Raw genomic sequence first — 127,823 nt, forward strand, 5'->3', positions numbered from 1 at the left:
CTGAAACTGTCCCAAGATGACTTTCGGTTATAATGGGTGATTCACGCACCCACTGTATGGCGATAAGAATGATCTTATCGCCTTATATTGGGACGCGTGAATTGCAATTTCCATACAAGCTTCTATCGCTGGTAAGCTATATGTAGTCCCATTCAAATTTCAAATTCAAATTCAAATATTTTTATTCAAAATAGGATGTGACATCACTTATTGAAAGTCAAAAACTACCACCTATTCCAAAATGAATGCCTCAGACCTGAGAAGAATGGGCGCAACAAACTCAGCGGGGTTTATTTTTTCATCGAATAAATATGTTTACAAAGTAATATTGTACAATTAAACTTATTATTTAATAGCCTAAGGGCGGTCACTCCATTCCCAATCTGTGGTATCATTAAGAAAGTCATTTATGTTATAGTAACCTTTACCACACAAACGTTTTTTAACAATTCTTTTGAATAACGTTATACTTTTGTTTTGAACATTTTCTGGGATCTTGTTGTAAAAGCATATACATCGCCCCACAAAAGACTTACTAACTCGACTTAGCCGAGTAGTAGGCATCATAAGTTTATGTTTGTTCCTGGTGTTAACATTATGGTTATGACAGTTTCTGGCAAATTCACTTATGTGCCTATCAACATACATTACATTATCAAGAATATATTGAGAAGCAACAGTCAAGATGTTAATTTCTTTAAATTTTGCTCTCAATGATTCTTTAGGACCTAGGTTATAAATAGAGCGAATAGCCCTCTTCTGCAGCACAAATATTGTATTAATATCGGCAGCGTTGCCCCATAGCAATATACCATAGGACATAATACTATGGAAATAACTAAAGTATACTAGTCGCGCCGTATCTATGTCAGTTAATTGTCTAATCTTTTTAACAGCGTATGCTGCAGAACTAAGTCTGTTCGCCAATCCTTCAATATGGGGGCCCCATTGTAATTTGGAATCTAGAGTTATGCCAAGAAATATAGCAGATTCCACCGGTTCTATCACCTCTCCGCTTAACAAAACATTTGCATTTACATTTTTGACATTTGGTACGATAAATTTAATGTATTTAGTTTTCTTGCTATTTAACAATAGGTTATTAGCGCTAAACCAGTACACGATGTCAGATAAAATATCGTTCACTTCGTGATACATAGCTTGGTTTCGTTTCACTTTGACAATCAGTAAAGTGTCGTCCGCAAACAATACTACCTTATGTTTTTTCTCTATAAGATTAGGAAGATCATTTATATAGATAAGGAAGAGGAACGGTCCAAGAATAGATCCTTGTGGTACCCCCATACTGAGAAGAGTCCCAGGAGATCTCTTGCCATTCACGTCGACCCTCTGAATTCTATTGTTTAGATATGAAGTCAGAATATCGAGCGCAGTTCCTTTTATGCCATAGTGGTATAGCTTCCTGACCAGCGTTGAATGCTGAACACAATCAAAAGCCTTAGATAAATCACAGAAGATGCCAAGTGCATTCTGCGATTCCTCCCAGGCATCAAAAATATTCTTGATTAGCTCAACACCTGCATCCGTTGTTGACCGTCCCCTAGTAAAGCCAAATTGTTTCAAATGAAGTAACTTATGCGAGAAAGAATGGTAAATAAGTACACCCATATATCGATCTTCTTTTTATGCCTAGCTTTTTTCAAATGGTTGTTTCAACTGCAGTGTGCATTTTCCACTTCGTTCACTATGTCGTTACTTCTGGTATGCCGATCTGGCTCAACTTATACAAAAGTAGCTTTTATTTTATCCGTAACAGTAACTAAACATACTTATTCCACTGAATTAGGTCCATAAACATCACAATTTAAAAATGTCTCGAATTTACAAATAACTTAATGGTTTCTTTTTTAAATATAAGCTTTTTAATGTCACACAATCCAATCCAGCCTGACACAAATAGAACAGCTAAACAGATTTTATTACAAGCTTGTATATATACTGTGTGCGAAAAGCATTTATTTTATAAATAAAAAAAAATATGTGATAGTTTAAAAATATATTAATTGCTCAGTGGTATGATTGGCCATATATAAGGCGTGTGTACTTTGACAGACATGAGTGATCCTGTCTGATGACGTCAAGAACAGACTCCAACCTCAGATACTGTAGTAATGACATTTTTAACCTGCGAATATATTGCATTTATAAAACGATGACAAATTCTTGTTGTTGTTTGAGAACATTTTCGTTTACGCGCGTTCCACATTAGCTACCAGAACGTCGTGCGCCGTAAAACAAAAGTAGGTTATTCGAATCCCCGTCAAGTTTTGACAGCTCACCACCAGATAGTTTAAACGCTGCAAAGGACACAATATTCAAGTGAATTTTAATAATTGTACTATACAAAATGTAAATTACTACTAAAATAAATAATTATTTCATGAATACTTAGTTTTTTTGTATACTAGCTTACCCGGCAAACGTTGTTTTGCCATATAAATTATTTTTAGAGTTAGACTGTTTCTTTGACATAGCAACATTACTTTATTTATCTAAAATAAAAGAATTTTTCTAAAATAAACGTAGCCTAAGTTACTCCTTATTACATAAGCTACCTTCCAATAAATGTCTCGTCAAAATCGGTCATTTCAGACATTAGACGGAACAAAGAGACACACAGACAGACAGACAAAATTTTTTTTAAATGTTATTTTGGTATATGTACCGTATATATATTCATATACATGTAGTAAAAGACGGTTCTTTCAATATTACAAACAGACATTCTAATTTTATTTATATGTAGAGATAATCAGTAATGGCTGTTTTAATGTTAGCAGTAAACTAACTGTTTCAGAATCTTTTAGAGGATTTATATGCTAGGTGTAGATAAAGTATTGTATGCAACTATTGATAATTAGGTATTAAAACACTCATGTGATACTATTATCACACTCGGCTTCGCCTCGTTTGATAAACCCACATTCCTATTTTAATACCCCTTATTACACAACAGTTGCATAAATAACTATTAATAGAGGATTTAAAGCATAGGTGAAGATAAAATAATTTTAGTAACTGACATTTCGTCCAATATTACTTAAATGAAAAAACTGCATACATTTAAAAATAAAAGAGGCCTTTTTTGAAGTTTTGATAACCTGAGCACGAATAATGTTTCACTATACTTTGAAGTGTGTGTTTGTCCTTAATAGACTATTTATTTTGTGATATGGGTTACATTCCGTTTCAATTTTGAGATAATAAATAGCTTTGACTTTTAATCGGATTCAAATATTGTTTACGGATATAAATATAAGCACAAGCGTTTCTATTTTATTCATATGATAATTAAAACATTTTACATATTCGAATCGAATTGATAACCTCCTCCTTTTTGAAGTCGGTTAAAAACGGATGATAATATAATGTTGTTCTGAATTTCATTACAACATTCGTTTGGATGATGATATTATCTCGTCAATCTTTTGTAGTTTACACACCAACAATTGGAAGTCATAATGAATGAATGAATAATTACTATAAACAAAGCATTACGTTTTGTAAAAATTTAAGCGATACCTAATAATATAAATAAGATTAAAATGTCTTATCAAAAAAAATTATTATTTGTAAAGTGAAATGCCTCACATCTGGGAGTAATTTAATTTGTAACCAAAATCTCATTGGACTCAAACCGCGACAACTAGATGTACCCGATTACAACAACGCGACAACGATTAACGAATCATACGTCACTGGAACGGTTGGCTCAGTTGGAAGATAGCTCGCACGGAACCCGAGAGGTCCCAGTTCGAGGCCCGTATCGTTCATAAATTTTGGTTACAAATTTAATATCTTATCAATTACATATTTCCATAACATTAAGATGTTTTATTTCTTTATTTAAGCCATCCAAACAGATTACAATAATTTCTAACATAAAGTCTTAATTAAATTACATTTAAATATTATTGCAATCCCCTATAGGGTCGCACAGCTTGAATAAGATTTTAAAATTAAACTACAAAATTCCTAATCTACTTAACTTTTTTACTTAGTTTATTACAAAATAACGCCTGGAATCGAAGACATCTATGTCTAATTTGACTATTTCATTATATGAGCGACACATTCTTATGATTGGTAAATTGGGTTATTTTTATAAGATATTATTATTATTGCTGCATTTCTGAAGTTGTATTGCAAAAGATTCAATTGTATTAAAATTTACGCTTGTTTTGTCATTGGAACTCGTCAAGATATACAGTGACAATTCAGAGAGCGGAATCATTTTACAATTACTATCACACCCGGGCATGAGGCCTTGTTATTATTAATACAAAACGTTCTTCATCAGAGTTTTTAAGACTGGCTGAGCACATTATTTTGAAGGTAATGATGAGATTGAGCCGTCACGTCGGCTATGAACAATCAAACCTTCAGGTAAATCCAGTTCGAGCAAAATAAGGGTGACTCGCTCGGTGAGGAATGTTGTATTTCGTATAATATTGACTTTTTAAGCCAAATTAAAATAAATTGCTTAAAGTCCCTATTTTACTGGTAGATAGCTCATATTACAGGATTTCAACTGTAACTTAGGCGTCTTTTAAATTACAAAATAAATGAATTCCCACAACAATGATGCCACGTAGACACATATTTACAGGAGGTCGCGGGGTAATTACAACATTTCAGGAAGTGATACTGACAGAGCTATCAGTGATAAACTCCTCACAGAATGCTGGCTTTCTCATGGAAGATGAGGACAAACAAGCATATATCCGCTGAACATCCCTTATTTGAATTTGACGGTATGTGATCATCACATCTCTCTTGTAACACCAGTAGAATTACAAAAGCGTCACCTACCTTATAATAGCATCGAATAAACCCGCATATGAATGCTAAAACCGAAAACACATTGGTAAGTGGCGGGGGGTATCGAACCAGAGGCTCTGTGAGAGTCATCGGGACGTTTATAAATGAATAGGAACCAAGCACTAATGTGCAAGTACTATTTGTGTTTCGTTTCTCAGCACGGTAGCTTGTGATATTACTGGAAGTTATTATTTTATTTCTATACAGTGTGTTAAAAAAAACTGTCTAATATACGCCATATTGGCATCAAGTAGTGAGAACAAATAATTATTGATTTTTCAGGAAATAAGCACTACACTGTACTACGCATAATTATAAAAGTTTGGACACCTCTGCCTGCAGCCATTTTAATTTTTCCCCGCCCACACACCCATTTCATTCACGTACCCTGCTAAAGGCGTGCGGGTGTCGGGCGGACGGTTGTAAAATCGAAAGTTTTGTATTAATAATAAACTTTGCCCGCCTTATTGGTCTAGTCACCGCACCGCTAAAGCTACGCTAAAGATACGACATTGGATCGAGGCCAGGACGATGACTTTAGTTTACTGATAGAAAAAATAAGTCGGGGGTTCTCAAGATTTTTTAAAACATTTAATATGAAATGTTTTTGTTATTGTAGCATTTTTTTTTGTATCTCCGCATTCAACTTCATATCCGTGTTAATTATTGTACAGGGTTTTTTAACATAGTGTATATGACGAGCGCAGTTGTATATCAAATATCAAAACAATAATAATTACGCAACATGAACTGTTACCTAATACTCGCTGCCAACAACAGACTTCCAAGGATTAAGATTAATTGTCGCTTCAGTCTTCAATCATGTTCTATATCAGTTTACGGATTACTGGTTGTTGTCTCGCTTCATACCTAACTCTCTGCAAACAATTTAACTTCATCGTCAAAAGTTTTAACAGCACATTAAATTAATACAATAGGTTAGTTTCTTTAGCAAAGTCATTTTGATCATTGATTAGCTGTTTTCGTGTGACAATGCACAATTACCACTACTGCTGTAAGTATGTTTTGAGTTTATTTATTAGAAACAAAAGTACATAATATACAGTGAACGCAAATAAAAGATGCGTTCACACGTCATGTACATATATACAAATATTTCCCCTTTATAATATTAGTAAGTATAGAAATATACTTGCATATAAAATTTTAGGAAAAACATTTATAAAATTCCTAATTTTTTATCGTGTTTTTTTTTTATTTATTTATAAGGGTCAAGAAACAGTGATCACCTTAGGTACTTATAATATAGTGTTACCTTACCAGTTTACCAGTACAAGCAAACAGTCGGTATTCGACGCAAATTAGTACTCGGTGCTATATCCAATATATAAATTTTTCTCAAACATGCATGAAAATTTGTCATTATTTTCTAAAAAAAGAACATGCGAAGTATCGCTTTTTCGAACAAAGAAAATCAAATCCATTGCAGGAGCGTTTCTTGGGTTTGCAACATTACGGCGTACTGGGGTTATTAAATACTCTTTGATCGGATCTCGTTTGTCATTCTTGGCATACCATAGTCTCTTTGCGTTTGCCTGTCGGCACAGATGATAGTAAAAAAATTGGCGGCAAAGCTGAAAATTCGTCTTGATTTGTTATTTACATACCTACTTAATAAATATAAATTTAATAATAAATAAAATGAGTTCCAACGGTTCAGAGAGTGAAATGGAGATTGATTGTTCTCCACCAGATTTAAGATCAGAAGCCAAATCGGCAATGAAAATTATAGCCCCAGATCACGGACTTGTAAAAAAAGAAGGACTCCGCGCCGTGATATTAGCAAGTGAAGCATCTTTATACTAGTGTGTGTGCGGTTACGGGGTATACCAGTTACACAATTTTTTCTCCCTTAGATAATCATATATCCACAAATACTTTTATATTATTGTTTTTACACTTTTACACAACGCACAACGGCATTTTTAAAATATTTTATTGCGGCGCAAACTCGTCTGTCACAGACGATGGCAAATCTCATAATGGCGGCCGATCTGCTTGTATTAGTGTAAGTGTATGTGTGGGGCTCTATGTATTTACATGTTTACCGGCTTGTTTTGGTGTCTCACTGTTATGTAAGGTGACACGGAGTCCTTATTTTTTAATCGTCCGTGCCCCAGATACATGTAGCGACAAAAATAAATATAATTTAATGTATTATATAGAAAGTGTGTTTAATATACCTACATTCTTTTGAGAAAAGCACTATATATGCCTCGACGGGAAATGGCAATTGCCAGTCTCGTATTTAGCGAAGTCCTCGCCTCTCATACTCATACTCGACCTGTAAATGCCTATTTCCCGGCCTTTGCAATAATGTACTATTCCTACCTATAAATTTCAGATGTACCGCGCGTTACCGGGGCCCCATCGGTGTGAAAGAGCTCAGTTGCAGATTGAACAAGTGAATAGACGCTGACGCTGAACTTCGATTGTCTCTAATTTAATATTTTTATTGTACACTTTCGCTCCAGTCTTATTATAAGTAACACATATTTAAATATTATTGTAATTAGTTATTTGTGTAATAACTAATAATTTTTAAAAAGACCTTTTATGATCGTCCGAACATAACTCGCGACATGTTCTTTTTAGGTAGAAAAAAACAAATAGTGTAAACCAGATTCCATAATATGAATTAATCCCTACTTTGCGCTATTATATTATACAAGAATTTCAATGAGGAGATCCGTAGGAGAACCAAAGTTACTGACATAGCCCAAATTATTGCAAAACAGAAGTGACTGCCACTTGACAGTTTCATGGCAGGGCACATAGTTCGACGGTCAGATGCCCATTGGAGCAGTAAAGTCCTCAAATGGCGACCACGAACTGGAAGACGCAGTATTGGCCCCCCACAAAATAAGCCGATGATCTGGTCAAGATCGCCACAATACGATGGATGAGGGAAGCGAAGGACCGATCATGGTGGAGATCTTTGTCCAGCAGTGGACGTCCTCCAGCTGATATGAAAATGGAAGCTTTAACAGAAGAGGTTTTATATGCATTCAATTAATTAGAATCAATTGTCTACTTATTAAAAAGTACTGGCACGTTAAATAAAATGTTCCAAATTTGAAATTTTCAAAGTTATTTTAAAATATTCTATTCGATTCGAGCGTTTGTGTTTATAGTCTAAGATCCCACCGTTCGATTCTGCAGAGACGTGTTTTTTTTAATAAAACTTATTTTAAATGATCGTTTAGGAAGAATGAAAAGTATTAGCGATAGATTACCTATAATAAATTTGCCGCAATTACATGCAATAATTAATTTTAGTACCTACTTATAATTAATTTTCTGATGTAAAGTGCAACTATACTGTTCTCTTTTAATTTTAATTTTAAAGGAAATTATGTACAGAATTGAAAAAAATATGGTTTCCAGGTCTCAATCAGCACCAAAATAAGGGTTGCCAGTGTAACCAGGTAAATTTTGTTGATATTTTACAGACGACTGTTTTTTTTTAATTTAAATATACAATTGAAGTTTTATATTTACACTAAACTATTGTTGCCAGTTAAAAAATACCCGTCTATGTTTTTGAATCAATAATACGTAATTTGAAAGAAAATTATGTAAGGAATTGAAAAAAAAAGTGGTTGCCAGCTCTCAGTCAGTCGCAACGTTAGGGTTGCCAGGTGTAAACAAGTATTTTTTTGTTCAGAGTCATCTGTGTTTTTTTTAATATAAACTTCAACTCTGTCATATTTTGGGCTGGCATAGCATCTGAAGATCGGAGTTGGTTTTTTATTGAAAATGGCTCTCTAAATGCCCAACGCTACATCACGAAACTATTCCTCATTCTTCACGTACAACCAGCTTTACAGGAAGCTATTACAGGAAGTGCTGCTGTGTTTATGGACGATGCTGAAGCACAACGAGCGGACTACCTAGCCGCTTACTTAATTGAAGTCGGGATCTGTCGATTAGATTGGCCAACACGAAGTCCTGATCTCAATCGATTTCACAATCTATGTGACTCTCTAAAAAGACTTGTTAGACATGTACTCAAAGCCCCACAGTATCCACATCCGAGAGTTTAAAGTTGCTATAACGGCTGAATGGGTATTCCAAAACAACTCATTAAAACCTCGTCCAGAGCACGAAGAATTGCAGTAAATAGTCCTCTAAAAATCACCTTAAACAAATTCTCACAAAACATTATCTCTCACTGTGCCCATGAAATGAATTTAGTATTAGTTTATTTAATATTTAATTTATAATTTTAACTTTACTATGCCGTGTTAATTTACAAATACGAAATAAGTTTAATGCTGTACATAAGGTTTAGTAGTAGTTTTAGGTTAATATTGTAAATTGAGTATTATTGTAAGTAGTATAGCTAGTATTATATTTATTATTGTTAGTATTATCTTTGAACGAGAGCTGCTGCCGACAAACTACTTACGTAGTTTGGCAGACTGTACTCATGAAATTTGTAAAGGCTACTGCAATAAATGAATTGAAAAAAAAAGAAGTTATTTCAGCTGGTGGAGGTCACATTAATTAATTTTTATTTTATTGTTTGTGTTTTTAGTAAATCAGAGACAATTGTGAAATGATATCTCCACTATTTGGCAAAATGAGTGAACGATATGGGAAAGTTCAATGTTACACAATCACTGGCACTGGTCACTTGTATTTATTCTATTGGAGTTACTAATACTTGAAGTATACAGTATATCAAGGTATAGGATTAATTTGAATACAGACCCATTTTTTTTTTTTTTTGCGCCCAAGCAAGGGAATGGTCTACCCTCCGGGATAACGACGGGAGGGAGGTGGTGAATGCTCATGCATACCAACGCAGCCTAAGTTTGCGTTGGTTATGTGGGACTCACGTGAAACCTAGGTGCCTACCCACTAAACACCAACTGCAGTTGGCCTCTAAGCCTACATCGAAGGCGACCTTCTCATGGGGAGAGAGAGGCGCAAGCGGCACTCCCTATGGAGTTTCCGCTGGGATATACAGACCCATTAAAAATAATCATAGTCGGTAATATTAGATTAACCCTTGATAGCGTGTTTCATTTAATTTACAATAAAATACAGCGCCATCTATGATCACATAGAGTAAATTTAACTAGAGTTGAACAATGAGTTATTTCCTAAAAATCTAAATAAAACAAATTAAGATCAAATTCAAATTCAAAATCACTTTGTTCACGTATGTCACGTAAATGACACTTATGAATGTAAAAAAATAAAAATATTTTTTCTTATTGAATTTACCGCTACTTCGTAAAGGGTTGAGCTAATGAGAAGAAGTATCAAGAAACTCATTGCCACTGTTATAAATCAAGATTTTCATTTTGATTGTTTTACAAATCATTTCAATTGCAATATATGCAAAGTGACGCAACAAAAATACTCAAAAGTTAAAAACTGAAACGCATACACGAGTAAGTCAAAAAAGAAAAAAGTTAATTAATAATTATAAACACAAGAGTTATTAAGTTATAGAAAATGCATCGATCCACACATACCGTAAATAAATAAAGGCATTATGTGAGCATTTCATAAAATATAATATATATTTATAATGTAACTTTAACTTTAAGATAACTAAATAAAAGAAAAAATAATAAAAAAAACACATCCAGCAGACCTCCCGGTAACAAAATCATCCAGCCACCACGAGGAGCGCCCGTTCACGAGCATGACGCATGGACCAGCCATCGCCTCCCTCGACCATATTTTAGGGAAGGGAACGACCCGACCCATGTCGCCGCCACAAGCAGAGGCATTTAAGCGAGCCTGTCCTGAGATAACGATGCCTGTCACGAGAAATCTACCGAATAACAAAACAATGTTCATCTACATATTATGCAATACTTACTAAATGCCTATACTTACAATTTTGTTTCAATTTACATCGACTTATTTACCATAAAAAATGTGTTTTTACATCAGTGTAAATAATATTTATTTTATTTTACTGTATCAAATCCCTTTTAACAACTGTTACTACTAAAAGTACATGAATAAATCAGAAGTGCCCGATTTTGTTTGAAAGGGACTATATTATTATGCTGGTCCCTCAATATCCGGAGCTGTCCAAACGGAAATAGTTGCAAAGAGTAGGGATGGATACTTAATAGTACGTAAATAGGGACGCCCCGTCAGTTCAACCCTTATAACATAATATACATATATAACCTTCTTATTTAGATTGCTATGGATCCAACGTATCATAGATCAGAGAAAGCTGATCTCCTGGGCTCCCTCTTCGCGTCCAACTCGACTCTGGATGACCAAGGTGCACCACCACCGCATATTCCGCAGTGCGAGTCATACATGCCGGAGGTAAAAATCCAGCATGGCGCCGTGCTTAAGGCGCTTCTCACCTTGAACATTCACAAATCGAGCGGGCCCGATGGCATTCCCCCGATAGTGCTGCGGACATGTGCTCCGGAACTGGCACCGGTCCTTACCCGTCTTTTCCGGCTCTCCTACTCATCAGGCGTAGTCCCGAAATTATGGAAGGCAGCTTTAGTGCACCCGATCCCCAAGAAAGGTGTACGCTCAGATCCATCCAACTACCGCCCCATTGCCATTACCTCCATTTTCTCCAAAGTAATGGAGTCGATCATCAACCGCCAACTCTTGGGATAACTATTATTATTATTCAAGATCATCATTAACCAGTGGGAGGCTCCTTTGCATAGGATACCAGCTAGATTATGGGTACCACAACGGCGCCTATTTCTGCCGTGAAACAGTAATGTGAACACATTATTGTGTTTCGGTGTGAAGGGCGTCGTAGCTAGTGAAATTACTCGGCAAATGAGACAACATCTTATGTCTTATGGTGACGAGCGCAATTGTAGCAAGAATTCTGAGCGGCACTGCATTGTAATGGGCAGGGCGTATAAAGCACCATTAGCTGAACGTCCTGCTCGGCTCGTCCCTTAATTTCCTAAAAAAAATTAATAAATATTATTGCCTCCTCGGGCTCTGAATATACTTCAAGTTATTTTGGTATACTACTCTATATAAAAGTATTCTCCCATTCTTAATCAGGGCCTAATTTAGTGTCCTGAGGATGGTAGATGGTTATCTGCGGCTTCTGACTAGACTTTCTAGCTTATTTCAGCCGTGCTCTATCGGGTGGAGATAAAGACTTCTTGAAAGCCAAGCCATCATGCTGATACAAACCTCCTCAATTTACTCTTGCCCGACCTGAGCCGTGTGTCATGAAACAGAATCGATCCATCACGCATATTTGCTAAATACAGACCTGGATACTCATTGAGAATCTCTTGGGCATATCTTTCCCCAGTCGGAGTACCATTTTCTTTGGCTACTAATTCTGCGTGACCTTCTGAAGATATGCCCATACATGCACAATGCCTCCACAGTACAATGTTTCTGAGAAGCAGGACTGAAGATTCGCTCAACAGGTCGCCTTTAGACATTTCGCCTTCCACCAGAAGTGTAAAGTGAGAATCGAGATCTGTGAACAAAATTCTTCAGCATTCTTCTCCATCCGTATTGCAGTCTCACTACTCGATGCTCTCTCTCGATTCGGGACCACTTCTTCTTCAAGTCTTCTCCGAAACTCAAGTCTTACGCAAAACGTATTCAAGGCCACCCAAACGCACTCGCCTGCAATCGAATCGAGTAGAAGTTCTTTCAAGAGACTAAAGAGAAAAGCGCTTGAAGACCTCAATATTGTATAAGATATTCAATGGATTGGTCACTGGACTAAGACCATTCCAAGACTAATTGAACTGTGTAACCTCTAGCTAAATGCGAAGTGATTAGGCAGAGTGCAAGATAGTAAATATTAAAAAAAAAAAGTCTTCTCCGAAAATAAATTAAGAAACACACCGCGTCGTGAAATGAAACGCTTAACGCACATAAAAATTACTCCGTACTCAGTTCAAGTGCCAGTTCTAAATGAACTGCTCTAGTATTCTCAAAGGATGCCTTTCTTTCCGAGCATATCTGTACCTACTTAAGGCATTAGTTCTGAAGCACTTATTGCAGGCTGGAAAGCGTTTTCACCAAATATAACGCCGGGCATGATCCAAAATCTTTGTCGCAATAATGATAAAATAAGGTAACAAATGCATAATTTGCGGTGATAATAATCTATGATCATTACCATACTATTTTTAGGCAACAAAATGGTAAGCATTAGATGATAAGGATGATTTGTTCAATAATTTAAGATGAGATATGTTAACAATTTGTTGTTTTTAAAGTGATAGCCCTCACTTCTACGGCTTCATCATCACTTCTAATTAATACACAAATAAAATTTGAAAAAAAAATCGCATCGTTCATAAAATTTTATTTATGAGATATGTTGAAAATACAATTTAACACAAATTTCAACATTAAGCGTGGAGCGGGGTGCCGTAGTGTTGTTACCTCCTTTGTCCTCGAAAGTGCGCGGTTCTGTGCTCTCAACAGAATACGACGGCTGGCCCGAGCAAGAATACTCGGAGAGGAAGTCCCCGGAAGTTAGATGTCTTTAAGGATCACCGTCATATGGTCCAATCCTTGACACGACTGTGAAACATACCTATGTTTCATATTAGCTAGTGTCATAATGTTACGCACCTGCGTAAGCCGCTATTCCAAGCCGGTTCTGGCGAGTGTGGTAAAGTAATTAAAAATTCTTAAAGGCCGACAACTCTCCTGTGATTCCTCTGGTGTTGCAGGAGAATATGGAGAGCGGTGATCGGTGACCCGTACGCTCGTTTATCCTCCTGTTCCATATAAATAAAATAAAAATTCAAACTGATCGGTGACGGTAGTTATCAATTCGGATCCTATACTAGTTAATACACAACTGAAGCGAGGGCGGGTCTCTGTAAACAATACAAGCGCTGCAGAGGTTCATTTTCATCAATAGTTTTAATTTATTTCAGCGAGAATGAAATGAAAGCTGGGACTTAAGTGTTTGTACGACAGGATTACTTCATACAACGTTTCAGAGCGCAGTATTAATTGTGATTTTATTTAGTTCAGCTTTAACCGACGTACAAAACGGAGGAGTTTCTCAAGTCGACGCGTATATTCTTTTTAAAGAGTAATAAAATTTTGATAATCCTTTTTTTTATTATAAAGGAATATACCGAAGTTGGTGTATAGAGTATTCGCCTTGCCAACCATGGTACTTTTGCTACTACTAGTTACTTTTAGGGTACCCTACCCTAAGGGTAGCAAAACAAGTATCCAAAGACAAGTAAACTTTTATCAAATAGGCTTAAACTAAGCAATTTAGAATCGTCAGTACAAATATTTCTTTTAAATTACTGAATTTACCATATCTTCTTAAAAAGTTGAGCTCGTGAGAAGAACATATAAGAAACTCAACGGCCACTCTTTGCAATCAAATAGAGTATTTTACAATGACTGTTAAATACATAACAAATTAGTTTGTCAGGTGCTTTATCAAAAATATGAGTCGTGTTTAAATAATATAAATTATTTCATAAAATATAGTAAAATATAAACTGTATAAATATAAAATATAAAATACCGTATTCATCACTACCAGTAGGAGGCTCTTTTGCACCGGATGCCGGCTAGATTATGGGTACCACAACGGCGCCTATTTATGCCGTGAAGCAGTAATGTGTAAGCATTACTGTGTTTCAGTCTGAAGGGCGCCGTAGCTAGTGAAATTACTGGGCAAATGAGACTTAACATCTTATGTTTCAAGGTGATGAGCGCAGTTGTAGTGCTGGTCAGAATTTTTGGGATTTCTCAAGAATTTTGCTTTTCAGATTTTTCGGAGGTTACTTTTTTTTATCAAAAAGTATTTTTATAGAAGTATACCTGCAATTTATTAGTAAAACACGGCCTGTGCACATCAAGGTAAACTAAAAATATAATATTATGTTGCGAATATTAAGAAATTGTATTGGCATGTATGAACCTCGTGGTAAATCATTCTTCTTCCGAGCCGTATGGGAGCTCCCATTATCGTGATGTAAGATGATGCGACGTTTCGGGTTATTTTTTTGGAGTTAAGCTATCATTTGTGGCAAAAAAAACCGTGATATACCACTCAGCAGTAACCGTTCTGCGTTTCTGAAAAGGAATTGTAGCAACATGCCCCTTTTTGGAGACAAACGTAGTGACCATTTTCTTTGACACGCTGCGGGAGCGAACCACTTTCGTTGCTTTGACCTCGTCTTCGAAGACCCAAACTGCTGACTGATGTTTTCTTTCGGGTTCGTATGAATAAATCCATGATTCGTCACCTGAGATGATATGATAAACGGCATTTGACTTCCCTCCGTTGAAGCGTTGCAGAGTATTCCGGCACCAATCTACACGAGCCGCCTTTTGCTCTTCGGATAAATTGTGTGGAACCCAGCGGGAAACTAACTTTCTTACACACAGCTCGTTATGTAATATCGACTGAATTGCATTCATTCCGATTCCGATAACAGCCTGAATCTACTCGTATGTCACATGACGGTCATCTAATATGATAGTTCGAACAGCTGCGATGTTTACATGCGTGACCGCTGTTCTTGGTCGACCTGCAGAAGAAAGAGTGCTGAGCGACATACTACCGCGTCGGAACTCGGCATTCCAGCAGTATATAGTCGTTTGACTCGGTGCTTCACCATCATAAATCGAAACAAGTTCACTGAGACATTTATCTTGAGACAAGCCGCGACGAAAATTGTGATAAATTATGGCACGGAAATGTTCACGAGTGAGCTCCATTTCTGCAAAGAGAATTTAAACGGTTTCAGATTCTTAAAAGTTATTGTGTGTATATTCGAAATAGAAGTGGTAGTGGGCAGGGCACATAGCTCGGTGGACAGATGGCCGTTGGGGCAGTAAGGTCCTCGAATGGCGACCATGTACCGTAAGGCGTAGTGTTGGTAGGCCCCCCACAAGATGGACCGACGATCTGATCAAGATCACCGGAGTAGGTTGGATGAGGGCAGCGCAGGACCGCTCGTCGTGGAGATCTTTGGGGGATGCCTTTGTCCAGCAGTGGACGTCTTCCAGCTGAAATGATTATGAAATAAAAATACCATATTATTAAACAATTGCCAATGGCTTACTATTTTAAGACTTTTTTCTCAATAATTCTTAAAAAATATTACTTTTTGAGTTATTAACGAAAACCAAAAACTATCTTGTATTAACAGTTTAGTGTGCAAATATAATCTAGAGATTAAAGTACATAAGCGCACCTCGCTAGACTTTGCACACAGTATGTAAATACAAAATTATAATAGACTCAGGTAATTAAATCGAAGGATCCTTCAGATATTCAAACAATATTTACATATGACTAAAGTAATGTTAGGAGATGTGTTGTACTTTATTAGCATACAAAAAACACTCACACAAAAACAACAATTTACAATATTAATGAAAATCTTAAAATACTAAACTAAATTCCGTAACACTATTATAAAGATTAAAAATAAAGTAATAAAAATAACAGTGTGAGCGTGATTCCCTGCTAAAAGGAGCTGACTCAGTATATTGTTGGTCAGTGCAGAAGACACCAACACAATACTTACTTAATTAATTTGTGAAGGTAGGTATCAAAGGGAATGACTAAATATTATATGTTCTTTTTCGTGTTTCTTAATTTATAGTGTAATAAAATAAATAAATAATTGTAATAATAATAAATATTAAATGATAGTATAATCTGTACGTAACTGTATATAATATAATAAAGGTGACATTAGGTACTTACTATAAAAGGCGGTAAATTATTCCAGCACTTAGTAGCGCTGTAACGAAAACTGCCCCTGAACGCTGTTGAAAGATTACTAGAAGGGCACTACTAATATCTGCGAGGCAGATCTGGTTTAAGTCTATAAAAACAATTGGGTAACACTTGGCTTATATATTTTTCGAAGCGCATGTTTTCGAATTATTAAACCTAAGTTGCGCGCCTCGTGGACCCGCTCAATGTCCGTGTTGTTAAAAGGCATAAAAGGCATTTATTTTCTCAAAATTGATTCCTTTAGAATTCTTTTTGATGTCATTTCTTATACTACTAGATACTACTACCGCTTCGGAAACAAATGGCGCTCTGAGAGAGAAGAAGCGGCGCAAGAAACTCTGCCAGCATTCTTTTTTTTTGCGCTCTTTTCAATAAAAATATATAATATTGTACAGTCATTTCTATCGCTATAAAATAATCACAATCTAGTCCCAGGCTGTCCGATCATTTAGATATTCAGCAGTGGAGTAATAGGATTTACGACAGAGCCATTTTTTTATAAAACATTTAAATTTATTTATAGATAATGCCTGAACAGCGGCTGGGACTTTATTGTAGAAGTGTATACATTTGTTTTTTTTTTGTTGATCGTGACCTTCGGATTATACTGCTCAGTCGTTTTCACAGACACAGGGGTGCCAAGAATTATAAATTTTGTTTTTGAAGGATTAAGAATTAAAGAGTTACGATCTGACCAACTGCAAATTTCATTAAGATCGGAATTTAACAATTTTGTGGCATGTTCAGGGGTTCCTAAAATTGATCCCTGGGGAATTCCTCTGTTGATAGGAGCATAGCCAGATAGTTTGTAACTGCCGGTATCATCTTTGACTGCAACTGTTAGGGTTCTGTTATTTAGATAGCTAGTGAACCATTGTACAGCCTCCGGGCTCAATCCGTAGTACACCAACTTGGAAATTAATAATGAGTTATCAACAGTATCAAATGCCCGGGAATAATCAAGCACTACTAGCATTGTGGCCTTACCTTCCTCCTGAGCATCCAAGATGTTGTCAACTACATCCAGTAAAGCAGTGGTAGTACCTCTTTCTTTCCTGAAACCTGATTGGTGGTCCGGTAATATATTATTCGTTTCCAAAAAACACATTAATTGTTTGTGTACAATTTTTTCAAAAATTTTGGATGCGCAAGGAAGTATGCTAATTGGGCGGAGGTCTGTGTACAGTTCAGGGTTATCTTTTTTAGATAAAGGTCGTACTAGTGCGTGGCGCCAGAGATCAGGAAAGGTGCTAGACTGAAACGAGGTGTTAATAATATGTGTTAATATGGGCAGAGTATGTGACAAGGTAAGGAATAGCATATCAAGAGACACTTCATGCAATCCAACAGCCTGTGATTTTATTTCTTTGATTGCTGTTAAAACCATGTTTTCATCCACGTGTTCAAATTTAAAGACCGCTGTGCCATGACGATGTGACTCAAAATATGTTCGGGTTGCAAGCGTTATTTTGTTAGTACCTGGAATGTTAAGAAAATGGGTATTTATGTCTTCGGGGTTGTTGAGTTGAGAGGGTAAAGTGTCATGTTTAGGTTTTAATCTCACCTGGTCCTTTATATGTTTCCACATTTTCTTAGGTTTGCGTGAATTAGCGATTATGTATGTACTGAAGTACGCTTGTTTTTCTCTTTCTAAAGCTTGTGTTACATATTTTTTTAAATGTTTGTATCTCTCAACATTCACGTCAAGCTTCGATTTTTTTGCTAAGATATGAGCTTCATCGCGACACTTCATAATCATCTCCATATTATAAGTGATCCATGGACATCGGTTATTTTTTATTTTTATGGTTTTTTTAGGTGCATGAAAGTCAAATAATGATCTTATATAAAAGGTCAGTTGAGAGACAATGTCATGTACGTTATTTAAAAGTAATAAATTGGTCCAATGTATGTTGTCTAATGATTTGTTAAATGATTCAATGTCAATATTTCTTAAGGGTCTGTATGTAATACACTTGGGTTGTATTTTATCTCTCCTTATGTTCAGACTACAAGTTAAAAAAGCATGACTACTGAGCGACTCAATATAGTCTATTGTTAAGTTTGTTACAGAAACGTTAGTAGAAATACAATCAATTAGAGTCTCCGACTGAGCAGTCAAATGCGTGGGTTCTGAAACGTGCTGTGACAGGTTGAAAGTATTGAGAAATAATTCAAATTTTCTACAGTTTGGGTGCTTGCGGTCTAGAACATTTATGTTAAAATCTCCTATTAAGATTAGGTAATCTGTCCACATAAATGAGCCTATGGTTTCCGTAAGAGCACTAAAAAATAAATTCGGATCCAACCACGGCGGTCGGTATGCCGTGCCTACAACCACCGTTTTACCTTGCATGATGAGCTTGAGCCACATCTGTTCTACCGTAGACGTAATAGAATGCTGCAAGACCCGCGCTGTTAGCCCTTTCCTAATGTAATATCCAACGCCACCCCCGCGCGAGCGAACACTGCGTGGGCACGGCGTGTGTCTCAGCCTGTAGTCCGCGAGTTCAGGAGCACGAGCGTCCTGCCCCGCCCGCAACCAGGTTCATTAAGAGCCATCAGATCAACGTTGTGGCGCCGCATAGCTCCATAAACTCGTCATGTTTAGTGCCGAGTGAGCCTGGGTTGAGGAATCCAATTTTTAGTTTATTTTTAAGAGGCATAGTTAATATTTAGAAGAATATAATATATAAGTATAACATAATAGTATAATAATAAACATATTAAATAATAATAATTGTAAAAAATGATGCTCATAGTAGTAGTAGATATGCCTTATGAATATATATATGTGTGTGCAGTGATGTATACAGGTACAATAACATACTTTTGTGATTTTACAACATTTATAAGAATAAGTCCTATTGCTACACAGTTCGGTTATGCGTGGTAATAAATAAAAATAAATGTATGGTAAAAAATCGGTATATTTAAGCCGATAGAAAAAACAAATAAAATAAGCAACCAAAAACCAATTAATTACAATTCCAAAACACATTTTGACAAACTTACTATACAACAAATTTGTTTTAAATATATATCTAAACAATAAGGATTTTAAAAACAACTTATGAAGCAGTATATCGCTAAAGTCCAATAATTTAACTAAGCAAAATCCTTTTTTAAGTCTAGTTCCGATCGAATAAGATAAGGTTTTGACGTGCTATCTCGTCTAGCAAAAACTCGTCCACCCTTTGTCCAAACGAAACGCCATTTTTTACTTCGACCTAGTTGCTCACGCGCAAGATTGAATACCTTGCGGTTGTCGCAGGTTCATGTTCATTAATATAAAACCGTCGCGTTTGGCCTGCTATTGCGGTCCCGGACGTGTCAGCACCCCTCCGCACTCTCGCAGCGCGAAGCAGCGTCTCGTATGTGACGGCGAGTGAGGCTGACCACAATCGGACGAGATCGCGCAGTGCCCCCCTCCTCCGCCGGGCGCCGAGGGCCGCGCCGCGCCGCGTTAACAATATCGCAGTCAGATAAAGTTAAGCCAACTTTCTGCGCCAGGGTTATAACAATATGCGTAACATTTTCATTATTACTCTCCGGTATACCTGTTATCTCGATGTCGTTCAATAATTTGTCTTGCTCAGAATCATTTATTTTTTTCTTGAGTTCGTTTATCGTTCTTGTGAGCTCTTCATTCTGTACAATGTATTCTTGCACTCGTAATGCGGGGGAATTCTCCTCTAGTTTAGTAACACGGTCCTCGATACTTTCGAGTTTCGAACAGTCGAGTCATATCGTCTCTGAAACTCGATATTTCGGTACGTAAGAGTCTAATTTCTCGTACTAGCGGGGATGATTCCCGCTGCTCTGTATCCAAGTAGACGTCCGCGTCTTCATCTCGGTCACGGTCAACGTCTACCGGTATACAAGGCTTGGGCTTACACGTCTTGCACATCCACTGCTTATTGGTTTTTGCATCTGGGCTTAATTTATTGCATTGTTTGTGATACGTTACATTACACTTACTACACCTAGCGCCATCTGTGCTGGCGTAGAATTTGCCACACGTGTTGCATTTGTTCGTCATTATGTATATTATATTAGTAACGAATAAGCACTCGATCCAATTTCAAGCAGTTTGCAAAGAATTCAATAGATGGCAGTACGTAGCAAACTTCACTATTATTAATTTATCGAAGTAATAATATTTCGTTTGTATTTTTTAAAGATATTTCAAAATGAATTTGCACAAAATAAAGTTCCCAGGATAAACACTTTAAAATTTTTTAGAAGTTAAATTAATCGAAATTCAACTTTCAAACCTTGAGGGTACTTGACTTTTTGTATCAATCAGCTGATCGACTGCTGGTTTCTTTATTCACTTTATATTTCACAAAAACACAGTATTTTAAAAAGATAACACTTCACGACTTAGATCCGATAACTATTCACAATATTTACAAGTTTTTTTAATGGTTTAGTTGTTTTAAATAATTTTAATATCAAGTTTACTGGGAAGTAAGAACTGTCACTCCAACTGTCACCGTTACTATAATAATAAATCAAATTTCATTGTCAGTCTGAGGTTAGTGATTCGATTCTCGAGTGTATTAGCTGAGGTTAACGTTTCAGAGTCCGATTTGATATCTGCACATAATAAAATCCGAAATGCCATGTCCTGTACTTTAAATATATTTTCATAGAAAAAAACATGTTTTATTTGAGCGGTTTTAAATGACGTTTTTTGGTGATTCCCGTAATATTGTTGTGGATATCACCCCAATCAGTACACAAACAAAAAAGTTAAGTAGAAGTTGTAGAAATAACGCACAATACGCGTAGGCGTGGGCCCCCGCTCGCATTTGGTTTAGCGAAGCCGAAGAGTGTTAAAACTTCAACAATCAATCAAACCTTATGTTTTGAGTATTATCATTTCAACATACTTTTTATATTTAATAGTCGAAGCACTTGTAGTTGTAATCGCGACGCCCGCCATCTTGATGGTAGCTACTGAAAATCAGTGTTGGGTTATACCCAAATAATATGCTGAGTAACAAACCATTTTGGGACAAAACACTGCAAAAGCCACCTTATTATGTTGATCTAGAATAAGTCTTACTTTAGTTTTTTCTTTGGTTCTTGATGTGTATTAGTATTTTAATTAAATTAGTTGATTTTTTTTATAATATTTTGTAAATGTTTACCTATTGAATTGTTGAAGAGCAGTAATTGAAGACTCGAATACTGGGGCCGGACCTCGGTGATGTAGCTGGTAATCTACTTGCATAAACTCTTCTCGCTTATATGATAGATGTTTCGTCAAAGTGCCTCTTGAAATTCTCGACCAAATGCCTCCGCCATATCCAGACTAACTGGCAGGCATTCTCCCTTGCTTTCAATGGCTGCCACCTCTGATCGCCAATCGATCAATCATGGCGAAAGCCTTACTGTCGGTCATTGGTCAACTAGATATGTCAAATATACCAAGAGCTGGCGGTTCATAATGATCTCCATAATTTTCAAGTGCTGGTGACAAAAGTCAAAGTAACGCTGGTACACCCGTGGGAGAAAATTCCATCCAGCCAGCTAGGTCGATTTCCTAACATCTATGGAAGATGGGGCTTGCAGAACAGTTTTCTGTCTGAACTGTACTTCAGGTTGTCGTCAAGAGCCGAGTTTGAGACAAAGATTGTCTAGAAGATCAGCTTTCCTCTTTTTCTTTGTTCACACACAATGAAGAACTGAAGACAGAAGGTCTTTCTTCACTTTCACTCGCCGCGCCACACATTCTCATTCGCTCCAAGCTGTTTTTCTCTGAATTCGTTATATGCGAACCTAGTCTTTGCCTAATGGATCGGCTATCATTTCCTGTAGCGCAGCAGGAAACATGGTTAAACATGATAGTATAAAAAGTGACCTTCTAGAGGATATAACAGTAGATGACAACCATTTTTTGTGGATACAGATACAAAAACTGTCTCTAGAAATAGGCGTTGTATACAAACCAGGACGCACAAATGACAAAAACTTCATTGAGTTGTTTTCGGCACAGGTACAGAAGAGAAAGAGAGCCCTTATTCTTGGAGATTTTAACTATGATCTGCTCAAAACTGATGACAGCACGAATCAATTTAAAAATTTACTGAAGGAAAATGCATTTAACGTTCTGAACAAAATCAGCAAAATCTTTTGCACTAGAGAAACTGGGACATCGAAAGCTATACTGGATCATGTGTGTACCAATATAAAGGATATTAAGTATAATCTAAGCATAATAGAATCTGCGATGTCAGACCATAAGCAGATATACTTAGAAATTCACCAATATCAACCCAAACCCACTGAGAAGACTAAATATACTGCAAGTGACCACAAGAAGCTATATAAAATCATACAGGAAAATAAAAATCTAAATATTGACCATGACTACGCAGTTTTAGAACAGACGTTACTAACCAGCCTTAAGAAATGTCAAGTTACTAAATATAAAATTTTAAATCCTCCCAGGCAAGACTGTATAAACAAAGAAATATTAAACCTGATTAACGAGAGAAATATACTTTGGGTGGACTTTAGAAAGAAACCTAATGATAAAATTATAGAAAAATCGTTTAAAGATCATCGTAATAAAGTAAGTAGAGAAATCAGTCAAGCCAAGAGCTCGTACTACAAGAAACAGTTTATAAACTGCATAAAAAAGCCATCTAAAATGTGGAACCTAATCAACTCTCTCACTCTCTTAATAAATCCAAAGAAAACTCTAAACCACTGAAGCTAGAGACCAAAATTGGAGAAATAGCAAACGAAAAAGATATCTGCGAACATTTTAACATATTCTTCTCTACTATAGGATCTCAATTGGCTAGTTCTGTTCCCACTATCTACCATCAGGCTCAACCTTACGAAGAAACACGTAACCAAGTTAACCCAAAGACCCTACTTCACTTAGAACTAACATCAATTGGTGAAATAAATAAGATAATTGATAAACTAAGCACTAATACTAGCTCTGGACTGGATGGTGTCAGTACGAAATCACTGATTTGTGTTAAAACCCAAATTATAGACGAACTTACACTTTGCATAAACAAATGCCTAAATCAAGGAACTTTTCCAAATAGTTTTAAGGTTGCAAAAGTGACACCAATCTTTAAAAGTGGAAGTAGGCTAAATCCTAACAACTATCGGCCAATTTCTGTGTTATCGGTCATCTCCAAAGTTTTTGAAAAGGTAATTTATAATCGCCTTCAAAATTACCTCGAGTCAATAAACTTCTTTTATGAAAAACAGTACGGGTTAAGACCTAAGTCAAATACATTGTCAGCAACAATCGACCTAGTTACAAACATTAGAATCAATATTGACCAAAAACAAATTGCACTTGGAGTCTTTATAGATCTAAAAAAGGCTTTTGACACTGTCAGCCATGAAAAGCTAATTAATAAATTATATGAAATCGGTGTTGGTGGCAGTGCACTCAACTTAGTAAAGTCATACCTCTCTGATAGGTACCAAGTAGTTAGAATAGGCCAGAATGAAAGCAAACCTCAACCTATTACGTATGGAGTCCCTCAGGGTGACGATAGAGGGTACGATCTCTAACAAGTGCGTTAAATGTCTTCCAACAAATGTAAGATACATAATTTACAATTCTCTAGTCAAACCACATCTAGAGTATCTGGTTGAGATCTGGGGGTCAGCCGCAAAAACAAATTTAAAAACCTTGCAAATAAGGCAAAACAAGCTTTTAAAAACATTATTTGGCTTAGATTTCTCAACGGCGACTGACAAAATATATAAAAATACAAAAATATTAAGCGTAAAACAAATATTTATATTCCAGAATTGACTACTTATAATAAAAATACTTAATAAGGACATACGTACTCAAATATCTTTCACCAAGAAGATACAAATCCAAAAGAGATGGCTAAGGAGTGCTAATAACCTGGTTCTTAGAGCACCAAGAACAAATTATGGTAAAAATAGCTTAATGTATGAAGGTGCTCATCTCTATAATAATATTCCAAATGACATAAAATTTACCGTCAATAATTTGCGTTTCAAAAGGCTATTAAAGTCATATATAACTAAAAATATTTCGGTCATTTAAATTAGATTAAGTAAGTAGATACAAATAAATAACAAGAAAATCACTTATGTAATTCTTAAGTTAAAGGAATTAATTAAGCACAAATTAAAAACATAAAATTAATATTTTTGGGTAAGTACTTTTAATCATTGAAACAGATAATATTATTAATAATTAAAAACATAAAATATCCATAGTAAGTACTTCAATATACTACACAATACTTTTAAAGTTAAAATTTTTCCAAACTTGTCATTGTCTAATGTGAACCCATATTCTTCATAGTTATCTTATTATGTGACGCGCGATCCGGTTCTGTTCGTGCTGCCATATTTCATTTATTGTTCTAGTGGTTTGTGACTAATTGTAATTGTGACTACTCACCGATTCTCATATTATTAGTGTGTTAATATATTTTGTTGTACTATTAGATAGTAGTGAATCTTTCTTTTGTTACTTTTCATACTCGTTTGCTTAGTACGTAAATTACTTACTTTTTACTTTTAATTCTTTTGAGAAATAAAGATTCTTAAACCATAAACCATTAAAATAACTTTATAAAAACTAATATATTAAATAACTAGGTTTTTTATGTCCCTAGAATAACGGGCGTATTATTTTACGTGTAGCAAAAGAATACTTATAGTTAGTGCGATTTCAGTGAATTTATCTGAAAGCTATTATAACAATCTAATTAAAAGGGGTTCAAATTATTTGATTTTTATTTATGTTTTATTTTACACGGACCTTTCTATCCAAATGATTTGAGTTTTCGTTGGTGTATATTTGACATATCTAGTTGTCCAATGACCGACAGAAAGGCTTTCGCCATGATTGATCAATTGGCGATCAGCGGTGGCAGCCATTGAAAGCAAGCCTTCCAAATAGTCTGTATATGGCGAAGGCATTGGGTCGAGAATTTCAAGAGGCACTTTGAAGAAAAATCTATCATAAAGACGAGAAGAGTTTATGGTAATCTACTTGAGATTACCAGCTACATCACCGAGGTCCGGCCCCAGTATTCCAGTCTTCAATTACTGCTCTTCAACAATTCAATAGGTAAACATTTACAAAATATTATAAAAAAATCAAATAATTTAATTAAAAAACTCATACACATCAAGAACCAAAGAAAAAACTAAAGTAAGACTTATTCTAGATCAACATAATAAGGTGGCGTTTGCAGTGTGTTGTCCCAAAATGGTTTGTTACTCAGCATATTATTTGGGTATAACCCAACATTGATTTTCAGTAGCTACCATCAAGATGGCGGCCGTCGCGATTACAACCACAAGTGCTTCGACTATTAAATATAAAAAGTATGTTGAAATGATAATACTCAAAATATAAGGTTTGATTGATTGTTGAAGTTTTAACACTCTTCCGCTTCGCTAAACCACATGCGGGCGGGGCCCACGCCTACGCGTATTGTTCATTATTTCTACAACTTTTACTTAACTTTCTTGTTTGTGTACTGATTGGGGTGATATCCACAACAATATTACGGGAATCACCAAAAAACCTCATTTAAAACCGCACAAATAAAACATGTTTTTTTCTATGAAAATATATTTAAAGTACAGGACATGGCATTTCGGATTTTATTATGTGCAGATATCAAATCGGACTCTGAAACGTTAACCTCAGCTAATACACTCGAGAATCGAATCACTAACCTCAGACTGACAATGAAATTTGATTTGGGTTCACACAATACATCTTCTAACATAACTTTAGTCATATGTAAATATTGTTTGAATATCTGAAGGATCATTCGATTTAATTAACTAAGTCTATTATAATTTTGTATTTACATACTGTGTGCAAAGTCTAGCGAGGTGCGCTTATGTACTTTAATCTCTATATTATATTTGCACACTAAACATTGGTTTTCGTTAATAACTCAAAAAGTAATATTTTTTAAGAATTTTTGAGAAAAAAGTCCTTAAATAGTAAGCCATTTGCAATTGTTTAATAATATGGTATTTTTATTTCATAATCATTTCATCTGGAAGACGTCCACTGCTGGACAAAGGCATCCCCCAAAGATCTCCACGACGAGCGGTCCTGCGCTGCCCTCATCAAACCTACTCCGGTGACCTTGACCAGATCGTCGGTCCATCTTGTCCTACCAACCTACCAACACTACGCCTTCCGGTACGTGGTCGCCATTCGAGGACCTTACTGCCCCAACGGCCATCTGTCCGCCGAGCTATGTGCCCTGCCCACTGCCACTTCTATTTCGAATATACACACAAAAACTTTTAAGAATCTGAAACCGTTTAAATTCTCTTTGCAGAAATGGAGCTCACTCGTGAACATTTCCGTGCCATAATTTATCACAATTTTCGTCGCGGCTTGTCTCAAGATAAATGTCTCAGCGAACTTGTTTCGATTTATGATGGTGAAGCACTGAGTCAAACAACAATATACTGCTTGTATGCCGAGTTCCGACGCGGTAGTATGTCGCTCAGCACTCTTTCTTCTGCAGGTCGACCAAGAACAGCGGTCACGCATGTAAACATAGCTGTTCGAACTATCATATTAGATGACCGTCATGTGACATACGAGTAGATTCAATGCAATTCAGTCGATATTACATAATGAACTTTGTGTAAGAAAGTTAGTTTCCCGCTAGGTTCCACACAATTTGTCCGAAGAGCAAAAGGCGGCTCGTGTAGATTGGTGCCGGAATACTCTGCAACGCTTCAACGGAGGGAAGTCAAATGCCGTTTATCATATCGTCTCAGGTGACGAATCATGGATTTATTCATACGAACCTGAAAGAAAACATCAGTCAGCAGTTTGGATCTTCGAAGACGAGGTCAAAGCAACGAAAGTGGTTCGCTCCCGCAGCGTGTCAAAGAAAATGGTCACTACGTTTGTCTCCAAAAAGGGGCATGTTGCTACAATTCCTTTTCAGGAACGCAGAACGGTTACCGCTGAGTATATCACGGTTCGTTTGGCACAAATGAACTCCGAAAAAATAACCCGAAATGTCGCATCATCTTACATCACGATAATGCGAGCTCCCATACGGCTCGGAAGACAAATGATTTTTTGAAACAGGAAAACGTTGAGCTGATGGGCCATCCTCCGTACAGTCCTGACCTGAGCCAAAAATAAAAGAGAAATAAAAATAAAATAAAATAATTAACACCCATGACATATTGTAATCTATAAACAAACAAATTGGTATTAGAGTGAAAGGCATTATTACCACGAGGTTCAAACATGCAAGTACAATTTCTTAATATTCGCAAAATAATATTATATTTTTAGTTTACCTTGATGTGCAGGCCCTGTTTTATTAAAAAATTGCAGGTATACTTCTATAAAAATACTTTTTGATAAAAAAAATTAACCGCCGAAAAATCTGAAAAGCAAAAAATTTTCTTTTTATTTTTTTATTATTGAACCAACAGCACTATATATACTTAAAATGATTTCCTTTTTGAAAGAGTTTTTACTATGGACGAATATATCTGTTGCTAAGAAATGTTTATTATAGCAACTAAGGGTACGGCAGACCACCGAATGCTGGGCATAAATAGAGTGAGTAATTGGGACATTAAAAAGGGTGACTCTCAATTGCATGATTAAAGATGTAAGTTCGTAATAATAAACCTTTTTTATTTAACCGTATTAACTAAGTTGTTAAACTAATGCAAGCATATCTTATTAATATTGAGTCGCGCCCGCGCCGCATGATGCATTACGTAATTTATTAATTAGATTGTTTGTCGCTGGCTATCAATAAATACTATCAAGACTATCTATCAAGACGAATAAATCATTGTATTTGTGGGATGCGAACCTAGTCTTTGTCTAATGGATCAGCTATCATTCCCTGTTACGCAGCAGGAAACATGGTTAAAATAACTTTATATAAACTAATATATTAAATAACTTTTTTTTTAAGGTTTTTTTTATGTCCCTAGAATAGCGGGCGTATTATTTTACGTGTAGCAAAAGAATACTTATAGTTAGTGCGATTTCAGTGAATTTATCTGAAAGCTATTGTAACAATCTAATTAAAAGGGGTTCAAATTATTTGATTTTTATTTATGTTTTATTTTACACGGACCTTTCTATCCAAATGATTTGAGTTTTCGTTAGTGTTAATACCGCCAATATTTGTCTTTACACGTGTTTCGTCCTCTACACGAGGCATCCTCAGGACGTGTTGACTCGCACTCGCGCGTAACGCCTACTTCAATATTTTTTTACAGCCCTTTCTTTTAGCAAATAGTTGAAAAACAGTTATATTTTAGAATAATAATAATTATAAATCTTTATTTGTTGCAAAAAAAATACAATTTTGCTTAAAATTACCCTCGACCCCCACACTAGGACAACCCGTGACATGGGGGTCAGTCTCTTCCCAGTTGTGCCAAGTAAAATGTCAAATAACAAACATCAACTTATTTTAAGGTCTAACAATGGATGTTATGCAACAAATTATGAACACAATAACTATTTTATATATAATTTAGGGCGTGTGTTGTGTGTTTGTGTATGTGTGTGTGTGTGTGTGTGTGTGTGAGTATGTGTTTAGCTAATAGAATAAACGAGTGATACCAAAACAATTGGGTTTTTTATAGGTATTTATGGTTTTATAATCAACTCTTTATGTTCTTTCTTTCTACAAAACTAGAATAAATACATGATTTCACAGTAAGAATTTGAGATATTCGCGCAGAAAGACACCCACATAATATTATTTAAAAAAAAATGAAATCTACTGGAATGAGGTCGTGTGATTTCAAGGTTGTAATGTATGTTTCAACGGTAAGTCGATCGTAGATGAAAGTCTTATTGTTAAAATAATACACCCTTTTTAGTATAACAATATCTATATTAATTTGGAAATACAGAACTTTATTTTATTTTAATTAACCAAGGAAGCCATTCTAATCGATAGTAATTAATAATACGCCGACAACCGTACATTACGTATATGTATGTGACAAGATAAATGACAGTGACAATGACGCATAAAGCCACAGAATAATAACAGAATTTCTAACACTTATGATGTAGATCAGCGCGAAACTTCAAGCGTTAAGTTGTACAGACGGGTGGACGGAACTATAACAATTTATGTAAAAAATAATGAATAAAAAAAAATATTGACCCAAACTAGACATAGCCAACGATATATTTAATACAATATACTTACTTAAACATATGTATTTCGGCTCTCCCGAGAATATCTTCACTCGGGACGGTGACTTGAACAATAGATTGCCGATGTTCCAATAATGAAAGCTGCGTTCACAATATCACACACTCACATCCAATAGTTTGAACTTGGAATACATTGTGTAGTTGATAGATAACAATATCCTTCAATACTGGGACGATGTGATGATCGAATCCCTAGAAATAATCTCGTTTTATTGCTGTGTCCAAATAACACAATAGAGAGGTATTCAATGCCGATCCCTTATGTACAGAGAATAGAATATGAGTTCATTTACAAAATTCAAGCTTATACTATTGGTCTAATTTGAAGTAAATATAGGATGATATTAAATGAAGTTATAGTATTCTAGCTGACCCAGCAAACGTTGTATTGCCGATATTAAAATCGCGATACAAAAGTAACTGCTGATCGTAGATGGGTGAAAATTTGAAGTTGTATGTATTTTTTAATGCTGACTCATAAGGGGGCGTCGATAAATTACGTGAGATGTTTAAGGGAGGGAGGGGGTCGAGTCAAATCTCATCTAATCTTACGTTGGAGAGAGGGGGGGTCTCGGCAAATATCACGTTATTATTTTCAAATTGAAACAAAATAAAATACTATTAATAATTATAATACTATTTTGATCCATTTAATCATATGGACATGTTGGTTCCAATAGTCTCTCTTGAGACCTTGCATGATTCTCCATGGACTGAATTAGAGTAGATATTATTTTTTTAATCACAGTAGTTACGATTAAAGTATTCTATTGTTAATTTTTTTAACACATAACTCTTAGCAATATTGATTACTAGTGTTAACTAGTCGTAAATAAAAGCACGAAGCAATTTTTTTTTTACAATAACAATCCAACGCGTGTACGTAAGAAACCCACATTTTGAAAAATCACACGTGAGATTGGGGTATGGGGGAGGTGGTTGAATAAAATCTTACGACATCTCACCATACAGAAAATTCAAAAAAACACCTCACGTAATTTATGGACGCCCCCTAATCAAACAAATTTAATAAGAAATGTCAAAAAAATAAAAATTTAAATTCGTGTGGACCACCCTTAACATTTAGGGGGATGAAAAATTGATGTTGTCCGATTCTCAGACCTACCCAATATGCACTCAAAATTTCATGAGAATCGGTTAAGCCGTTTCGGAGGAGTTCAAAGTTTAACGCCATGACACGAGAATTTTATATATTAGATTGTTCAACAAGTGCGACAAGTTGTCGGGTAATCGACAACGTCGCACGAGTTGCACATACTATTTTGTACTAAAAATGCGACGATTAATGTATTATCCCCGACTCCATATTTAAGTTTCTGTAACTTAAATTAATTTTGCTTATTAAATTAAACTGTCAGACGCGTCAACCTGTCAATGTCAATTCAGTTTTGATATTTCGAAATTTGCTTGTGCCAAGTATAATTTGCGTGCGACAATTAAACTTTTCGCACTCAATGCACGCAGGTAATTTTAAAATGGGCAAACGGCACTTTTTCAACCGCAACAGTGAGCACTTGTTTGTGAGTTTGTTTTGGGAGTACAAAACTGTCAATTATAGTATAGGTTTAAGTAAAGATATAATTGAGACTAGCTGTACCCGGTTTTCTTCTCCTGGTACTTATCTTTCGCGGCATATATATATAATATATATGATTTTTTATATAAGAGGGGGCAAACGGGCAAGAGGCTCACGGGATGGGGAGAGGTGAGGCAACCGCCCATAGACATCCGCAACATCAGGGGTAAGAGATGCGTTGCCGGCCTTGATGTTTGTTAATTGGGCATGTTCTAGATTGGATTCGAGAATGACCAGCTTGCGTGAAGCCCCAGCAAATGCCAATGTGTCTTTATAATCTCCAGCTACTCTTCTCTGCATATCACTATAGAAGTTGAAACTTTAATAATGTGCTGCTGCCTATTTGTTATAGCTATAAGCGCTTTCGCATCACTTCAGTTATCCAATTACAATATCTGCATACTTTTTTATGACAGTAAGGGACGAAATGAGCAGGACGTTCAGCTGATGATAATTAATACGCCCTGCCCATTACAATGCAGTGCCACTCAGGAATCTTGAACAACCCAAAAAATCTGAGCGGGTCTGCAATTGCGCTCGTCACCTTGAGACATAAGATGTTAAGTCTCATTTGCCCAGTAATTTTACTAGCTACGGCGACCGAAACATAATAATGCTTACACATTACTGCTTCACGGCAAAAAAAGGCGCTGTTGTGGTATCCATAATCTAGCCGGCATCAAGTGCAAGGAAGCTTCCCACTGGTAATTGCCCTCAGTCGCCTCTTACAACACTCTTGGGCCTGGGACTTCTATGAAATAAACTACATTTGCCGATATTCTGCAGAAATAAATAGTCTCATAATGTTTTTTTTTTGTTTTAATTATAGAAAATATTAGTTTCTGACAGTTTTTACAGGTTTTTTAAAGATAAGCAATAATAATTTTATTTGTTAAGTAAAGCAATAAGGTTGAAAACAAGGTTTCGTCCTGTAACTTTTTATAGGTTATCTATATTTTAATGGCGTCAATTTTCAAATCACCAAAGGTTTCTGTTAACTCTGTTATCCATGACATAGTGTTTACAAAATAATACTTAGGACTCCTCTGCCACTTGTAGTTCTACAATATGGTTTTAAAACAGACAAAGCAACAACTTAATAAGTTTAGCTTGCATAAAGGTCCTACGGGCAACAATAATCTCAATATCTTTAGGGTTCCGTTGTTATTAGAAAACACCCACTTTTGATGAATTCGCGGTTAATCCTCAATTTGATTTAATGCCATAGCCTGGCGGTATTATGTGTGTATGTTGTATATAAGTGATTTTAATTCTGAAACCCAACTTAAGGAGATAGTTAATAGTTATATAATCGGCAAGGAGTGCTTGCCGCTAAATCAAAAGTAATTATGAATATCACTGTATTAATAGCTTATCATAAGATACATAATAGCTTTAAGGGTAAATGTATACACTTTTATAATAAAGTCCCAGCCACTGTTCAGGCATTATCTATAAATAAATTTAAATGTTTTATAAAAAAATGGCTCTGTCGTAAATCCTATTACTCCACTGCTGAATATCTAAATGATCGGACAGCCTGGGACTAGATTGTGATTATTTTATAGCGATAGAAATGACTGTACAATATTGTATATTTTTATTGAAAAGAGCGCAAAAAAAAAGAATGCTGGGAGAGTTTCTTGCGCCGCTTCTTCTCTCTCAGAGCGCCATTTGTTTCCGAAGCGGCAGTATTATCTAGTAGTATAAGAAATGACATCAAAAAAAATTCTAGAGGAATCAATTTTAAGAAAATAAATGCCTTTTTATGCCTTTATTACCAGAAGTTGACTGATTAACCCCACTATATAACCTGTAATGATTTAAAGGAATCTTACTCTAGCAGCATTCAGCTCTAAGAGGTGTTTAATTAACACTTTAAATACCCTAATAGCATTCTTGTTACCTCTTAGAGCTCCAAAGAACTCCTTAAGTATTACAAAGTATTTAACTGACTCTGTTTAAAAACATAAGGTATTAAAAGATAGCTGACTAAAACTTTTACCCCCTTATTGGTATTGGTCCGCTTACTTAAAACAGCCCCTACGGAGTGTTTTTTCTCATTCTGACTTAGGTCAATAGAATAAGACAGAGTGACAATTAGCAATGCTTTAAGTTAGCAGACTATTATGAATAAGGGAGAGTGTTTACTCTTCAAGCATTTGGAATTTTACTGTTCCTTCAGCTGTAAGAGTAACCCTAATAGTGTTACGAGGCATTTAACTAACTCTGTTCAATGGCATCAGGCATACGTAAGAGTTAGAAGTCACCGCACAACTTCTTTTAATGTTTTGTACTACTTGAAGCTATAAAGGTTAATTATATAACCGATTCGACTAACTCCATGTTATCGTCTTAAGTTATAAATTTGGCTTTATTGCTGTTACTCCTCTTGTTACTTTAATAATTTATTGTAACCACCGCAGTAGAGTTTATTGATTTTATCGGACCTCATATATACCATTTATAAAACCGTAACCATTAAAAAAGATTACACTTATCACCAAAATATTTGTTGGGATATTCACTGGTATGTAGCATTGTCAATCGCACAAAATTATTATTACACCGTCCGGACCGCACCGATTACGACACCGGACCAATTAGTGCGAGGCGCCCACCGGACCGTCCTATGATCGGGATGTACCAAATCTGAGCATGTGTTTAGGTTATTAGTAAATTAAAATTCAATAACACTTTATTCATGTGGGTCACGGAAATGACACTTATGAATGTCAAAAAAAAATAAAAATATTGTTTCTTATTGAATTTACCGCTACTTCGTAAAGGGTTGAGCTAAAGAAGTTGCAAGAAGCTCATTGCCACTGTTATAAATCAAGATTTACATTTTAATTGTTTTACAAATTATTTCAATTACAATATATGCAAAGTGACGCAACAACAATACTCAAATGTCAAAAACTGAAAGGCTTATACGAGTAAGTCAAAAAAAGAAAAAAAGTTAATTAATAATTATAAACACAAGAGTTATTGAGTATAGTAGATGCATCAATCTACACATACCGTAAGTAAATAGAGGCATTATGTGAGCATTTCATAAAATAAAATATATAATAACTTTAACTTTAAAGGAAATAATAATAATAAAAAACACACCAAGCAGACCTCCCGGTAACAAGATCATCCAGCCACCACGAGTAGCACCCGTTCACGAGCATGACGCATGGACCAGTAATCGCCTCCCTCGACCATATTTTAGGGAAGGGTACGACCCGCCCCACGTCGCCGCCACAAGCAGAGGCATTTAAGCGAGCATGAAGAGTAGGTTTGAAAGGCCATCTGACTGCAACGTTAATGTACCTACCTGACATTGAAGAAATTATTGAAGAACTCGTCACACCCTTGGTTTAGTTTTAATTTAGTTTCGTACAATTCATTATGTATGTATGGTTTCTGTTTCATAAATTTCTTCAACCTCATTAGTTTTACATCTATAATAATAATATAGCCTTTTATTCAGATCTCTTAGTACAATGAATTTTTAAACTTTTGTAAAGGACTAGCATTAAAATCTTAAACTTAATAGATATGAATAAATTTAAACTAGTATTTTTTGATTGGTTATCTTTCCAAGATCTGTTTGCCAGTCGGCAAAGGCCTCCTTCAACCTTTTCCATTCCTTTCTTTCTTGAGCCACTCTGTTCCATGTGAGTCCTGCCACTTGTCTTAAGTCATCGTCCCACCTTTTATGTGGTCGGCCTCTTTTCCTTTTTCCTTCCCCTGGGTACCACCATGTCACCCTTTTCCTCCATTTGTCGTGTCCTCTTACCAGGTGACCAGCCCATCGCCATTTGAGTCTTTTGATTTTGCTTATTACATCGGTAGTTTTGTTTTGTTTCTAATGACGATTTTTTTACTCTGTCGGACTTTTTAATGTTTAACATACTCCTTTCCATTGCATACTGGCAAGTTGCTAGTTTGTTTGAGGTGACCTGATTTAAGGACCATGACACCCGTACGTAAGTACAGGTAGTATGCAGGTGTTAAAAAGTTTGCTTTTTAGGTTTACTCTTAGACTCCAGTATGTCTTCCAGCCATTTGTAATTCTTCTGTCCACTTCCTTCTGAATAGGATCTTTTTTACTTATGAGTTGCCCTAGATATACGTAATCGTCTGTATAGTTGATTTCAGTGTTTCCTAGATATATAGTATGTTTGTACCCGTTTGTCATCACCCTAGTTTTACATCAAATATATCGCTTCCCCCCACTCTGTTCGGCGTTGATAACCTCCGTTTAAAGAAGAAAAATATTTCTAGAGTAGTAGAAGAAGAAGTAGGAAAATATTTCTAGAAATCTACAAAACTTGTGGACATGTTAAAATGCAGCGACGATCAATTCACTCATGCGAATAACAGATTTGAATGGTCCAATAACTCGCTAGCTTAGTTTGTTGAGTTGAGTATATTTTACGAACGAAATAAACTTTATTTAACAAGGCATCAAATTTTGCATTGAGATTTTATAATTTTTGTGTACGTTGATAACTGAGTACTATTTTTTTGAATAAATGTATTTTATAATACCGAAGAATCCGGATTTCCTGGAACCGGAACCTTTTCCGGAACTCCTAGGTATCAAAAGTACAGAGTCATCTCGGGTTTGTAAGAGATGGCTAATGGGTCTCTGCGCTAATCGGATAAGATCAATACAACATACCCATCAGAAACTGGTACATCATGTGTCATGTACCAGCAATCACCCTCAACCTGAAGCGTTCCCCAAATATGACCTGTTATTGTCATGCAAGGTTCGTAATCTGTACCCACCCCTTGTTATCTATCAGTGAAAGCATCAAGACTATTTTCTGCCATGCTCGATCTTGAGAACAATACCAGGGCACTCAGGTCTGTCAGGCCAACATCTTATGCAGCGTAACCAGCCTTGTCCTGATAAAGAGGTAGATACCGACTAAGGGAAAAAACGTTTTGAACATACCCTGATTACAGAATTGAGCATTATTTTAAATCCCATACCTCGGTGTGTAGCTGCCATTTCTTTATTATACTTACTCAAGATTGTATTTCAATACATTCAACAAGTACATCTTTTCTGCAGCGTTGCATACAAATAGTAGCATCATTTTTAAGCTGGTATCAGTATGGATAACGTCCAAACACTCCAAATTACTTATTGCATAAAATTATATATAACTCGCAGCAGTACATACAACTGGTAAGTAATTACAATCAAAGTGACAAATTTTAAAAAAATAGAGAAATTTGAAAAATTAAAGAAAATATCTTAAGGTTCAATTAATTACTAACGTTAGAGACTTCTTCGGGAAAATATTATATCACTTATACGTGGGTAACACTGAAAATGTTTAGAACTGGCCAGTTAGAAACATTGCAAATGAAAACTTGTTTTGTATTTAAATTTAACCTAATGTAGAATATTGCATTCATTTGTCATTTGTTTTTATGAATTGGCGGTAAATCTAAAACTCTTGTTACAAGTGAAGATGAACCTAACGCGAGAATATTTTCGGCCAATGATTTGTTATGACTTTCGTTGTGGGCTTACTCAACAACAAACCTATGATAGGCTGAGATTAGCATTTCTTAATGAAGCGCCATCTCGTGCCACTATTTACAATTGGTTTAACGAGTTTAAGCGTGGACGTAGCAATCTCAATGATGATCCGCGTGAGGGACGTCCTTTAACAGCGGCTACTAAACATAACATCAGTGCTGTGCGACGCATTATAAAGAACGATAAGAGAATGACCTATCAGCAGATACGGGCAAGCCTAGGCATTGGTATGAGTCAATATTACACGAACATTTAGGCGTCAGGAAGCTTTGTACCAGATGGATTCCCCATACTTTAACCGACGACCAGAAACACCTTCGCATGGACTGGTGTCGCCAAATGTTAGATAAGTTCTACGGCGACACAAATGCTGTATTTGACATCGTCATATGTCATGAAAGCTGGATATATTGCTACGAACTCGAAACTAGAAGACAATCATCTCATTGGGTGTTTCCATTGTCCATTTTGTTAACAGTTTTTGACAGCTCACGCCCATGACGTTTCATATTGTTTAAGTAAAAATTTCATACAAATAATATTGTACTTCATCGACGGGTACAAGTGAGTCAAGCCACCCAGAACCTTAGAGTTCATTTTAAGAAGAAACTTAATGAACATAAAGATAACAATATAACAAGACCATATAGACAAAAAGGTCAGACAGAGGAAGCAATTATATCCACACCCTGGACTTCAAAGAACGAATTTATTAAATAAATAATAAATAAATTCTTTATTTTGCTAGAAAACATGTAACAATGGGTGTAAGTAGTTTTAATGTATCAATGTTATCGGCCATTTCTGGCATGCAAAATTATTATTAACAAAATTCTAGTTATTATTATAATTGATTTACAAACTCTATATTTTAAGCACTTAGGTTAATTTAAATTATAATTATTATTTTAAATGTCATTATTTAAAGACTAGAATTAATATATATTTTAAAGTCAATTTAATTTAACCTAATGTGTCAACAATTCATTTATGGAATAAAAACATTTATCTATAAGCCATGTAAAAAGATCCTTTTTAAATCGTTGGACGGGTAATACGCGTAAGCTTGGAGGGAGTTTATTAAATATTTTTATACACATGACATAGCTACATTTTCCGTAGGATGCATTATGAAATTTGTGTGCAATCACCAGTCTGTCACCGTTTCTTGTATTTCTCGGATAAATATCTCTTGCTTTTGTAAATAAATGGTCATGTTTATATAATTAAACAATATTAATAAATATTAAACAATGAACTCATAAAAAGAACATTATGGACGAATGTCACAATGAACTCATTAAAAGAACACAATAGAGTAATATTAGGTATTGGTATTCAATAACATCCTACACAACGGTAACCCTCTTCCCGCGCTGCAGTACCGCACCACAGTATACAGGATGTCCCAAAGTTATGGGACATAAAGGGAAAGTACCTTAAATATCGAAGATAGGCTATTTTACTGAAAGAAGACTTTATGTTATTTTTAAAAGTTAGTACTTCTGCATTCAAAGATTTTCAAAAAAATACTTGCCTCGTCTGGGATACGAACCGACTTAAATGTAAAAAAAGCACCCCTACTTTTATAATGCCAATCGAAAGAATGGCCAAAAACTAATAACTCTTCTTAAGTAACATAGTATTTTAAAAGAAAGGAACAACGTAAAATGAATGTTTTACTACTTGTATTGGTACGAATGGACCGATTAGATGGCCGGCCAGATCCCCGGACACCATTAGATTTCTTCTTTTGGGGATACGTGAAAGATATACTATACAAAAAACGATACGAGAACTTGGGCGAGTTACAAACAGAATTATGCCATATCATATCAAGTATTCACCATAAAATGATAAGAAAATCAACAGGCAGCGGACTTATTAAAAGATTGGCGATTTCAGTAAAATAGCCTATCTTCGATATTTAAGGTACTTTCCCTTCATTTCCCATAACTTTGGGACAACCTGTATATACAGTAGCATTGGCGAGGAGCATCATTCACATTACCATAGCTTAAGTAATACATTTGTTAAAGTAAGATAAGAATTTTGTAATTATTAAATAGAGTATTTTTTTAAATATCTTAAATGCAGATTTTGACTGGCGCCCAACGTGTGAGACCCAGCAACGTTAAAATTTACCGACATAATAACGCAATTATAAGTTATTCCGTTCGTCATTCAGTAATATAAAACAAAAGTTTTCGAATATACTTCCACCGCCGCGTATTATTAATAATAATTCATATCCACAAATTGTTAAGCCCATGTATCCACAAAATCACAAACATACCTATCCGCCGACACAAAGATCGATATATCAAAGGTTACAAACAATCAGACCAAACTCACAACAATATTATCGACAACAATATCCAAATCCGAATAATGTTTATAGACCACAACATCAATATTTCAAACAAAATCAAAGTCAAAAATCTATTCAAAAATTAGTAAATGAAACAGAGGATGTCTCTATGAGAACAGCCCCTCAATTAAGACCTGGACAGATTAATTTAGGCAGAGGAATGATAGCTAAAGAAGTGTGTCACCATGAGGAGGAAACAGAATTAAACAATGAACAATATTTTCAATACCCACATGAATATAATCAATATTGCGAAGAAAATGAAATTGAAAATGAAACCCAAACAAATTTTGAAGAGCTACCTAAGCAAGAAAAAGGATCATAGAGTTCAATCTTATTAAGTCGTATTTACCTTATTTTGAAACGGAAGGTCCTAAATTAAAAATTCTAATAGGTACGGGAAGCCAAAGGTCATTTATTAGTACAGAAGCCGCTCAATATTTTTCAGAATATTATAAACCTGAAAAATTTACAGTTAGAACGTCACACGGAACAACACACCATGACGGTTTAGTAGAAACCCCATATTGGACAAAATATTTTGGCCCTGGAAATACTCCTATAAAATTTTATATTTACAATTATAGTAACAAATATGACATCTTAATGGGTACCGATATGATTGAACAAATAGAAGCAAAAATTGATTTAAAAGAGCGAAAGTTGCTGTTACCAAATAATGAAATCTTAATATATCACATGGCAGATGAGGACTCTCTTAATATTAAAGATCTTTGTGAAACTTACAGAGACCTTTTCACAGAAGATATTACTAATAGTGCGACTATGTCTATAAAGCATAAAATAAATTTAGTTGACGAAGAACCTATTTACCAAAGACTCTTTAGGTTACCACAAATACAGCAAGAAGAAGTTAATAAACAAATTAATAAATTGTATGTGTTGTTTATTTTAACAATGAATTTTCTATTGTCTAGGTAGCTTTTGCACCACTCAAGCATATTACCGCGTGTACCACTGTCCTCAAGGCAGTGTAGTAATGTGTGATGCTGAAAAGTGTCAAAAGCCCTGCTATAGGCCAGAAATGCGACGTCTTTTTTTGTTTAGCTGTTGGTATATTTTGTCCGCAAATGCACTGAGTAATTGTGTCGTATTTTTTTGCGGTACGAAGCCATATTGGGTGCTGTTTTTAAATGTTTTTTTTTTGAAAAACTGTAGGATTTCGTTACAAATATACTTATCGACTATTTTGTCTACTATTGGAAGTATTGTTATTGGTCTGTAATATTCATAAGACTTTTGACTTCCATTTTTGTAGATAGGTCTTAACTACACCAATCTTTAAGTTACTAGGATATACGCATTCACTTACACTTTTATTTATTAAATTCGCTATAATTTTACTAATTTTTGTACATATTTTTTTAATGTCTATAGCTCTTATACCATCGAGATTTATTAACATTTATGGATTGAATATTTTTTTCTATATCCATACATTTACAGCATTATTGTATGTAGATTCACTAAGTAATGTTTGTGAACATTTTGGTATAACATCTTCAATACTATTTTTAAAGTAATTTGCAAAATTATTGGCTCAGTCAGCGTCATTTATATTTTGATTTCCAAAAGCATTATTTATTACATCATCAAGGGATTTTTTCCTTCTTCCAGTCATTTCATTAAGAATTCCCCATAGCATCCTATGGTCTTTACTATTCAATGCTATTTCTGGTATTTGAAATTTATTTTTGGTTTTTTGTATTAATTTATTAGCTTTATTTCTTTATTTTGTTGTAGTCTTTTTTTAATTATAGGTTGTTACTATCTTTTGTCCATTGATTAAATAATTCATCTCTGTATGAACATTATTATTATTATTCTAGGATTGATCCAGTGGTTTTGACGGCGTATTGAATTATTTCTTAATTTAGTATTTACTGTCGACTTTGTATAAATTTCACTGAATTTTCTTGTTATATTATTATATATATCTGTAGAGGAGTCAGAGTCCATATACAACTTATCCCAGTCAATTTGATTGATGCGTTCATAAATTCTGTTATTATCTAGGCAATTTTTTTTTTTTGGGGCAGCTTGTATACAATCAGGCTCACAAACACACGCGAGAATGACTGCACGGTGATCAGCCAGTGTAGTTAAAATTGCCGATGTAAATAGATCCTGTGTATGTGATTTAGCGTAAATGTGATCGATACAAGATCTTCTTACATGACCGTTTGATATCTCAATTCTAGTGTATTCCTTAATCCCGCATAGAAGCCCTAAGCTATGAAGGCTATTATTGTAATGGTGTTTTGTAGGACTATTCTGTTTTAGATTAATAGTTATGTCGCCAAATAGGTATAAATCATTGATCGTTATCAATGGCTTAAGTGTTTTACAGAGTTCATGAATGAAAAGATGTTTACTTGTGTTGAGTCTACAAACGGCACATTTTTAAAATGGTAACTAGGAATGTTACGGGTGTTCCATTTATGTTTTTTTATTTACATACATGATTATTCCCCCGCCTCTTCGAGATTTGCGTACGGCCGAAAACATCTGAAATCGTGGTATATTAAATAAGCAACTAATATTATCAGATATATTCACCTCCGTCAAAATACACACATAAATACATTCTTTTGAGTTTTTTATACAACATTCCAGACCAGCAAAGTTTTTAATAATTGATCTTATATTAATATGTATACATAATAACATTATTAATGTATGTTAATTGATTTAGAAAAGAAGCTTTTATGTTAAATACGTACAATATATTCACGATGCTTTGGAATATTTTTTGACAATTGATTATAGGTCATTCATATTCCTTATAGTGTAGACCTTTCCATTGTCATCCTACCGAGCTCGTACCACTCCTTTCTCAAATCAGACATATGTAAATTGACGCTCCTTTAATAATTCTTGCTTTGCATGTCAGAATAACTGCCTGTTTAGTTGAGACATGGCCTCTCTTATATAAACCGTACTGTGGTTATTTTTTTGTACTTTGTTAATGTCAGATACGATAATTTTGCTAACTTTTGATGCCACTATCCCTTTTTTCTTTCGTCTCTTCGTCATTTAACTCAACCAATAATTTTGAAGGCAAGTCATTTTAACTTCGGATTCTTTTTGTTAATTATATTCCTTCTATGGGTTGTTTTAATTTGTTAGCAATATTTTTTAGTACGTCATTTGCTTCTTCATTGGTTTGGAGATTTCAATAAATTTGCATAGTTTGTGTTGTTCAAATTCTTCCACACGTTGTTCTAGTGCACCAACGCGTATTTCAAGGTTAGTATTTTTATGAGTGAGTTCTATATTTTTCCTCTCGAGTGTTTTGATAGTGTTTCTGAACATTTCAATGCATTCCGTTACTTCATCAAGCTTAGCGCTTTGGAATTGTAGTGAGTCATTTAGTTCCCTCATTTCTTTCATAATCGCTTTTTCAACTTCTTTAGAGATGTTCGCTCTTAGTTTCTTTGTGTTAATATTTACTTCACCTTCAACATTATCATCACTAGGCTCAATTAGGGACGTTCTTCGCCTTGGTGATTCATTCTGGCACTGCAAGCAGGTCCACTCCAAACGTATCCTTAAGCGCTGCGATTTGTTTATTGCTTAGGGCTGAGCATTTGATGTAGAGGTGAACAGTCCTTTCACATTTACCACATTCAACACCTGGTAGTGTTTTCGTGATCATTTTATTACACATGTCACACTTTTGCACCATTTTTATTGATAGAGTGATTAGAATTTAGAATGGCAAAAGTATACGTGTTGATATAACGACTGTTAGACGAAGAATGAAGGTTTAAAAATTAAGGATTGTTCAAGGTAATAATGAAGTTGTAGCACTAATTGCCTCGTTTGTCTTTTCGGCATTTTCTCGATCAATTTAATCACTCCCAAAAGTTGCACCTAGGAATAAAACTGCTCAACTCGAAGTATAACAAATGCGAGAGAACACTCAGCGAACGTAAATACGTGTGACTACTGACTAGCACGGGCGTTTGTTGCAACAGACTTATGTCAAAATGACGGCCAGACGGACGGTCGATTGATGTTGCCAGTTGACGTTTAGGTGACTCACGATTATATTATTTATTAATTATTTTCATAATAATAAAGATGATAATAAATATTATATTAAATTAAAAAATATAAGTGATATCGATTATTAAATCCTTTAGGACATCATTATAATTTATAACTCGTTAGTCGTCGAGCGACGAGCTGTCAAAAAAACTATTTAATAAAATGGACAAGGTACCTGATTATTTATTTTATATTTCAGAATTCAGATTACTGTACAACCTTTAACTACATGAATCCATTGCAAAGAGTATAATAATATCCATTGTAATCACAACGGTAAGTTGTAATTCTTGAACTGTATTTTTTTCAGTTACAGCATGGTTATTTTGATTTTTTTATATGGACTATAGTACTGATGAATACTTCTATTATAATGCGTTGATTTTTAACTAACCCCTATATTGTTTTATAATAAAAACACATTAAAATATTTATACAAGGATGTATATATAAATTTGATTTGATCAAGTGCAGCCTTTAACATTTTGTTGAATAAGAAATTTCCCGCAATATTTTTAAATATTAAAGCTAAGTCACTTATCTCAACTGTAGTGTAAAGTTTATAATTTGATCCTTTTATTAATAGACTTCTTTATGAAACAGACAGTACATTTAACCTTAATCCATTTGAACCTAAATATTCCATAATAAAATAAAACGGTTAGGATACATTAGTGAAAAATCTTTACAATAATTTAAACCTTAGGGTAAGGAGGACACTCGTTATGCTGGTCTACAGTTATTTGTAATAATGTAGGTTTGTAGAAATTTAGTGACACAGCAGACTATCACCACAATTTTCTTGTCAGAGGTGCCTTACCCCTGATTATTGAGTGAATACAGTATGTGTCTAAAGTATTAACTATTTTATTTTTTCCAGTGTGTCAACCTCTTTGTAGTTAAATAATGAAGTTACGCTGTATCTACAAGCGTTGTACAGCTGTTTTTATTTTTTTTACTTTTCTACTCACTGGGTATTTGTATACATATAAAAACATTGAATTAAATGAGAGCATTGATAAGCAAATTGCTCACTTAAAGTCTAAGGACATTAAATACATTTTACAATGGACATCTAAAATCAAACCACCTTTTTACTTCATGGGTGAAAACAATACTGCATTCACGGAAAACAAATGCAAGTTTACAAATTGTTATGTGACAGATGACCGCAACTATTTCATTGACCAAAGTGACTTTGATGTCATTGCATTTAATGGGAAAGATTTACTTGATATGAGGTCCTCTGAAATGCCTACACAGCGTTCATTTAAACAGAAATATGTATTTGGTGCCATGGAGTCTGCTGATAATTTCCCGTTATGTGATCAATATTTGGATGGATTCTTTAATTGGACATGGACATACAGATTAGATTCAGATATACGTTGGGGTTACATAAATATATTTGATAATAGTAAAACAAAGGTTGGGCCTAGAATTGGTATGAAATGGCCAGCTAAAATGAGGCCAGTCAATAAAAAGCTGAAGAATAAGTTATCAAACAAAACTAAAGCAGTCGCTTGGTTCGTGTCTCATTGTGAAACTAAAAGTAAAAGAGAGACTTTTGCAAACAAATTACAAGAGCAATTACAAAGGTATGGCTTGACAGTTGATATATATGGCTCATGTGGTAAAATGGACTGTCCACGAAGGGATTTTCGTAAATGTTCTAAATTGATAGAAGATCATTATCACTTTTACTTATCGTTTGAGAACTCATTTGCTGAGGATTATGTGACAGAAAAGCTATTAAATGCACTAAACAATTACGCTGTACCAATTGTTTATGGAGGAGCAGACTATTCGAGGTGAGTTATTACAAGAGCTAAAGTTTTTTTTTTAATACTGTTTAAGACCTGAAACAATAATTCCTAAAGTATGAACAATTATCCAATGGTTGGTTCTTTAAATTTGCATTTTGACATAATGTCTGGTGGTGTAATTTAGCTGATGATATCAAGCAGAACAACCAAAGAGCAATTTGTCTTTCCTGTGAAGTGGTCGAATGGCAGGCTCACAGGAATTTCCTTGGATGGCACTGGCAAGTGACCAGAATACACCTTAGTTCCCACGATAAGGTGTGTAAGTCTATCGGGAATTTTGACTTTAATGTGCTAAGCACAGCCTTCAGAGTTTTGTCCATAGATATTACCACATTGACCCAAGCTTGATAGCACTCCTGATTTCAACGAAAGGCCTTTATGCAGTAATGTGGTAAATGTGGCATGATTGAACTCTGCCATTGAAAAATCAATTTGAGTCAAAATTTAATTAACTATTTTGTACTATCATTTCAGATATCTGCCAAACAATAGCTATTTAGATGCCTTGAAACTTGGACCAAACAAACTAGCTATGGAAATAATAAATATAATTCAGAACAAAACTAGATATTATGAATTTTTCCGATGGAGAAGCCATTTTGTGTACAAAAAAGCAGAGAGGCTTGATGTGTGTAATCTGTGTGAGTGGTTAAACAATGGTGACAAAACTAGTGAAGTTACAGTTTGGAGTCATTTTAGAACATGGTGGAATGGAGCAAGGTATAAAGAGAATTGTGCCGGTTTTACTAATTACTGAGTAATTTAATGTTGTCTTTATTTGTTGCTGCAGTGGAGAGGAGTCAAGAGTTAATTATGTGTACAATGTAGCTGTTGTCAAACATCTCCAGAGTAACCACAAACTTATAGTTAGTGAGAAGGGCAATGGACACCGCCAATGTCTTTAAAAGAAAATATTATACAGCTATGCTATTTGACAGTATGAAAATGATGATTGCTTTTATAATTAATATAGTTATTTTGGATTATAAAAACATTTGTATTGATAAAGATAAAAATTTTTGATATTTTGAAATATTCACTATAACTGGAGAGTTTAATGTCAATGCTTGGGATAGATTTGCGAATGACATGGCATCAGAAAGTTAACTTAGTGGTACATCCGTTAGGCTAACAGCTTCTTCTCTGCAGGCGAATTATGGAATCCCGTATGGTGCATATATTTTAGCACAATTAAAAAATTATATATGTTTTCCTATAGTTCTTAATAAAAAGTTTTTGTAGATATGGTCATCGTTGTAAATGATCTCAAATAGTATCTTAAATGTTACCATCGGAATTGTCAATCGTTGAAATCGGAATTTTATTTAATGCAATAATAAAGAACATATTATTTTCTACTTTTGTTATAATACCCTTAAATTGAGAGAGGAATAGGTTGTAACTTAGTATGTGTCGGGTACACATGAACACTTCTAAATCTGAAATCAGTACGGTTTCAAAACTGTTGAATAAATCGCATTCATGTATTACTTTTGCTTTTATTATGTCTTTATGTTTTTATTTTTCATTGTATTGTTTCATTTACTATTTTTATTGTTGTTTTATTAATAGTCGGAGCATTTGTATTGCATTGAGTATAAAATAATTAGTGGTTTGTACAAAAAACTTTGTAAATTATTTAAATATTTTATTCCATACAAAAATGGAATTCCGTCTTAATGTTGTTGCACAATAAATCTTTATTTATTATAGACTGCACTTTTTATATTATCAAATGTAGTAAGTGGTTTTTTTCCAAAAAAACCGGAGTTTTTAAGTTATTAGATAAATACAGAAATAACCTACAAATTATATTTAGCTTACTCGCAACTTATATATAATATATTAACACCTATAATTAAGCCAACACTTAGATTATTTATTGTAATAATATTATTATGCTTTTGTTAATATTTGTCTTGTTGGTGTTAAATAAATAAAATAGATTAAAGCGGTATATGCGTGGCTTGACCACGTGGTTATATCTAATACCAGGTAAAGAGGCTAGTGAAATAAAATTAAAAAAATTTTGATGTTAGTACCATACAAAATAATACAAATTTGTAAAAAGTAATGTTATTTAATTAAGTGAGAATCCTATATTTTTAATTATGTTATAGTACAGTAAACAAGTACCTTCCCACTAAAAAAAAGTGTGTGTGTCAGCTCAAAATCAAGTCCAATGGAGTCGGTTACAAACAGACGTACAGAGAAGCTAATAAAAGCGTATTAATTAAAAAATCATTTAATCCTTAATGCTCAAAATATATCAGGAAATGCCCAAACACAACTCCTGTTAAAAGCGGAACTCAAAATTCAAATTTTAAAAGGTCCATCAAGGAAGTTACATTTTGGCACACCCTCATAGGTCTATTATACTACATGCATAAGCTATAACACAGTATACTGTGTATGCTGGCTACACACAAGTATATACACACACACTCACACACAACTGAAAATTGAAAGGTGCGCGAGAAATGATGCGCACCAAAAACGTTACTATCCCATTTGATGAGTAGGTTTTACTCTCCATATTTTTCTCATACCGGACGCCTTATATGAAAATCAATTCTTAAGGAGTAAACTCCAATAATGATTGTTAAGCAATAGTCTACTTTTGTGGGTTTTATTCAATCGATACAATTTTCTATATTAGTGCTTCGTTCTGTTTAAATTTTGATTAATACAGTCAAGAATTACTATGTATCAGAAAACCAGATATGTCACCGGACATCATAATGAGGAATAGAACCAAATTAAGACATTTTAATGTAAAATTGAAAAAGATACTTAAGCGATAATGTGGGCTTTCTATGAGCTACCAATTTTTCAACTCTGTTGCATGTGCCATGTTAAATGATAATCCATATAAATGTTATAGCAATGCAAGTTTTAAACTTACTATAAATATTAAGTAATATAATGAAATGATGTTATACTCTTATTACCTCAAATTAATGAATAAATAAAATATACTTGAAGTTATATTATACAATATTTAATAACCCCCTTATTCATAATAGTCTGCTAACTTAAAGCATTGCTAATTCCCACTCTGTCTTCTTCTATTGACCTAAGTCAGAATGAGAAAAAACACTCCTTAGCAGCTGTTTAAAGTTAGCGGGCCATTATAAGGGGGTAGAAATTTAATTATTACAGGGTAAATAAGAATAGGAGAGAGAAATGTACTTATCCTTAAAAACTCTAGTTACCTACTATGTTAATAAATAATTATATTTTGAAAATGACTTTAATTTTCCGTGTGATTTCAATTTTGGGAAGGGCGAAATGAACCAGTTGGTTGTTTGACGCTATCAAATGTGACGTCATAGTACTTTTTTTTATTGGAAAAGGAGGACAAACGAGCGTACGGGTCACCTGGTGTTAAGTGATCACCGTCGCCCACATTCTCTTGCAGCATCAGAGGGAACACAGGAGCGTTCCCTTGGCCTTGGCGTGGCCTTGAAGGAAGGTGTACGCGCTGTTTTGAAGGTACCCATGTCGTATCGTCCCGGAAACGGAAAAGGAAAGGAAGTTCATTTCACAGCTTTGTAGTACGTGGAAGAAAGCTCCTTGAAAACCTCACTGTGGAGGACCGCCACACACCCAGATGGTGGGGATGATATCCTAACTTGTGGCGTGTCGTGCGAAGGTGGAATTCGGCGGCAGGAATCAGGTGAAACAGCTCTTCGCAACACTCCTCATGATAAATGCGGTAGAGGACACACAATGTAGCGACGTCTCTACGCACACAATTGTCGGGGACAATTCGAGCTGCTCTGCGTTGCACGCGGTCAAATGCATCGAGCTAATCTGCGCTTTGTACAGCGCTAGAATATGGGCCGGCTTAAAGTATTGCCGTGCTCTATTTATGACGCCCAGTTTCTTCGAAACCAATTTGGCTTTGTTTTCCAGATGGCCGCGAAATTGGCAATCGCTCGAGATATCGAGACCCAGGTTCAGATACTAGGCGAGGCTGTAACGGAAGTGTTGTCGAAGAGCGGTGATACGACAAATGGGGTTTTTTTAGTGGTTAACGCGCAAACTTGAGTCTTCTGCGGGTTAAATTGGACAAGGTTCAATTTACCCCATTCCGCGACATTGTCAAGAGAGGACTCGATAGAAGACACAAGTTTCTCCCGGCACTGGTCGACAATTTCCCGAGAAAGACCTGCATCGCCCGTGCTGTCGTCTGCATAGCAATGTATGTTAGAGGTGTCCAAACTTATCATTGATATGCAGAAGAAACAGTGGGAAATCGGACACAGCCTTGGGGCACTCCAGCGTTCACGGGCTTGGGATTCGAGCAATGACCGTCGATAACGACCTGAATGCTGCGCCCAGTGAGGAAGCTGGAGGTCCACTTGCATAAGCTCTCGGGAAGCCCAAATGATGGAAGTTTTGCGAGAAGCGCCTTGTGCCATACACGATCAAAGGCCTTCGCTATATCCAGGCTAATTGCCAGGCCTTCCCCCTTGCTTTCGATAGCCGCCGCCCATCTATGTTTTAGGTATACCAGAAGATCACCTGCCGATCGACCATGGCGAATGCCGTACTGTCGGTCGTGGATCAACTGGTGACCCTCTAGGTATACCAAGTGCTGGCGGTTAATTATGCTCTCCATGATCTTGGAGAGCAGAGAGGTAATAGCTATAAGCCTGTAGTTTACCGGATCCAAACTGTCACCTTTTTTTTGGATCGGATGGATGAGGGCTGACTTCCATGAATCAGGGACTACGCCTTTTGTATATGAATGCCGGAATAAACACGTTAGCACCGGCGTCAACTCAGGGGCACACGTTCTAAGCACGATTGGAGAAATGCCATCCGGCCCGCACGACTTCCTGACGTCCAACGAAAACAGAGCTTAATTAAACAGTTTTAAGTAAAAATATAGTAATTGTGCAAATACTTCAATAAAGTATCAAGGCAAAATGGTCACACTAAATAATCGCAATACTGTTTGCCAAATTGTCCTTGAATAGGGATGCTACACATTGAAAAATAATAAATAACTAGACTCACAATCCTGCTCAAAAATTGTCTGAAGCAAAACTCTGCCTACTTGTTTTTATTTAGTTGTGTTTCGACCGCGCTTTGAATATAACGCCACGCAATTACAAAGGCTTCAAAGAAAAACTGTTCAAATAACAGCATATCCAAACTTGGAGTGTCGTATTTCAGGAAAGTGCCGTTTTAAATTAACAAAATCGTGTAACTAACTTGACGTTTTTAATCATTTTGCTAAATAGTTACATTTATATTGCTAAATGTTCTTGCCTCGTGTTCGCGTCAAAACTTCTAATGAACATATATACAAAAGACCGAACATTACCGCCACGCAGTAAGTTGTTAATTTGAATGAATGTTTTAATGTTATCAAACGTGAGTGGCCAAATGAAGCTCTCTACGTAACGTTATCTTAAGTATACCCGTGTAGTTTAGATGTGGAGTGATAAGAGTTCGTGGGGTATCGAAAATCAGTAAAGTAACGCATATTAATTAATCTAATTCTAGTTACAACTAATGTTATTTTTAGAATCTGTGTCCTCCCGCCGCGGCCCCACCCTCGTCTGTCGCCTCGTCACGTTGTGCGTGCGACACAAGCACATCTCACCTACAACTATATAAATATAGTTAGAAACCTACCTTGTCTAACACCGAGTATGCTTGCTAAGGGAGTACGCACATTTTTAGTTTGATTTTGTATAAATACTATTATTCATTAGTTACTATAACAACCGATGAGTCCATATCAAAGACAATTGACGCCTGGAGGAATATATTATGGGCTCTACTAATTTGCCCAGTAATTTCACTAGCTTACACATTACTGCTTCACGCCAGAAAGAGGTGCCGTTATGGTACTCACAATCTAGCCGGCATCCTGTGCAAAGGAGCCTTGCACTGGTTTTAGTCTTGGACTGATTGTATCTCTCGCTTCACTCAGGACTCCAATACGAGTGAGGGACGCGTTGCCCAGATGTGATAATTATAATACTCAAACAGCTTTACCTGTGGTCTGAAGGGCGCCGTAGCTAGTGAAATTACTGGGCTAATGAGACTTATGTCTCAAGAAGACGAGGGCAATTGTAGTGCCGCTCAGAATTTTTAGATTTTTCAAGAATCCTGAGCGGCATGCATTTTAATGGGTAGGGCGTATCAATTACCACCAGCTGAACGTCCTGCTCGTCTCGTCCTTTATTTTAATTTAAAAAAAAAAGCAAAATTTTACGAATAATAAAAAATGTTCACTATTAGTGTCCATCACAACGTTCAGGTCCACAATATGACGTCCATCGCGCAATAAAGTGCTTTACTTACCATCGTGTATTATCTACTATAATGTACCTATCTAGAAAAGTAAGATAACGCATGGCTATCCTCAATATAAATAACAATTATAAATTATTTTAGTTGATGTTAGAGTTTAGTAGCGGAAAGTGTATTTTGTTATTGCATTTAATTTTTAAAAATCTAAGTACCGACAGATATATATTTTGTATATTTATATTTCGGCTAGTGTGAATGGATTATCTATTATCGTAGCGTTCCACCTGGTAAGTAGCACAGTAAAGGATACAGATTTGCTTGTCTGTGTTGTCGCTTGTACGTGAAGCTTTTCATAATAATTACTTAATAAAATAATGTGTAAAACAATCAATACCCCTGTATTTCTTAAACACTGAATCGGTTTTTGTTGATCTATATAACAAACAATATTTCTTTTGGAAATAGACTATTTTCGACCGATGATACAGTTATAGTATTCAATTCGACTTTATTCTTTTTTGTATATTGGTTATCTGACTGTTATTTCGCTTATGTACCACCGATTAAAAAAAAACAGTACCGTCTAGGGACGCCCGAAAGAATTGAATCTTTAAAGTAGGTACCTAGTAGGTAGGCAGGAGCTCCAATTTTTTAAGTAAAATATTTTATTTTTTACTTCTTTAGGCATTATGAGTGTGAAATTATATATTCGCGAGCATCACTGTAACACAAAAGTAACAGGTTGAAGTTGGTTCCTAAAATTTTCTAACTATTGCGTCGTTCGTTTTTTTTTTTTTTTGGTTTCTTCGTCCATTATTAGGACAGGCAAAGGGTTCAAGACTATACAGCCGTATTCATTATTAAATAATAAATTATCTAAACCATCTTTGCAAAATTTTTATAAAATTGTTCTTTCTGCAAACGTAGAATAGCAGGAGCAATAAATAATTTTAAGGATTTTTGCTTTAATACGCCATAGAAGTATAACTTCTTGCGTGCATACATAAGTACACGCACACTTTTTTATATGATATCGGTAGATAGTGTTATCGGTATCTCATAACAAATCAACTCAATACGCAGAGCGGCGTGTCTGGCGATACGCGAAAACTATTTTATTTTTTCGAAACGTTTTGTACAGTTTCAGTTTTCGCATGCCAGTACCTACATAATACGACATTAATATACACAAATTAGAAGCCAGTTAGAATGCAACAGTATGTACAGTATTATATTAGAGCGGATTCAAAATAAATTGATATGGTACCTGTATATGAGTTTATACGGGGTTTACCCTTTTTATCCACTTATGAACACATAGAACATTATCAAGAATAATATATTGAGATGCAACAATAAAAATGTTAATGTTTTTAAATTTTCTGTCAATAATTATTTTATCTAGTATTTACTGTGATTCTACCAATATATAAAAATTTGGAGCTCCTCCGCTTTATACTATAAAGCTTCGCTTCTCTCATCTATACGCTAATGTACCTATAGTATACAAATTATTATAGTATATACAAAGTCTATGGTAGGTACTTTCACTTTTAATTCAATTTGTATTCTTCAGCGCGCGAGTCAAAATCACAGATTTGTCAATTACTACGATGATATATTTAAAGTGGTAGAAATAATAATTTAATGACTATTTTCTTAAATTTAATTTTCAATATTTTAATTGTTTTAGATAAGTATTGATTTATTTTTATGAAATATTCAAATTTATATTTTAATATATAAACTATTAATTAGTTCCAGCAATTGATTGTTATTAAACCTGTTATAATGAAGATGGACACAATCCTGAAGCGTTTTAAAATCGGTCTAATATATCTTGCTTTATTATCCATCGTGTATTTGTACTACACATACTATATCAGAGTACTAATTTATAAGCACATATTAACTCATAAAGAGTCGGCATTTAAGAATATAAGCGAAGGCAATTATTCTGTATCTATAGAAAATAATAACATGAAATATATTTTACAATGGACTTCTAAATCTAGACCTCCATTCTACCACATGGGTGAAGGCAATTCCGCATTCATAGAAAACAAATGCAAGTACACAAATTGTTACGTAACAGATGACCGAAACTATTTCCCGAACGAAACCGACTTCGATGCCATTGCTTTCAATGGTATGGATGTTTCTGGTATCAGCCCTGCTCAGATACCAAAACTACGTTCAACAAAACAGAAATATGTATTTGGTGCAATGGAATCTGCTGACAATTTCCCTCTATGTGCCCAGTATCTAGATGGTTTCTTCAATTGGACATGGACATATAGATTGGATTCAGATATTCGTTGGGAATACATAAAGATATTTGATATGAATAAAACTTTAGTTGGACCAAAAATTAATATGGAATGGCCGGCTGAAATGAAACCACTCAATGAAGAGTTAAAGGAGAAGTTATCAAATAAAACTAAAGCAGTTGCTTGGTTCGTGTCTCATTGTGTTACTAAAGGGAAAAGAGAGGCTTACGTGAAGAAATTAAAAAAAATCTTTCAAAGTTTGGTTGGACAGTTGATATCTATGGAAAATGTGGCAATCTTGAATGTCCACGTAAGGATGAGAAGTGTAAAGATCTTTTGGAAAGGAATTATTATTTTTATTTATCATTTGAGAACTCTTTTGCTGAAGATTATGTGACAGAGAAGCTATTAAATGCATTAAACAATAACGTTGTACCAATTGTCTATGGAGCCGCAGATTATACAAGGTATTCATATTGTTTATAACACCAGATATAAATGTTGCGTAAAATTGATTTTGTAAGGCGTATTGACAAAAAGAATTAAAATTTTCCTTGTTGCTGTATCTAATTAGTACAGGTCCATTACAAATGTGATACTGTTTGAACTTATAAGAGATTTAAGTACTGATGCATTTCTTGTGGTATTGTGAAAGACATCGAGCTTCATTTCAAAAAATCCAAAACTGAGGCAAGATTTTAGGAGAGCTACCAATATTAAAAATGTGTTCACTAGAAATATGTGGTATTTAAATAAAGTTCCGCTAGAATAATTTAATATTTGTACATTTTATTCCCCCTCTTATTCCACATTTCAATAGATCGGTATTAGCTACGGTTAAATAAATGTCACCAAAGACTGTTTAAGTGAAGATGGTTATTGAGACTGATGACTGAGATGGTTATTATGTCCTGCTGAAAATTATTGAGATACAAAGTATTGTTCAGCTCTATCAATCTATAGCTCATGTGGCTATTTATATATTACACACAGTATGTTATGTATAACGGCGGTTGGCTTTCACGATTTCAAATAAATTTACTATGCAGGGGTTTTTGGGTACGGTCCATGCAGGCCTGATATCTGATCTACACAGAATTTTGTAAGTAGCAGGAACCCGATTAAACCTTTATAAAACGACAAGCCCGGTGACCCGGGTACTATAGGAAAGTATATGCCCTCTGATTGTAGAAACTCTACGTCACGTCTCGTAATAACTTTACGATCCTGAAAAAATGAAATAGGAGCGGGCTGGAGATCTGAAGATTTGGATATGTCTTTTATCTTTACCAGACTTTCAATCCTTCTGTGATTCTTCCCAGCTAAGCAATGTTTTGGAATATTAAGGCTTAACATTAAATATACCTGTTTTGTAATTCCTCTGGTCATTCAAGAGAGCGCAGACGACGGTGCTCAATGAAATTATAGACTAGTATCATACTATATTTCAAATCAAAAAGCACAAACGATGATTACAGTATTTTAGATGATAATTTATTTTTAAAGCAAGAAACGAATTATTGTGAAAATTGTTACAAATAATTTGGAAAACTCAAATATTTGCAAAGTGACTACATTGGTCAAAGTGAATGTTACGTAAATCTATCTCTAATCCTCTCCTCTTGTTTGATTTTTGCTTATGTACCATTACGAGTTATGATATAGTAGGTAGGTACATTTACAACAAACGCTTGATATTTTTTTTAAATACTGAGTAAATTTTCTTATTGTTATAAAATGAAGTAAACTATTGTACAAAAATATAAGAAGAAAATGTGCATATTACCTATTGATGATGTTGCATTTCGATATCTGAATACATGGATTTTATATTTAACATTAAATTTTAGTAATAAATTTCAGATATCTCCCAAACGGAAGCTATTTAGATGCAATGATACTTGGACCAACAAAGCTGGCAACAGAAATCAATGACATAATAAAGAACAAAACGAGATACTATGACTACTTCCGATGGAAGAACCATTTCGTGTACGAGCAGGCAGACAAGCCCAGTGTTTGCAATCTGTGTGAGTGGTTAAACAATGAAGAGAAATTCAATGAATTTTCAGTGTGGAACAATTTTAGGACGTGGTGGAATGGAGCTAGGTACAAAATAAATTGTGCGTCTTTTAAAGATTCAGCTACAAATTAGGTACTACCATGTTGTCAGGGTTGCCACGTTTTTCTAGAAGAAGTATGTCTAATTTCAGAGAAGAAAAATAATGAGTGCAAATAATTAAAAAACTATAATTTATTTAAATGTCTTGTCTTGTTTTATTGACATTATATATTTTGACATGATGAACCATTATAATAATGCGTTCAGAATTACTCGAGATTTATGGCTTTTGATACCAAACTATCTTTCTGTGCTGTGTGATACCAACCATTAGTTCATTAATTAGAGTAACGCAGTCCATATTCAAAACCTTACTGCGTTGACGTATCCTTACTACCGGCCGGTGTGAAAACGCGGAAAAACGTGTTCGCATAGGAATTATATGATGTAGATGTCTGTGTAAATTGGATGGTGTGAGATCTACATCACAAAACAGAAGTGACAACTTCATCAAAGCTGATACGAAAATACTCAAACCGAAATTATCCGCATTCGCGCTACACAACTGAGCGTGACGGCTCAGTCTCGTTGAATATCCAAAATTAAGTGTTCACTACAAGTTACATCATAAGTAAAAGGCATTTATTTTCTCAAAATTGATTCCTTTAGATTTTTTTTTATGTCATTTCTAACACTACCAAAGAATATATATAAATAGTATTAACACTAAACAGTTTGTTATTTTTAAAGTGATAACCCTAACATCTGGGATTAATTATTACACAAAATAAATTCATAAAAAATACCAAATTGTTAAAAAATAAATTCATAAAAAATAACAAATTGTTTAGATTTGCAACACCTATTGTGAAAAAATTAGGGTTGAACAGGTTATGAAGTGTAAAGTAGATCCTGTAGATGATGCCAAAACCTGAGAGTTTAATAATACATACAAGATTTAACGTCCTCAACGATACGTCACTCGAACGGTTGGCTCAGTTTAAGAGCACTCGCACGAAACGTGAGAGGTCGCGGGTTCGAGTCCCGTATCGTTAAAAAATTTTGTTTATAAACTTAATTTGTGTAGTACAAACAGTAAGTACCACCACTTGGGAAACAAATGGCGCTTTGAGAGAGAAGAAACGGCGCAATAAATTCGCCCAGCATTCTTTTCTGCGCTCTTATTGTATTGTCATTGATAATTCTATAAAACAATCTTGGCTGTCCAATCGCTTAGATTTTCAGCTGTAGAGTAGTTGTTGGATTTACGACAGAGCCATTTTTTTTATAAAACATTAATATTTTTTTGTACACAACGCCTGAACAGCGACTGGAATTTTATTATAAAAGTGTTTAACATTTACCCTTCAAGCTCTTATGTATCTTATGAAGCCTACTAGAACTAGTTACAAGAATATATTGTCATCGGTCCTCGATAAATCTACAAAGTTTGAATGAAATCTGACCGTTTAAAGTGGGTCATAATCGCGCCCAAAGGAGTGTAGATGAAAGTTATATAAAATAACAATTCTCATTTTACAAATTGATTAATGGAATAATCTTATCAAATTAGTGTATTGTCATCGGTTCTCGATAAATCTACAAAGTTTGAATGAAATCTGTTAAAAGTGGGTCATAATCGAGCCCAAAGGAGTGAAGATGAAAGTTATGTAAATTAACAAACCTTATTTTACAAATCAGTTTATTATTTTACAATTACAAAACGTAGCACATACAAATAATAATATTTTATTAATATTTAAGGTATAAAGAGGTTTATTAAATTAAATCTAAATTAAGTTATTTTATACTTTTGAGTTTTTGAAGTCGGTTTTTTTAAACGTAGTTTTTAATCATTCATATCGAATCGCATTCAATGTGTAAAACTAAAAACTTTCTATCAGTGATTATAGATGTCACCTGCGTAGTACAACTCGAAAGGTACTCATCTGGGCCCATTATTGTTTCTGATTTTTATAAATGAAATTAAAGTTTGTAACAAGTATAGTAATTTCTTGTAAATAACAATAAATATTAAAATAAAAATTGAAGCCTATTCGACTGCAGCGGGGAGTCAGACAAGGCGATGTCATATCGCCAAAGCTTTTTCTGTTTCCAGTTTGTGGACTGGAACGAGCTGGGCATCTATATCAACGGCGAATACATCACTCACCTTCGAAGAACAGATACAGTTGCCTCTGTCTGTAGCCCTGCCACCGATAGCTTAGCCCTTGGGCATGACTCCGCTGCCGGCGGCACTACAAGTTTTTTTTTTTTTTGTATGTATCTAATAACATAATATATAATTTTTATACAATATTTTAAAAACTTAGCTTTATGAAAGAAAATAAATGCATGTGAATAGAAATAAAAAATAACACAACATAATTCCTGATCATTATTAGAGTTCTGACAATAGTATTCACACAATATTTTAATAGGCAATCGTGATTTTTATCAAATTATTCTTTTTTTTATGGAATAGGAGGACAAACGAGCGTACGGGTCACCTGGTGTTAAGTGATCACCGCCGCCCACAATCTCTTGCAACAACAGAGAAATCACAGGAGCGTTGCCGGCCTTTATGGAAGGATTACGCGCTTTTTTTGAAGGTACCCATGTCTTATCGTCCCGGAAACACCGCACAAGGAAGCTCATTCAACAGCTTTGTAGTACGTGGAAGAAAGCTCCTTGAAAACCGCACTGTGGAGGACCGCCACACATCCAAATGGTGGGGATGATATCCTAACTCGTGGCGTGTCGTGCGAAGGTGGAATTCGGCGGCAAGAATCAGGAACACTTCCCGTGATAAATGCGGTAGAAGACACTCAATGAAACGACATCTCTACGCAATGCCAAGTAATCCAGCCATTCACAGAGCACTGCGTCCCCGACAATTCGAGCTGCTCTACGTTGCACGCGGTCAAATGGGTCGAGCTGATACTGGGGTGTGCCAGACCAGAGATTACTCCATGTGTGGCCGGACCTGCGCTTCGTAGAGCGCTAGAATGTGGGCCGGCTTGAAGTATTGCCGTGCTCTATTAATGACGCCCAGCTTCTTCGAAGCCAATTTGGCTTAACCCTCCAGATGGCCACGGAATTGGCAATCACTCGAGATTTCGAGACCCAGTATTCCGATACTAGGCGAGGCTTTAAGGATAGTGTTGTCGAAGAGCGGTGATACGGCAAATGGGGTTTTTTTGTTGTAAAAGCGCAAACTTGAGTCTTCTGGTAGTTAAATTGGACAAGGTTCAATTTAACCCATTCCGCTCAGTTTCTCCCGGCACTGGTCAACGATTTCCCGAGAGAGAAATGCATGGCCCGTGTATACGGCAACACCAGTGCTGTCGTCTGCATAGCAATGTATGTTGGAGGTGTCCAACATATCATTGATATGCAGAAGAAACAGCGTGGGAGATAGCAGACAGCCTTGGGGCACTCCAGCGTTCACGCTTCGGGTTCGAGCAATAACCGTCGACAACGACCTGTTTGCTGCGCCCAGTGTGGAAGCTGTAGGTCCACTTGCATAAGCTCTCGGGAAGCCCACGATGGAAGTTTTGAGAGGAGCGCCTTGTGCCAAACACGATCAAAGGCCTTCGGTATATCCAGGCTAACTTCCAGTCTCAGAGCGCTATTTGTTTCCGAAGCGGTAGTATCATCAAATATATTAGAAATGGCATCAAAAATAATTCTAAAGGAATCAATTTTGTGAATATGAAGGCCTTTAATGCGTTTTTATGCCTTTACTACTCCCACTGCCAGGCCTTCCCCCTTGCTTTCCATAGCCGCCGCCTATCTATGTGTTAGGTATACCAGAAAATCACATGCCGACCGAACATGGCGTAAGCCGTACTGTCGGTCGTTGATCAACTAGTGATCCTCTAGGTATACCAACAGCTGGCGGCTAATTACGCTCTACATGATTTTGGAGAGCAGGGAGGTAATAGCAATAGATCCGAACTGTCTCCTATTTTTTTTTGGATCGGATGGACTAGGGCTTACTTACATGTGTCAGGGACTACGCCTTTGGAATAAGAGTGCCGGAATAAACGCGTTAGCAGGGGCGTCAACTCAGGGGCACACGTTCTGAGCACGATTGGAGAAATGCCATCCGGCCCGCTCGACTTCTTGACGTCCAACGAAAACAGAGCTCGCTTAACAGTTTTCTATCTGAACTGTACTTCAGGCATAGAGCTCTGAAACCGTGGGATGGTCAGCGGAGTTTTTCCGTTGTCGTCAAGAGTCGCGTTGGAGGCGAAAAGAGCGCAAAGGAGCTCGGCTTTCTCTTTTGCCGTATGGGCCAGCGTGTCATTCCTCATGTGCAACGGCGGCATGGACTGCTGGTTGAAATTACCAAGAGCAGCTTTCGAGGCACGGTTATATTCCTCATTAGAACTTTGCAGTTCCTTTGAGCCCAGCGCCGCAACCCAAGTTCGATACGCTTGTTTTTGCAGTCAGATGCTGCTTTAACTGGTGCATCGAAACAGGGCTGTGATCTGCCACCGATCGGTACTACAGAGCTTGATATAAAAATATCCATGCCCTGCAGTATCACATCGGCTACTGCAACGGCGCAGGCACTAGAATCATCCGAAGGGAAACAAACCTTGCCCCAAGTAAGAATCCAAAAAAGGAACGCAATCTATCCCAATCTGCTGACTTGTAGTGCCAAACGCAGCGGGTAGCTGGTGGTCTGCGACGTTGGCGTCGGATAGGCACTACACTCCTCACTCGTCGACAGAGACCTGGTAACTGTCGGGATGTGTAGTCAGCAGAAGATCCAATAAGAACGGCATGTGGCTATCCACATCAGGGAGCCACGTTGGCGACTGAACCAATTGGGACAGACCATACGCCAATACGAAACTATGCAAAGATCGCCCTGCGTAGTCTGTGGTACGTGATCCAAGACATTCGGCATTGTGCTCGTTGAAATCACCCAAGACTACGATTTCAGCGGAGGGGATCTGTGCAAGCACGTCGTCAATTGCCGCTTGAACCATTAAGGGACCTGTAGACACATGCAAAGATGCGGACGCGGTCCTCTAAATCTACGCGGAGCCAGAGAGTAGACAGGTCCCTACCCTCAAAATTGCCAAGACGGCGACAGCAGATATCCTCCCAAACGTAGATACCCCGGCATGAGGCAAAAAATTATGCCGGGGGTACGTTAAATATGACGTATCGCTAGGGCGAGATATGTGCGTCTCCGTAAGGAAACACAAGGCCGGCTGCGCTGTCTCAAGGTGCTGATCGACGTCGTTTAAATTGCAGTAAATTCCCCTGATATTGCAAAAGTCCACGTTGAGGGTGGAGCGGGGTGCCGTTGTGTTACTGCCTCGTTTGTCCTCGGAAATGAGCGGTTCTGTGCCCTCCCCAGAATACGAGTCTGGTAGAGCCGGTACCCTCCTGGGGTAAAATCAAAAAAGAGGGGGGGGGATATGGCCTCCTGTCCTTGACATTAACCTATGCAAAACGTAGTGGCACTGGTCCGCTAGTTCACGCCGGTATTCTGTGCGAGTGTGTCTCTTCGACAACACTTCCCTTAAAGCCTCGCCTAGTATCGGAATACTGGGTCTCGAAATTTCGAGCGATTGCCGCTTTCGTGGCTATCTGGAGGGCAAAGCCAAATTGGCTTCGAAGAAGCTGGGCGTCTTCAATAGAGCACGGCAATACTTCAAGCCGGCCCACATTCTAGCGCTCTGCAAAGCGCAGGTCCGGCCACACATGGAGTATTGCTGTCATCTCTGGTCTGGCGCACCCGTGAATCAGCTCGATCCATTTGACTGCGTGCAACGCAGAGCAGCTCGAATTGTCGGGGACCCAGTGCTCTGTGAACGGCTGGATCACTTGGCGTTGCGTAGAGACGTCGCTTTATTGTGTGTCTTCTACCGCATTTATCACGGGGAGTGTTCTGAAGACCTGTTTAACCTGATTCCTGCCGCCGAATTCCAGCCACACCACACGCCACAAGTTAAGATATCATCCCCACCATCTGGATGTGTGGCGGTCCTCCACAGTGCGGTTTTCAAGGAGCTTTCTTCCGCGTACTACAACACTGTGGAATGAGCTTCCTTGTGCGGTGTTTCCGGAACGATACGACATGGGTACCTTCAAAAAAAGCGCGTACACCTTCCTCAAAGGCCAGCAACGCTCTTGTGATTTCTCTGGTGTTGCAAGAGAATGTGGGCGGCGGTGATCACTTTACACCAGGAGCTCGCTTGTCCTCCTATTCCATAAAAAAATACTCTCCTGTCAAAACTATTGCTATTAAAAAGGGGCACGTGGAGACTACTTCTAGTGTCATCTAACCCCTTGTTTACACCAAGAAACATGTCATAAACTTGTTTTATACAAAACTTGCAGAATACTTGCCAAAATATAATTATGTGTGTTAAGCATGTATTACAAGAAAAAGTTAAAGTTTAAGATTCGAAATGACATTGTCTGCCTGTCTTTTGAGTGGATAATTGAGCTAGACTCAATTGAATTAGAGCAATTTATTGTTGTGTCTGTTTATAGACCACCCTATGCTAACTTTGAACTTTTTGAGAAAGTTATTTATGAAGTTTTATTCAAAGCCACAAAATCAAAAAAAAACTACTTGTTTGTGGAGACTTTAATATAAATATTTTAGAAAATAGCACCTTAAGTATTAAATTATTAAATCTATTTAACTTATCGAATATGTTCATGGAACCCACAAGAATAACTTCTACTAGTGCCACATGTATTGGTAATATTTTTACAAATGTGAGGGCTACTAGTAAAAACATAATTAGTAAATTAGATTTGGACCACTGTGGTCAGTTAATTCAGTTTGAATCTTTAAAACCCAATATAACTAAACACAAAATAACTTTTGTGCCAGTTACATCAGATGACATAGAAAGAGTGAGGGCCACCTTTGTTAGAGACCTCCCATTTTTACATAATAAACTGGCATTGTACTTTCGAATGTCTTTGAGAAATTGCTTAGAAGTACTTCCAACTCCAGAAACGTACGAAGAGAGTGGCTCAGGTGGATCGTCAAGAGGCGGCAAAACTACTTTTCCATTGGATCAACACATCCCGGTTGTTTCTTTGCGAAATTTCAATGCATTACAGTGCAAGCAGACATTGTCCATTTCACCGATTACTACATTGAGGTGCGCGCTGTAGTTGAAGTCACTTTCAAAATTGAAAGCAGCCAACTTCAAACTGTTTCGTTCTCTTAATCGAGCAGCTCGCAAGCGATTGTTTCACCTCCGTGCATCACGCTCTTCGGATGAATCCGCTGCCCTTGAAGTGGAGCTCTGTTACACTGTTGCTGCAAATGCGACTCGCGCTGTTCATTTGATTCCACAGCTCTCGATCGGAGGTTTCTGAACGGTTTTCTTCAAGACGACTTTCGCGTTGATCCAATGTCTCATTTGTTCTTTTTCTCTTTACTTGTATGCATTTTCGAGTAGACCTCCCAATTGATTGTTTTTTCAGTCGCATTTTTCTACATTCGTACCGGTAAGGATTTAAAATCCATTGGCTTGAATTTGAGGGGGAGGGGTCCCCTTTACCCTCTCCAGCACTCCCAGGGTGAGGAAACTTTTAGTTTCAGATTTAGATTTTTTTATATCATAACCTCAAAATATTCAAAAATTAATAAATAACATTTAAATGACACAATTTCGTTAGTTTTATTAATTTCTTAAACTCGGTATATTAAAGGTGGTGGATATCAAAAGAAAGTAATTTCTTTGACCTGCATGGAATAATAATCAAATCAAAATCACTTTGATTTTGATTTGATTACCCTAAAGGATGGCACTTTTGATTACTGTAAGTAAAAATACACTGGCCTGCAAATGTAAGTATCACACTTTTCAAATTAATTTTCTTTCTTAACTATAGAAGGTAGTGATTTAAGATTAAAAACGTTTTGTTGCAAATTTTATAGGCTTTAATTCTTAGAAACTAAAATTATACATAAGTAACATTTTTAATTTAAAAAAGATAAAACAATTAAAATAGACATTTTTAGTTTAGTTTTAAAAAAATTCAACTAAAACGTATTACATGTTATTTAATTTTTAATAACTGGTATTGCCTCCTTGAGCTCTGATTACAGCTTCGAGCCAGTTTGGCATACTGAACACTAGGTTTCGGAGACGATGTTGGGGAATATTCTCCCATTCTTCTACCAGGGCCTGCTTTAGTGCCCTGAGGGTAGTAGGTGGTGGTCTGCGATTTCTGACTAGCCTCCCAAGCTCATCCCAGGCGTGTTCAATCGGGTTGAGATCAGGACTTCTTGATGGCCAAGCCATCACGCTGATACCGACCTCCTGAATATACTCTTGTACGATATGAGCCGTGTGTGGCCGGGCATTATCATGCATCAGCATCGATCCATCACCCATATTTGCAAAATACGGCCCTGCATACTCATTGAGAATCTCTTGAGCATATCTTTGCCCAGTGAGGGTGCCATTTTCTATGGCTACTAGCTCTGTGCGACCTTCTGAAGATATGCCAGCCCATACATGTACACTGCCTCCATCGTATTGGACTCTTTCTGAGATGCAGGCTTGAAGGTATCGCTCACCAGGTCACCTGTAAACACTTCGCCTTCCATCAGAAGTGTAAAGGGAGAATCGAGACTCATCTGCAAACAAAATTCTTGACAAGAATGGTCATCCCACTGCATGTGTTCACGGGCGAATCGCAGTCTCGCTACTCGATGCTGTCTCTCGAGTTTTGGGCCACTCGCTGGTCTTCGGGGTTTCAAATTTGCTTCAGCAAGTCTTCTTCTCACTGTACTGTCACTAATGTAGTCCCTCCGGGTCTGAAGTAGCTGTTGCTGGACTTCAACTGCATTTTGGTGGCGATTTCTTAACACAGTGGAAATAATATAACGATCTTCTCGGGCACTGGTACACCTGGGTCTGCCATTACAAGGTCTCCTCAGATGGTGTCCAGTCTCTTCGTACCTTCGCTTTACCTTCTGGACCGTTAGTACCGTCACACCCACCATTCTTGCAGTGCGACGCATACTGATGCCTAGTTCCAGAAAAGCCATGATCCTAGCACATTCTTCAACTGAAAGAGGCATGATAAATAAATGTTATGTGCTTTTTAGCATAAATTTTTAAAACAAGACCCATCGATCTTGAAAAAAATTTAAAACAGAAAGAAAAATGTGAATGGTAAAATTGTAATTCGGAAACGTCCACTTTGAAAAAGGAATGGTTTTGTTTTTGAAGTTTTTTTTTCAGCCAATTCTTAAAAGAAGGTTACCGACTATAAAGTTTTTATGTATAAAAATAAAATTCTCTTTGGAGTCCTTTTTATTTCGAAGGTATATCTTGTGAACTTAAAACGTTATCCCAATTTTAAAAGTGTGATACTTACTTTTGAAGGCCAGTGTATAATATTAATATATAATATTAATTACAAGTTTGAGCAGAATTGTCAAATTGTAAGTAGAGGTATTTGGTGTGTAATTTATTGTCTTTATTTGAATAAATTTTAGTTTCATCGTTTTTAATTTATTCCTCCACGATGTCCACAATGACTCTTTCACGTGTTGATTTAAAAAGTCTTTGCTAGAGGTATTTGGTGAGTATTGCATAATATGTAGAATAGGATTCTTTTATTTTTGTTTGCTTGAGTTCTCGTAACAGGTTTCGTCATGCTCGCTTAAATGTCACTGCTTGTGGCGTCGGCATGGGACGGGTTGTCCCCATATATATATATATATATTTATTTATAATCGCTTATAAAATGCTCGCAGAATACCTTTATTTATTTATGGTGTGTGAGGATGATGCAGCTACTGTACTCAATAACTTTGTATTATTTTACATTTACTTTTTTGACTTACTCGTGTAAGGCATTGACTATTTGACGTTTGAGTATGTTTGTTGCATCATTTTACATATTATATTGTAATTGAAATGATTTGTAAATCGATGGAAATGTATATCTTGATATAAAAGTGTGGCAACGAGTTTCTTGCTACTTCTTCTCATCAGCTCTTCTTATTACCGCAGTAGCGGTAGATTCAATAAGAAAAATATTTTTTAGCTTCATTTCCGTGACCTACATGAATAAAGTGATTTTGATTTGATTTGATTTGATATAGGTCTGAGACATGTTTGATCCAGTCTGATATATTGACAGCGTTCACAAGAACATAAAACATGCATGTTTTTAACAAGTATTGTTAATTTTATAGAAGTTTATTTATAATACATATTTTAAACAAGTTTTATACTCTATCCATGCTTGTTGGATGTTTTAAGCATTTACCAAACAAACCCGTGTTTTTTTTAAAAGATGAAAAGAAGAAGATAAGTGGAGTGGTCAAAGAAACAAATTTTATTAGCAATATTTATCTCGGCTTACATTAAGACACTCTTTCAATATTTTTATAATCGTTTCGCAGGCATCAGTAATGCATTGATTACTTCTTGCCTTTGATATCCGATGCAAATACTATAAAGATGAATATGAATCACCAATAGCTAGAAATCTCAAACAAACAGTCAGCAAAAAAAGCGCGTACACCTTCCCTAAGGGCTGGCAACGCTCCTGTGATTCCTCTGGCGTTTCAAGAGAATATGTGCGGCGGTGATCAGGTGACCCGTACGCTCGTTTGTCCTCCTTTTGCTTAAAATTATCGTGGGAGTGATGGCATGTCAAATATGCGTGCTTATAAATGTATGGTGCAATTTTTTGAAGCAAATTCTCCAAATTTACAGGTGTGATTCTAACAAAATTTCTGAATCCACTTCTGTCTTCTATTCTTAAGCCATTCAACGATATGTCCGTTCTTGGTGTCATGGCTAATTCATTGTCTTTATTTGAATAAATTTTAGTTTCATCGTTTTTAATTTTTCCTCCACGATGTCCACAATGACTCTTTCGCGTGTTGATTGAAAAAGTCTTGCTTACCAGGTCATAAAATAAAAAAATACTCAAATTTCAAAATCAGCTGTGGTACTGTCACGTCAGTTTGCCTGTTGAGAACTGAGTACTGAGTAATCTAAATTCTAAACAAAAAATATTATTGTTTTTATCATTAACATAACGAGAGTTTTTCTTGTAATCGAGTATATTGAAGAATGATTTAATTAATCTTCTTTTATTATATTTTGGTTTAAGCTGATGGTCTTGTTACCAATGCTCTAAATAAATAAATCTAACTATATTAATAATTATATGTGTATCATTTTACATATTATTTTTATCCTACATTTAAAAGTTCAGCAATGAATGAAATTGATGATAAGTTTTACTACGTATATAGCTCAGCTCTTGATCACAAAGTTGAAATAAAAATGTAAGTTTGTTGTATATGGCAAGATGTTTTTTGTTAAATAAGTTTTTAATTTTTCTCACTTTCACCGTTATTGCAGAGGAACACTTGAAGGTAAAAGAGCAAAGCCTGAATATGATAAACTTTTATCAGATCCAATGCTCAAATTTTCCGGATTATATCAAGATGGTTGTTCAGACTTATATGTTACCTGCCAAGTACTGTGTGATGGAGTGCCACTCGCTCTTCCAGTGACCACCTCCTACAAGGCTTTCAGCAATAGATGGAAGTAAGTTTGCTGATTTTTCTAGGCCCTAATTATTGTTTTCCTATTCTAAATATTAACACTAGATACATCAACAACAAATTACCCATATTTAATTTTTTGCATGCATGGATGATAGGCACCTGCAATATCAGAGGTCATAGTGAGGTGTTGCTTCCCCTTGAGCTGATAGTTTGCACTTATGCTCTCTGTCTCTTGTCACTTATTAGTGACATATATATTTATAGGACTATTATACTATTGTATATCTTGGTATATTTGTTATGTCTTGTCATAGTCCTACACTATTCCTTCTGCCTGTCAAATATAATTATTATGGATGCCAGAAACAGGTTCTGCCAATGATGGTACTGGAGATACAGGGAAATAGATAGGGTCATTATCAAACAGTACTAGAAAAAATTCTGATATGAACTGTGGTATGAACTTCCTTACACAGTGTTTCCAACACAATAAGACATGGGCACCACCTAGAAGACACTTCTGTGATTCCTCTGGTGGTGCAAGAAAGTGTGTTGGTGACAAATACTAATCACATGACCCATATGGTTATTTGGTCTGCTAAAAATGTATGTTTATAATTAATATGTTTGGGTGCGGGACATTATTATGGGACAAGACGAGCAGGATGTTTAGCTGATGGTAATTGATACACCCTGCTCATTACAATTGTAGTGCCCCTCGGGATTCTTGAAAAGCCCAAGAATTCTGAGTGGCACTACAATTGTGCTCGTCACCTTGAGACATAAGATGTTAAGTCTCATTTGCCCAGTAATTTCACTAACTATGGCCCCCTTCAGACCAAAACACAGTTATTTTTACACATTACTGCTTCACGGCAGAAATAGGCGCCATTGTGGGACACATAATCTAGTCGGCATCCTGTGCAAAAGAGCCGGTGATTCCATTATCATGACAAAACTCTGTTTTTAATCTTATTGTATTTGGTGATAGACATAGTGTATGTAAAATCATGAATAATTCTACAGTTGGAACGAATGGATCACACTTCCAGTCTGCTACAGTGATCTTCCTCGCAATGCAATACTCGCCATGTCCATCTATGACTGTGCAGGACCCGGTAAGGTGATGGTGGTGGGAGGCACCACTATATCACTGTTTGGTAAACATGGCATGTTGCGACAGGTAAGCATATATTTATAATTAATAGTACTTTGTTCATCAAGGGGAGTAATGTTAGCAGTTACTGTGAGAATAGTGCATAGTGCTTTATGATTTGCATAAAATTAAAATAAAAAAGGAAATGTCATTATAATTAAGATAAATTCATGTATAAGAGCTTTATGCAATGTCAGTCCTCTAGAATCATGTAGACCATTATTCAAAAAGCACAGTCTGTTAACGCTTACTGGTCTATATATATTAGAAATTTGTATGTTCATTAAAAACATGGTGAACTTTTTAAACCAGCAAAAGACTATTCCATATTAGGATTAAGAGATCCAACTCGCCTTCTGATGCCATACTGTAGAACAGCGCTTCATCAAAATAATGCAAATGTTATGTGTATTAGGGTCTTTAACCACCTTCCAAAGAATATTATAGAGATGCCTAAAACATTAATGCATAAAAAATTTAAATTATGGCTAATAGATAAATGCTTTTATAGTTTAAAAGAATTCTTTAGTCACAAAAAAATTGTATTTATATGTAATTTTTGAGAGGTACCTACAAACAAATGTTTATTTTATATTATATTATTGAATTAAAGCTATGTAATGTGTATTAATGATGTATAAATATAAAAATTACAATATTGACAATCAAACATTTGTATGCAGATATATTGGCGAATTGTGCTGTACACTAATTAATTGTTAACAACTATGTTACCACGATTCATACAAATAAATCATTTCATTTCATTTCATAACAATTATAAGGCACAGGGCTTCGAATTTTTTATAAAGACTAGAACTAAGCTCAACTGCTATCACATAAATTGTACCTGGCTATTAAAATTTCGGAACAAATATACAAGAGCCTAACCGTAAGTAAGAGAAGAGCACATTTGAAATTGATTTCCATGTTTGTTTTTACCTATTCTCTAACTTTTCTACCCGCATATTAAAAAAGAGGATATGGATATTGTCAGTTCAATAAAAAGCAATTTCTGGAAGGAAGGATATTGGATTGAAATGATTTTTATTGTTTGTGAGGCAAAGTTGTTAAGAGTAATTTTAATGTTAGTACTTGTATTATTTTAATTTGAAATTTATATTAATTATCATATTATATATTCATGGAATCACATACATTTTAAAGAATTTTTTTATTTATTTGAAACTTTCAGTATTTCAACTTTAAATTCATTTTCTTGTGCGTTATAAATATGGTTATTTTTAAATACGAGGTAAAATAATTGTTTCAATAATTATATATTAATATGGCAACATTTATTATAATTACCTTTAGAAGTACTATAGATTTTTTTTTCTGTTGGTAAATATTTAGAATTTAATAAAAACATAGATACTATTAGTTAAAACTAAAAAGCTAAAACCGTAGTTACTAAAATGTTCTCATTAGTTACTAAAGGTGATAGTCCTTTGCATAGGACTATTTAGGACACTTTTTTCGTTTACTTAAGCCTACTCTAGTCACAGTCTGTAAAGTCATCGACAAAATACTTACTTTTTTGATGATCGCCAAAGTTTCAAGTCTCTTTACAAGTTCCATCAGTGTTAATTGCAATTTGCTATTTCACATGTCTCGGCCTTAATAACTATGATTGTTTGGTCCTTTTAAAGGGGCGGCCGGGCTTACGAGGTTATAAATAAGTGGAGGTTATCAATTTATAATTAACATTAAAATATACTTATGTCTGTGTTTCCTTCTGTCTGTAAGAAATGGTCTCTGCTGTGACCAGATGATGGATGTTTCTCATCCAGGAATGGCCCCTGCCATAAGGCAGGGGCCATTCCTGGATGGTATAAACCAATGTTTATTATTCGTAAGTTTTGTATAAGACGCTTTTACGGTGAAGGAAAACATAATGAGGAATCCTGCACACACTTACAAATATATTCCATGGTTGTGTCGAGTTGGCCAACTCACACTTGGCTCATGTTAAGGATGTTTTGACAGTTTAATACCTAGACCACAATAGAGACGTGGAACCTTCTTAAAGACGAAGTTAATACACAAATAAAATTTGAAAAACAAAATTTTGTGAATGATGCGGGACTCGAACCCACGACCTCAAACGGCGTTCCGTGCCAGAGCTCTTACCAACTGAGCTAACCGTTCAAGTGACGTATCATCTTAAAATCTTGTATGCTTTGTTCAACTCTCAGGTTGTGGCTTCATCTACAGGATCTACTTTACAGTTGATAACCTGTTCAACCCCAATATTTGCATATTTAATTGACTTGAGATGTGGCTCTTGTAAATTTAAGCAATTAGTTATGTTTTTAAAGTGATAACGCTCACTTCTGTGATTAATACACAAATAGAATTTGAAAAACAAAATTGTATGAACGATGCGGGACTCTAACTAATTTACGAGGTTAATAATACGAATTACTATTTATTTATGTACTTTGAACATTTAAAAAAAATATGTCATTATTACTGTGTATAAATTACTCTGGTAAATTTTGTGTATGAATTACTCTGGTAAATTTTGCTCTCTGCAAGGAGCACTATCACTCAGAAGTGACAGTGCTCCTTTATTTAGTAGGAATTCTTAACATTTGCTGAGCTTCAAAAAGTGTGGCAGAAGTAAAATTAATGCGGTAAAAATTACACCTTTGAATTGTTTGTGTGGAGTTAGATAGATTAAGAAACAGTGATATAAGAGATTAAAGTAGAGTATTAGATGAGGTGAGGTGGTAGTTCATCATTTCAGCCGGAAGACGTCCAATGCTGGATATAGGCTTCCCCGAAAGATCGCCATGACGATCGGTCCTGCGCTGCCCTCATTCAACCTACTCCGGCGATCTTAACTAGATCGTCGGTCCATCTTGTGGGGGGTCTACCAACACTACGCCTTCCGGTACATGGTAGACCATTTGGTCTCCACCAATTAAAAGACATGAGATAAACAGTTTTCGGAATTTATTGAAGTAGGCGTTACTCATGAGACTCATGCCAGAGTTTGGCGAGTCTAGATGCCTCGTGTAGAGGCGAAACACGTGTCGAATTGTCTTAAGACAAATGTTGACGGAATTAACACTAAAGAAAACTCAAAACATTTACGGCCTTACAAATAAACTTGGTTTAAAGTTATAACTAAGGATAAACAAAGAACGTGCAAAATGTTTACATTATCGTTGACAACACTGTCAATACAATGATAATTCTGAAGTTGTCCGAATGACAAGCAGCCTTGCCAAAAACGCGGGAAACGTTATACGTCAGAATAAACCAATGGTAAGCGAATTGTCTATTTGTAAACATTTTACATATTCTTGGTTTATGATTAGTTATAACTTTATGCCAATTCTATTTGTAAGGCCGTTAGTGTTCAGAATGTTCGCTTCTAGGCTTACATGTAATTACTCGTTATCCCTTTTTTATGAGCGTAGAAGTACAAGCATAGGAGAGTCGTAAACACAATCATTGTACATATAATATAGAGGAAGACTATGTTTCTTTATGTATGTAATCCGAAACGGCTGAACCATTTTCATATTTTTTATAACAGCTAGAGTTATTTGCTAAAGTTTTACAACAGGCGTCACCTTCTCTTTTGAGAATAGTAGTCTGTTGTAGGAGCTAGGTCGTATATTTTTGCAGTATCTATGCATTTTGACGCAATCGCAGCGTTTATTTTGTATTTGATTGTGTTATTAATAGATTATATGCTAGAAAAAATGCGCAAAATATGCAAGTAGAATAGCTAAAATATGCACGAAAATCCACAAAAAATGCCAAACTATGCATACAATTAAACAGGAAAAAATAAAAAGTCATTTATTTAAATATTTTTATTTTATTTTATGAAGGCTTGTACTGACAATCGTATTTGTGAAAAAAACTATTACAAGATACCTACTTCGGTTACAATGAAATTTAAGATTTACCTTTAAAAATGTGTACTACTAAGTACTGTTCTAAATGTTCTGTAGACAAATTGTGTCTGCGTTTGCTTGATAAATCTTTGTAACCGGAAAAGGAGCGTTCTACGTCTACTGAGGTACTATGAAAAGCATCGAACGATGAGCGAGGTCGAGCGTAAATATGCATAGTTATTTTTTTTTCTAGAATATGCAACTACCGCTGAAAAGGTACGCATATAATCCGGTCTATAATTATAAAAGTTATGCACTACTCGACTTAGTTTTGTACTGTAGTTGTGTTTGTTTTGAGAAGTATGATACAGTGTTAATAATTATTAATTTATTAACAGATGTTGTAAGCCACAGGTGAGGCGGCCTTGACATTTTCTAAAATTTCAAGTTCATTATGCTGATTCAGAACATAAATCCGAGAAACTTGCATTTTTGGCAAATATATTTTTGTCTAAAATTTATTAAATATATTGATATTGTTATGGCATAGCATGGCCTAGTTTGTAACTAGGTAGTGGGTAGGTGAGCCGCCCATACCGTCGCGGTTACAAATCTTCGATTATATCCTAAGTTACGATTACTGATATGTAAAAAAAATATAAGTGAAATAAATATTCTGATGTACCTACCTGTAGGTACGTCTTCTCATCAGAGGTATATATCACGTGCTTGGAAGGAATGAAATTCACAGGAAATAAAAAAAAACATACGATTACATAGCTTGTATCAATTTCTAAGGAGGCACGGAAAAAGCCATCATATTAACATTAAATATGTACAACTAGTGGGAGGCTCTTTTGCACAGGATGCCGGCTAGATTATGGGTACCACAACGGCGCCTATTTCTGCCGTGAAGCAGTAATGTGTAAGCATTACTGTGTTTCGGTCTGAAGGGCGCCGTAGCTAGTGAAATTACTGGACAAGTGAGACTTAACATCTTATGTATCAAAGTGACGAGCGCAGTTGTAGTGCCGCTCCGAATTGTTGGTGTTTTATAGAATCCTGAGCGGCACTGAATGGTAATGGGCAGGGCAGGGTATCAATTACCATCCGCTGAACGTCCTGCTCGTCTCGTCCCTTATTATCATAAAAAAAACTTCCACTTGACAGTATAACGGATGACCACCGGATCTTTATTAAGATAATTTCACGTGGGGTGAGAAGATTGTTAAGCCACTATAGTCAAATAATTTTAGAAGATCTGAAGGGTGCCCCTTCAGATCCTCACCCCACGTGAAATAAGCTTAATGAAGATCCGGTGGTCATAATGCTATGTGGTCATCCGTTCTACTGTCAAGTGGAAGTGGACGATTTGGTGACAATGATTTTATTTTATTTTATTAAGAAAACCAACAGCATATTACAGATTAGATAAATAACTAATAATATTTTACAATAATAATGCCAATAACAGGTTTCCCTTATATTATATTATATTAAATTACGGTTTCCGAAAAATTACAACATGGTGCGATACCTACTAAACAAAAATGAGATTTATCTTGAAATTATATAGGTCGTTTCATTACATAAAAAAAACTGTTACTAAATATATACATAAAAGGTTATACATAAATATGTATACTATATGTGGTAAAATAAATAAACATATTAATATATTATATGATGATACTTAATATATGTATACAAATACTCGATTTGAAGTTTTATAATCATGGGCAGCTCATAGATACATCATCAGATCTATTATTTAAGCATAATAGGAACAATCTGGGCGAATTTCGGGAAATGAAAATTTGATACGGTCCATATAGGCCTTTACTCCTTTTTTTAAAGTCGGTTGAAAGTACACGTCTTGATCGCAGATTACGTCTTATTTGATCTCATATAACGATCGTCTGCGTCATTTTCAAATCCTATCATTAAAATCCTGCCGTATATACTAAGATATGATTTTTCTGTACCAAATAATTAACAGTAAAAAAACTACGTTTCAAAAACCGACTTCAAAAACTGAAAAGTATCAAACAATTAAAAATTTAATTTAAGACACCTTTACCTTTAATATTAATGAAATACTATTATTTATATGTGCTACCTATTGATAGGGTTTAAGTCGGTGCCAAGTCCTAAACAAAATAAAACTTAAAATATTATAAACAGCTTACTTATTGTAATTGTTAAGGTTGTCTGGCCACGCGTGTCTGTCCGCTTGGGTTGTTTTGTTCTAGACGAAGCTATCTTTACTTACACACACTAACATTTGGCTTGGCACCGACTACGAAGCTATCAATATGTAGCACATACTATTCATATTATTTTATTAATATTAAAGGTAAAGGTGTATTAAATTAAATTTTTAGTTATTTGATACTTTTCAGTTTTTGAAGTCGGTTTTTTAAACGTAGGTAGTTTTTTTTTACTTTTTAGTGTCATTTTATAATTATAGTATATAAAAAAACCTGAAAGAAAACTCCTAAAAAAGCCGTAGATACACAAAAAACAATTATATCATCGAGGTAAAATGAAAACTACTGGGCCAAACTACACTGGCCTGGAAAAGTAAGTATCACACTTTTCAAATTAATTTTTTTTCTTAACTATAGAAGGTAGAGATTTAAGATTAAAAACGTTTTGTTGCAAATTTTATAGGCTTTAATTCTTAGAAACTAAAATTATACATTAGTAACATTTTTAACTTAAAAAAGATAAAACAATGAAAATAGACATTTTTAGTTTAGTGTAAAAAATTCAACTAAAATGTATTACATGTTATTTAATTTTTAATAACTGGTATTGCCTCCTCGAGCTCTGATTACAGCTTCGAGCCGGTTTGGCATACTGAACACTAGGTTTCGGAGCCGATGTTGGGGAATATTGTTCTACCAGGGCCTGCTTTAGTGCCCTGAGGGTAGTAGGTACATGTACACTGCCTCCACCGTACTGGACTCTTTCTGAGATGCAGGCTTGAAGGTATCGCTCACCAGGTCGCCTGTAAACACTTCGCCTTCCATCAGAAGTGTAAAGGGAGAATCGAGACTCATCTGCAAACAAAATTCTTGACCATTCTTCTTCATCCCACTACATGTGTTCACGGGCGTATCGCAGTCTCGCTACTCGATGCTGTCTCTCGAGTTTTGGGTAACTCGCTGGTCTTCGGGGTTTCAAATTTGCTTCAGCAAGTCTTCTTCTCACTGTACTGTCACTAATGTAGTCCCTCCGGGTCTGAAGTAGCTGTTGCTGGACTTCAACTGCATTTTGGTGGCGATTTCTTAACACAGTGGAAATAATATAACGATCTTCTCTCTCAGATGGTGTCCAGTCTCTTCGTACCTTCGCTTTACCTTCTGGACCGTTCGTACCGTCACACCCACCATTCTTGCAGTGCGATGCATACTGATGCCTAGTTCCAGAAAAGCCATGATCCTAGCACATTCTTCAACTGAAAGAGGCATGATAAATAAATGTTATGTGCTTTTTAGCATAAATTTTTGAAACAAGACCCATTGATCTTGAAAAAAATTTAAAACAGAAAGAAAAATGTGAATGGTAAAATTGTAATTCGGAAACGTCCACTTTGAAAAACGAATGGTTTTGTTTTTGAAGTTTTTTTTCAGCCAATTCTTAAAAAAAGGTTACCGACTATAAAGTTTTTATGTACAAAATTAAATTTTCTTTGGAGTCCTTTTTATTTCGAAAGTATATCTTGTGAACTTAAAACGTTATACCAATTTTAAAAGTGTGATACTTACTTTTGAAGGCCAGTGTATGTAAAATTTTAATGGGACCAAATGGCATCTATTCTGCATCGAAAATTACGTAAATCGCATCATAAATCTCAGAGTAATCAGTGTACATACATAAAAAAATACAATATAAATCGAATTGATAACCTCCTCCGTTTCGAAGTCGGTTAAAATTGAATGTCCTACGCTTTTGAGTTTATGTGACATCAATAATCAATATTCCTCATCGACCTCCTCGTAAGGCAACTGCGTTGTTTAAAATCCCACTCCGCAGAACTAGGCTTGGAATGGTTTCAGGAATACAGAGACCATTCTGTCCAACCGCGACATCCGCGGACCGGAGAGTGCCCAGTTAATCGGTGGCGTCGCGCAAACACATTCGTCTTTGACATGTTAATATTAAATCCAGTTAAATATTACAATTTGAAAATTCGAAGTGCGTGGTGATATATAATTTTTAATTCTGTGAATATATTCGCTGGACCCCGTATCGATTCATTAGAAGTTTTTGTTAATATGTGCGCCATTACAGAACGACAATGATTTCGTATCGATTTTGTTAAGTTATTAAATTGCGTAAGTTGTGCTAGAAAGATCTTTCAAGTATAGGTACCTAACTGCTAGCTAAGTGACTTAACAGTGTTTACTTACTAATCAATAATTTGTTATTTTCGAATTTTAACTGCATTAAGTACTTTTGATAACTGATAAAATATGTGTTACGGTTGAAAGTAAAGTTTGTGAGAACGTTCGCTTTTGTAGACATTTTTCTAGTCATCAATTTAAATTGTTCTTAACATTCTCATTTTCGATATTAAAGCTCTTTAAATATAAAGACTAGATTAATCTCCAAACAAAAAACTCTTGTCGTAATTCGATTTATTGATTTTATAATTTATTTATTTGTTTATTTATTCATAAAGGCTTACCAACTAAATACAATTTATTAACTTATGCACTAATAATTAAACAAATATAACAAAATAGTTTAAATGTACTTAAATTATAGGTAGGTACAACGTTACTATACGATATAGGTACATGTGATATTTTAAAATTAAGAAAATTTGAAAAGAAGATATCAATGTTTTCATCTATATTAAACATACTATTATATAATTGTAATATTAACTGTAGAGGAGAGTTTAAGCCATAATCACTGTGGTGGAATTTAATGTGCATTGGGGAAAAAGTACTAAGCAAGTAATAATCATGAAAACATAGCTGTTGGAGGTGAATATATTTTACAAGGACAAGCAATATCTATAATTAATAGAATAGGGTATGTTATTATGCTGCAGTAAATCTAAAATAAAACATTGCAACCTATTTATAAGGTGTTGTGTCAACTTTTACTTTTGATGGATCACTTATTTACTTATTTATTTAATAACTAGCTGACCCGGCAAACGTTGTTTTGCCATATAAATTGTATTGATCTTGTGCTTACTAGTTGATCAGAGATGGCGCTAGTTGTTCACACTTCTTTTATATTTTGTATAATTCACACTATAGTTGTATAAATTATAGCCTATTTGTTATTCTGGTGTGTAAGCTATATTATTGTAAAGTTTCATCAAAATCTATTCAGTAGATTTTGTGTTAAAGAAGTTCAAACATATATCCAGACATACAAACTTTCACATTTATAATATTAGTAGGATAAGTACAACCACATTACACATATTATCCTTACAAACTTGTTTTATATGTTACAGGTTATTGTATGTGATGAGCGCAATTGGACGTACTTCCTGAAAAACGTTCCAAGCCACAAACATCACATTTTAAGGAATTCGTGTTTAAAGTTTAATAAATATTAGTGTATTCCATACATGTGCGTTGGGCTAATAAGTCATGATGTCATTTAAAGAGTGACAGTAGAGCTGCCATTTTTTGTCAGTCCGTTAATATAAATGACGTGACCAGTTTTGTGTTCTTAAGGCGACACTAAATGCCAGAGACCTTGAGCGATATGAGTTCACGGCTGCCGGCCCGCCATCTATGTAACAAAGCCAATATTTTCAAAATTCTTGCGGGGAAAACAGTTTATATGCTTACAATCCTCGTTATTCACTTCTAATGTGAATAAATGAACCTACACAAAAAAGTGCAAGCTTTAAGAATAACTTTTCTGAGAGAAGTACCAAAAAAATGCGTCACGCCATGCCAAAAAACTTGTTTAACTTCAAAGAAATGTGGTAGTTCAAAAAGGCTCGGCAGTGTTAACTATAACCAACAGCAAGCATTAGCAACCTACAAATAAGACTTAAGGATATGTGTAACAGGATTAAGTAGTGTTAATAGCTCGAAATGCTATAGTTTCACCACAAAGCATGTCTAAAAACACCATGTTTGCGCGTTTTCTGCTTCCTCTTCGCCTCAACTCAATTTCGACATGATTGTGGCTTGGAACGTTTTTCTGGAATTGCGTCCAATTACGGTGTACTTAACTTTGCCACATAAGTATGAGATAATAATAATTCTTAATGATTTTAAATTTGTAAGTAATTAATAACAATAATATAACTAAATTTTGAAATGCTCCCAAATCTTTTTCTTAAAACTATAATGAGTCATGAGACACGTCCAACTCGATGTGGCCATTTATAAAATAATATTCCTCATGCCCTTAACAGGAGACTGTAAGCCTAGATTTGATCTACAGGGCGGGTTATAGAATATTTGGGATAATTTAGCTCTCAGATACAGTAAGGGACCTTAAGTGCAACGCGACTGAGCAATTTACTTTATGGTTAATAGTTTTGTAAAAAATAATAGGTCATAAATCAATCTCCTGTCTCTAAGTTTGACCATGTTAAAATAGTTATTAAATATATACCATCACTTAACATGGTTTTAATATGAACTTATAAATGTAGTTTGTCATGTAGCGGAACATGTTTAATTGCAAATAAAATAAAAATGAGCAGGTACGTACTTGGTGCAAAAGGTGATATAACTGCTATTAATATTATATCGAAACTTGTTGGTCGGGATGCCGCGACAGTAAATTGTTGCAATATTTATAATCACTTGCTGAAAGACTTAATTGTGATTAATACCTTAATACTTCACCAACACTAAAAATTCTTATACTATCTAATATATGTAGGCACCTGAACGTTCAAATAATTTCAAATTTAAAAATTGCGAAGGACCGATCTGAAAAATGAGACAGTTCGGATCCGGCTAAGTACAGAACTATTGCTAATTATCTCTCTGCTTTCCAAAATAATGGAAGGCATGATTAACCGCCTGCTCTTGGTATAACAAAACTTTAGCATGGTCGGTCAACGGGCCATCGTCTGGTATACCTAACACACAGATGGGCGGCGCCTATCGAAAGCAAGGGAGAAGGTCTGGCAGTGGGAGTAGTAAAGGCATAAAAACGCATTAAAGGCCTTCATTTTCTCAAAATTGATTCCTTTAGAATTATTTTTGTTGCCATTTCTAATATACTAGATGCTACTACCGCTTTGGAAACAAATAGCGCTCTGAGACAGAAGAAGTGGCTCAAGAAACTCTCTCAGCATTGTTTTTGGCGCTTTTTTTAATAAAATAAACAACAATATTGTGCTGTCATTGTTATTGCTATAAATTAATCATAATCTAGTCCCAGGCTGTCCGATCATATAGATATTGAGCTGTGGAGTAGTAGGATTTACGACAGAGCCATTTTTAATAAAACATTTAAATTTATTTATAGATAAAGCCTAAAGAGTGGCTGGGACTTTATTATAAATGTGTATACATTTAACCATAAAGCTATTATGTATCTTATGAAGCCTACTAGAATTAGTTATAAGCAATCCCTTATCTTATGTAAATGATAAGCAATCCCTTATCTTATGTAAATGATATGTTGGACGCCTTTTATTTATAGAATAGGAGGACAAACGAGCGTACGGGTCACCTGGTGTTAAGTGATCACCGCCGTCCACATTCTCTTCAATCACCAGAGGAATCACAAGAGCGTTGCCGGCCTTTAAGGAAGGTGTACGCGCTTTTTTTGAGGGTACCCATGTCGTATCGTCCCGGAAACACCGCACAAGGAAGCTCAATCCACAGCTTTGTAGTACGTGGAAAAAAGCTCCTTAAAAAACCGCAGTGTGGAGGACCGCCACACATCCAGATGGTGGGGATGATATCCTAACTTGTGACATGTCGTGCGAAGGTGGAATTCGGCGGCAGGAATCAAGTTAAACAGCTCAGTGATAAATGCGGTAGAAAACAAACAATGAAGCGACGTCTCTACGCAACGCCAAGTGATCCAGCCGTTCACAGAGCACTGGGTCCCCGACAATTCGAGCTGCTCTACGTTGCACGCGGCGCAATGGGTCGAGCTGATACTGGGGTGCGCCAGACCAGAGATGACAGCATTACTTCATGTGTGGCCGGACCTTCGCTTTGTAGAGCGCTAGAATGTCGACCTGCTTGAAGTATTGCCGTGCTCTATTGATGACGCCCAGCTTCTTCGAAGCCAATTTGGCTTTGCCCTCCAGATGGCCACGAAATTGGCAATCGCTCGAGATTTCGAGACCCAGTATTCCTTCAACATACATTGCTATGCAGAGCCTGAGGGCGGTCGCTCCATTCCCAATATGTGGTATCATTAAAAAAATCATTTATGTTATATTAACCTTTACCACACAGACTTTTTTAATAATTATTTTGAATATTATAATACATTTTCTGGAATCTTGTTGTAAAAGCATATACATCGCCCCACAGAAGACTTACTAACTCGACTTAGCCGACTAGTAGGCATTATTATTTTATGTCATCCCCCACCATCTGAACGTGTGGCGTTCCTCCACAGTGCGGTTTTCAAGGAACTTTTTAGTCCAGGTACAACCAGGCTGTGGAATATCCGGTGTTTCCTGCATGATTAGATAAATGGGTGTATAGGCGCGTGACACCTTCCGTAAAAGCCGGCAACAGTCCTGTGACTTCTCTGTAGTTGCACGAGAATATGGGCGGCCGCGATCATTTAACACCAGGTGACGCGTACTCGTTTGTAGTCCTCATAAAAAAGGGGTAATGAACCTTTAAAATATAATAATTAAGTGGTAAGGTAAAGGAAAGTTAATACGCAAATAATATTCCCATTTCGCACCTTCATAATAGTATACAATGGTGTTAAATTATTATAATAATGGGCTTAGGTATATGATATTGCTAGCATTATTACTAGCATGCAAATATTTAACTAAATACAATTTAAATCAGAATTTCTTATTCATGAATCCCTTAACACTATAAAAATTATTATATTAGCCAACTACATAGCTTATTCAATAATTTAGACTTTAAATTTTTAATGGTTACTCGGTAACTTATTATAAACACGAACACAATTACATACACAACTTTTATTATTATACTTAGTAACTTTGGGAACATCATCGAGTCGTTGATCATATCTTCTTTGATATTTTATTGTACACCAACGTACATACGCATTCAATGACACCGAACATCCGTGTAGAGAGCTTAGTTATCTATCTATATATATAAAAATGAATTGCTGTAAGCTGTAAGTCTCGCTAAAACTCGAGAACGACTGGACTGATTTGACTAATTTTAGTCTTGAATTACTTGTGGAAAGGAAGCCCAGGGAAGGTTTAAAAGGTGTATAAATAGGAAAATGCTGCTAAATTAAATAAACACAACATATTTGTTTTTCCTTTGATGTGTCCATACATAATTTCTATGAGAGAATTTATTGACGCACGGTTTGACAGTTCTGCTGTGAAACAATTTCATTACGACAGCAGGGTGCATATTTTACGAAGTAATTTTTGATGTACTGATATAATATTGACAAATTCATATAAAAACATAATTTTATTTATTATATACAGAACAACGTCTGTCGGGTCAGCTAGTAATAAATAAAAATTTGATTGCAAACAAAAATAATTTTAAGCATTTAAATAGCTTGTTTAATGGCAGTAAAATAATTTACATTTCTGACATTTAAAGCATGAAAACGTAAATTGTGTACAAAGAACTTTAATATTATGAACATATTGCATACGTTTCCTTGTCATTTGCGAATCCGATTCGGGTTTTTAATCGTAGATTGAAACGAAGCGATAATGCGCCAGTTTTGGTTGAAACTAGTTTTCGTCCTGTTTTATAAACAAACACTGATGTTATGTCTGGTGATTTTTAACAGAGAATTTTACTCTCGGTTAATAACATTTAATCAATAAATATCTATGTGTGATCGTAACCCGTATTGATTTTATACCATTAGCGACAATTTACGGATATGTAACAGAGGTGTCACTCTAAGGCTATTCCCATACGAAATTACTTCTACAGACAGAATAACTTTCAAATTTATAATATCATTATAGAATAATATATTTTACCAAACTAAGAGACCAATTTCTGCTTCCAAATGTAGAAACAACTGTCATCCCTTAGGGAATGTCACGTACTACTTGCAACACTCCTCGATTTTACCCATCTTCGTCTTCAGTTTGGGAGCCATTTCCATTGCCATCCCTCAGGGTATGTCATGTACTAATTTTCAACACTCTTCGATATTATCTATCTTCGTCTTCAGTTTGGGAGCCATTTCCATTGCCATCCCTCAGGGAATGTCATCTACTATTTGCAACACTCCTCGATGTTACCCATCTTCGTCTTCAGTTTGGGAGCCATTTGCATTGTCATCCCTCAGTGAATGTCATGTACTAATTGCAACACTCCTCGATATTATCTATCTTCGTCTTCAGTTTGGGAGCCATTTGCATTTGAGAATCCAATACAAATATATGTGTATCGTCTAAATTATTCAAATTTAAACAAATTCTATTAATAGTCTGTTGCTAGGCATAAAGTGTGACCTAAGTAAGAGTTATCAGCAAAACAGTTCTCGATGATAAACCTCTAGCACTGTCGGAAATTGTTTACAATGAGCCCTTGTGACATAATGACGAAAGCAATGACCCGTGCAGCAACAACGAGAGAATTGTTCCGACATTAATTATAATGTTCACATGTCTGCTTATCTTTGAGACGAGTTTTGTCCCGCGACTCTTGTCTGAACGGACTTCCAAACCAGGTCGTCGGTGTCATTTAAATTCAAAAATATTTTATACTTATAATTCAAAGAATTACACTAATGAATTTCAATGTTATACAATTTATTTGTTTATTACCATGACCAATACAATAATCACTAACTAATTACATTAAATATTATTCTAAAAAATCAGTGTTATTGCACTAACAGGCGACGACCACATACAAATATTACATACCTATGCATAATTTTTTAATTTTAATTGTGTAACATAAGAACTAATACTGTGTAATACAGTTATATGATTATTCTCTATAAAGTGAAAAATAATTAAAATGAACAAAACTTATTTTACTTACGGCAGAACTAAAATATTACATTAAATTCATTATTTTTTGTTGAACAGCAAACTTTAAAATTAACTTTTTGCCAAATCGAGATAAACCGTTTTTTACCCTAAAACACCCCCCCTTTTCCACTTCCCGACCTCAGATAGCCCGTAATTTATTTTTCCCTTAATTTTTGTTATATTTTCGTCCTTTACCAATGGGTTTCATCCTACTGTAATTTTTTTTGGTTTCAAAAATTATCGACCCTGGTCTAATATTCCTGTCTAACAACATAATATTATCAATGTCCAAAGTTTATACCGAAAAGCAGAGAACTAATTATTAAAAATGTCTATACTGCGATCAAGTTTCAGAAGGCTATTGTGCGAATAGTTCTATAAAGAGTACGAAAGTACCTAGGTTAGACTTTGCATTATTTGTTAAAAATTTATCGTGTCTGCTGATTCTCGGGAGTCTCATGGGAGCAGATACATTAAAACGAGAGAATTTCGAGGCAGTCAATTCCACCCTTAACAATTTTATAGTTTTTAGTAGACAGTGTGTGCATCTAAAAATATCGCAAGCATTCGGAATATTTTTCTAATGTATTTTCTTTGTGTTACTATTTACCATCACTTTGGGCGTTGGGGTAGTAAGGCCCTCGAATAGCGACCACGTACCGGAAGACGTAGTGTTGGTAGGCCCCCCACAAGATGGACCGGCGATCTGGTCAAGATCGCTGGAATAGGTTGGATGAGGGCAGCGCAGTACCGATTGTCATGGCAATCTTTGGGGGAGGCCTTTGTCCAGATCTTTGGAAAGTCATGCAACTCGATCCAAGTTGAAAACTTAATAAAGATAAGTTGAATAATACTATTTTATTTATTTATTTATTTATTTCATTAATTAATAAAATTTACAATGTACATATATATTATCACTATAATTTTGTATAAAATACTCTGGTAACTTTGATCCAGGTCTTCTGATCCATTGCAAACACGAACAGAGTAACTATTCAATGGATCAAAGGACACCAACTCACTGGCATTGATACTACAAACGAACTAGCCAAAGCGGATCTGAGGCTTTAGTATATGGACCGGAAGGACTGCTACCAATACCTCAAGCCCAAATAAAAAAAGCGGTAGAAGCGTATCCAACAGAACGGAGAAGCTGTGAAGGATGTAGGCAAACAAAGAATGAAGTTCCGGCGTCAAAGAGGTTTGAATGCAACCTGATAAGACTACACAGGGATAGAATACGTAAAATTTTAATCCCCGGCTACTGTCCCTTAAAACTGTTAAACAAGCATTGTTTTTAAGTGAAAAATATATCGTATTATTAACCTCGCCTTTATAATCACACGCCGTCTCATTATATCATGTCCGTGCAGTGCAATCCGCAATAATAACATAGAAGCATAATGTATAAGTCATATTTTTTAAATAAAATAGCGTAAAATATGTAATTTTTTCATACAGCTCGTTCGGAAGGCAGATTTCCTTAGACAAGAACGAGCAAGAAACTCTAAAGTTGCTCTTTTCAAAACAGAATGGTATTACAGGTTATATTCAAGTTAATTTTACAAAGCATGTCAATTACAATATGTATATGCAAAGTGATGCAAAATATACAAACGTCAATTACTAAATGCCTTACATGAGTAAGTCAAGAAAGCGTTTCTCAAAAAACTACGTCTCATGACCTGAGCATGTCATTAAGTATATACATTAGTGCATAATTCATTATTCACCTTAACCTTACTTATCAAGTGGAGCTGAGTTCTTCAGATACATTCCTGACATCATTCTACCGCGGATCGTTCAATTGACAGCTAGCGCCGCGGTAGTACGCAACCGCGATAGACATAAAATCGTAATAAATATAAACTAAATTGAGTTAGCAATAACAGACGATCTTTCTAATCTCCTTTTTATATGTATTTGAAAAGCAATAAGTGTTTGAAGCATAACATGAAACCGAATATTTAACATGGGCAATACGAACAGTTCGCTGAGCTTGTGCTCAAAGTGTTACCGGTATGTTGTGGCACGGATTAAGATGTGGAGGTCTGTCCGCAAGGGTATGTTCGACCTCCGCGTGTGGCCTGGCGTTGAGGGCAGTGAGAAAACCCCAGGGAAGGCCCCGGATAGAGGAAAGGAGCAGATGCAGCGACTGGCAAAGCTGGCCAAAAAGCACCGGAATGGACATATGCCTAAGGTATGCTATACTAATCTTATATCTTTAAACGAGCAATTCTTGTATTTAAATATATAATCTGAATCTCGGAAACGACCAACGATTTTAATGAATTTTAGCATACAGGTAGTTTCGGGGGCGAGAAATCGATCTAGTTAGGTTTCGTGTTTATAAAATCTAGTTTTATTCGTGTTTTATTGAGAAGCTCCTACAATAACATTAGAATTCAAAGGTAAATTTCGCCACTATATACAAGACTATAATAGCTCAGATGGGACGCTGGGTGATCCGGAAAGCAGAATTTTTTTTTGTTCAAGTTTTGTACCTTCTTAAAAAGGCTGAAGGCTAATTTAACTTTAAGCGTGACCACATGGTTCGATTTTAGTTGAGCAATGTTTCTCACTTAACAATTTTTTTATAATTAATTCATATGAACTCGTACAAAGCAAAGGGTTGAATTAAAATCGATTCAACAATGGTTGCTGAAATGGAGAAAAGTAAATGAGATGTTTTAATAGTAGAACTAAGAGATATATCTTTGTAATGGTATTTTGAGAACACGTAACAAATAACCAAAACACAAAACATTAGCTCCCTTATTCATAATAGTCTGCTAACTTAAAGCATTGCTAATTCACACTCTGTCTTCTACCGACCTAAGTCAGAATGAGAAAAAACACTCCTTAGCGGCTGTTTAAAGTTAGCGGACCATTATGAATAAGGGGGTAGATTACCACCACCATTATAAGAGCATTAGGTATATTCCTCACGCCTATGCGTGTAACATATATATTTAGTTCAAATATTATTATTTTTAATCTTTATTATTATTTATTTTATATTAATAGTTTTTTTTCATATTAAATTTTTGCTGAATAATATATATTAAATAAACAAAACTGCAATAAATGCGCGCGAAATATAAAACATCGAAACGCAATGCTATTGGTTGAAGTGCAGTGTGACGTCAAAGTCTAGATAAACTTAATCACTGGTATGGTTCGTAGAGTTTTATTTCAGTGGTCATCGATATATTACATTATATGTTGGTTTTTTATTATTGAATGTTCTGTATAATTATTATTTACAATGACTGAGAGTGGATTTGTTGGAGAACAATCAGATAATCTTCCAAAAATAGACTCGTTCATGATCCTATGTATTTGATGACGCGCCAGATTGTATATCTACTGAATTTAAAAGTTATTAAATTAAATTTTAAGTTTTTTCAATTAATATATTCTCAAATTAATTTGTGAAACTAAACATAATCTTTAAATGCAGAAAATATAATTTAATTGGAATTACATTATCCTTTATTTTTTTCGGTTATTAAAGATCTCAACGAGAATCAAATGATAATCATATCAATTAAATATAATATATATAATATGACATTTAAAGTTAAAAACTGAATAAAAGATAACCATAAAATATTAATTAAAGTCATTTCAAAATTGGTACATTTAATATATACCCCAACTATAAATACCCAAGTTGTTGGAGATACTTTATCTCTTCTCATTGATTTTTTTGTATGGAAGAGAGGAGAACGAGCGTACAGGTCACCTGATGTTAAGTGATCACCGTCACCCACATTCTCCTGCAATACCAGAGGAATCACAAGGTCGTTGCCGGCCATTTAAAAAAGTGAACGCGTATTTTTTGAAGGTACACATATCGTATCGTCACGGGAACACCACACAGGGAAGCTCATTTTACAGTTTTGTTGTACGTGGAAGAAAGTTCCTTGAAATCTGTACTGTGGAGGAAGGCCAGACGAACGTGCCAGAATCAAACAGTTCTTCGGAATACTCCCTGTGATAAATGCAGTAGATCACAAAATGAAGCGACGTCCCTACCCAACACCAAGTTCACAGAGCACTGCGTCCCCAACAATTTAAGCAGCTCTGCGCGTGCAAACGCAGTTTAATGGGTACACCACGGTGAAATCAAGCATTTATTTATGAATATGGATGTTTGTAATGGGTACACCACGGTGAAATCAAGCATTTATATGATGAATATGGATGTTTGTTTCCGAGTCATGGATGTTTAAATGTATTTATGTATGTTTAAGTAGGTATATTATATTAAATATATCGTTGTCGTGCAACCCATAACACAGGCCTAATTTGGGGCAATAATTTGTGTAAAAAGTGTGTCAATGTATAAAAAAATATATTGCCATAATCAAATTATAGAACTAAATCTATTCAGCTATATAACGAATTGCTCACCTGGTGTTCATTCCGTTCAGCTCAGATGCTTCATGAGTCTAGTGTCTAGTTTGGATGCTTACGGACGTGCAAACAGTCGCGCCACCGTGGTGTCCCGGTGATATATATCCTTAAATGACATATAAAGTTATAGTACACCAGCGCTAACTACACATGTATTTGCTGGATACTTCTAATTCGACAAAACTTACCCTCACGTAGTAATGCAGGAGAATAGTAGGTATCTAATGTATTTTCTGCCAATATCCCTCGTGAGTGCTTTTTTTTATGGAACAGGAGGAAAAACGAGCGTACGGGTCGCCTGGTGCTAAGTGATCAACGCCGCCCACATTCTCTTGCAACACCAGAGGAATCAAAGGAGCGTTGCCGACCTTTAAGGAAGGTGTACGCGCTTCTTGTGAAGGTACCCATGTCGTATCGTCCCGTTAATACCACATACGGAAACTCATTCCACAGGTTTGTAGTGCGTGGAAGAAAGCTCCTTGAAAACCGCACTGTGGAGGACCGCCACACATCCAGACGGTGTTGTGATATCCTAACTTGTGGCGTGTCGTGCGAAGGTGAAATTCGGCGGCAGGAATCAAGTTAAACAGCTCTTCGGAACACTCCCCGTGATAGACGCAGTGGAAGACAAACGCTACGTCCTGTTTCACTTTTTTAGATCTTAATGATATATGATGGAGTTGATGAGCTAAAAGAATAACAATAATTTTCAGGTAGATTGGCTGGACAGGCTGACGTTTAGAGAGATAGAGATGATAAATGAGAAGGAGAAACGGAGCTCCAACTACATGTACCTCATGATAGAGTTCCCCACCGTGCAGATCGACGGAATCAGTGTGAGATTCTTGTTGTACAAAAGTATATGTTGTTTTTTAATGAAAATAAGGGTCGAGACGAGCAGGAAGTTAATGGTACTTGATATGCCCTGCCCATTACAATGAAGTGCCGCTTAAGATTCTTGAAATATCCAAAAATTCTGAGCGGCACTACAACTGCGCTCGTCTCCTTGAGACATAAGATGTCAAGTCTCATTTGCCCAGTAATTTCACTAGCTAGTAAATAGGCGCCGTCGTGGTACCCATAATCTAGCCGGCATCCTGTGCAAAGGAACCTCCCACTTGGTAAATTTAATTTATAATGTGACGCAGCATGCGGTGGTCTACTACGAGCAAGATGGTGACGAGATGTTCCAGTTCAGAGCTCAGGGGGAGGTGGTCACCGTACCGGACTACGAGATCATGCAGGTCATTATGTTAATATGCCTCCCACAGCTTGTCCAACTCCATTTACTCCAGGCCCTTTCATACTGTTCCCTAGCTTCTTCACATGTTATCATGTCATCTTGAACTTTAGCTCTACATTATTCCCTAATTACCAGGGGCGTGGATACCATGTAGGCGATTAGGCAGTGTCTACCTCATTAAAAACCTACATAAATATAGTGTTAATGTTGATTTTGTTTAATTTGGTTCCGTTATTCTATAACCACTTTTTAATTGAACACACACTCCTAAAATTTTCCTTTCGCCACAAATCAAATCAAAATCACTTTATTCATGTAGGTCACGGAAATGACACTCATGAATGTCAAACATAATTTTTTTCTTATCTAATCTACCGCTACTTCGAAAAGGGTTGAGCTAATGTGAAGAAGTAGAAAGAAACTCATTGCCACTCTTTTATATTATGATTTACATTTTCTTCGATTTACAAATCATTTCATTTATAATATAATATGTAAAGTGATGATACAAACATACTCAAACTAGGGCTTCCAATCCGGCGATATAGCCTGCAGCAGAAAATGCCCTTTCTGCTTCCACACTTGTGGAACAAACCCTTAAAAGGATGTATCATTAAACTTAGTTAATAACTTGAATTATTAAGAATAATATTTCACGCAGATTAACCTATTTTGCGGAATCCAGCAAATACCGAGTTCCCGCGGAATTGAAAATTCGTAGTCCCGCAAATGCCGAGATTGAATACAGGCCGCGGGATTGGAAGCCCTAACTCAAACGTCAAATAGTCAATCAATGCCTTACAAGAGTAAGCCAACCACATACTAAATACCAGGTAGACAGTCTCCATTTTGTTTATTCGATATACAAATTCAGTATTTAGACCTCCCCTATTTAAACCTAGTACTGTTGGACTAAAGCTCAACTACAACTAGTTAGATCTACAGTTCAGTTCAGTACAGTACCTTGCTAGAATACTAATGCACGCCCCTCATTGTCTGCTCTAATTATTATTTTATCTACACCCATGCTTTAAATCCTCTATTAAAGACTCTAAAACAGTTAGCTTATTGCTAACATAAAAACACCCGAAGTCCTAATAACCATTACACCATCCAAACGAGTGTTGTAATGAAATTCAGTACAACATTACAACACTCGTTTTGATGATGTAATGGTTACTAGGACTGGCTTTTTTAATATTAGCAGTAAGCAATCTGTTTTAGAATCATTTATAGAGGATTCATATTATGGGTGTAGATAAAGTCTTGTATGCAACTATTGATAATTAGGTATTAAAACACTCATGTGATACTATTATCCCACATTCGTGTTTTAATACCCCTTATTGCACAACAGTTGCATAAATAACTATTACTACACCCAACATTCAGTTAACTTAGTACCGAGTAACCGTAAGAACCAACATGCCTCTTTGAACTGCTAAATGTGTCTTTTTGGAGACATTTTGGCGGACCCGTGCATTACTGTGTACTCTTATGGCCGTTCCCAATATACTATTTACAGATAGAGATAAATTACTAACTTCTACTGTCAGTAATTGCCTGTCAATAATCTGAAGCCGTCCGATAATATATACCCGATAAGTCATTATTATTGCCTTACATTGGGACGCGTGAATTGCAATTTCCATACAAACTTCTATCGCTGTTAAGCTATACGTACTCCCATTGACAGCGTGTACAGATAAGGTGAGTTACCGTCGTTAAGTTGATTGCGACAGAAAAGTCAACCATAGTGACGATTTTTATCTCAAGTAGGCCACAAGCGGAGATAGACTGAATATTGGAAACGGCGTTAAAATCCCACTTTTATAGTTAAAACTTAGTCGAACCCTTCAAAGTCACCTTAACGCTTTCCAACTCTTGTATATTATTGATAATCATAAACTTATATATATACCTTTATTTATGTACGGTGTGTGTGGATGATGCAGCTACTGTAATCAATAACGTTTCTTTTGTATTAATTTTCATTTACTTTTGTGATTTACTCGTGCAAGGCATTGACTATTTGACGTTTGAGTATGTTTGTTGCATCACTTTACATATTTTATTGTAGTTGAATTAAGGATTTGTAAAACGATGTTAATTTAAATCTTGATTTAAAAGAGCGGCATTGAGTTTCTTGCTACTTCTTCTCATTAGTTTAACCCTTTACGAAATAAAAGGCATTTATTTTCTCAAAATTGATTCCTTTAGAATTCTTTTTGATGTCATTTCTAATATGCTACTAACGCTTCGGAAACAAATGGCGCTCTGAGACAGAAGAAGCGGCGCAAGAAACTCTCCCAGCATTCTTTTTTTGCGCTCATTTCAATAAATATATAAAATATTGTACAGTCAAAAGTAAAATAATCACAATCTAGTCCCAGGCTGTCCGAAATTGTCCGAAATAGCAGTATATTTAATAAGATTTTTTTTTAACATTCATAAGTGTCATTTCCGTGACTTGATTTAAGTCAATTTATATTATATTACTAGCTGACCCGACAGATGTTGTTCTGTCTATATAATAAATAAAATAATGTTTTTATATGAATTTGTCAATAATATATCATAAATTCAAAACTTACTTCGTAAAATATGCACTCTGCTGTCGTAATGAAATTGTTTCGCAGCAGAACTGTCAAACAGTGCGTCAATAAATTTTCTCATAGAAATTATGTATGGACACATCAAAGGAAAAACAAATTTGTTGTTTTTATTTAATTTTGCAGCATTTTCCTATTTATTCATCTTTTAAACCTTCTCTGGACTTCCACAAATAATTCAAGACCTAAATTTGCCAAATCGGTCCAGCCGTTCTCGAGTTTTAGCGAGACTAACGAACAGCAATTCATTTTTATATATATAGACTAGTGGACCCAACAGACGTTGTCCTGTACACACGTCTTAAATTTGCAAAATCTGTCCAGCCGTTAAGAGGAGTTCTTATTTATATGGACGGAGAGAATTATATTATATCGACGGAATTGAGAATCTAAACCAATCTCAAATTCACTGAAACAAACAAAAAAATCATCAAAATTGGTCCAGCCGTTTAGGAGGTAGTTTCATTGTGAATCTAAACCATTCTCGAATCCACCTGAAGACACACACCAATCTCAAATTCACTGGAACACACAAAAATATCATCAAAATCTTCCAGCCGTTTAGAAGGTAGTTCAATTGTGAATCTAAACCATCCTCGAATCCCCTTGAACTCACACAAAAAATTTCATCCAAATCGGTCCAGCCGTCTAGGAGGAGTTCAGTGACATACACACGCACACAAGAATTATATATATAAAGATATAGATTATTAATCGTCTAGTTATATTTCTTTGATGTTTACCATACCAAACTTGTTTGAGGCCAATTTGAACGTCTCTTCCAAGTGACTGAACGTAACTCGTTATATCCACATGTCACCTTTTCACAATCAAAGGATTTTTTCAAACAATAGTAGCTCTCAGTGAAAGTACTCAGATTAGACGGAACAAACATTTATGTAATTGTTTTTTTTTAATATAATTTATATTCGTTAATAATGTCATTATTAACAAAGTCATTGTTTTTGTATACTAATGATAAAATATAATATAATAATAATATTAACACACTTACACAAATTATCTTGCCCCAAACTAGGCATAGCCTTTTTTTATGTAAATAAGGGACGAGACGAACAGGACGTTCAGCTGATGGTAATTGATACGCCCTGCCATTATGATGCAGTGCCGCTCAGAATTATTGAAAAACCCAAAAATTCTGAGCGGCACTACAACTGCGCTCGTCACCTTGAGACATAAGATGTTATGTCTCATTTGCCCAGTAATTTCTCTAGCTGCGGCGCCCTTCAGACCGAAACACGGTAATGCTTAAACATTACTGCTTCACGGCAGAAATAGCCGCCGTTGTGGTACCCATAATCTAGCCGGCATCCTGTGCCAAGGAGCCTGTCCTATATGGGTACAAACCAACGATATATTTAATACAATATACTTACTTAAACATACATAAATACAAATAAACATCCATGACTCGGAAACAAATATCCATACTCATCATATAAATTGATTGCACCTACCGGGATTCGAACCCGGGACCTCTAGCTTAGTAGTCAGGGTCACTAACCATTCGGCTATATGGGTATTTTTGTGTTCTAGAATTTAAGGTAGCGTTGTGTTGTACAGGAAAATTTAGTAGAGAGCAAACAACACCGACTGGCGCGCTCAGTCCGCGGTCTCGCTCCCGCGCGCGACGCCAAGCCGTCTGCGAGCGAGAGAGACAGACTGAGCGCTCTCATAGCAGCGCCCGCAGCGCCTCTGTCGGCCGACGACCAGGACCTCATATGGAAGTATCGGTGAGAGACACTAACGGTTTATTTATTTATTTATAAGGTTTGCCAATATGTATACACCTTAGTTGCGTCCAGAATTCACATCCTATCCTACTCATATTATAAATGTGAATGTTTGTATGTCTGGATGTATGTTTGTACCTCTTTAACGCAAAAACTACTGAATGGATTTTAATGAAACTTTATAATAATATAGCTTACACACCGAGTAACTCATAGGCTATAATATATAAAAGTATAGTGTGAATTATCCAAAATTTAAAATAAGTGTGAAGTAAGTAGAAAATAAATCTATAATTTATATGGCAGAGATGCAGACGCAATCACAGACAAACACAGCTTTGTGCAATATCACTCAGTATTGATACGGATTAAATGTTTATAAAAATATGGAAGATGATAATTATTGAGAAAATATTGAATTCAAATTACTTTTAAATTTAATTAAAGAATCAGAAAAAATATCTCATTAGCAGGTCACGCTTCACGCACAAATGTTAATTGTTGTGGCAAGACAGAGACAGCAACAAGTAATAAAAAACTTACATTTATAAAATACTAGCCGACCCGACAGACGTTTTTCTGTAGATAATAAAAAAAATATACTGTTTTATAGGAATTTGCCAATAATATTTCAAAACATCAAGAATTATTTCGTAAAAAATGCTCCCTGTTGTTATAATGAAATTGTTTCACAGCGGAACTGTCAAACCGTGCGTCACTAAATTCTCTCATAGAAAATAAGTCCATACAAAACGAATATTGAAAATAAAAATAATTATGGGTCCCAAATCGAAATAAAAACTATCCTATCTCTCAAGTTGGACCGAACTGCACTCCATGAAGTAATCCCTATTAAAATCCGTTCATTAGTTTAGGAGTCCATCGCGGACAAACAACATGTCACGTAATTTTTATATATAATAATATATAAGATAGGATGTGTATGTGTGCGACTTACTTGTGAAATAACATTAAGATAAGGGCAGTGTGAAGCCTCTTATCACAAGCATTATTATGCTTAAGTGAAGACTGTTGTTATGAAAAAAAATATATGTTAAAAAAATTATTAATAAACATACTTAATACATTTATTTAATAAAAAATAAAAAATATGTTCATTAAATCCTAATATATGTATAGCACAGTGATATTCATCCTGGCTACAACATAAATATACTAATGATTTAAGTTTTCTTTAGTGTTAATTCCGCCAATATTTGTTTTTAAACAATTCGACACGTGTTTCGCCTCTACTCAGGACGTGTTGTCTCGTCAAAATCTGGCACGAGACTAGGTGCTAGTCTCAAATATTGGCGGAATTAACACTAAAGAAAAACTTAAATCATTTGTGTAATTATGGATTTCCGCAAAGTAACGCCTACTTCAATATTTTTTTTTTACAACACCAATAACAAAGAATTGCTTATAACTAACTCTAGTAGGTTTAATAAAATATACAATTATCAAATTCTTAAAAAATAATCTAACAATTACTTATGGATTTCTAAGCAGTAGTAATGAATTAATCATCATCATCATTTCAACCGGAACACGTCCACTGCTGGACAAAGCCTTTCTCCCTAAAGATCTCCACGACGACGGTCCTGCGCTGCCCTCGTCAACCTATTCCGGCGATCTTGACCAGATCGGTCGGTCCATCTTGTGGGGGTCCTACCAACACTACATCTTCCGATACCTGGAGGTCTACTCGCAAAATCGACAACGATACATTCGGAACGATACGATAATACTCCGAATATATCGCAACTATCCTACTCTAACAAATGTTCGAATTCCTTAGCGTTTATCGTTACCATAGACTAATATTTTGATTTTTTAACGATGTTAGTGTGAATGAAATATGTTCAAACCTAAACATTATCTGTGCTATGTCGCTGTTAAGTCTCAAAAGTCAAAACATAGTTTAGGCGCTAAGGACCAAGCCAGACTCTGCACCACCAATTTGGTATAATTAACACATAATGTAAATGTTAAAAAAATATGTAATTAATATAATATGACCATTTAAAATTGAATAAATAATACAAAACTCGCGGACAATAAAATGTAAAAAAAAGTAACTCAACCCTTCTCGTCGACTTCCTATTTCTGAGGCGGCCATTTGCATTATTTCTACGCATAAACGATCAACAAAATGACTTAAATGACTTGGTAGTAAAAAAATCCTGTTGAATAGTAAATCACATATAATTATTTCAATGATATTTATTAAGTATGTATATTGTATGGCAAATATATCTATACAACTTGTAACGATAATAGCATCGACAGCCTAGAAGGTGTCGTTGAGATTATCGTAAAAGTGACGTTTGATTATTTCTGAAATTCGAATATTCGTCTCTCTGACATTTTCAACTAAGCGTAGGGTTAGGACTGATAATATCGAATAATGTTTCGTTCGTTCAATCATCGTTTCGACATTGATTACGATGTAACTAAGAGTAGGATTCGACACGACTAATGCCACGATTTATCGAATATCGATTTTAAGAGTAGGCCCCCTGGTCGCCATTCGAGGACTTTACTGCCCCAAAGGCCATTTGTCCGTCGAGCTATGTGCCCTGCCCACTGCCACTTGAGTTTATCAACCATCTGGGCTTTGTCGCTGATTTTGGTTGAATGTATAGACATCTAAGTTAATTCTAAATGACATAGAAAAAAAAGATGGATGCTAATGACTTAATGTGACATCGTGTTTTGTCGTGAGGCAGTGTAAAGACCACTGTCAGCTGAGTAATACAGCCCTAAGTTAGTGGACTTCATGTGAAAAGTGGGCTGTATAAGATTGAACTAGAAAGTGACCTGATGAAGCTCGCACTAACGGCGACACTTAATCCGGTCCTTGTTTTAAGTCCCGTTCGTTGGTTTTGGCAGTTTCCCTCACTACTTCACGATTTCATTCGCAGCGCGTTGATTTGCGAGTTTCGAGCGGTGCGGATTCACTCGCGTGCTTGCGACCTTGAAGGCTTCGGTGAACGACTGCTGACTGACATCGTCCTCCAAAATGGCGCGATGAAGCGAAGTGGGAAAGAGAGAATGGGAGTGATAAAAGGCATTTATTTCCTCAAAATTGATTCCTTTGCCATTTTTTTTGATGTATTTCTAATATACTACTAACGCTTCGGAAAGCAAATGGCGCTCTAAGAGAGAAGAAGCGGCGCAAGAAACTCTCGCAGCATTCTTTTTATGCGCTCTTTTTAATGAAATATGTTGTCCTGTCATTCCTATTGCTATAAAATAATCATAATCTTGTCCCAGGCTGTCGGATCGCTTAGGTATTCAGCTGTAGAGCGGATATTCGGATTTACGACAGAGCCATTTTTTAATGAAACGTTTAAATTTATTTATAGATAATGCCTGAACAGTGGCTGGAACTTTGTTATAAAAGTGTATACAATTTACCCTTATAGCTATTATGTATCTTATGAAGCCTACTAGAATTAGTTACAAGCAATGATGAAATATAGGATAGGAGACGACAAGGATTAATATATGGCGTTAACAGTCAGTCAGTAACGCAGATTTGTTTTTGTTTCAGCTTCTACCTGTCTTCACACCGGCGCGCGCTCACCAAGTTCCTGGAGTGTGTCAACTGGAATAGGCCAGGTACACCACGTACTTACCTCATACTTTTGTACTTCGTTCGATAAAAAAGTTGTACATTATAAAAACTGTTACTCGATAAATTGTTATAGGTACTCTTAAACGGGAACTTATACAACACATTTCTATTTTATAACTTGATTCTCGAAGACTGTTTTTTTCATTTTTTTTAGATGAAACCTAGCTAGATCGATTTTACGCCCCCGAAATCCCCTTTATAATAAATTTTATAAATATCGTTGTAGCTGCTTGTATACATACAATAATTGCTCGTTGATAGATTCAGTAATTATTTATTTGCCATTAAGGATTTTTTTTAATGAAAATAAGGGACAAGACGAGTAGGACGTTCAACTGATGGTAATTGATACGCAATGCCCATTACAATGCAGTGCCGCTCAGGATTCTTGAAACCCCCAAAAATTCTGAGCGGCACTACAACTGCGCTCGTCACCTTAAGACGAGATGTTAAGTCTCATTTGCCCAGTAATTTCACTAGCTACGGCGCCCTTCAGACCTAAACACAGTAATGCTTACACGTTACTGCTTCACGGCAGAAATAGGCGCCGTTGTGGTACCCATAATCTAGCCAGCATCCTGTGCAAAGGAGCCTCCCACTGATAAAGATAGATCCAAGATGTTAATTTTTATTTATAGGTAGTGGTATTGTATGAGATAAAATTAACATATAACAGGCAAACAGTATGCATTCATTGTACGAACTGGTAGACTGCTAAATAAAATAGCCACTAGAAAATTGGCATAACATTAACATAAATTAAATAAATAAATAATTAGTTAGCTCAAGTTTCATGCCTGCGTATTTTTGCTCGGGATTTCGCTTCATCAAAACTTATCGATCAATATTAAACACTGACAACTCCTATAGCCCAGTGGTTAGTAACCCTGTCAACTGAGTTAGAGGTCGCGGGTTCAAATCCCCGGTAGGTGCAAAACATTTATATGATGAGTATGGATGTTTGTTTCCGAGACATGTATGTTTATAAGTATTTATATTAAATTAAAGTATTGTATTAAAATATATCGTTGTCTTGTGCCCATAGTACAGGCTTTTTTTTTATGAAAATAAGGTACGAGACGAGCAGTACGGTCAGCTGATGGTAATTGATGCGCCCTGCTCATTACAATGCAGTGCCGCTCAGGATTCCTGAAAACCCCCAAAAATTCTGAGCAGCACTACAACTGTGCTCGTCACCTTGAGACATAAGATGTTAAGTCTCACTTGCCCAGTAATTTCACTAGCTACGGCGCCCTTCAGACCGAAACTCAGTAATCCTTATACATTACTGCTTCACGGCAGGAATAAGCGCCGTTGTGGTACCCATAATCTAGCCGGCATCCTGTGCAAAGGAGCCTCCCACTGGTGACGATATAACTAGTTTCAGGCTATAACTAGTTTGGGGTTATATACAGGATGTCCCAAAGTTATGGGACATGAAGGGAAAGTACCTTAAATATCGAAGATAGGCTATTTTACTGAAAGAAGACTTTATGTCATTTTTAAAAGTTAGTAATTCTGCATTCAAAGATTTTCTAAAAGTTACTTGCCTCGCCTGGGAATCGAATCGACTTAAATGTAAAAAAAAACACCCCTACTTTTATGATGCCAATCGAAAGTATGGCTAAAAATTAATAACTCTTCGGAAGTAACATAGTATTTTAAAAGAAAGGAACAACGTAAAATGAATGTTTTCCTACTTGGATTGGTACGAATGGACCTATTTTATGGCCGGCCAGATTTCCGGACCTTACAATGATTGTGCCATATCATATCGAGTATTCACCATAAATTAAAAAGAAAATCAACAGGCAGCGGACTCATTAAAAGATTGGCGATTTGCGTAAGACAAGAGAGATCACATTTTGAGTATTTAATTAATTAATTTACAAAAAAATACCCACTTAATTGACTACTTTCTTTTAAAATACTATGTTACTTAAGAAGAGTTATTTGTTTTTGGCCATTCTTTCGATTGGCATCATAAGAGTAGGGGTATTTTTTTTTACATTTAAGTCGGTTCGATTCCCTGACGAGGCAAGTAATTTTTAGAAAATATTTGAATACAGAATTACTAACTTTTAAAAATAACAAAGTATTATTTCAGCAAAATAGCCTATCTTCGATATTTAAGGTACTTTCCCTTCACGTCCCATAATTTTGGGACACCTGTATAAGATAATATATAGATTAGATAATATAATTTGTGTAAAAGTGTTTTGATTTTATTATTATAATGATGATGTACACTGTCCAGGCGAGGTTCGGCAGGCGCTCTCGATGATGAAGCAGTGGTCTCCGATGGATGTGGAAGATGCACTGGAACTTCTGACGCCCAAGTTCACGCATCCCGCTGTTAGGAAGTAAGATCCAGACTTTTATGTGTACAGAGGGTTCTCTGAGCAACACTACTGCGAATGTAGCAGAGCTCTTAGAGTTCTGGAAAGAACTCATTCTTGAATCACACAGCCACAACGCTGGGAGCTGGGAGAGTTTCTTGCGCCGCTTCTTCTCTCTCAGAGCGCCACTTGTTTCCGAAGCGGTAGTAGTACTTAGGATATTAGAAATGACATCAAAAAGAGTTCTAAAGGAATCAATTTTGAGAAAATAAATGCCATTTTGTGAAATCATCTCTTAGCGGAAATATTCCCGAACCGGTATGACTTGGGGGTTTTTATCTCGTTTTTATGAAAATTTGTAACAAAACGGACACGACGCACTCGATGGGTAGTGATACCTACCCGACACCACAGTATCACAAATACACCGTTATTGCTATTATATTAATTGAAGCGGTTAAAAACAGCTGACAAAAAATTTTAAATACAATATAATCCCGTGCAATAAAAACAGTTAGCCTCACAGACGGATCTTAATTAAGAAACGATGGAATTAGCCATAAACCATCTTGGATAAGTTTCGCAACGAATGGTGGTAGTTTCATGTCGATACGATCAGTGGTTTAGGCGTGAAAGAGCCTCAAACAAAGACCATTTTGATCTTCTAATATATAAAATTATCGTGTCATGGTATTAAACATTGAAATCCTCCGAAACGGCTTGTCCGATTCTCATGAAATTTTGTGTGCATATTGGGTAGGTCTTAGAATCGGACAACATCTATTTTTCATCCCCCTAAATGTTAAGGGTGGTCCAAAAGATTTTATTTTTTATTGATAATTGATATTTGATATTATATTTTATTTTTTTGACATTTTTTTTTAATTTGTTTGATTATGAGTCAGCATTAAAAAATACAAACAACTTCAAATTTTCACCTATCTATGATCTATCTCTAACAACAGTTACTTTTGTATCGCGATTTTAACATCGGCAATACAACGTTTTCTGGGTCAGCTAGTTATGTATATATATATATATATATATAGATAATATATTCTTCTAAATGTTGGTTTTAACAGAGAATTGAGTATATATTTAATTTTTGGTCACAGATACGCGATATCTCGATTAAAGCAAGCACCTGATGAGGATCTGCTACTGTATCTACTTCAGCTGGTGCAGGCGCTCAAGTATGAAAACTTCCATGAGATACATCAAGGTGGGCCTGTCACATAAATTATGTAACACCTAGAGCTAAACCATTAAAACACCATATTTATAATATATCTGCTATAATCGGTATTTTTAATGTTGGTGAGGGATCACCGCCGACCATATTCTGTTAAAACAGCTGAGACTTTTAAGGCAATTTACCAGCAATCAAGGATTGAGGATTGAGTTTCCCAACTTCTCAGCTCACTTAAAAATAACAAACTAGTCAACTAAAAACAAGTTGAGTGGCGAATTATGTGTGAATCGTGGCCACGCCACTTGTAATAGGGCCGAAATATCGGGAACTTAAAAAAGTATTCAATTAAAATCAAAGTCACTTTATTCCTGTAGCTCAAGGAAATGTCAAAATTTTTCTTCATACATTTACTACGACTCCGGAAATGGTTGAGCTTATATGAGAATAAGTGGCAATAAACCAAAGAGTAAAATAATATATAGGGAAAAGAGAGCCCTCTCTACGCATTATGAGCTGTCTATTTGAAAACTAGCGCCATCTGGAGATTGGCCCCGAAAATAATTATATATTAGCTCGAAATTATAAAATTCATTTTTAATGTTGTGACGCAATAATGCAACTAACTCTACTTTTTAATGTAGGTATTGCAATTTTTGTTATAATAAATGTTGAAATTGCGTAAAAACGTAGAGTTAGTTATTTAATTTTGTCACAACATAGAACATAAAGGATAGATTTAGTAGTGCAAATATGCAAAATGGAACACGAGAGCTACATACATGCGCAAACGCTAGGAGTAGCCGCCATTTTTTGACCAGTGGGCAGTGACACAAATAAAGAAAAGTTGAAAGGTTTCGAAGCGAGTGACAGCTGACAAAGCTTTCATTTTCGGGCCAACTAACAGATGGCACTACAGTCTTCTGAAAACGTCACTTTAAGGCGTCTGTCCCACCCCTGCAATAAACTCATTCCTAATCTTTTCAATCAACATTCAAACCTTTATCGTTTTACAAATCATTTCAATTACAATGTAAGATGTATATTCGAATCATGGTGATTGGTGATTAAAGCATCCGTAACCCTAATTAAAGTTATATTTATTATTGTTATTATTCATCTGATCGTTCATAGTTTTCCACAAATTGCAACCCAAACTTTAAATTATGAATATAATAATTTCGGCATCACTTTAAAATGCTAATATGCAAATTATGCTATCTAAATCCAAGATAATTTATAGGTCTACATAGGACCTGATGGTGCTTGACAACCGATGAAAACAGGCTGGATTATTTAGTTTAGTGTGCTAGATAAGCTATGTGTTACACTCGCGATTTGTATGTCACTTTGTGGTAGTGTGCGTGCATTGCTCAAAATGGAGGTTAACTGTCAACCTCATTTTTTGACGTTATCACAGCTGTCATAATGTATCTAGACGTAAAAATTATCTTAGGTTTAAATGTAGTATTTTCCATAGCACTTGGTGTTGTAACATTTATATTACCAAAGAGTAAGGAGTTATCGTCTTGCAAGACGGTTACCCCCTTATTCATAATAGTCTGCTAACTTAAAGCATTGCTAATTCACACTCTGTCTTCTTCTTTTGAACTAAGTCAGAATGAGAAAAAACACTCCTAAGCGGCTGTTTAAAGTTAGCGGACCATTATGAATAAGGGGGTAAATGTTTAAGCAGTATTATGTGTGTAGAGTACGCGCGTGTGTGTGGTGATGCAGGGGCGAGCAGTGGGGACAACGCACTACTCGCGTCTGGTTAGTAAATACTCTGTTGTTACACTATATTTAGTAAAGGGTTATAGCATTATATATTTTATAGCTCAGATCCGGTTCGAAGGACCAAATTATTTGAATTGCTTTTACTTAATGTTCTAAATGCATCATAAGACTGAGGTAGTCTTGGTATTATGAATTGTATTTTGCTGTTTATGTATGACTTACCATGATTTTACTTCTTATTCATTAAATGTATTGTCAGTTTGAATTATTCAGTACTTATAGTTGAAATTCCTTTGGAAATGGGATAATAGTTTCTTTCGACAATACTTCGCCATCAATTATATTTTAAGCAATTTGGAGAATATAAATTACTTTTATAACTTGAGTTGTGTATTGGATATTGAGGAGAGCTAATGATTTCATAATCACTTGGTCCGTAGTATCAGCGAGTGAGATGAGTAGCTCGGTGACGGGTCACCAGTCCGAGGACAGCGACACGCACTCGCCGGCAGATGGCGACACATCTAATCCCGCGTGAGTATGACACGGTCACACGTGAATCCAGATTTTTTTTTAATAATCAATGAAACCTCTCAACTATTTTGTTTTTAAATGGGATTAGAAGAAATACATGACACATCATATTTTTCACTTCACCAGCACGAAAAGGGCGCTATTGCTACGTGAAAACTCGCAGCAAAAACGCTTTTTGCTGCGAGCGTGAGGCAAAGTGATTTAAATTTCGAACCCCACGTGACCATACATCCGGGAATTACTCCACGTTAAAAAAATAAACAATGCGATCCGGTGCGTTCCGAAACTCATTTTAACCTAGCGTATTATCTCATTGTCACAAAAATTTATATGTTACTTATCGAAATTTAGATTTATAAATTTTACTATTGCCTTTTTAAAGACTTAATATTTAAAATAAGTACTAGTAATGATATTTATAATAAACATTGTTAAATATTATCGTAATTGTTTCTCTTACTATTACCTACTTTTCTCACGAGTATGTTTCACACGAGAGCAAATGTTTTTTGTCTCGTGCCTTTAAATCACTCACTACCTCACTTGTCGCTACGCTCGTGATTCAATTCTAGACTACTTCGCCAATTCTTGATTTAAAGTCAGCACTCGCAGCAAAAAATAACTTTGCTCAATTGTTGAACAAATAACTACGGGGGCTGCACTAAAAGTATCGGAAATGGAATATTTCCACTGTTCCTGTCATATTAAAATCTTTTTAATTGAAAACTCCTTGGTTTTAAAAATCGAATACCAATTATTTATTTAAAAAAAGATTCTCGGTATTGTCACAAGGTCTTTTCAAACTTGTTTAGTCGTTGAGAAAATTCTAGAGCGATGATTTTTTATGACTTTCGAAGTGGTTTAACACAAAAACAGTGTGTTGACCGGATGATTTCTGCATTTGGTGATGAAGCCCCATCCAAAACCACAATTTATGCCTGTCAAGGTCGTCCAAAAACTGCAGTCACCAAAGAAAACGTTGATGCTGTGCGTAAGCTGATTGAGGAAGATCGACATGTGCCATACCGCGAAATTCAGGCAACTTTAGACATTGGCATGAGTCAAATAATCTTGCATGAACAATTAGGTGTAAAAAAGTTGTTTTCCCGATGGATTCATTTGCTCTGTGAAGAGCAAAAGCAGCTCGCGTTACTTGGTGCGTCAGAACTCTCGTAAGATTCCACGCAGGATCCTCAAATGCTGTATACAACATAGTATCAGGTGACGAATCCTGGATATACGCGTACTAACCCGAAACAAAAAACCAGTCACGAGTTTGGGTGTTCGAAAATGAGTTAAAGCCAACAAAAATTGTTCGTTCACTTACGCACGTTGCAAAAAAATGGTTAATGCAGAATGGTATGCTAGCATTTGTTTGCCACAGGTCGTTTCTGAACTCCGTAAAAATAAATTAAATATATTAATAGAATATGTTAGTTTATTTTTTACGATACATTTAAATTTTTTAATTGGTAATATTTTAGTATCATTTACGAATATATTATCAAATATAAGACAGCCCACTTTAAAAGATTTAGCAATTTTACGGACCCTAATAAATGGAATTGCGAGTTTATGTTTGTTTGGAGTATTGACTATATACTTATTACTTTATACTATATTATATACATCACTATTCTTTTTAAACTGGCTAATATGTTTAAGAGCGTACAGGTTTTATTTAAAAAAAATGATTTCTTTTTTTGACGTTTCTTGCGCCCATTCTTGTCAGGTCTGAGGCACACTATTTTGAATAGGTGGTTTTTGACGTTCAATAAGTTATTTCAAATCCTATTTGAATTTGTATCCAGGTCAGAGAATGAGCAAGAGATGGAGGAGCAGAGCCTGGCGCATTTCCTGATCAGCCGCGCGTGCGTCAATACCGTGGTGGCTAACTACCTTTACTGGTACCTGCTGATCGAGTGTGAGGCCTCGGAGACGGGCCGCGAGGACGCGCGAGATATGTACCTGGCCGTCATGAAGACCTTCTCTCACCGCCTGGCGCGAGGTACCCTTCGAACGAACATCGAAACATTTAATTTGTACCAACATTATATTATAATATACCTCTCTGGTATTCTTATATCAGCGGGTGTTACCAAAGAGGAATTTTTTAAGATAATAAGGGACGAGACGAGCAGGACGGTCAGCTGATGATAATTGATATGCCCTGCCGGCTGCCCATTACAGTGCAGTGCCGCTCAGTATTCTTGAAAAACCCAAAAAATTTTGAGCGGTAGATACCCTATTACAACTGCACTCGTCACCTTGAGACATAAGATGTCAAGTCTCATTTGCCCAGTGATTTCACTAGCTACGATCCGAAGACCGAAACACAATAATGCTTACACATTACTGTTTCACGGCAGAAATAGACGCCGTTGTGGTACCCACAATCTAGCGGACATTCTGTGCAAATGCTCCCACTGGTGACTTTTGCCACATTTTTGTTGTGAATAACAGTGAAACAAAACACAATAAAAAAAACTTAATGTCATAGACATCATCATCAGTATGTTTGACAGACCACCTTTTTCTACACTCTCTGTACTACAGCGTCTGACAGTGTCAGATGTAATTTTATTTAGAGCCTTTTTATAAATAGTTAATTTACAATTTAAGTAGTTGTTAATTTTTCATTAATCTCTTCCTGGAGACCTTCAACACTAACAGCTCTCATTTTCTTTCTCACCAGCACCAGCTAGGTTTCAGACTTTGTAAGCTAAGGCTAGGGTTACTATGGATGCGAGTTCTGACGAAAATTTGTTCTGACGAGTACATTCGAAATCCTCGTCAAAACAAGGCGTTTACACTGTGCGCGTTTTTTGTTATTCTGATAGTTCGTTTCTTCCGTCCAGCGAAGATGGACGAATTTGATGAACTTGATTTTCTTGAAAGTCCATTATTTTAATTATTATTGTTAAATGGTGGATAGACAGAGCATGTCAACGAGTTATTTTCTATAAGAGATGACAAAGGATAGTTCAAAATGTAGAGTGTTGAGTTCTGTAGCAACTTTCTCCCACTTTTGCCGAGAAATATATCTGTTGTGATAATTTTTGTCTCTCATATCCCAAAAACACCCGTTCAATTTATCATCAATCACACTTATCAATTTATCGTTATCCATGGTGGAAACCAAATCACTCGAAATTCGCAGACGCAGGTCGGACGAAAAAATCAAACTCGTTTGTAAGCTCGAGTGGTTCTGACGACGTCGTGCATGTTCTGACGCGTTCGTCGTTGCCAGTGTAAACACTGTCATTGGATACCGGGCGTTTGTTTCTTCTGACGAATCCGTCAGAACTCGTCAGAACAAATTTTCGTCAGAACTCGCATCCATAGTAACCCTAGCCTTGTTTGGATGTAGTCACTTAATGCCAGTGTTGTCGCCAGGCGAGACCTGCCACCAGCGCACGCGCTCGGAGCTGGCGCGGCAGCAGGTGTTCCTGGACCGGCTCGTGTCGCTGGTGAAGGTGGTGGCTCGTGAGAGCGGCAACCGGAACCGGAAGGCGGAGCGGCTGCAGCACCTGCTGGCGGACCCCGACGCCTGCAAGTTCAACTTCACCAACTTCGAGCCCATGCCCTTCCCGCTCGACCCCACCGTTCACATCAAGGTGAGCAAAGTTAACAATACAAATTAAATTTGCAATCAAAATTTATGAACGATGCGGGACTCGAACCAGTGGAAGGCTTTTTTGCACAGGATGCCGGCTAGATTCTGCGTCACAATGGCGCCTATTTCTGCCGTGTAGCAGTAATGTGTAAGCATTACTGTGTTTCGGTCTAAATTGCGCCGTAGCTAGTGAAATTACTGGACAAATGAGACTTAGCGCAGTTCTAGTGCCGCTCAGAATTTTTGGGGTTTTTCAAGAATCCTGAGTGGCACTGCATTATAATGGACAGGGCGTATCAATCACCATCAGCTAAACGTCCTGCTCGTCTCGTCCCTTATTTTCATTAAAAAAAAATCAGTGAACCCTCGGATCCCATCTGGACGCTCTTTCCAACTTAGCCAACCGTTCGAGTACGCATGGATCGTAAATTTTGGTATATCTTGTTCAAGTCCCAGGTTGTGGCTTCACTTTGCAGTTGATAACCTGCTCAAAACCAATATTTGCATATTAGTATAGGCGTGGTCGAGGATAATATGGCCGCCTGCTGTTCTGGCTCCATGTCGACGAAACAGAGTTAATTACAATCACTATCACTCACTGGTGGTTCAATTGCCCCAATAATTAAGTAGGTATTAAGTAGAAAATAAGTGGTGCACAATGCGTGTGCACAATAAATATCGGGCTTGATTTGACCTTCGTTAGTGCCTCTGACCGTTACTGGTAGGTATGTCGAAGAACGCGGGGAAAGGAGCTTTCTTCCACGTACTACAAAGCTGTGGAATGAACTTCCTTGTGCGGTGTTTCCGGGACGATACGACATGGGTACCTTCAAAAAATGCGCGTACACCTTCCTTAAAGGCCGGCAACGCTCTTGTGATTCCTCTGGTGTTGCAAGAGATTGTGGGCGGCGGTGATCACTTAACACCAGGTGACCCGTACGCTCGTTTGTCCTCCTATTCCATAAAAAAAAAGGATGCGGGAAGCGGGAGGATAACGAGATGTGATCGCATCTATATTTTTGTTAAATTATACTAAAAGAAACAGATGGCGTTACCAACGATATTACGAGACCCAAACTCAAGTTGGCGCCCAATAAAGCGTACATCTTACTATATTATAATATATAGGTGTATTGCTGTAATCTCTGGTCTGGTACATCCCACTATCAGCCCGAACCATTTGACGCGAGCATCACAGAGCTGCTCGAATTGTCGGGGATCGAGTAATTTTTGAACGGATCGATTATTTGCTATTCATTTTGCTTCATTGTGGTGCTGTCGTCGCGTTATTGAGGCGTTGCTATGTAGCTGGCAGACTTTTACAAAAATTTGCAGCGATATTGCTGATGTCCAGGGTCGGATGGTTTTTATCAGTAATAATTTTTCGGAAATCCATAATATTCCTATTTTTTTGAGTTATCTTGAGTGTATATTTCGCTTTTATTATTTTGTCTTCAATCAATTCGAAACGTGTTTCGCCTCGACACAAAGCATCGTAAGGAAATGTTGACTCGCCAAATTCTGGCACGAGACGAATAATAATAATAATGTAAATTATAAATATCTTTGCTTTGAAAAAACTATATATATTCAGGGTATAGTGGCTAAGAAAGCCAGTCTATTCAAGTCAGCGCTGATGCCGTGCAAGCTGACGTTCCTCACGAGCGAGGGCAGCGAGTACGAGGCCATCTTCAAACACGGAGACGACCTGCGCCAAGACCAGCTCATCCTGCAGATGATCACTCTCATGGACAAGCTACTGCGCCGGTAACTATGTCTCTCTAACATCGCTGTTTCGTCATTTCCAACCAATGACCCAACCTCTAACTACCCTCATTATTTGTTATTGCTAAGTCAGTAATATTATTTTTAAGAATGTTAAAATAATACATTTGACTATATACCATCAATTAAATTGAATACTGAACACCACTTAATACAACTAAGCTGGCCTGCCGCTAATTCTTATCTTCTTATTTGAGATAAACTGGTAGTGATCTGATTGTCACTCTTTTAAATCATCAAATAGTTATACGACTTGGGATATGTTCCGATATGTACTGCGACCACTGTACAGTGTGACGTCAATTTAGTATACTGTGAAGCCGTTCCTTTATAGCCAGTTATACTGGTTACTATTTAAAACGGAACGCAATCCCGTATACTGTCAGCCGTATTTTTAACGCAGCATTCAAATGAGTGTATTAATGTTTTCTAGTTCATTAAAAAAAACTGTTGTTGGAGTACTGTCAAATTAAAAATATTTGGGATTAAACTGCACTCGAGTGGTTTTGACTGATCACGTGATCAAAATACTGCGAGTACCTTACCTCGAAAACGCCAGTGCTTACAGTAGAATATGGCGGCAATTTATGACGTTATATATTTCCCTAAGGTACTGCGGCAGTATACTGGCAGTTCATAACGGAACGAAATTTTCTACAGTGATAGCACTGTGCAGTGATCGCAGTGCATATCGGAACATACCCTAAGTAATAATCGGGGGAGAAGTGAGCTATGGATACCGTCGGGTTACTACGAACTTATATTGTTTTGTATTTCAGAGAAAACCTCGACTTAAAGCTTACTCCGTACAAAGTGCTGGCCACCAGCTCAAAGCACGGGTTCGTCGAGTTCGTGGAGTCGGTGACTGTGGCCGAGGCGTTGGCCTCCGAGGGTTCCATCCAGAACTTCCTTCGGAGACACAACCCTTGCGAGGGCGCTCCCTACGGCATCCGGCCAGAAGCCATGGACACCTACGTGCGAAGCTGCGCCGGCTACTGCGTCATCACCTACCTCTTGGGTTCGTGCGGACAGTCTGAGGCTACATCTTGATTTGACAGAAATAACAATAATACTACAAACTATTTATGTTTTTAAAGTTTTGTATTCATCCTAGAAGTGAGGGTTATCACTTTTAAAAACATATCAAATTGTTTTAATTTACAAGAGCGACATTACAAGAGCTCAAGTCAATTTCCTAATATGCCAATATTGGGGTTGAGCAGGTTATCAACTTTAAAGTAGATCTTGTAGATGAAGCCACAACCTAGAGTTGAACAAAGCATACAAGATTTTATGATGATACGTCACTCGAACGGTTAGCTCAGTTGGTTAGAGCACCGGCACGGAACGCCGGAGTTCGTGGGTTCGAGTCCCGCATAGTTCATAAAACTTTGTTTTATTCAAATTTTATTTGTGTATTAATCCTAGAAGTGAGGGTTATCACTTTATAAACATAACCAATTATTGGGAGAATTTCTGGCACTGTTTCTCACTCTAGGTGTGCCATTTATCTCCGAACCAGGGGCGTGCATTCCATATATGCTTTTCGGTATTGCCTACCTCGTTATAAAAGTACCTATTAAATAAATAAATACAGTTACTGAAGACCTATACAATAAAAATAAAATATTAAAGTTGATCAAGTTTAATTTGGTTGCGTTATTCTATAACCAAATTTGTATTGAACACCAACTCATTCACTATTTCCTTACGCTAAATACTAAATTCGTACGGTAGGCAGTCGCCATAATGCCTATACGACACAACAAGTATTTCACACATCATATTTAGAAAAGTATTGGTCACAGTTAAACGATATTCAGCAACGGATGGGCCGGTCGGTAGGCATGCCTACTAACGAATTGTAGCGAAATAAACCGATTACTCCCGAGTCCCCACATCCGTCTCACTCGTTCCATATTAGGAGTTTATGGCTGTTTCAGTTTTTTGTCTAATTCATTGATTAATAATTAGTATTTTATTTTTATAGTTCATTCCGTTTTAGTTAGATCTAGAGGGATTACCTTGCTAGAAAACCAATAAACGCCACTGTCTCCGAAGCGGTGGTAATACTTTAAATGACCGAAAAAGGGATTTCAAAGTTGTCAATTTTGAGAAAAATAAATACTTTTTTTATAATAAGACTTGTACGTGTAGGTGTGGGTGACCGTCACCTCGACAACTTGTTACTGACCCGCGCCGGTGCACTCTTCCACATCGACTTCGGGTACATCCTGGGCCGCGACCCCAAGCCACTCCCGCCCCCCATGAAGCTGAGCAAGGAGATGGTGGAGGCCATGGGGGGCGTCCACTCAGAACACTACCACAGGTTCCGCAAGCAGTGCTACACAGCGTTCCTACATCTCAGGAGGTATGCTTCTCACACACACCTAGCCTTTCAAAACAGGACATGGCAGACACACAGTCTCTGAATGCCGGTTAGATTATGGGTACCACAACGGCGCCTATTTCTGCTGTGAAGCAGTAATACACACACACACATACACATACTCACGCCTTGTTACCGTCGGGGTAGGCAGAGACAATAGAATGCCATTTGCTTCTATCCTTACAAACCTCACGCGCTTCCTCTACATTCATTACTCTTTTCACACATGCTCGCCGGTTGCGGGTGCTTCGGACCTCTCTTTTTCTCAAAACGTCCCCAATGTGTAATGTGTAAGCATTACTATGTTTCGATCTGAAGGGCGCCGTAGCTACTAAAATCACTGGGCAAATGAGACTTGACAACTTATGTCTCAAGGTGACAGGCGCAGTTGTAGTGCCGCTCAGAATTTTTTGGGTCTTTCAAGAATTCTGAGCGGTACTGCCTTATAATGGGTAGGGCGTATCAATAACCAACAGCTGAACGTGCTGCTCGTCTCGTCCCTTATTTTCATAAAATAGGCTCTTAAGATAATCAAGTTAAAATAACATGAAAAAATCTAAAACACTTTTTAAAAGATTAAAACGCGTGTAAATTAAACTGTGTTTTTACATTAGAGTTTGAATGAGTTATATTTTTATTATTATTTTGTTAAACCAACGTTTCGTGACCTTTTTAGATCAAATTTAGCAGTGCCCCTGAAAATTTAAATAAAAGTTATAAAGTTTTATTTAAATATGTTACACTCGCGTTAATCAAAGAAAAAAATGATGAAAAAAACTTGTAAACCCACTCAATAGCACCTTGTGGCCCGTGTACTGGACTTTTATATTCTAATTATGAAAATAGGTTTATGTCCACCGCGAATGTTGCCCATAAAATACAAATGATTTATTAAAATCTAAAAAAAATATTGTACAGTTGGAAAACAGTCTTTGAAAATTTATTTATTAAAATTAATAAAATTGCATTTCATTAACTATCCTGACGGCAGACAGATACCGATACATGTGAAACTAAATACTGTCGAACCTGGATAAGCGAGAACTGGATTAGTGAGAAAACTCTATAAGTGAGAGTAATAGCCCGGACTCGTCATTTTAAGCTCCCAAAACCTCTATTAGCGAGAAACAGAAACCTCTGTAAGAGAGAGTCGTTTTTCCCTCATGGACCTCTCGGTCTGTCAATGTGTATTATTTTACCTGTATTGGATAGATTATAATTAGGGTGATTTGAGTGAATGTATCAGAAAGCTATTGAAACAAGTTATGTAAACAATTATGCAAAACAAACCATCTTATAAACGGTTCAGAACTTGGACAGGGCGTAGTGTATTCAAATTCAAAAACACTTTATTCATGTAGGTAACGGAAATGACACTTATGAATGTCAAAAAAATTAAAATATTGTTTCTTATTGAATTTACCGCTACTTTGTAAAGAGTGGAGCTAATGAGAAGGAGTAGCAAGAAACTCATTGCCACTCTTTTAAGTCAATATTTACATTTTAATTGTTTAACAAATAATTTCAATTACAATATATGCAAAGTGACGCAGCAATAAATACTCAAATGTCAAAAACTGAAAAGCTTACACGAGTAAGTCAAAAAAAGAAAAAAAAAAGAAAATTAATACTTATAAACACAAGAGTTATTGAGTATAGTAGATGCACAAATCCACACATACCGTAAATAAATAGAGGCATTATTTGAGCATTTCATAAAATAAAATATATAATAACTTTAACTTTAAAGGAAATAATAATCCTAAAAAACACATCAAACAGACCTCCCGGTAACAAGATCATCGCCTCCCTCGACCTTATTTTAGGGAAGGGAACGACCCGCCCCACGTCGCCGCCACAAGCAGAGGCTTTCGATGTTAGTGTATCTGAAAAATCTAGTGCATTACGGCACTTACTGATTACGGAAGAATACCTAGGTGGGTATTAAAAAATAGCGAGTGTTGTGTGTGTGTTAGCAGCCTAGCGAAACTCTCTAAGAAAAAAGCGATTCACTCGATTGTATGAAACGTGCAACGTCATTGTAAATTGACAGATGGTGGCTATAATCTTGTAAAAAACGGAGATAGCTGAAATCCACTACGTTATAAAGCAACTGTTCGCTTTCAAACTTAGCTGGATTATACTTCGTCGCCATATTATAATAACTATTTCAAACTTCACAAATCACTGCACGTTTCATACTAAATTTCAATTTTTACTTAGGCCGCCTGTTATGACGTAGTATTTATATCCTCTTTGTGTGTGTCTCTAGACACGCCAACCTGATGCTGAACCTGTTCTCGATGATGGTGGACGCTTCGGTGCCGGACATAGCACTTGAGCCGGACAAGGCGGTCAACAAAGTGCAGGACAAGCTGAGGTAGATATGGCTAATACGAACTGTGCGAACCAATGAATACAACGTGAAATGGATTTTATATTTAAAAATAAAACATTAAACCTAAGTTAAGTTTAATGGTTTTTTAAGAAAAAAGGAGGACATCGAGCGTACGGGTCACCTGGTGTTAAGTGATCACCGCCGCCCACATTCTCTTACAACACAGGAGCGTTGCCAGCTTTTAAGGTGTACGCGCTTTTTTTGAAGGTACCCATGTCGTATCGTCCCGGAAACACCGCACAAGGAAGCTCATTCCACAGCTTTGTAGTACGTAGAAGAAAGCTTCTTGAAAACCGAACTGTGGAGGACCGCCACACATCCAGATGGTGAGGATGATATCCTAAGTTGTGGCGTGTCGTGCGAAGGTGGAATTCGGCGGCAGGAATCAGGTTAAACAGCTTTTCGGAACACTTATTATTATTAATATTGTCCATATTGTTATTAGTTATAAGATTTCTGTAAACTTATTGAACTAAATAAACCTTTAAGTTATTGTTATTATTAAGTTGTATGAGGTGAGTTTTGAAGCAGATTAACAAATGTTCACAATCCTGTAGGTTGGACCTAGGCGACGAGGAGGCGGTACACTACCTTCAGAACCTGCTGGATCTGTCGGTGACTGCTGTAATGGCCGCGCTCGTCGAACAATTCCACAAGTTCGCGCAGTACTGGCGCAAGTGATCACTTGTCCGCATTATTTTTTCTCACCAGCGGGAGGCCCTTTTTCACAGGATACCGGCTAGATTACGGGTACAACAACGGCGCCTATTTCTGCCGTGAAGCAGTAATGTGTTAACAGTTCTATGTTTCGGTCAAAAGGGCGCCGTAGCTAGTGAAATTACTGGGCAAATGAGACTTAACATATTATGTCTCAAGGTGACGAGCGCAATTGTAGTGCCGTTCAGATATTTTTAGGTTTTCTTAACGGCATTGCATTGTAAAGGGCAGGGCGTATCAATTACCAGCAGCTGAACGTCCTGCTCGACTCGTCCCTTATTTTCATAAAAAAAATATATATATTTGGAGGAAAGTGGACTGGATTAACCCAATGTGCTCTTCATACTTATCTAATTAAAAAGAAAAAATATTTCCAATGAGCACTTATTCAACTAAAATATTAGTATTATACATAGTTACATAGCATGGAAAAAGAAAGAAAATATATTCAAGATGTTATATTTAATTTTATCAAACAGTTCAATTTTATTTATGTCAGATGTGGGTCACATTAATGCACGGCGAAGCGGGATTCGAAATACAGAACTATTTAGACACGTCATATCTTAGATCATTTATAAGGGCCCGGCCACAAAACTGCGTTGCGGCGTCGCTTCGTAAAATGCTACGACGCCGCAGAATGCTTATAAAAAAAAATAGCACTCGAATTGAGAACCACCTCCTTTTCGAGGTCGGTTAAAAAAAATTCTATAATTCTGTATCGAATCCAATTTCTATTCTCAATTTTTCCAAGAAACAGTTCTATATTATGTATAGAACTGTCAAACCGTGCGTTAATAAAATCTCTCATAGAAAATATGTCCATGTAAAACAAATATTTGAAATAAATATAATTATGGGTCCTAAATCGAAATAAAAACTATCCTATCTCTCAAGTTGGACTAAACTGCACTCGATGAAGTAATCCCCATTTTAATCCGTTCATTAGTTTAGGAGTCCATCGCGGACAAACAACGTGTCACGTAATTTATATATATTATATTAAGATTGGTAAAATTTACGTATAGGTTGAATTAAGATGTATTTTTCCGACTAGGTCCCAATTGCATATTACTGTATGAGGTATTTTCAATTATTGCCTGTTCTGGTTTTAACATAATTACGATTCTTCTGTTGCCATGAAATATATTATTTTTAATTCAATATTAACATGGACTGTGAGTACACCACACAAGTTCTTTCATAAATGGATACCATTTTAATTTTGACTGTGACCTAAATTCGTTAGTAGGTCATATTAATACTGTAATTCCATAACACCCGGATATCAAACTCAGCAATGTTTCGGGCAAACAGTTAAATAATCAAATATTTGCTGACTTTCCTACGGCTAGCAGCTAAGCGAGCGGAATTAATTTAAACACTTAGATTAAGGATTGATCTCCACTGCGCTCCAAAAAGATACCGCAGGCGTAGTAGCAAAGTGCGGTAACTATTACTACCCTCAAGTGAGCGTACTTGAGCCAGTCTCGAGCAATGTGTTGACGTGCCACATGTTCTGTTCAATATTGCTAATATTTGAATGTGCCGGGTAAAACTTTGTTAATATAATAGTACAAGAAATAAGAAAGACACTGGGATCACATAACATCAGTAAAAATATTTTTTATTAATTTTATTGTAAAATAACACAAAGCGTATAATATCTTGTAAAATCTGTTTGATGCCATTGGATCACTTTGCGTTGCGTAGAGACGTCGCTTCATTGTGTGTCTTCTACCGCATTTATCACGGGGAGTGTTCCCAAGAGCTGTTTAACCTGATTCCTGCCGCCGAATTCCACCTTCGCATGACTCGCCACAAGTTAAGATATCATCCCCACCATCTGCATGTGTGGCGGTCCTCCACAGTGCGGTTTTCAAGGAGCTTTCTCCCTCGTACTACAACGCTGTGGAATGAGCTTCTTTGTGCGTTGTTTCCGGGACGATACGACATGGGTACCTTCAAAAAAAGCGCGTACACCTTCCTTAAAGGCCGGCAACGCTCTTGTGATTCCTCTGGTGTTGCAAGAGAATGTGAGGTGACCCGTACGCTCGTTTGTCCTCCTATTCCATAAAAAAAAATTGAGTGTCAAGATGCCACCACACACAAAAATCTCTACAAATAGCCAATAGACACTACAATATAGTTGCTGTAATAAGAAAGCTATTGTTCTTAGGTAGTGCGGTATCTAGTTGGAGCGCAGCGGAGACCAATCCTTAATCTAAGATTAATCCTAAGAAAATAATTATAAATTGAATGGGGTTACTTGTAACTTAATCTAGGATCTTTTAAACATTATGTTTATATAACATTATAAATAATAATTGATCTTTCTCTCGCTGCTAATTATATTTGAACAAATTATTTTAATATAATAGATACATGAGTTTTAAGTTACTTGTACTCGAAATTAAATCTACTTAATAAGGAACATTTAATTTTTATTGTGATTTATGTTAAAACAAAGCATAATTTTAAAATATGTGAAGCCTGAAAACTATATTATCATTTGTAATGAATATTACTATAGTAAATAATATTGTTTTTCATAAATATAATTGTTAATTTTTGTACTGTGATAAAATTAAACTATTTTCATAATGATCAGTCATTTTATTAAACAGATTTTTATACATTATTTATTCTTTCAGTATATTTTAATGATCTGTTGAACCATTGCAACAGTATGGTTTCAGGAGTGTCCTTTGTTTGGAAGTACACATCACTTTCTGTTTTACAGTAAGTACTTATAATACTTATAATTAAATCTAAACAGACAAGCATCAACTGAATATGGTAATAAAATTACACAAGAAAGTTGTTATCACAGAGAAAACTATGTCCATTAAAGTATTTTTTATTATTATTCATTAAAATTATAAAAAAAAAACACATACCTAACAGACAGTTTAGATATGGTTGACTTTTACTTTATTGCAATATTGTTGTATTTGCAAACTATACCAGTGGAAGGCTCCTTTGCACAGGAAGCCGGCTAGATTATGGGTACCAAAACGGAAAAACAGTAATGTATACACATTAATGTTTCACATTCACACAGTAATGTACCCATATATTCATATGTTACAAAGCAAATGGATAAGAAAAGCACAGTTAGTAAAATGAAACCATTTTCTTGCACCTTATTAATAATAATATGCAAAGCTCCATCTAGGACATATTTGATTGAAGAACAACACTTTGAGATGAGCAGGACATTCAGCTGATGGTAATTGATACACCCTGCCCATTACAATGCAGTGCCGCTCAGGATTCTTGAAAAACCCATAAATTCTGAGTGGCACTATGGGTGGGTTCTCATTTGCCCTGTGATTGCACTACCTATGGCGACCTTCAGACTGAAACACAGTAATATTTACACATTACTGCTTCACGGCAGAAATAGGCGCCGTTTTGGTACCCATAAACTAGCCGGCTTCCTGTGCAAAGGAGCCTTCCACTGGTATAGTTTGCCCATTATATATTTAAAAATGGGCAGCCATGATGTCGCTGCCACTAGCAACACAATCACTTGCCACATAGATCTTACTGCCGGTTGCAGTCTGTACAATATCACATGCTGCCACTTCAGCAAATGTCACTCCACCAATCACATATACTAGAATGCTCCGAGGCTTTAAAGATACACCTTTGTTCATTTTACTATCACTCTTTAATATTTTAAGAAGTGCTTTTGCATCTATACAACAATCATTATTTTGTAGTGACATTTTGCCAACTTTATCACTCAATGTTTCCATTCCATTATTCAATCTATCAATTACTTCACCTCCTATTTTTAAGTCATTTATAACTGATAACTTATTGAGCATGTCTAGCAGAGATTCAGAATTTAGTAATGTATTGCATAAAACTGCAGCAAGTGGGACATAGCCTCCATTAAACACATAACTTGGTGAATTTTCATTTTCAGTATTGGAAGGTAATTGTTTAAGTTTGTTTGCATTTGCCTGGAAGCTATTTTGCCATTTTGGTAACCTATCACTTAAGTTACTAATATTTAAAGACAGTTTTGGACTAGTTGGTTGAACCAACAACCCAGATCGGATCAAATTATTGAAGACATACATAAACTTATAGCCAAAAGCTAATAAATACTTAGACACTAATGAGTTGTATTCATCATAAGACAGGCTTTGAGTTAAACTCAACAAGCACATGAGTCTTAAGCTATTGTAAATGTGAATATCTGTTCCAAAGTTATCATCAATGAATGTAAAATTATTTTTTTTATTTCTATTGTTTAACATTTCACTTTCTGTTTGGGTTAAACTCTCAAATTTATTGTTCATCTCTGATATTATAGTTTCACAGGCTAATACATGGTTAACCAAGTTGTGTTTGAAAAGCGTAACTTGCTGTAATTTTGTTGCTACAAAATGCTTCATCTCTTGAATCCCCAACGCTTTAATATCTTCATTTTTCAGTAATTTTGCTTTTGAACTTAATACACTCAGTACTTCTGAAAAATGTCTGTGCTTAATCTCACCATAGAGATTGTCAATACAGCTATCTAATACCATTACTGTATTTTTATCAGATTTGTTTTCTTGTGTGGAAAAATTCAGTTTGCCTTTTTTTAATTTGGTTTCCTTTACATTAAGCTCTAAATGTCCACAAATTATGCTAAAAATCTCATTCAATAAACCACTATATGTCGCAGGAGTTAGCATAGCTGACCCATAATCTTGATCACGGTCAATTACAATCAAAGCACTTATTTCTTGTGTATTATTGCAAACATAGTCCCTATTGTAACTCTCTTTATATACTTGGAATATATTCATAACATGTGATGATAACTTCCCTAATGACAAAATATACTTTGGATGTCCTGTTACATGGAATAGGCTCCATAAAGACATTGAAACACTACTCAGCAATGAATGATTCTGTTCAACAAAAACCTGTTTGTAAAAAAATGGCAGCTCCAGACTCAATAGCTGCTCATCCAATGTCATAAGCTCCCAGGAAAATGAGTGAAGTTTCACAATATCATATAGTCCTTTACTTTCAAGGATGGAGTCAAAAGTTGCAATCTTTTTTGGTACAATTATGATATTAAAACAATTGGCATCAGCTAAGGATGAATTTTGACTGAGAATGGAAGATATTTGGTCAAGTACACATTTATACTTTGATAGACAAGCTGGTATTAAGTAAAGCTTGCTTTGGTTTGCCGTAGTTCCAAGTTGGTTATCCATTTTATATATCTTATCGACACCATGTTGCCTAAAACAGAAATAATAAACCATCATAATAGAATACAGAGAATCTTTTTACATAATTACAGATATTACATCATAAGTTATAACACAAAAAAGATCTTTCATTTCATCATCCAAAACACTAAAAGTCAGGTGTTTCTGAATGCAGCCACAAGATAAAAATATAATTTCAAAGTGACAAGTTGTTGACGAAAATAATTAGATTAAATCACTATAGACATTCTCTATTCCATTCATAAAAAGTAAGCAATCCAAGTAACTGGCAAATAATAAGTTGCTCTGCCCTCATTCTTTGAGTTTTAAGACTCCTATGTCATTCTTTTTTGGCAAGCAATACCAGATAAGAATGCGAGTTTACTATAATAACTAATACATTGGTGTATTATTCATTACCAATAAAAAATGATACAAACCTCAACCACGTTACACCACATATTTTCTCTAAAGGCTTAATAAGTTGAGCATCAATGATCAAGTCAAGTTTGCTCCCACATCTTGAAAGTATACTTTTTAACTTGTGTTGAGAGATGAGGCAAAGCGAAATAAGTCTTGTTGAAAGCGGCTGGTCCATTTCTCATAAATTGAACCCGATATTTAAATAGATGATAGGACATGGGTGATTTATTCACAATACTCGACACGTCCTAGCTTAAAAAAATAGGTACATATTTTTGTTCATTTACAAAAAAGATTGATAAATATACTTTTACGAATTATTTTATGTTAACGTATTTAATGTTTTTACTATTTGTAATTTTGCATTTAAATTTATATTATTGTTTACAAATCACCTTCACAAAGTTCACATACACATCTGTCCTCAAATTTTATAACTGTCAAGTGTCATATCACTTAATACCTACATATCATAACATAACTCGTATGTCAATAGTCATTTGTCAAATAAAATTAATCAAGCAATGTAATGTCATTGCTTGATAATGATCAAGGTCAATAGTCATTAGAGTAAAAATATTCTGTGGTCAAGAGCCAATTGCTAAAAAGTAAAAAGATCAAGGACATGGCAATGATGACATTGAATTTGAATGTTATTTTATTTTATTACCATGGAGATGGTGTATAGATTAATAATTTTAGTGATAAAGTTAACATCATTTTATGTGCTCATAGTGAAGGATGCAAATCGATTTCAAGGACCACATAAACATGTGGTACGCGTGTCATAAAGCACACGCAATCAGCAGTTGATGACGAGCTTGCAAAGTATGCCTCCACTGAAGTCGTACACTAGGTTGACTTCAAGGCGCACAATGCCAATTTGCTGGGGTGTGGTGTACTAGAGCCGAATGTTCTTATTTTATTAGAATTAGGTCCGATTTGTGAAAAGGAAACAAGCAGTAAAATATTGCTTAGGAAGTACGTGAACATCAAAAATTAAATAAAAATTGATTCGTTTTGGCGAAACAATAAAATATAGAACTTGTGCTGCAATCGGAATATCAAAAAAAAAAAGTTAAACCAATATCTTACTTGCCGGTGACTAGTACTTCGACGTTTGTTAGAAATCAATTAAAAATATATATTCCAATTTATCTTACATGACGTGACGTCACACATATAGTATCGATTAGCTTATGCCGAGGTGCGAACCAGACATATTATGTCTGCTTGCCACTGAACGATAGCAGATACAATATTTTTTTGTTAAATATACACAGAGTAGTACAAGCTACACGATATACCACAAGAAAGGTAATTTAACAGACTATAAAAGTAAAAATATTTAATTTTAAAACTTCATCTGTGCAAAATACGACAAGCCGTCAAAATGCGGTCAGCTGTAAAAATTGTCTGTAGCAGACGATTTAAAAATTCTCTTATGTATTATCTATGATGTTTTAGTAACTATTCTATTACTAATTAGTAACTTTGAAGTATATTTTAGTAATTTATTCATTAGTAATAATCGAAATGTAATCTGTAGGTAAATCTAAAAAAATCATAAAAAATGCATGACAGCCCTACTTTATACGAAATTTGTTTAAATTACGCAGTATCTATATGTTTTCTAACAAAGCGCTATCTTGTTTGAAAACAAAAGCGTCGACGTTTGTTTTTATAAACAAGCCCAAACACTTCAAAAGCAATAAATTTTATTTTGTAACCCGAGCCCGTTGACCTTGGCACGTGCGCCACGCGCGGTGTGGCAGCTCGGCACGTCAGACAAACTATTATCAAAAATATTAGGCTATGCTTATGCTACAGCTTATTATATATTCAAGAGTATACCCCTAAAAATCTAAATTGAATGTACCTATTTATTTTATGAAAGAAAATAGAGCGAGTATTCATATCATGAAGAAATCATAAATCACAACCACTCTCATGTATGAGAACGAATTAACATGTATATTGAAGTTATGTGGCTAAATACAGAGCAACAGCTTATAAATATGTGGTATGACATTAGAAATAATGTGTGAAAATGTTAATTATTATTCTTCATCAGTATATTATTACTACACTAAATCAGTAGTAGGCAGGGTCAAGTTGTCGTTCACGGAACAAAAGCCAAGCTTGTCCACCATTTTTAACTGCTTTAAAATTGTCCGGTTAATAGGATTTTTTGTCCCTTTCAGGTGTAAGCACATGGCGATCCACTTTAACCTTTATCCTAGAGCACAAGGCTCCCACAATAAGACTTCTAAGTTTGACCTTTTCAGAAAAATGTTGAAATTTATTTTAGAACTGGTAATATTATACAGTATGGAAACACCTTATATGAAATAAATGAAAATAAAAGTCATACTGGTCCACAGAACTACAGTAAAATTAATAATTAAATTAAAATCCCTAAATTATAATTTAGAGACTGAGCCTTTGGCGATTAAATAAAACAACAACTTTTTTTTGAGAGGAGGAAATACTGTTACGTATTTACGCCCCGGAACCGGGCGTAATATGTCGGACTCGAGTGTCCGCGTAAGCGGACACCCCATACCGACTAAAACCTCCTCTGTGCTGTTAGCAGCTCTGGCTTTCACAGCGAAGTAGGACGTGGGCCGTGGAGGCCACAAAGACTACGCAACAACAGTCGCGGGGCGTCTCCTAAGGAGACTCGAACCTCAGACCGGCTGTGTGCTTGTGGGAAGGAGAGAGAATGAAAATGAAGATGAAAGATGAAAAGGTGATAAGAACACACTCGCCGGCGAGTGTGGTGATGTTTTGTGTAATGTATGTAAGTGTGTATGTATGTGTTTATGATTGTATGTATGTAAGTAGTGTAAATGTTAGTGTGCATGTATGTTTGTGTCTGTTTGTGGAGTGTGTTTGTGATTGTGTAAGTGGTGTATGTCAGTCCGTCAGTCAGTCCGTGTGTGAGTGAGTGTAGTGAAACGATTACAGGACGAGGACTAGCGTCTCGTCAGGTATCAAAACAATGTGTGGTGCATCTAGGGTGCGGGCCGCTGACCATCGTCAGAGTGACGAGTGCCAGTGGTTTGCGGTGGTTGACCGCGCCTACGCCTGCGAAGGCGGTGTGTGCGTGTCTGTGTCGGTGTTTGTGTGGGTGACGCGTTCGCGATGGTGATGTCGTCATCCGGGTCTACCGTTACGTGTCTGGGACGTCTTATTGGGTTGAGACTATGGTGGAGGGGGGTGTACCCGCATGCCTTCCTAACCAAGATGTTGGGATGGATAGGCGCCTTGTCAAAGAAGCGTCGCGAGATCTCTTTAAAGTGTTGAGCTATCGTCGGAAGCTCTAGGTCGCGGTGAAGGTCAACGTTTCGGATGAACCACGGGGCTCCGGTTGCCATGCGCGTGAATTTATTTTGAACTACTTGCAGACGACGTAAGTAGCTCGGTCGGGTGTGCGCGAAAACGACGCTTGCGTATGACAGTATGGGCCGTACGATGGTTTTGTACAGCGTCACTTTGTGTTTGAGCGGAAGTTTGCTTCGCCCACACACAAGTGGATAAAGGCGACTGAGGACAAATCGGGCTCTATTGCATACCGTATCAATATGTTTCTTGAAGTTCATATTGCTGTTGAACGTGACTCCTAAGTATTTGTAATCCTTCACCCACGGTATGGGTGTTTCATACAGTTTAATAACGTCGGTCGGTTGTTTTTTAGCGCGGATACTATTCGCGTTACCGAAGAGTACCGCTGCACTCTTGGTGGGGTTCACTTCAATCCGCCATTTTCTGAACCAGTTGCCTAGTTCATCGACGGCGGCTTGAAGCACTTTAATGTTCTTGCTCAAGGTTGAGCGGTTGGAGCCAAAGTAGAGTGCCGTGTCGTCAGCGTACTGAGCGAGCTGGACACTCGGAAACTTGGGAATGTCGCTCGTGAAGAGCGAGAAAAGAGTGGGAGAGAGGACCGAACCCTGTGGCACGCCAGACCTGATGGGTCTGGGTGAGGATAGGGTGCCCTCTACTCGATATCGGAAGGAGCGATCAGTAAGGTAGGCTCGAATGATGCACACGAGCCTGTCTGGCACTCCCAGTTGAGACAGCTTTTGTCCTTGTCGAAGGCCTTCGCGACATCGAAAAACACGGCTGCCGTGGTAGCGTGAAATTGACGCCGTATGAGAATGTACTCGGTGAGTCGGTGAGCCTGCTGGGGACACGAGTGAGCGGTTCTGAATCCGAACTGTATGTCGGGTATCAGGTTAAGCTCCGCGATGTAATGATTCAGACGCACGAGAATTAATCTTTCGTAAAGTTTCCCGATCGAGTTAATTAAGCTAATAGGCCTATAGCTACTCGGATTAGCTTTAGGTTTATTGGGTTTTGGGATACCGATAACAATGGAATCCTTCCATTGTTAGGGGAACGCGCTATTAGACAATAGAATATTAAAAATGGTAACAAATAAAGTAATAAGAGTCGAGGGTAGGATTTTAAGAACCCTATTGTTTATAGTGTCGGGCCCCGGGGCCTTCTTGGAGTGAAGCTCCTTAATGATCAGCTTCACCTCTTCGTAAGAGGTGGGTTTTATTACATCGCCTGAAGGGCTCAGAGCGGAGCGACGTTCAACTTCACGATCAACTTCGTCAACGTGTGTCGGGTCGGCTGCTGCATTTGGAGAGCACTGACTCTCGAGACTATCGGCGAGGCATTCAGCCTTCTCATCGTCATCGAGCGCCGGCTGCAGTCCCGGTCTGTCCAAAGGAGGCATGACAGTGGGCGGCTCCTGTTTGAACGCGCGAGGCAGCTTCCAGAAAGCCACATGTGATGGCTTAAGGTTGCCGAGCAAGCGGTCCCAACGTTCGCCGCGGAGTTCCGCGATACGTTCCCGTACCACCCGCTGTAGGTAGCGGAGGTGGCGCCTATTCTCGACCGACGGATACCTATCGTAAAGTCTAGTGGCTCTGTGCTTCTGTGTGAGTAAGTTCCTGATCTCTGGAGGCTGGTTTAGGCGATGCGGGTGCATCGTCGGAACCTGCCTGGAGCAGGCCTTGATCCTATTCTGTATATGTGACGTAACATGAGGGATAGCACTGTGAGCCGTGTCGACCGAGTCGATGACGTCCGGTATAAGGTCAAGGTCGTCGAACTTGATAGACTCGAGATCCTTTTCCAGCCGTTGCCAGTCGATCACTGTTTTCGTCCGTGGTTGAAAGTTAACCGGTGGGCCTAGTATTAGGACGACGGGCCGGTGGTCTGACTCTAATTCGTGAAAAACCTCGATTGAGTTTACATTGAGCGTTACGTTCTTAAGTAACGCAACGTCTAGAATGTCGGGTCGGTGCGCGACGTTATCCGGATAACGTGTTGGTTCGTCGGGTGCTATTACTGAAAAGTTCAGCGTGTCTGTGAGAGAATCAAATAAAATTCCGTTTCTATTTGTGGCTCTACTGTTCCAGCTGGAGTGTTTGGCGTTAAGATCGCCGCCCACTATGACTGCGGCCCTGTGGCCGAGTAATGCTTCTATATCTGTGTCTAATATTTGTTTGTTCGGCGGAAGATAAACTGAAATAACAGTGATCGGCTGGTGATTCGCCATACTGACCCGGATGGCAGAGGTCTCGATGTTAGTGAGGACCGGAGGATCTATAGGTATACAGTGTAGAGACCTTTTAAAATAAATGAGGGTGCCGCCCATACGGATGGTGCGATAATTCCTGACTAAGTTATAATTAGCGATACGCGGATCGCGTATACGTGGTTTTAGAAATGTCTCTTGCACTAAGAATAGGTCTAATTGATGTTCGTGAGCGAACTCCTTCACCAAGTCTAGTTGAGGCTTAAGGCCTTGGGCGTTAAAATACGCTATACGGAGCGTATGTGGTTTAACCCGTCCGCTTACGTAATTAGGCATCGCGAATGTTTTTATACTTTCGCCCTATATCGGTGAGGTCTTCGGGATCCTATTTTTGATAACCAACCAGCGGCCTCGGTCTCCTATAAAAATAGGAGGTGGGCGCTTGGTCGGAGGCGGTACGCGGGCTTTAGCGGGCGCGGGCGCCGACGCGGGAGTGGAGCCAGTCGTGGCCGCGGCTTTCTTGGCGGGTGTACCATCAAGAGAAGGCGATTCGCGACCGCGCTTCTTCTTGCGACTGACGGTGATGAAGCCGTCAGCATCCGACGCGACACTCTCCGCTCTCGACGGTAGAGCGGTTTCCGGCTGGGCCGGTGAAGCACTGGAAGCCTGAGGGGCTTCCGTGCGGTCAGGACTGACCGCGGGGACCTTAGGGGTCGCCTGCGCATCAAAGTACGTCTGAAGGACAGGCGGACGGGCTGATCGGGTGATCACTTTCCTTGGTTTTACCGAAGCTACGGAGCTTGCGTCGGAGTCATTACCTAATTCCATTTCGGATTCCCCGTCGGAACCCGAAACGTCAGATGATGAGTTATATTTTTTGGATTTCGCTCTAAAAGCCGGATCCACTGTCTCATCTATTGTTTCCTTAATTAGCGGAGCGATCTTCTCCGTGAATAACCTATCTAGTAGGGCGCTTAGAAGGCCCTCGTCGGCAACCATTGGTGAAGCCATGGTTGTCATATTTAATAACTAGGTTGAGCGGGCAACAACCCCCGCTGCCCGAGTCAGGCAGAGGGGGAATATAATAATTAAGTGGACAACTATAGTTAAGTTGTACACTTGCACATTAATAAATAATATTAATAATAATAAAGTATGTAAAATTAAAAGAAATTTATAATAATAATTAAGCCTAAGACTTAGCTTTGCTGGATGTAGACTGGCTGGGCCGGAACCCCGATGCACGCTGTGCAGGCCCCCGCGGAGAAGACACACACGGCACGAACTGCAACTCACAAACACTCACGATTAGCGTGCAGAATTGCGAAACACAGCACAGGTGCTAACTAACACGATCGTAAAACCGGGTAATTAACACAGATAATAACTAAGCTACGTTCCGCGAAGGAACGTAACAGGTGCGAGACTCAAAGAGTCCCGAACTATAGCGCGCGATAACAATAGCTAGCTAGCCCAGGTGGCCTGAGCAGATAGTGCGATAACGCAGGTAATAAAAATATTCGAAGGAGGACAGATAACGCGGCACGTGTGCTCGCGTTGCCTGCCTAAATCGAACTGTGATGATTTATTAAAAAAAGTTACACGATATATATACAAAATCCTTAAAACTAGTTACCCAATTACAATCGTTACTTAAAAAATATTTACAAGTTCAGAAAATACACACCAATACTAGAGCTTACATTTTAACCAATAGTAAAACGTTTCATTCAATAAGATTTGAGAATAATATTATGTGTTCTATCACGGTCTAAAACTAATGCTATCGCAGTTTGTGTAAACTCGCATCGAAGCTCGATCATACGATGTCAATGAGCATTCCGCACCTACGGCTGTTGCTCATTGATTAAAATTGCATGAAAGCCAGAGCTGCTAACAGCACAGAGGAGGTTTTAGTCGGTATGGGGTGACACTCGAGTCCGACATATAACGCCCCGTTCCGGGGCGTAAATACGTAACAGTATTTCCTCCTCTCAAAAAAAAAAAAACCCCGAGTCCCGACGCTTCATTCGAGGACGCTCGGCCTTGCTGTGCGGTTGTGTAACGCGGAGCATATGACTGATCACGTGAGTATGTCTGCGATCGTCGAGAGAAAGTACGATGCTTGAAACTTCACTGTGATGACTACTGGTGATCTGTATGATTCTATGAGTTGATGTACAGCATTATGAAATGGTTCTTATCAGAGCTAATATTACGTTATATAAAATAAAATGTTCTTGTCAGAGCTAATATAACGTTATATAAAATAAAATGTTCTTGTCAGAACGAATCTTTCGGCATACGCTTATTACAGTTATTATGCACGATTACTATTTCTACGATCTATAATGCTACGTTACAAGTTAGATATGAGACATTTGTGTTAATCGATATTATTGGTTGTAGGTACAGCTACAGGAGTCCCCTTCAAGTGAAACGCACCGGCAACTTGATGAGTCGGCCTGTCCTTGACATTTTGATAGGCAGGAACGTCAAGTTGTTCATAGGGTCTGGTAACGTGGTATTTTGGGTATTGGTGGTATGTTTGTTAGATATGGTATCGGTAAGGTTTTGGGTAACTTGTACAGGTAAAGGTAATGAATATAATGTATTGTTTTCTTCAGTGTCATTTAATAAATATGCAGGTTTTAAACGGTCGATCG

The 127,823-nt window shown here is 36.4% G+C and overlaps 3 protein-coding genes and 1 pseudogene across 12 annotated transcripts; 3 read left to right on the top strand and 1 right to left on the bottom strand.

Annotated features, from left to right (window-relative positions):
* Positions 1–43,372: 43,372 nt before the first annotated feature.
* LOC126965303 (alpha-(1,3)-fucosyltransferase C-like) lies at positions 43,373–48,501 on the top strand. 3 transcript variants are annotated; one of them, XM_050808838.1, is made up of 4 exons: positions 43,373–43,413; positions 43,627–43,703; positions 44,308–45,238; positions 45,728–48,501. In XM_050808838.1, exons 3-4 carry the CDS (start codon positions 44,334–44,336, stop codon positions 46,008–46,010), a joined length of 1,188 nt encoding a protein of 395 aa, XP_050664795.1. In that variant the 5' UTR covers positions 43,373–43,413; positions 43,627–43,703; positions 44,308–44,333; the 3' UTR covers positions 46,011–48,501. The 3 variants fall into 3 exon arrangements, with proteins under 3 accessions (XP_050664795.1, XP_050664794.1, XP_050664796.1); XM_050808837.1 differs by lacking the exon at positions 43,373–43,413 and having other exon boundaries at positions 43,420–43,703; XM_050808839.1 differs by lacking the exons at positions 43,373–43,413; positions 43,627–43,703 and adding an exon at positions 43,420–43,598.
* A 4,525-nt stretch (positions 48,502–53,026) lies between these two features.
* On the top strand, positions 53,027–56,062 carry LOC126965300 (alpha-(1,3)-fucosyltransferase C-like; annotated as a pseudogene).
* Positions 56,063–66,876: 10,814 nt separating this feature from the next.
* LOC126965278 (phosphatidylinositol 3-kinase catalytic subunit type 3) lies at positions 66,877–116,562 on the top strand. Of its 4 annotated transcripts, XM_050808782.1 has the most exons (19): positions 66,878–67,178; positions 67,255–67,443; positions 68,430–68,586; positions 85,640–85,777; positions 88,713–88,835; positions 89,148–89,243; positions 93,439–93,608; positions 97,168–97,235; positions 99,509–99,614; positions 100,706–100,812; positions 102,490–102,552; positions 102,957–103,050; positions 104,862–105,058; positions 106,447–106,667; positions 108,261–108,433; positions 109,231–109,469; positions 110,609–110,822; positions 113,113–113,220; positions 113,796–116,562. In XM_050808782.1, exons 1-19 carry the CDS (start codon positions 67,108–67,110, stop codon positions 113,917–113,919), a joined length of 2,658 nt encoding a protein of 885 aa, XP_050664739.1. In that variant the 5' UTR covers positions 66,878–67,107; the 3' UTR covers positions 113,920–116,562. The 4 variants fall into 4 exon arrangements, with proteins under 4 accessions (XP_050664741.1, XP_050664739.1, XP_050664742.1 ...); XM_050808784.1 differs by lacking the exon at positions 102,490–102,552 and having other exon boundaries at positions 66,877–67,178; XM_050808785.1 differs by lacking the exons at positions 66,878–67,178; positions 67,255–67,443; positions 68,430–68,586 and adding an exon at positions 76,404–76,759 and having other exon boundaries at positions 85,509–85,777.
* LOC126965283 (vacuolar protein sorting-associated protein 33B) lies at positions 116,551–120,853 on the bottom strand. Of its 5 annotated transcripts, none has more exons than XM_050808793.1 (3): positions 120,699–120,848; positions 119,621–119,851; positions 116,551–119,211 (listed from the first exon to the last, which is right to left on the bottom strand). In XM_050808793.1, exons 2-3 carry the CDS (start codon positions 119,776–119,778, stop codon positions 117,444–117,446), a joined length of 1,926 nt encoding a protein of 641 aa, XP_050664750.1. In that variant the 5' UTR covers positions 119,779–119,851; positions 120,699–120,848; the 3' UTR covers positions 116,551–117,443. The 5 variants fall into 5 exon arrangements, with proteins under 5 accessions (XP_050664750.1, XP_050664748.1, XP_050664751.1 ...); XM_050808791.1 differs by having other exon boundaries at positions 119,621–119,855; positions 120,699–120,835; XM_050808794.1 differs by having other exon boundaries at positions 119,621–119,855; positions 120,767–120,804.
* Between the last annotated feature and the right edge of the window lie 6,970 nt (positions 120,854–127,823).

Source organism: Leptidea sinapis, chromosome 7 (assembly GCF_905404315.1).
Source record: "Leptidea sinapis chromosome 7, ilLepSina1.1, whole genome shotgun sequence".
Classification (NCBI taxonomy): Eukaryota; Metazoa; Arthropoda; class Insecta; order Lepidoptera; family Pieridae; genus Leptidea; species Leptidea sinapis.

Bases quoted from the DNA above. Each gene is read 5' to 3' on its own strand.
- LOC126965303 (XM_050808838.1), top strand. From the start codon at position 44,334: ATGAAGTTACGCTGTATCTACAAGCGTTGTACAGCTGTTTTTATTTTT. The intron at 45,239-45,727 runs GTGAGTTATTAC...CTATCATTTCAG, and splicing joins GGAGGAGCAGACTATTCGAG to ATATCTGCCAAACAATAGCT.
- LOC126965278 (XM_050808782.1), top strand. From the start codon at position 67,108: ATGAATGAAATTGATGATAAGTTTTACTACGTATATAGCTCAGCTCTT. The intron at 102,553-102,956 runs GTTAGTAAATAC...CTTGGTCCGTAG, and splicing joins CAACGCACTACTCGCGTCTG to TATCAGCGAGTGAGATGAGT. The intron at 108,434-109,230 runs GTAACTATGTCT...TTTGTATTTCAG, and splicing joins ATGGACAAGCTACTGCGCCG to AGAAAACCTCGACTTAAAGC.
- LOC126965283 (XM_050808793.1), bottom strand. From the start codon at position 119,778: ATGGACCAGCCGCTTTCAACAAGACTTATTTCGCTTTGCCTCATCTCT. The intron at 119,212-119,620 runs GTTTGTATCATT...TTTCTGTTTTAG, and splicing joins TGTGGTGTAACGTGGTTGAG to GCAACATGGTGTCGATAAGA.